Here is a 144,179-nt window from a genome sequence, read left to right as displayed (position 1 = left end):
AGCTGCCAAGGCCCTAAGCTCTGGAATTCCCTTCCTAAACCTCTCCACCTCTCTACCCCTCCCTCTATTCTTTAAGATGATTCTTACCTCGTTGGTACAGCTTTTGGCCGTATGTCCTAATATCTCCTTACGTGGCTCGATGTCAAATTTTATTTGATAACACTTCTGTGACTTGCTTTGTGACATTTTACTATGTAGGCACTATATAAATACAAGTTGTTGTCACAAGCCCTGAATATTCCTTGAAGTTATGTCAGCAAAACAGGACAGAAGTTTCAAGGAGTGCATGTGGTTTTAAAATGAATGAGGAGGTGTCGTGTTAGTTTGTTTGCGGTAAGGACCAACATAGGACATGGTGTTTGATAATAACAGCAGTGAATCCTCCCTTGCTGGGCTTCTTACACACTGAATTAGAAAGGAGTCCTATACACATCGTAAGAACTACATTCCTTTATCCCCTTTATCTACCTCTTCTGGCCAATTAATATCAGAGCAATTGAAATTTCCATGATTATTCTATATTTTTACTTAATTTCCTGATCTGTTAACACATTTCTTCCTTCACCTACCTCCCAGTATTAGGTGGTCTGTAAACTACCCCTATTAGTGTGATTGATCCTTTATTGTCTTTTATCTCACTTCACACAGATTCTATTTCTGTCTTGCTGATAACTGCGACAATTTTTTCTACTGCCATTATGTTATCTTTAATAAGTACAGTTACTCCACTCCCCTTTTACCCTCTTTATCTTTTATAAGTATGTAATACGCTGCAAAATTCCCATTCCTGATTTTTCGTTAGTCGTATCTCAGTAATCCCTACTATATCTGGTTCGTCATGATGTATTATTGTCTCTAATTCCCCTGTTTTATTACGGACACTGGTGCATTGCTGCACAGACAGTTTAACTCATTTTTAATAGCAGTTCGTCTCACTTTATTTTCAACCAGCTTTTTACACTCCTGCTCCATTACTATTTATTCCCTGGCCATTTATGTCCTCCTACAGTTTGTTGATTCCCATGCTCCTCTTTCCTCTTTCATTTTTGCTAACGCTGTTGGGGAGGGTTTAAACTAATGTGGCAGGGGGATGGGAACCAATTGAGGAGGTCAGTTGACAGTAAGGAGGTAGTAACAAAAGCCTGTAAGGAATTAGATAATGAAGTCAGTGTGACTAAGGGGAAGAGCAGGCAGGGAGCAGATGATGAATGTAAAGGGACTGGTGGTCTGAGGTGCATTTGATTTAATGCAAGAAGTGTAGTAGGTAAGGCAGATGAACTTAGGGCTTGGATTAGTACCTGGGAGTATGATGTTATTGCTATTACTGAGACTTGGTTGAGGGAAGGGCATGATTGGCAACTAAATATCCCAGGATATCGATGCTTCAGGCGGGATAGAAAGGGAGGTAAAAGGGGTGGAGGAGTTGCATTACTGGTCAAAGAGGATATCACAGCTGTGCTGAAGGAGGGCACTATGGAGGACTCGAGCAGTGAGGCAATATGGACAGAACTCAGAAATAGGAAGGGTGCGGTAACAATGTTGGGGCTGTACTACAGGCCTCCCAACAGCGACCGTGAGATAGAGGTACAAATATGTAAACAGATTATGGAAAGATGTAGGAGCAACAGGGTGGTGGTGATAGGAGATTTTAATTTTCCCAACATTGACTGGGATTCACTTAGTGTTAGAGGTCTAGATGGAGCAGAATTTGTAAGGAGCATCCAGGAGGGTTTTCTAGAGCAGTATGTAAATAGTCCAACTCGGGAAGGGGCCATACTGGACCTGGTGTTGGGGAATGAGCCCGGCCAGGTGTTTGAAGTTTCAGTAGGGGACTTCTTTGGGAATAGTGATCACAATTCCGTAAGCTTTAAAATACTCATGGACAAAGACGAGAGTGGTCCTAAAGGAAGAGTGCTAAATTGGGGGAAGGCCAACTATACCAAAATTCGGCAGGAGCCGGGGAATGTAGATTGGGAGCAGCTGTTTGAAGGTAAATCCACATGTGATATGTGGGAGGCTTTTAAAGAGAGGTTGATTAGCGTGCAGGAGAGACATGTTCCTGTGAAAATGAGGGGTAGAAATGGAAAGATTAGGGAACCATGGATGACAGGTGAAATTGTGAGACTAGCGAAGAGGAAAAAGGAAGCATACATAAGGTCTAGGCGGCTGATGAAAGACGAAGCTTTGAAAGAATATCGGGAATGTCGGACCAATCTGAAACGAGGAATTAAGAGGGCTAAAAGGGGTCATGAAATATCTTTAGCAAACAGGGTTAAAGAAAATCCCAAAGCCTTTTATTCATATATAAGGAGAAAGAGGGTAACTAGAGAAAGAATTGGCCCACTAAAGGACAAAGGAGGAATGTTATGCTTGGACTCAGAGAAAATGGGTGAGATTCTAAACGAGTACTTTGCATCGGTATTCACCGAGGAGAGGGACATGACGGATGTTGAGGTTAGGAACAGATGTTTGATTACTCGAGGTCAAGTCGGCATAAGGAGGGAGGAAGTGTTGGGTATTCTAAAGGGCATTAAGGTGGACAAGTCCCCAGGTCCGGATGGGATCTATCCCAGGTTACTGAGGGAAGCGAGAGAGGAAATAGCTGGGGCCTTAACAGATATCTTTGCAGCATCCTTAAACACGGGTGAGGTCCCGGAGGACTGGAGAATTGCTAATGTTGTCCCCTTGTTTAAGAAGGGTAGCAGGGATAATCCAGGTAATTATAGACCGGTGAGCCTGACGTCAGTGGTAGGGAAGCTGCTGGAGAAGATACTGAGGGATAGGATCTATTCCCATTTGGAAGAAAATGGACTTATCAGTGATAGGCAACATGGTTTTGTGCAGGGAAGGTCATGTCTTACCAACTTAATAGAATTCTTTGAGGAAGTGACAAAGTTGATTGATGATGGAAGGGCTGTAGATGTCATATACATGGACTTCAGTAAGGTGTTTGATAAGGTTCCCCATGGCAGGCTGATGGAGAAAGTGAAGGCGCATGGGGTCCAAGGTGTACTAGCTAGATGGATAAAGAACTGGCTGGGCAACAGGAGACAGAGAGTAGCAGTAGAGGGGAGTTTCTCAAAATGGAGACATGTGACCAGTGGTGTTCCACAGGGATCCGTGCTGGGACCACTGTTGTTTGTGATATCCATTAATGATTTGGAGGAAAGTATAGGTGGACTGATTAGCAAGTTTGCAGACGACACTAAGATTGGTGGAGTAGCAGATAGTGAAGGGGACTGTCAGAGAATACAGCAGAATATAGATAGATTGGAGAGTTGGGCAGAGAAATGGAAGATGGAGTTCAATCAGGGCAAATGCGAGGTGATGCATTTTGGAAGATCCAATTCAAGAGTGAACTATACAGTAAATGGAAAAGTCCTGGGGAAAATTGATGTCCAGAGAGATTTGGGTGTTCAGGTCCACTGTTCCCTGAAGGTGGCAACGCAGGTAAATAGAGTGGTCAAGAAGGCATACGGCATGCTTTCCTTCATCGGACGGGGTATTGAGTACAAGAGTTGGCAGGTCATGTTACAGTTGTATAGGACTTTGGTTCGGCCACATTTGGAATACTGCGTGCAGTTCTGGTCGCCACATTACCAAAAGGATGTGGATGCTTTGGAGAGGGTGCAGAGGAGGTTCACCAGGATGTTGCCTGGTATGGTGGGCGCTAGCTATGAAGAGAGGTTGAGCAGATTAGGATTATTTTCATTAGAAAGACGGAGGTTGAGGGGGGACCTGATTGAGGTGTACAAAATCATGAGAGGCATAGACAGGGTGGATAGCAAGAGGCTTTTTCCCAGAGTGGGGGATTCAATTACTAGAGGACACGATTTCAAAGTGAAAGGGGAAAAGTTTAGGGGGGATATGCGTGGAAAGCTCTTTACGCAGAGGGTGGTGGGTGCCTGGAACGCGTTGCCAGCGGAGGTGGTAGATGCGGGCACGATGGCGTCTTTTAAGATGTATCTAGACAGATACATGAATGGGCAGGAAGAAAAGAGATACAGACCCTTAGAAAATAGGCGACATGTTTAGATAGAGGATCTGGATCGGCGCAGGCTTGGAGGGCCGAAGGGCCTGTTCCTGTGCTGTAATTTTCTTTGTTCTCTTTGTTCTATTTCTATTTAGGCTGATTTCATATCCTGGACATCCCTCCCCCAACCTTCATAGCTTAAAGTCTTTGTCTCCTCCCTGTGTACCATTTCCACTAGGAGACTTTTGGTTCAGGTGGAGCCTGTCCCATTGGCACAACCCTTCTTGTCCCAGTACTTGATGCTAAGGAACCCCTCTTGCCCAAAATGCCCTTTAGCTATGTTTTAATTCTCCTGATCTGTCTGCCTCTATGCTAACTGACAGCATCTTGAATAAATGTGACGTTGTACCAACACGGACACTAATTTCTCAGCAATAGGTAGTACAGGGTCTGGGAAAACTGGGAAGGAGACAGGAGTCTGGCTGTACTGGGATGAGACCCTGGAATTCAGGAATATTTTGAAGGGTGTCTCGGGGTCTGGGAGGGGAATCCTGTGGTCAAGGAGCATTGCAGAGTCTTGGGATCACTGGGGCTGGGGTTGGATCTGAGGGCAATGGAGAAATGGTCCCAAGTTATTTTTAATTCATTCAAAGAATGTAGGTGTTGCTGGAAAGGCCAGCATTTATTGCCCATCCCTATGCAACTGAGTCAACTGCCTTGCTGTGGATCTGGAGTCACATATAGGCCAGAGTGGGAAAGAATGGCAGATATCCTTCCCTAAAGGACATTAGTGGGCCAGATGGGTTTTACGACAATCTGGTACTTTCTTGGATAGAACCATCGAATAGTTACAGCACAGAAGGAGACCATTCAACCCATTGTGTCCATGCCAGCTCTCTGTAAGAGCTACTCAGCTAGTCCCCTCCCCCACCCTTTCTCTGTAGCCCTTTTTTCTCTTCCGGTTCTTATCCAATTCCCTTTTGAAAGTTAGGATTTAACTCTCAGGCAATGCATTCCAGATTGTAACCACACACTACATTAAAAAGATTTTCCTCATGTCGCCATTGGTTCTGATGCTGATTACCTTAAATTGGTGCCCTCGATCCTTTGGCCAATGGGAATGATTTCTCTCTATCTCCCCTGCTTAGACGCATCATGATTTTGAGCATCTCGATCAAATCTCCTCTCCACCTTCCATTCTCTCAGGAGAAGATCACCATAACTGACAATTTTTCATCTTTTAAATTCCAGATTTATTTAATTAATTAAATTTAAATACCCTAGCTGCTGCAGTGGGATTTGAACTCATATTTTTGGATAATTATCCCAGTAACTTAATCACACTGCTACCGGATCCCTGACTGTACTCCCGGTTTTGGTGAAATGGGGCAGTAGCAATATAATAAAAGCAAAATACTGCGGATGCTGGAACTCTGAAATGAGAACAGAAATGCTGGAAATATTTTCATTTTTTAAATTATTATTCATTTTTTAACCATGTGCTAGTCTTGAACTTGTTTTTCATGCTTTTGTTTTCGGGCAGTGTTCATTATTCTTCCATCAGCACTCCCTCTGGACTCATGCTTTCTCTTTCACTACAACTATTTAGCACTCCATTTGCATTCTGTTCGATGACATCTCTGTTATTTAATATCTCCCCCACTCCGTCATATCACAGATCTTCCTTCTTGTTCTTCTTCCCCCTCCCCCTTTCACTTGCTCAAAGACTGTTACATTTTCTAACTTTTGCCAGTTCAGATGAAGGGTTACAGACCTGAAACGTTAACTCTGTTTCTCTCTGCACAGGTGCAGCCAGACCTGCTGAGTATTTTCGGCACTTTCTGTTCTCATTTCATGGGTAGTACCAGTGTCTGGGAACACTAAGAGTACAATCTAGGAATGTGTGAGCATGGCAAGAGGGGGTCCTGGGATCTTGGAATTGATCGCAAAGGTGGTAGTTCTGGAGGACAAGATGACTGGGAAAGTGAAGTCTGGCAATATTGGGGGCAGAGAGTGGGGTTCATTGGGATTGGGCATTATTAGAGGTAGGGCATAGAAGGCTTATGCTGGAGAAGACTGAGACCCATTGAGACTGAATTGTCCTTAGGTTTTTTAGACCACCAGGCACCACCTGTGCTTGTTCCCGCCTCTCAGCATCCATGTCCTGTACACAAAAAGCAGGATAAATTCACCCTGGCCAATTACCGCCCCATCAGTCTACTCTCAATCATCAGTAAATAATGGAAAATATAGTCAACAGTGCTTTCAAGCGCCACTTGCTTAGCAATAACCTGCTCACTGACGCTCAGTTTGGGTTCCGCCAGGGCCACTCAGCTCCTGGCCTCATTACAGCCTTGATCCAAACATGGACAAAAGAACTGAACTCAAGAGGTGAGGTGAAAGTGACTGCCCTTGACATCAAAGCAGCACTTGACCGAGTATAGCATCAAGGAGCCCTAGCAAAAATGAGATCAATGGGAATCAGGGGGGGAAACCCTCCACTGGTTGGAGTCATACCTAGCGCAAAGGAAGATGGTTGTGGTTGTTGGAGGTCAATCATTTCAGTCGCAGGACATCACTGCAGGAGTTCCTCAGGATAGTGTCCTAGGCCCAACCATCTTCAGCTGCTTCATCAATGACCTTCCTTCAATCATAAGGTCAGAAGTGAGGATGGTCGCTGATGATTGCACTATGTTCAGCACCATTCGTGACTCCTCAGATATTGAAGCAATCTGTGTAGAAATGCAGCAAAACCTAGCCAATATCCAGGCTTGTGCTGATAAGTGGCAAGTAACATTCACGCCACACAAGTGTCAGGCAATGACCATCTCTGACAAGAGAGGATCTAACCATCACCCCTTACCATTCAATGGCATTATGATTGCTGAATCCCCCACTATCAACATCCTGGGGGGTTACCATTGACCAGAAACCTAACTGCAGCAGTCATATACATACCGTGGCTATAAGAACAGGTCAGAGGCTAGGAATCCCCTGTGGCGAGTAACTCACCTCCTGACTCCCCAAAGCCTGTCCACCAGCTACAAGGCACAAGTCAGGCGTGTGATGGAATACTCTCCACTTGCCTGGATGGGTGCAGCTCCAACAACACTCAAGCAGCTCAACACCATCCAGGACAAAGCAGCCCACTTGATTGGTACCCCATCCACAAACATTCACTCCCTCCACCACCAAAGCACAGTGGCAGCAGTGTGTACCATCTACAAGTTGCACTGCAGCAATGCACCAAGGCTCCTTTGACAGCACCTTCCAAACCCACGACCTCTGCCAACTAGAAGGACCAGGACAGCAAATACATGGGAACACCACCACCTGCAAGTTCCCCTCCAAGCCGCATACCATCCTGACTTGGATCTATATCGCTGTTCCTTCACTGTCGCTGGGTCAAAATCCTGGAACTCCCTTCCTAACAGCACTGTGGGTGTACCTACCCCACATGGACTGCAGCGGCTCAAGAAAGCAGCTCACCACCACCTTCTCAAGGGCAATTAGGGATGGGCAATAAATGCTGTCCTAGCCAGCGATGCCCACATCCCATGAATGAATAAAAACAATCGCCCAACCAATCCTCTCCCCCTTGTCCATCCAGCAAATCGCCACCCCAACGCCAGTCGTTTGCCCCCCCCGGCCAACCCGTTCCTGACTTTAAATTCCTGCCATAAATCAGTTACTGCACTGTATGTGAGCTTGCCAACTGGCACTGTCTTTAATAAACAAGAATTTCCATAAACAAACATGATTACCTTATAAAACACTAGAGCATTTATTGTTTATGGAGTTTTCATATAAAAAGAAAATTACCCTTAAGTCCCCAAAAATGATTTCAACAAAGCAAAATATCTTTAATCGAATTGTGAACCAAAATGAAGAGGGAGCATCTAGCTATGATTTACAAGCACCGCGAACAATCAGGAGGAATGTAATGATTCAAATTCACCCTCCAGCTAGATTTAAAACACTCGGGAAAATAAAATGAAATCCTCTACACTTTTGTACTGAGAATAAGAAACTAATTCTTGGCCATGAATCAAGGTCTATTTTCCTCAACCTACACCCAAAGAATATAATGGAAGCAAGAGTAGGCTATACAGCCCCTCGAGCTTGCTTCGCAATTTAGGAAGATCATGACCAATCTTCAACCTCAACACCTTTTCTTTCTTTCTTTCTTTCTTTGGCCTCCTTGTCATGAGAGACAATGGATAAGCGCCTGGAGGTGCTCAGTGGTTTGTGGAGCAGCGCCTGGAGTGGCTATAAAGGCCAATTCTAGAGTGACAGACTCTTCCACAGGTACTGCAGATAAAATTGGTTGTCGGGGCTGTCACACAGTTGGCTCTCTCCTTGTGCTTCTGTCTTTTTTCCTGCCAACAGGACTTCGACTTGCCATTCTTTAGCCCTGCCTTTATGGCTGCCCGCCAGCTCTGGCGATCGCTGGCAACTGACTCCCACGACTTGTGATCAATGTCTTCATGTCACGTTTGCAGATGTTTTTAAAGCGGGGACATGGACGGCCGGTAGGTCTGATACCAGTGACGAGCTCACTGTACAATGTGTCCTTGGGGATCCTGCCATCTTCCATGCGGCTCACATGGCCAAGCCATCTCAAGTGCCGCTGGCTCAGTAGGGTGTATATGCTGGGGATGTTGGTCACCTCGAGGACTTCTGCGTTGGAGATATGGTCCTGCCACCTGATGCCAAGGATTCTCTGGAGGCAGAGAAGATAGAATGAATTGAGACGTCGCTCTTGGCTGACATACGTTGTCCAGGCCTCGCTGCCGTCGAGCAAGGTACTGAGGACACAGGCTTGATACACTCGGACTTTTGTGTTCCGTGTCAGTGCGCCATTTTCCCACACTCTCTTGGCCAGTCTGGACATAGCAGCGGATGCCTTTCCCATGCGCTTGTTGATTTCTGCATTGAGAGACAGGTTACTGGTGATAGTTGAGCCTAGGTAGGTGAACTCTTGAACCACTTCCAGAGCGTGGTCGCCGATATTGATGGATGGAGCATTTCTGATGTCCTGTCCCATGATGTTCGTTTTCTTGAGGCTGATGGCTAGGCCAAATTCGTTGCAGGCAGCCGCAATCCTGTCGATGAGTCTCTGCAGACACTGTTCTGTGTGAGATGTTAATGCAGCATCATCAGCAAAGAGGAGTTCCCTGATGAGCACCTTCCGTACTTTGGTCTTCGCTCTTAGACAGGCAAGGTTGAACAACCTGCCATCTGACCTTGTGTGGAGGAAAATTCCTTCTTCTGAAGACTTGAACGCATGTGAGAGCAGCAGTGAGAAGAAGATCCCAAAAAGTGTAGGTGCGAGAACACAGCCCTGTTTCACACCACTCAGGATAGGAAAGGGGTCTGATGAGGCACCGTTATACTGAATTGTGCCTTTCATATTGTCTTGGAATGAGGTGATGATACTTAGTAGCATTGGTGGACTTCCGATCTTTGCTAGTAGTCTGAAGAGACCACGTCTGCTGACGAACTCAAAGGCTTTGGTGATATCTATGAAAGCAACGTAGAGGGGCATCTGTTGTTCGCAGCATTCCTCCTGTAGCTGGCAGAGGGAGAACAGCATGTCAATGGTGGATCTCTCTGCTCGAAAGCCGCACTGTGCCACCTTCCCACAATATCCCCATATGCTCTGATTCCCTTAGAGTCCGAAAATCTATCGATCTCAGTATTGAATAAACTCAACGACTGAGCATCCATAGTGCTATAAGGTACAGAATCCCAAAGATTCGCAAACCACTGAGTGAAGTAATTTCCCCTCATCTCAGCCCTAAATTGCCGATGTTGTATCCTGAGACTATGTCCCCTCGTTCTAGACTGTCCAGCCTGGGGAAACAGCCTCTCAACATCTACCCTGTCAAGCCCTCTCTCGCCCCACCAAAAACAGATGGAGCATTGTCGGGGAAAAAATCCTACAATCACATCTTCCTCCCAATTAACACTGGGGGAAAAAATGGTGGATAAAATGATTTTCTGAAATAGTTTGTGGTTTTGATTGATTCTCTTTTTAATTTTATTTTTATATAATGATACCAAATGTTCAGATGACACAAAACTTGAAAGTATTTTGAGCTGTGAGGAGGATAGTGAAAGACTTCAAGAGGACATTGGAGGGGGGTGGAATGGCCAGATGAAATTTAATGCAGAGAAGTGTGGAATGATGTATTTTGGTAGGAAAAACGAGGAGAGGCAAAATAAAATCGAGGAGTAGGGGGAACTGGGGGCTTGTCTGCACAAGTCGTTGAAGGTGACAGGGCGGGTTGAGAAAGTACTTAATAAGGCATACAGGATCCTGGGCTTTATAAATAGAGGCATAGAGTACAAAAGCATGGAAGTTATAGTAAACCTTTATAAAACACTGGTTCTGCCTCAACTGAAGCATAGTGTCTAATTCTGGGAACCACACTTTCGAAAAGATTTTAGAGAGGGTACAGAAAAGACTTACAAGAATGGTTCCAAGGATGAGGGAGCTCAGTTACTTGAATTTTTTTATCTATATTCTTTTATGGGATGTGGGTGTCTATGGCAAAACCAGCATTTGTTGCCCATCCTTAATTGTCTTTGAACTGAATAGATTGCTAGGCCATTTCAAAGGGCAGTTCATAGGCAACCACATGCCTGTGGGTCTGGAATCACATGTAGGCCAGACCAGGTAAAGATGACAGATTTCCTTCCCTAAAGGACATTAGCGAACCAGGTGGGATTTTCGGACAATAAGTTTCATGACACCTTTACTAAGACTAGCTTTCAAATCCAGATTTTTATTAAATAGTTGAATTTTTATTAAAATTTTATTATTTTTGATCTTCTACCTCAACGCCACTTTCCACCTTATCTCCATATCCCTTGATTCCCCGAGTGTCCAAAAGTCTAACAATCTCATTCTTGAATATAGTCAATGACTGATCATCCACAGCTCTCTGGGGTAGAGAATGCCAATGATTCAAAACTCTCTGAGTGAAGAAATGTCTTCTCATCTCAGCCTTAAATGGCCAACTCCTTACCCTGAGACTATGAACCCTTGTTCTAGACTTTCCAGCCAATGGAAATAGCATCTCAGCATCAACCTTGTCAAGCGCTCTCAGAATTTTATACATTTCAATGAGATCACCTCTCTTTCTTCTAAACTCCAGAGAATATTGGCTTATTCTATGAGTCTGGTCTCATAGTACAGCCCTCCCATCACAGGAATCAATTTAGTTGGGGTAGTACAGAATTGAATGATATTCAAAAAGGGCTGGATGCTGTCACAGGATGATTGCAATATTGCAGAAGTGAGCTTCAATGGGCCAAATTATCTTATTGCATGTTATGTTCTAAACTAGTAACATGCCTCTTAACATTGGCTTAATGTATGTCTTCTGATTAATGTCATTTACCACAGACTCTTTAACTCTTACTCTGCAATGAGCTGAAAGTGTGGGACTCAGTATCATTTGGGCCTAGATCTGAACATCAGTTGTGTTTGACAGTGTGGGAGTCTTCTGCACCGTATCTGTTTAATGCCAGGACGTTCGGCAGTTGATGGGTAAGGTGATGTTCAGCTCTTTCGAGAATTTGCAATGAACTTCATCAAGTGACTTCCACTTGCCAGTTTAGCAGTGATAAATTGCCACCCTTGGGGTATTGAGTGGATGACGGCACTCTGTGACAGGGTGCATCGGACATGGTCAGTGAGCCAAATAACCCTGGCTTGTTCCACGCGTTTAAACTAAAGGGGCAATAGAATTCACACAGCAAAGGCAAAACATATTGTAAATTAGCACACTTACTAGGGAATTAGCTCAAGTATTTAACCTCACTTTAGGATTTACATGAAAATTCATTTTGTGCTCCAGCTTTCTTCCAACATTTTGTTATGCCAGTTCACCTCCTCCCATCATTAGATTCCAGTCTATAACTTACAGCCAGCTGACTCCTTCAATTAAATTCCTATCTGTAAGTCACTCCCAGGTATCCAGTACTCCATGTCTTAACCATCTGAATCCTCGATTAGATTCCAGCTTCAGCTCATTCCTAGGTATGCATTACTCCATACATAAAAAAAACCCTGAATATTTTTGTTTATATACTAGCCTGTAACTCACTCCCTGATGTCTGTTATTTTCTGGTTAATTAATTCCCAGTTACATTATTCCCAATAAAATACTTCTGCTTTCCGAAGGTTTCCATGTAAGTCATTTCCAGACATTCAGTATTCCCCATGTAACCCACTCCATCAGCAGTCAGCTGGCTGTAAGTTATAGACTGGAATCTAATGATGGGAGGAGGTGAATGGCATAACAAAATGTTGGAAGAAAGCTGGAGCACAAAATGAATTTTCATGTAAATCCTAAAGTGAGATTAAATCCTTGAGCTAATTCCCTAGTAAGTGTGCTAATTTACAATATGTTTTGCCTTTGCTGTGTGAATTCTATTGCCCCTTTAGTTTAAACGCGTGGAACAAGCCAGGGTTATTTGGCTCACTGACCATGTCCGATGCACCCTGTCACAGAGTGCCGTCATCCACTCAATACCCCAAGGGTGGCAATTTATCACTGCTAAACTGGCAAGTGGAAGTCACTTGATGAAGTTCATTGCAAATTCTCGAAAGAGCTGAACATCACCTTACCCATCAACTGCCGAACGTCCTGACATTAAACAGATACGGTGCAGAAGACTCCCACACTGTCAAACACAACTGATGTTCAGGTCTAGGCCCAAATGATACCCCAACTAGATCGATTCCTGTGATGAGAGGGCTGTACTATGAGGACAGACTAGTAGAATAAGCCAATATCGTCTGGGCTTTAGAAGAAAGGGAGGTGATCTCTTGAAATGTATAAGATTCTGAGATCGCTTGACAGGGTAGGTGCCGAGCGGCTATTTCCATTGACTGGCAAGTTCTAGAACTAGGGCTCATAGTCTCACTCCATTCAAATGATTTTTTTTTAGCAGTACTGCCCTCGTCTCTGCTCTCTTAAGTCCAAAGAACATAAGAACATAAGAAATAGGAGCAGGAGTAGGTCATTCAGCCCTTCGAGCCCACTCTGCCATTCAATGAGATCATAGCTGATCTTCTACTTCAACACTATTCATCAAGGACATAGACATAGAAAGATATATTGGACAATTGGTTTAGCCATTCACCACAAAATCTGACTGGACCACATGAAGCACTATTGGATCCTGCTGTCGCCTGACAAAACTACTCACTATTCCAGGATCATCCTGGAATGCAAAGATAACCCTTGGCTTCCTTTCTCTAGTGAAAACTGTCTTCTTAAACTCTTCTCCCATCTCTTCCACCTTCAGCTCCAACAATAAGTGCAAAGAGCTCATGGACTTCTTTGTCACCAAGCTTGAGACAATCTAATCAGCTGTCTCGATAATTTCCAACCCTTTCCTGAGCCCACTGGGCTCCCTCATCCCTAGCCCCAAACTCACACCGTTCTCTAGTTACTCTCCTATCTCCCCTCATGCCCTCTCCGAGCTCATTTTGTCCAATGAACCCACATCCTGCTTTCTCAACCTTATTCCCATTAAATTACTGACCATCAAACTTCCCCTCCTGGTCCCCATGTTAGCTGATATTATTGTTCATGGTCCGTTCTCTTTATGTGTTCTTCCTCTTTCCTTTAAATCTGCCGTCATCACTCCTCAAAATACCTACCCTTGGCCCCTATCTCCTTGTAAATTACTGCCCCCACCTTCAAACTCCCTTTAATCTCCAGAGTCCTTGAACGCATTATTATTTCCCAAACCTGTGACCCTCTTTCCTGGAATTTCATGTTTGAATCCGTCCAATCAGATTTCCACTCCTGCACAGTACTGAAACTGCACTTATCAAAATCACTAATGCATTAGTTTTCACATGTACGCTGACAACACCCAGCTTTACTTCACCACCACTGTCTTTCAATTTTCAGACTGCTTGCCTGGAATCTAGTACTGGATGAACAGAAATTTTCTCTCACTAAATATTCAGCCCCCACCACAAACTGTTCCCGAGTCACCAACTCCATTCCTCTCCCTGGCAACTGTCTGAGGCTGAGCCAGACTGTTTGCAACCTTGGTGTTCTATTTGAGCTTGAGATAAGCTTCTGACCATGTACCAATGCCAACACTAAGACTGTCTATTTCCATCCCTGTAACATTGCCCGACTTGGCCCCTGCCTCAGCTAATCTGCTGCTGACATCCCCATCCATGCCTTTGTTACCTTTAGACTTGACTATTCCAAGGCATTCCTGGTTGGCCTCCCATGTTTTACCCTCTGTAAACTTGAGGTTATCCAAATCTCTTCTATCCATGTCCTAACTCACACCAAGTCCCATTCACCTATCACCCACCATGTACTCGCTGACCTATATTAGCTCCTGGTTAAGCAATGCCTCGTTTTTAAAATTCTCATTCTTGTTTTCAAATCTTTCCATGGCGTTACCCCTCCCTATCTCTGTAATCTCCTCCAGCCCTACTACCCTCTGAGATATCTGCGATCTTCCAGTTGTGGCCTCTTGAGCATTCCTGATTTTAATCACTTCACCATTGCTGCCCATGCCTTCAGCTGCCAAGGCCCTAAGCTCTGGAATTCCCTCCTTCTCTCACCTCTCTTCCTCTCTTTCCTCAATAAAACCTGCCTCTTTGACCAACCTTTTGGTCATCTGCCCTAATATCTCCTTACTTGGCTCAGTGTAAAATGTTGTTTGATAATGCCCTGTGAAGCACCTTGGGATGTTTTATGACATTAAAAGCACAATATAAATACAAGTTGCTGTTTTTTTTGTTGGTGATATGAAGTGAAGCCCAAGCATAATGGGAAAGGCAAAGTGCAGCAAGAAAAAGAAAATACCTTGAAATTGGAAAATCTTAAAAAGCTAGACCTATAAAGGTCAGTCCATGCCTGAAGAGAAAGATTGGTTAACAATTTTTTATAAAATTACATAGAATTTACAGCACAGAAACAGGCCATTCAACCCTACTGGTCTATGCCACATGAGCTTCCTCCTACATTACTTCGTCTAACCCTATCAGCATATCATAGAGTCAGAGTCATTACAGCACAGAAGGAGACCATTCAGCCCTTCGAGTCCATGCCGGCTCTCGTTAGAGCAATCCAGTCTGTTCCAGTCTCCTGCTGTAATCCCGTAGCCCTGCAAGTTTTTTTCCCCTCAAATGCTCATCTGATTTCTTTTTGAAATCATTGATTGTCTCTGCTTCCACCACCCTTGAAGGCAGTAAGTTCCAGGTCATTACCACTCGCTGCATAAAAAAGTTCTTCCTCACATTCCCCTGCATCTCTTGCCCAAAACCTTCAGCCTCTGGCCCCTAGTCCTTGTAACTCATGCGAACAGCTTTTCTCGTCGACCTTGTCGAAACCTGGATTAATCTTGCACATGTCTATCAAATCTCCCCTCAATCTGCTTTGCTCCAAGGAGAACTACCCCAGCTTTCAAAGAACAAAGAACAAAGAAAATTACAGCACAGGAACAGGCCCTTCGGCCCTCCAAGCCTGCGCCGATCCAGATCCTCTATCTAAACCTGTCGCCTATTTTCTAAGGGTCTGTATCTCTTTGCTTCCTGCCCATTCATGTATCTGTCTAGATACATCTTAAAAGACGCTATCGTGCCCGCGTCTACCACCTCCGCTGGCAATGCGTTCCAGGCACCCACCACTTTCCACGCATATCCCCCCTAAACTTTTCCCCTCTCACTTTGAACTCGTGACCCCTAGTAATTGAATCCCCCACTCTGGGAAAAAGCTTTTTGCTATCCACCCTGTCTATACCTCTCATGATTTTGTTCACCTCAATCAGGTCCCCCCTCAACCTCCGTCTTTCTAATGAAAATAATCCTAATCTACTCAACCTCTCTTCATAGCTAGTGCCCTCCATACCAGGCAACATCCTGGTGAACCTCCTCTGCACCCTCTCCAAAGCATCCACATCCTTTTGATAATGTGGCGACCAGAACTGCACGCAGTATTCCAAATGTGGCCGAACCAAAGTCTTATACAACTGTAACATGACCTGCCAACTCTTGTACTCAATACCCCGTCCGATGAAGGAAAGCATGCCGTATGCCTTCTTGACCACTCTATTGACCTGCGTTGCCACCTTCAGGGAACAATGGACCTGAACACCCAAATCTCTCTGTACATCAATTTTCCCCAGGACTCTTCCATTTACTGTATAGTTCATTCTTGAATTGGATCTTCCAAAATGCATCACCTCGCATTTGCCCGGATTGAACTCCATCTGCCATTTCTCTGCCCAACTCTCCAATCTATCTATATTCTGCTGTATTCTCTGACAGTCCCTTTCACTATCTGCTACTCCACCAATCTTAGTGTCGTCTGCAAACTTGCTAATCAGACCACCTATACTTTCCTCCCAACATAACTTTGCTGAATTCCCTCATCCCTGGATTCATTCTGGTAAATCTCCTCTGCACCCTCTCAAGGACCCTCACATCCTTCTTAAAGTGTAGTGACCAGAACAGGACACAATACTCCAGAGCTTTATCAAGGTTCAGCATAACTTCCCTGATTTATTACTCAATATGAAGCCCAGATCCCAGATGCTTTGTTAATTACTCTCGCAATATGCCCTACAGCCTTCAAATATCAATGCACATAAAGCCACAGACACTTGGTCCACTTGGCCTACATTATTCCCCAGCACCACATCCTGCAATGCCTCCTTCCTAGTTGGACAGAGGACATACTGGTCACGGAAGTTCTCCCGAACCAATTTCAGAAATTCCTCCCCCTCCTTTACCTTTACTCTAATATTATCCCAATCGATATTTTGGTAATTAAAATCCCTCAATATCACCATTCTACAGTTCTTGCACATCTGTGATTCCTCTGCAGATTTGCTCCTCTAACATCTCTCATTATTTGGAGGCCTATAGAATACCCCCACAAATGTGATCAACCCCTTTTTGCTTCTCAACTGTAACCAATTTTTTTTGTCTACCCCCACCCAACCCACACCACCCCACCCCCCAACCTGCCTCAAGGACAGCTTCTATTTCCAACACCAACAGTATCTTCCCTGATCAGTACTGCCACCCCATCTCCCTTTTTTCCTTCCCTATCTTTTCTGACCACTTTGTATCTTTGAATATTATGTGCTGAGTTCTCACCCTTTTAAGCCACATTTCTGTTATTGCTACTACATCATATTCACACATGGCTATTTGTGCTTGTAGCTCACCAACCTTATTCACCACACTTTGTAAACCTGTCCTTGTATTCCTCATAGTCCTTCTTAGTCTACTTCTATCTAATAAGGTACAACTTCCTTTTGCAGTACTATCCAAAACTCCAGGTTAGGAATTCTGCAATGAGTAACTTACCTCCTGTCTCCCCAATGCCTGTCCACAATCTACAAGGCACAAATCAGGAATGTGATGGAATACTGTCCACTTTCCTGAATGGGTGCAGCTCCAACAACACTCAAGAAGCTTGAAGCCATCCAGGACAAAGCAGCCCGCTTGACTGACACCCCATCCACCACCTTCAACATTTACTCCCTTCACCACCAACGCACAGTGACAGCAGTGTGTACCATCTACAAGATGCACTGAAGCAACTCACCAAGGCTCCTTCGACAGCACCTTCCAAACCCGCGACCTCTACCACCTAGAAGGACAAGGGCAGCAGATGCATGGGAACTGCACCACCTGCAAGTTCCCCTCCAAGTCACACACCACCCTGACTTGGAACTATATCGCCGTTCCTTCACTGTCACTGAATCAAAATTCTGGAACTCCCTAAGAACTGCAGCGTTTCAAGAAGGCAACTCACCTCCACCTTCTCAAGGGCAATTAGGGATGGGCAATAAATGCTGGCCTGGCCATTGACACCCACATCCCATGAAAGAATAAAAAAAACTCTCACTTTATGCACCTTATTCCTCTTTATTCTGCTGTCCATCCCCCTGCCAATTTAGTTTAAAACATCTCCAACCACATTAGTGAACCTAACCGCAAGGGTCCCAGTCCTACTGAGGTGAAAACCATCCTTTTTGAATAGGTGCCTTCTGCCACAGAACTGGTCCCAATACCCCAAGAACCTGAAGCCCTCCCTCCTGCACTATACCTCAAGCTAAGCATTGATCCTGCCTACCTTCCTATTTCTATTTGCGTTAGCACGCGGCACTGGGAATAATCCAGAGATACTACTTTCAAGGTCTTCCCTTTTAACTTCGTCCCTAGCTCCTGAGAATCTGACCGTAGGACTTCAGTACCTGCCCTCTCTATGTTGGTGTACTGACGTTGACCACAACTTCTGGCTCATGCCCTTCCCCCTGCAGAATATTCTGCACTCTCTCCATCATGTCCTTTACCCTGGCACCAGGGAGGCAATGCACCATGCGGGACTCATGATGATGGTTCCAGAAATGCCTGTCTGAACCCCTAATTATGGAAACTGCTATAATGACTGTATTTCGATTCTTTGCTGTTCCCTCTTGTGCACCATTGGTGCCATGGTCTGGATCAGTCCTTCAAGGTGTCATCACCTCCAGCAGTCTCTAATGCTGAGTACTGGTTTGAGAGTGGCACACATCCCGACGACTCCTGCACTTCCTACTCTTCCGGATGGCTGCCCATCTACTATCCTCATCTCTCTCTGCCTGTGGGGTGACCACCTCCAGGAAAGTACAATCCAGGAATGTCTCATCCTCCCTGATGCTCCGCAGTAACTCCGGATGCCCATCATGCTTAGAAGTCCTGAGCTCGAGCTCTAGCAGCTGGAGACACTTCCTACACACATTGTCCCCAAGGTACATGAAGTGTCCTGAAGTGCCCACATGGCTCAGAAATTGCAAGCAACAGATCTCAGCTGCCCATCCATGTTCTGAAAAAATACCTATTCCCCCTTTTAGAATCAAGTTTGTATCTTGTTTAAACTATTAATCTTAATTAATGTCTCTGCTGTGCACACATATTATTATTATTTCACTTACTGTTATTCTTACTCCGCCTCATGCTGACAATATCTGTAGTTATTTTTTTAATCTTGCTCCCTAATGCTCATGCTCACTTTGCTCTGCCACTGTGTAGCCTTGTTTTCCTTTCTCCCACATATTTTCCCCTTAAATGCATCTCTGCTATTGTTATGACCAGGTGAAAATGGGTCTAGGGGATCCCTCTCAGTCTTTGCCTGGTTTAACCGTAACAGGGTTTAATTTTAGAAACATTGTGTTTTTAGCTCCCCCTCAGTGAATCTTTGTTCACTGCTCCAATTGTAAGGTAAAGAAATCAGACAAGTTTCCTTAGTTTTAAACAAGAAAGGTGGAAGTTTATTAATCTTAAACTCTAACCTGGTTAACAACTACAAATATGCGACGCGACCATGCTAGCATGCATACAAAATAAACACATGCAGATAGAGACAGAAAAAGTAGAAAGGAATAAAAGGGAAAATTTGAGGCAATATCGGGATTATAGTTACAGTCCTTTAAATTCAGTGTGGAGTCTTTGGTGGCCGGTAAGTCCTGTAATTTGTTGGGGCCCAGTACAAGCTTCAACTTGAGTCTGGTGGCTTTGGAGAAAGTGAGAGAGAGAGAGAGGCAGCCAGGAGAGCGGCTTCCTTGTTCCAGCTTCAGTTGCAAACTGCCTTCTGTTCCTTTCTGTGTGGCACAATTCAACTCCAAGTTGGCCAGCAGGTCAGTCATGTGACTAACTGGCTTAACCACTCCTGCGTTTGTGGATTGTATCATCTTAGCAGTCCCTGGAATGCGCTTCCTCACACCTTCAGTGTCTGGTGATCAAAATTCATTTGGGTTAATTGGGCCAGGGAGTAGTCCTTTGTCTGCACAAGCATCGTCTCTTAGTTTCCAAATGTCCTCCAGTCAAAGATCTGGTGATCTCTTTAACAAGTCTTTTCTCTACTGCGGCAACAGTTTAAAATTAATGTTCATATGTCAAAATTAATATTCCTCATTCTTGGCAGGTGGGGGGCTCTAATGACCCCTGCACAACCAGCGGAATGAAATGCGATTTTTTAAAAGAACATTTAATTAAAAGGGACTAAAGAGAAGATAAGGACAGGAGAACACATATTCATCCCTCTCATTCATTCAGAACCTAACAATTGTTACAGCCTGTCTTTTCTTGGTAGCAGTGCTGCTTTTTTTGGCATCCCAATAAACATGTGGTTTTTGGGGAAAATGTTTCAGTTTGCACATTTTCATGACTGCCTAGGGTATCTTTGTTCTTGTTGAGATCTGTGGAGGGGGGTTAGATTTAATTGGCCCAAGGTTGGGGACTGCTCAGGGGCAGCAGCAGTGGGCAGTTCCACCCTGAACTCTCTTTCAGTGCTTTGATGAGTCTTGCAAGGGCTTTTCACGTTAGGGCATGGTTGGTTCCCTTTTTTCCTGACTGTGGGGGTGGATCCTTTGCAAATCTTCCCTATGTCCTCTGGGATACTCCTGCTTGCAGGTATTTGCCCAGATTCTACTGCACTCTCCTGCGGCACTTCGACTAGATGAGGCATCACCCTCACGGTTTATCTACCCTCGAGGCCTTTCTTTCTCTCTGCAGGTTCCTGTAAATGTTGTTAGCAACTCTGGTGGGGTACTTCTAGTGACTGCATTTACATAGGAGGATGTGGGGTCTAACTTTTCAAATATTTCAGGGTTGGCTAACCGGACAGTAGGAGTTTTCATCTGAGATTCTTACCTGACTTCCTTTAACCTGCCCTCTTGGTCCCTTTTTCCCCTTTCCTTTCTAACTTGTTGCCAGCCTTGTGCCTGCCTGTCCCCTTTTGTTCTCGGCAGGGGTCCTTTACAGTTCACCAGCCCTCTGCTGGAGGGTCCTCCAAACACTGATACCGGACTCAGGGTGCAGATTTCACTGTAGGTTGGGGTTTCCCCACAACCTGGCACATGTGGCAACTCCTACAGTACTCCATCACATCTTTGTGGAGTTTCAGCCAGTCAAACTGCTGTCTTATGCGGGCTTTGGTTTTTTTTGGATACCGACATGTACAGCCACTGAAATCTCATGGGCTATTCTTACTAATTCTCTCCAGAACCTCTGCTGCACCACTAACTGGTGAACCACTGTCCACTCCTTGTTCTCAGGTCTGTGAGTAGAACGCCACTTCCTCATTAGTACCTCATTCTTAAAATAGTAGCAATCAGAGACTCCCTCTGCTTCAATTTCAGACTGGAAAGCCTGTGCTAATTCTCTCAATACTGGGTCAGCTCACTGAGCCTCAGCTAGGGAAGATTTATTTAGCTCATCCCCTGGGTCTTCTAACTTTCCAAAGAAAGTCTTGGGCAGACAGACCTCATGGTCATCTGCCTGCAGTGCCAATTCAGTCCCTCTGGGGGAGCTGGTTTGATCATGGCCTGATCCGCTACACATTCAGGGAAACTGCAGGGGACCGTCTCCTGCCACTGCCCTGTCTCTCTGACTTTCTGCGGTTTCTCTTTCACTGCTGAGGAATCTACCACCTTCATCCCCACCAGATCATTACCTAGGAGCAGGTCAACCTCGTCTACAGGCAAACTGTATACAATCCCTGCGGTCACCGGTCCCGAAACTAGATTACACTCCAAGTGCACCCAATGTAAAGGTACAGGCATACACTGCCCTCCAATACCATTCTGGTGTTCACTGCACTCTCTGGGGAAAAGGTCAGGCCTTTTCCCAGTAAAAGGGATCTCGTGGCCCCTGTGCCCCTGACAATTACTATGGGCTTGATTGCCCCACTCGAGGGGTATGGGGTTACTTTCCCTTCAGATACAAAACCCTGATAATCTTCAGGAATCCTATTAAATTTTCCTACACTTGCAGCCATAAGCTTCCTGGGTCTCACGCTCACTGAAGTTAAAGCCACAGCTTGTCTGCTGTGCTTTCCATCAGGGTCCCATCTTCACTGAGTGGGTTTGCCCTGATTAACCCTACAGGTTTTCCCTTTAGTTTCCAGCAGTCAGCTCTTAAATGCCCTGCTTTATTACAATGGAAGCACACAGGTCTCTGGGTCTCACTCCTACTTCCAGCACCTTCCCTTTTGGCTGAAGGAGGGCCCCTTGTGTCTCCTGCTTTTCTGTCACTCCTCAGACAGCTTGGGCTTCTATCACCTTCCCACCCTTTGTCGTTTTCAGATTTGTGGGGGTTGAAAAGAAAGGTTTTTCCCTGGGGAACCGACTTATAAATGAGAGCAAACCCATTAGCCAGGACTGCAGCCTGCTGGGCTCTATGAACCTTCTGTTCCTCCACATGTGTCTTTATGGAGAGTGGGAGAGAGCTTTTAAATTCCTCTAACAAAATTATTTCCCTGAGATTTTCATAGCTGAGCTGTGCTTTCAGAGCCCTCGGCCACTGGTCAAAAGCCAGCTGCTTACTTCTCTTAAACTCCAGGTAAGTTTGATCAGCTTGCTTCTTGAGGGTTCTAAACTTTTGGCGATAGGCTTTCGGTACTAAGTCATATGCCCCGAGGATAGCATTTTTTTGTCAGTTCATAATTTGATGAACTCTCATCTGGCAACATGGAATAAACCTCATCGGTTTTTCCTACTAATTTGCTCTGTATCAGCAGAGTCCAAGCCTCAGCTGGTCACTTTAACTGCCTTGTCAGCTTTTCAAAAGACATAAAAAATGCTTCCACATCTCCCTCATTGAATTTTGGGATCAGTTAGGAGAGTTTTAACAATTTTGTACCCAGCCCTGAATTACACTCCTCCAGATTGGTGACACTTTCACTCGGGTTATTCTGTCGCCCCCTAGTTAACTTGAGTCGCCTGAGCTCTCTTTCTTCGCATTCCTTCTGGAAAGCTCTTTCTTTCTCTCTCTCCTCTCTCTCTTCATGTTCCTTCTGGAAGGCTCTTTCTTTCTCTCTCTCCTGTCTCTTCTTTCTTTCTCATGTCTCTCTCTTTCTTTTTCTCTTTCCTCAAATTCAAGTTTCCCTTGTTCCAATTGTATCTTTGCGAGCAATACCCTGTTGGAGTCTACTTCTAACCCTGTTTCTGCTTCTTCAGTTTCAAGGGAAAAATGGTTGGCCACTAGCATTAGGAGTTCAGACTTCCTGGCCTTCACATGTACAGTGATCCCACACTGCTCAGCCATTTTCCTCAACTCCTCCATAGACAGTGCTTTTAACTTATCCAAAGTCACTTCACCCTGGCTTGGAGAGCTACTCACTTCAGTCGCAGACATGTTAGTATTCTAGTACACACAACCACAACAATACTTGCATTGAAATCTTTTCTCTTTTTGTTTGGGATCAATTCGGCTTCCCACTTCCAATTTTCTCATTTGTCTGTGGGTCAAATCCAGGACGCTAGCCCCCAAATTTCTGTTATGACCAGATGAGAAGGGGTCTAGGGGTTCCCTGTCAGCCTTTGCCTGGTTTAACCGTAACAGGATTTAATTTTAGAACACCATGATTTAGCTCCCACTCAGTGAATCCTTGTTCACTGCTCCAATTGTAAGGCAAAGAAATCAGACAGGTTTCCTTAGATTTAAAGAAGAATGGTGGAAGTTTATTAATCTTCAACTCTAATTCGGTTAACGACTACAAATATACGACATGACCATGTTACCATGCATACGCAATAAACACACATGCTGACAAAGACAGAAAAAGTAGAAAAGAATAAAGGGGAAAAATTTGAGGCAATATCGGGATTATAATTACAGTCCTTTAAGTTCAATGTGGAGTCTTTGGATGCCAGCAAGTCCTGCAATTCGTTGGAGCCCAGTGCACACTTCAACATGTTTTGATGTCAGAGTCTTTTCTCTCTTGAGGTTTACGTGTCTTCCGTGGGTCCGGTGGCTTGAGAGAAAGTGAGAGAGAGACAGCCAGGAGGGATGCTTCCTTGTTCCAGCTTCAATTGCAAACTGCCTTCTGTTCCTTTCAGTGTGGCACAAGTCAACTCCAAATTAGCCAGCAGGTCAGTCATGTGACTAATTGGCTTAACCACTCCTGCATTTGTGGATTGTATCATTTTAGCAGTCCCTGGAATGCACTTGCTTACCTTCAATGTCTGGTGATCAAAATCCATTTGGGTTAATTGGAACAGGGAGTAGTCCTTTCACTCCACAAGAATCGTCTCTTAGTATGCAAATATCCTCCAGTCAAAGGTCTGGTGATTTCTTTAACAAGTCATTTCTTCACTCCAGCAACAGTTTAAAATTAATGTTCATATGACAAAATTAATATGTCATAGAATTATACAGCAAAGAAACAGGCCCTTCAGCCCATCGTGTCTGTGCCGACCATCAAGCACCTATCTATTCTAATCCCATTTTCAAGCACTTGGCCCATAGCCTTGTATGCTATGGCGTTTCAAGTGCTCATCTAAATACTTCTTAAATGTTGTGAGGGTTCCTGCCTCTACCACCCCTTCAGGTAGTGTGTTGCAGATTCCAACCACCCTCTGGCTGAAAATTTCTTTCCCCAAATCCCCTCTAAACCTCCTGCCCCATACCTTAAATCTATGCCCCCTGGTTATTGACCCCTCCGCTAAGGGAAAAAATTTCTTCCTATCCATCCTATCAATGCCCTTCATAATTTTATATACCTCAATCAGGTCCCCCCTCAGCCTTCTCTACTCAAAGGAAAACAACCCTAACCTATCCAGTCTCTCTCCATAGGCCTCATTTTTGGCAGGTGGGGGTCTGCATGACACTATTTACATCAACCACTCCATGTGGTAGTGAGTTCCACATAATAACCATTCTCTCAGTGAAAAAGATTCACCTGAATTCCTTGCTGACAGTTATTGGTGACAATCTTATATTTACGACCCCTATTTTTGGTCTCCCCACAAAATTCTGCTGCGACTTTGCCACAAAACTAGAAAGGCAAAGTGACTTCACTTGAACCATTACACCTTCATTTATAGTCTGGCAAAATTCATTGACATTTGGATTATTATGAGCTTTGTTCATCGGACCCCTTTAAAATAATACATAGCATCTGTGAGACGCACTAGTCATCTGCACATCCGCATTGAAAGCTGCCCGTCAGTGTCTCTGTCCGAGTGTTCATTTATAATAGAGCAGTCGCCATCTCTAGTTGGAGCCAAAAAGTCTGGCTGGGCAACCTACACACACCAATAAACATGATGCCTCCGCCCCCACCCCCAAGTCATGCAGTCTCCGAGAAGAAAAAAAGTCTCTGTGAAATTCCATTCTGATCTGTGAGAAAACCGTGTTAACTGGTTGCATTGGACCCAGTTATCTCAGTGCCTTCTATAACTTGAGATGTCTTCTACTTGCAGGAGCTCATTGAGCTCCCATTTGAAGACCTCCATTTACCTCAGCCAACTGCATCACTGGGGCTCTTCCAATTTACCATGTGCACTGCCAAGCTATCCCAGCAGTCGAAAACTCTCTGCCAAACAAAATAACTCCTGCCACCTAACTAATGGGACGTCATCATAAAATTCGTGTTCAGTTGTTCAGGAATGAGATGAGGAAGCACAGTTTCATGAAAAAGGGGAGCAGAAATCTGGAAAATTACCCCAAAAGACTGTTGGGGAACAATTGAAGCTTTCAAGATTGAGATAGGTTTGGTTCCGGTCAGGGTATTAAGGGATATGGAACAACGTAGGGCGGCACAGTGGCGCAGTGGTTAGCACCGCAGCCTCACAGCTCCAGGGACCCGGGTTCAATTCTGGGTACTGCCTGTGCGGAGTTTGCAAGTTCTCCCTGTGACCGCGTGGGTTTTCGCCGGGTGCTCCGGTTTCCTCCCACCGCCAAAGACTTGCTGGTGATAGGTAAATTGGCCATTGTAAATTGCCCTGAGTGTAGGTAAATGGTAGGGAATATGGGATTACTGTAGGGTTAGTATAAATGGGTGGTTCTTGGTCGGCACAGACTCGGTGGGCCGAAGGGCCTGTTTCAGTGCTGTATTTCTTTAAAAAAAAAACGTCAGGAAAATGCAGTTGAGGTGGAGATCAGCGATGATTGAATTGAATGCAGAAATAGATAAAGGGTGGTACTGTCAAATCTAGAGTCCCCTGGTTATCTGGAAGCTTAAGGGGTAAGATAAAGCAGAAAAAGAAAGCTTATGACGGTCACAAAAATCTTAATACTTTAGAAAACCTAGAGGAGTATAGAAAGTTCAGGGGTGAAGTATAAAAGGAAATTAGCAAAGCAAAGAGAGGACATGAAAAATTATTGACAGGTAAAATCAAGGAAAACCCAAAGATTTTTTATCAGTACAGTAAGAGCAGGGTAGGGCATTTCAGAGATGAACAAGGGAACTTACAGAACCATAGAACCGTAGAAAAGTTACGGCACAGAAGGAGGCCATTCAGCCTGTCGTATCTGCGCCAGCTGAAAAATCTAGCCGCCCAATCTAAGCCCACCTTCCAGCAGCTGGTCCGTAGCCTTGCAGGTTACAGTACTTCAGGTGCAGGTCGTGGTAACTTTTAAATGAGTTGAGGGTTTCTGCCTCTACCACCATTCCTGGCAGTGAATTCCAGACACCCACCACCCTCTGGGTGAAAAGGTTTTTCCTCATGTCCCCTCTAATCCTTCTACCAATAACCATAAATCTGTGCCCCCTGGTAATTGACCTCTCCGCCAGAGGAAACAGGTCCTTCCTGTCTACTCTATCTAGGCCCCTCATAATTTTGTACACCTCAATTAAGTCATTCCTCCTCTGTTCCAAGGGAAAACAACCCTAGCCTATCCAATCTTTCCTCATAGCAACATTCTTGTAAATCTCCTCTGTATTCTCTCCAGAGCAATTATGTCATTCCTGTAATGTGGTGACCAGAACTGTACGCTATACTTCAACTGTCGCCTAATCAGCATTTTATACAGTTCCAGCATGACATCCCTGTTTTTGCATTCTATACCTCAGCCAATAAAGGAAAGCATTCCATATGCCTTCTTCATCACTCTGTCCTGCCACCTTCAGGCACCTGTGGACATGCACTCCAAGGTCTCTCACTTCTTCTACCCTTATTATTATTACTTATTACTTCTTCTATCTTATGCCTGGATGCAGAAGGTGTGGCAGGGTTTTTAATGAGTTTTTTGTCTCTGTCTTCACAAAGGAGAGGGATGATGCAGACTTTGTGTCAAAGGGGAGGAATGTGAAATATTAGATATGATAAGCATAATGAGAGAGGAAGTACTAGAGGATCTGACATCCTTAAAACTGGATAAATCACCAGGGCTGGATGGATTGTATCTCAGGTTGTTAAAGAAAGCCAGGGAAGAAGTAGTGGATGCTCTGAGGACCATCTTCATATCCTCACTAGATACAGGCAAGGTATCAGAGGATTGGAGGTCTGCGAACATTGTACCATTGTTTAAAAGGGTGCGAGGATAGGCCAATTAATTATAGGCTGGTCAGTGTAACCTTGGTGGTGGGCAAATTATTAGAATCGATTCTGAGAGAAAGGATAAACTGCCACTTAGAAAGGCACGGATTAACCAGGGATAGTCAGCATTGATTTATTAAAGGAAGGTTGTGTCTTACGAACTTAATTGAATTTTTTGAGGAAGTAACAAGGAGGATTGATGAGGGTAGTGCAGTGGATGTGGTCTATGTAGATTTTAGGAAGGCACTTGACAAGGTCCCTCATGGCAGGCTGGGCAGAAAAATAAAAGCCATGGAATACAGGGAATGTGACAAGTTGGATCCAACATTAGTTCAGCAACAAAGAGTAGCAGTGGACGGATGTTTTTGTGAATGGAAAGCGGTTGCCAGTGGTGTTCCACGGGTCTCAGTGTTGGGGCCCTTGCTGTTTGTGGTATATATTAATGATTTGGACTTAAATGTGAGAGGCATGATTGGGAAATTTGCAGATAACACAAAAATTGGCCGTGTAGATGATAGTGAAGAGTCATAGAGTTATTAGTTTTTAGTTTTAGAGATACAGCACTGAAACAGGCCCTTCGGCCCACCGAGTCTGTGCCGACCATCAACCACCCATTTATACTAATCCTACACTAATTCCATATTCCTACCACATCCCCACCTGTCCCTATATTTCCCTACCACCTACCTATACTAGGGGCAATTTATAATGGCCAATTTACCTACCAACCTGCAAGTCCTTTGGCATGTGGGAGGAAACCCACGCAGACACAGGGAGAACTTGCAAACTCCACACAGGCAGTACCCAGAATTGAACCCGGGTCGCTGGAGCTGTGAGGCTGCGGTGCTAACCACTGCGCCACTGTTATAGAGTTATACAGCACAGAAACAGGCCCTTTGGCCCATCCGGTCTGTGCCGGCCATCAAGCACCTATCCTAATCCCATTTTCCAGCACTTGAATGCAATGGCATTTCAAGTGCACATCTAAATACTTCTTAATTGTTGTGAGGGTTCCTGCCTCGACCACCCCTTCAGGCAGTGTGTTCCAGATTCCAACCACTCTCTGAGTGAAAATATTTTTCCTCAAATCCCCTCGAAATCACCTGCCCCTTATCTTAAATCTATGCCCCCTGTTTATTGATCCCTCCGCTAAGGGAAAAGGTTTCTTCCTATCCATCCTATCAATGCCCCTCATAATTTTATCTACCTCAATTATGTCCCCCCTTAGCCTTCCCTACTCTAAGGAAAACAACCCTAGCCTATTCAGTCTCTCTTCATAGCTGAAATGCTCCAGCCCAGCCCACATCCTGGTGAATCCCCTCTGCACCCTGTCCAGCACAATCACATCCTTCCTATAGTGTGGTGACCAGCACTGTACACAGTACTCCAGCTGTGGCCTAACTAGCGTTTTATACAGCTCCATCATAACTTCCCTGCTCTTATATTCTATTCCTTGGCTAATAAAGGCATATGGCAAGTATCCCATATGTCGTCCTAACTACCTTATCTGCCTGTGCTGCTGCCTTCAGTGATCTATGGACAAGTACACCAAGGTCCCTCTGACCCTCTGTACATCCTAGGGTCCTACCATCCATTGTATATTCCCTTGCCTTGTTAATCCTCCCAAAATGCATCACCTCACACTTTTCAGGATTAAATTCCATTTGCCACTGCTCCGCCCATTTTACCAGCCCATCTATATCATCCTGTAATCTAAGGCTTTCCTCCTCACTATTTACAACACAAACAGCTGTAGACTCCTGAGTGATATCAATGGTACAGTTGAGTGGGTGGAAAAGTGGCAAATGGAATTCAGTCCAGAGAAGTGTGAGGTCATGCATTTATGGAAGGAAAACAGAGCGAGGGAATACACAGTAAACGGCAGGATATTGAGAGGGGTAGAAGAAGTGAGAGACCTTGGAGTGCTTGTCCACAGGTCCCTGAAGGTGGCAGGACAGGTAGATAAAGTGCTGAAGAAGGCATATGGAATGCTTTCCTTTATTGGCTGAGATATAGAATACAAAAGCAGGGATGTAATGCTGGAACTGTATAAAATGCTGGTTAGGCCACAGCTGGAGTATTGCGTACATTTCTGGTCACCACATTATAGAAAGAGCATAATTGCTCTGTAGAGAGTACAGAGGAGATTTACAAGTATGTTGCCAGTGCTTGAAAGTTACAGCTATGAAGAAAGATTGAATAGGCTAGGGTTGTTTTCCTTAGAACAGAGGAGGCTGAGGGGCGACTTAATTGAGGTGTACAAAATTATGAGGGGCCTAGATAGAGTAGACAGCAAGGACCTGTTTCCCCTGGCGGGGTGGTCAGTGACCAGGGGGCACGGATTTAAGGTGATTGGTAGAAGGATTAGAGGAGACATAAGGGGAATCTTTTTCACCCAGAGGGTGGTGGGTGTCTGGAATTCACTGCCAGGAGCAATGGTGGAGGCAGAAACCCTCAACTCATTTATAAGGCACCTGGACATGCACTTGAATTGCTGTAACCTGCAAGGCTACGGACCAGGTGTTGGAAGGTGGGGCTAATTGGGCAGCTACTTTTTTCAGCCGGCGGCGACGCAACGGGCTGAATGTCCTCCTTCTGATCCAGAACCTTTCTATGGTTCTAATGCAAGCAGTCCCAAGGCACTGAATGGCCTACTCCTGTTCCTAATGTTCGAGTCCCACTCCACAATACAGTATCTAGGCAGGCACTTCATTGCAATACTGAGGGAGTGCTGCAGCATCAGAGGTGCTGACTTTTGGATGCGACATTAAACCGAAGACCCATTTGCCTTCTTAGGTGGACATAAAAGATCCCATGACACTATTTCAATGAAGAGCTATGGAATTCTCCACTATTTATCCCTCAACCAAAATCACTTAAAAGAACCAGTTATCTGGTCATTTTCACATTGCTGTTTGTGGGAGCTTGCTGTACACACCAATAACTGCCGCATTTCCGACATTACTCAGTGGCTACACTTCAAAAGTACTTCATGGTCTGTAAAACACTTTGGGATGTTCTGGTCCTGAACAGGACTATAAAATGCAAATTCTTTCTTTCTAAACAAGCCTTATTGTCGAAGGCCTTAGAAGCAGTACTGCAAACTTTTTCTGTTATTTTTAGCCCAGCAGAATTTGTTTGGCTCCTCCTTTAGTAGAGCTCCTAAAACTTTCTGTATTAAAATATTAAAAGATAAGGCTGAAGCATTTGCAACAATCTTCTGCCAGAAGTGCCGAGTTGATGATCCATCTCGGCCCCTTCCTGAAGTCCCCAGCATTACAGATGCCAGACTTCAGCCAATTCGATTCACTCCACGTGATATCAAGAAATGATTGAAGGCACTGGATACTGCAAAGGCTATGGGTCCTGACAATATTCCGGCAATAGTACTGAAGACCTGTGCTCCAGAACTTGCCGCACCCCTAGCCAAGCTGTTCCAGTACAGCTACAACACTGGCATCTACCCGGCAATGTGGAAAATTGCCCAGGTATGCCCTGTACACCAAAAACAGGACAAGTCCAACCCGGCCAATTACTGCCCCATCAGCCTACTCTCAATCATCAGTAAAGTGATGGAAGGTATCATCAACAGTGCCATCAGGCAGCACTTGCTTAGCAATAACCTGCTCAGTGACGCTCAGTTTGGGTTCCGCCAGGGCCACTCAGCTCCTGACCTCATTACAGCCTTGGACAAAAGAGCTGAACTCAAGAGGTGAGGTGAGAGTGACTGTCCTTGACACCAAGGCAGCATTTGACTGAGTATGGCATCAAGGAGTCCGAGCAAAACTGGAGTCAATGGGAATCAGGAGCAAAACCCTCCGCTGGTTGGAGTCATACCGAACACAAAGGAAGATGACTGTGGTTGTTGGAGGTCAATCATCTGAGCTCCAGGACATCACTGCAGGAGTTCCTCAGGGTAGTGTCCTAGGCCCAACCATCTTCAGCTGCTTCATCAATGACCTTCCTTCAATCATAAGGTCAGAAGTGGGGATGTTCGCTGATGATTGCACAATGTTCCGCACCATTCGCAACTCCTCAAATACTGAAGCAGTCTGTGTAGAAATGCAGCAAGACCTGGACAGTATGCAGGCTTGTAACATTGGCAAGTAACATTTGCACCACACAAGTGCCAGGCAATGACCATCTCCAACAAGAGAGAATCTAACCATCTCCCCTTGACATTCAATGGCATTACCATCGCTGAATCCCCCACTATTAACATCCTAGGGGCTACCATTGACCAGAAACTGAACTGGAGTAGTCATATAAATACCGTGGCTACAAGAGCAGGTCAGAGGCTAGGAATCCTGCGGCGAGTAACTCACCTCCTGACTCCCCAAAGCCTGTCCACCATCTACAAGGCACAAGTCAGGAGTGTGATGGAATACTCTCCACTTGCCTGGATGGGTGCAGCTCCAACAACACTCAAGAAGCTCAACACCATCCAGAACAAAGCTACCCGCTTGATTGGCACCCCATCGACAAACATTCACTCCCTCCACCACCGACGCACAGTGGCAGCAGTGTGTGCCATCTACAAGATGCACTGCAGCAATGCACCAAGGCTCCTTCAACAGCACCTTCCAAACCTGCGACCTCTACCTTCCCGAAGGACAAGAGCAGCAAATGCATGGGAAGACCACCACCTGCAAGTTCCCCTCCAAGTCACACACCATCCTGACTTGGAACTATATCGCTGTTCCTTCACTGTCGCTGGGTCAAAATCCTGGAACTCCCTTCCGAACAGCACTGTGGGTGTCCCTACCCCACATGGACTGCAGCGGTTCAAGAAGGCAGCTCACCACCACCTTCTCAAGGGCAATTAGGGATGGGCAATAAATTCTGACCTAGCCAGCGACGCCCACATCCCATGAATGAATTTTAAAAAATCTTTGTACCTTGCAAAGTAAACATTTGCAAGAAAATAAAGGAAGTGTCCAGTCATCGAACATTGAGCAGAATGAGATTCTGTGAAACCAGGTCACACTGGTGTAGTGAAGGAAAAATCACACCTGGAGGCTCTCGAGAATTGAATCACGTAGCCAGAGATAAGAACCTTTTGCTTTATTCTGTTTTTGCTTTTCTTTTCGAAATATTGCAGGATTTTTGTCAGGGAACATTCATAACAGAAAGCCTCTGGGCTTCCTTGGAAAATTATGAGCCCATTTACAGTCTGAACTCCAAAAAGTGGTTATTGCAATTCCAATATCTCAGAGACAGCTGGATGGTAGTCTGTGCAGAATTACCTAATGTTTTGGGCCAACCCTCAGGCAGACAAGGCAAACGGCGCTGGGAGTCTGAAACTAGGCATGTCTAGTTGGTAAGTAAAATGGAACCAGAAGAGGTCATTCACTGGTTGCTTTCCCATTGATGAGTTACTTTTGGCATTGTGTTCCCCTCATCTGGAGCTATATGTTGTGTAATAGACAAGGTGACATTTTCTGCCCAAACTGCTCTTCAACTGGCCCATAGTAGGTACATGCAAGAGTCACTGGTTGACTAATACTCATAACTTTCTAGGTAAATTGGCCATTATAAATTGCCCCTAGTATAGGTAGGTGGTAGGGAAATTTAGGGACAGGTGGGGATGTGGTAGGAATATGGGATTAGTGTAGGATTAGTATAAATGGGTGGTTGATGGTCGGCACAGACTCGGTGGGCCGAAGGGCCTGTTTCAGTGCTGTATCTCTAAACTAAACTAAACTAAACTAAACTTACTTCTGTAAGACCCCCTCTCTGGTCTAAAGGTTCTTGGCTTTACTCTTGATATCAATGGCACACAACACCTTGGATACTGTTTCACTAAATGTGATACACTTTTATTGAATCTCTAAGCAATTGCACATACTCACAATGACACCGGTTGCTTGGGAATCCTGTGAGCTAGGGTCTATCTCAGGTGGTCAGTCCTTGGACAGATCTCCAGGCCTGACTTTGGAATGGCTGACCAGGCCACTCTACCGACTGCAGTAACAATGTCCTTGAGGGCTGTGGCTTTATACACCTTCCTGACCCTGGCCCTTGGCATATAAGGCAATACCTTAAATCGAATCATCCAATTGGGTTATTAATCCCACCCTGGTCATCCAGGACCACCACCACATGGTCACGTCCTTCCCTCAGCAGTGGGGGGGAGGGGGAGTGTCTCCGGTTACATGTCAATAATGGGTGTGATTACTTTATCTTGGGACAGGAAGAAGGCCATTCACACATTCCCGAGTGGCCGTCGTCTAGTTTAGTTTCTGTAGATGAAGGCCGGAATTTTGAGTGGGATGGTGGTGGGGGTGGGAGGGGCGTAAAATGGAGCAGGAGGCTTGGGGGCCCTTCCCGACCCACTTTATGTAGGGTGGCGGCAGCGATAAAGGCCCGCCCCAGGCCAATCAAGACACTTAGGTGGCCAGTTAACAGCCACTTACAGGCCTCCACCCGCCGTCACGGGGATTTTACTGTTGGCTAGCTGGCGGCCCAGGCGCGAGAAAAGCCACCTGTTAAAAGTAGGTGGCTTTCTGACTGCCTGGTTGGGGGGGGGGGGCCCTCCTGATCAGGCATCCTGTTCCTGATGGAGGGCTGTCCCTGATGCCCCTACCATCCCCAACGCCTAACACGCCCCCCCAGCCCTGCCGCCCCAATCGGCCACCCTTGCCTCACCGGGGCCTGACCAATTGCACCAGGTGAGGCCTCAAAAGCTTACCCATTCTCCAGGGGTCCCTGATATCTTTCATCTTTAGCTGTGTTGCAGTCCCAGCAGTGGCCACTGCTCCCAGTGGTGCTGCTGGGACAGAGAGCTGCCGGCCCGCTGATTGGCTAACAGCTCCATTAGGTGGGACGTCTGCCTCAGTGAGGTGGAAGTCCCACCTCAGACCATTTAAAGTCTTGGGGACCGCAGAATGAGGTCTAGATCCCTCGGCCAGGCGAAGGCAGGATCGCCACCAACCTTTCAGTCGGCTCCCGTCCACCGAGAGTAGTATTCCAGCCGAAGTGAATGTGGCACTCCACAACCTCAGGGACACATGCCCTGACATGTCTGTGTGTGTGTCTGTTTTACCTAAAACTGTCACAGCAATAATATCTTCAGTCAGAATTCTCCCTACATAGCAGCATCTTCTTACCACCATGACACAACCTCTGCCCACAACACTCCACCACAGCCACTTTACATTCATTAATATGAAAGAAATAAAAGCATGGCTTACATGATTAAGAGTGATTAATACAATTAAGGTAAATGATGCAATGGCTTACACTTCAGGGAGAAGTATTCCACCCAATTTGGAGGTTTCAACTTGTGCAAAAAAGAACTTGCCATTATTAGCACCTTCCATGAAATCAGAACATCCCAAAATGCCTTACAGCCAAAAAGGTTCTTCTGAATTTAAGGTAAGAAACACAGCAACCGAGTTGCGCACAGCAAGGTCTCACAAACAACGATGAGATAATGACCAGTTAACTTCATTTTAGTGATGTTAACTGAGGGACTAATATTGACCAGGATACCAGGGAGAACTCCCCTGCTCTTCTTCAGATAGCACCATAAGGTCTTTTACATCCACTTGAGAGGGCAGACAAGACCTTGTTTCAATGTCTCTTTTGAAAGACAACACCTTCAAAAGTGCAACACTCCCTCTGTACTGTAAGCATCAGCCTAGGCGATTCACTCAAATTGCTAGAGTGGGATTTTACAACTTTCTGACTGAGAGTTGAGAGTGTTACCTACTGAGCCACATCTGATACAGCAAAAGCATTAAGAGGAAACTGAATTCTACCATACGGTCACACTATGCATCACTGTACTTTTCTCAATCAATTATATCATATGCTGCCACTCTCTATTACTAAACTATTAATCTCATAATATGCTCTGCTTAAATGTATGACACCTTGTGCTTCCAATTATGCCTTAATGCAAATTAACAAATTATGGAAGCCTTTCTATTTTGACTTTTTTATTGTCTGAAATTAGAATTTGATTTCACCTTTGACAAGTCATAATGGAGACTATCATTCACCAATATATTAAAGAGCGATGCAGTGGGGACTTGTATAATTTCAATATCTATTTAAATAAATTACAACTTAAAACTGTAGTTTGTTTAGTAAAATAAATAAGGACTGGATGCCATAGTAAGTTAAACAAATTCCATTCACGTCTAGGACTTGAGTTTGAATCCAGCCCACGCCCATAAGGTTGATCATCTCTTTTCTCTGTTAACTATGAGGGTCCATGTGTGATGTTTTTGGGTTGCCTGGACACTTATTGCTAGCACGGGAGCACATTACAAAATGACCCCTAGTTCTCCTGCAGATTTTTGTTGCAGGGACACAGACTTGAGCATATCTAGGAACATAGGAAATAGGAGCAGGAGTAGGCCATTCAGCCCCTCGAGCCTGCACCAGCATTCAAGGAGATCATGGCTGAATCTTCTACCTCAACACCATTTTCCTGCAATATCCCCGGATCCCTTGATATCTTTAATATATAGAAATCTATCTGTCTCCTTCTTGAACATGCTCAATGACTGAGCCTCCACTGCCCTCTGTGGTAGAGAATTCCTTTATTCAAAGGAATAAAGATTCCTCCTCATCTCAGTCCTAAATGGGCTACCTCTTATTCTGAGACTGTGTCCCCTAGTTCTAAACCCTCATGCCAGGGGAAACATCCTTCCTGCATTTACTCTGTCAAGCTCTATAAGAATTTTGCATGTTTCAATTAGATCACCTCTCGTTCTTCTAAACCATAGAGAATATAGGCCCAATCTCCTCAATCTCTCCTCATAGGACAATTCTGCCATCCCAGGAATCCTAGGGATCCATCTGGTGAACCTTCATTGCATTCCCTCTTTGGCAAGCATATCCTTCCTTGGGTAAGGAGACCAAAACTGTACACAGTACTCTGAGGCTCTATACAATTGCAGCAAGGCTTCTTTGCTCCTGTACTCAAATCCTCTTGCAATAAATGTGATTCAATTCTGTTTCCCCTGCAGGCGTAAGTTGGGACCTGGAAACAGTCACGTCTTCCATTTCCTGCCCCCGACGTGAAAATTTAGCCCATGGTTTCACACTTACATATCTGACTGTGGATTATAGCATCTCTAACAATGGCCTCGCTTCTTGTCCTTCCCAGTGACATCTGGAATCACCCATGGAGTTTATCCTTGGCCCTTCCTCTTCTTCATCAATATGCTGCCTCTTGCTGACAGTGATGGACAAATAAAGTCAGCTTGCACATGTGTGCTGGAAATATCTCTCCATTGTCTGTATTGACCCCTTCATTGCCTCTTTGTTGTCAGACTGCTTGTCCAGTATTCCATTTTATATGAGCCTCAATGCCCTCCAGTTAAACAGTGGGAGGACTAAAGCGATCGTCTCTGGCCTCTAGCACAGACTCCAAATTCTATGATCAAAAAATGTCAATTTTTTGGAGGGGCGGGGGGCGGGCAAGGGGAACTATGCAAAGAACTTGTGCTGGTCTCATCAGCCCAAAATTCAGCCATTCTTATTTGAATAGATCCATAAAATTGCTGAACTCATCACACCTAAGATATTCTATGCTATTATATAAAATTACATAGATTGCACAGCAAAGAAACATGCGATTTGGCCCAATTGGTCTCTGCTGGTTTCTGCATACAAGCCTCCTCCCACCCTGCTTCATCAAACCCTATCATATGTCCTTCTATTCCTTTCTCCCTCATGTACTTATCTCGCCTCCCTCCAAATGCATCTATGCTAATTGCCTCAACTACTCCATGCCATAATGAGTTCCACATTCTAACCACCCTCTGGGTATTAAATGAACACCTGGGCTTTCGGGTTCTTCCCTTGAAAGCATGAAAACTAAATGATGTGATTGACAGATTGGGCCACTGTGGTAAGTTTGAGTATCTTTAGTCCTTTTAGCCTGCAGTTTGTGCATTGTCAGAGCTACATGACTTCCTGCTGCTTTTTGCTGCTGCCTTTTGGCAATACACGATTCCTTTTCCCAAAGCACTGCAGCTGACAGCAGTTACCTCCTCAACAACAACACAGTGCTCAGCATGGGTGTTCCACTGGGTCTTCCAAGAGCTGGTATGAACCTGGCAGATAAAAGGGACTGTCAGACAGAGAAAAGAAGGGCAGATCTATTTGGATCTCTGATGTCTGGCACCCACTAGGACTGAGCCCAGTAGCCACGTCTTCAGATCCCAACACTCCTACTGAGGAGACCCGCCATCAACTTCCACTCGTGCTGTGGGCAAAGGAATCTACTGACCAGATCTAGCACCAGAGCAGCCTGCTCATTACAGTAAAGATCACAGCAATGTTGATCTTTCTTAAAATATGTGTGGCAAAACCCTTTTGAGTCACCACTGGTGACATTCAGCATACTAGTCTGTCTTTGGAACGAGTAACAGTAGCTTGTTTGCTGTGGTTAGTCTTTTTTGTCAATTTCCCCCAATGAAAGGAGGTAACAGCACAAGGAAGTGAAATAGATCCACCAGATAGGCATCATTTACAAGCTCCTAACCCTTAAAGCCTCTCAGAGCAACCCAGTGGCATATATTAATTGGAAAGGCTTTCCTATTTGCTCATGTAAAGAGGATTTCTGCTGCATTTCTGAAGGAATTACAGCGTTGGACTGGGAATGGCTCCAAGGAAATTCCCAAGGACTCAAGCTAAGAAAGAGAAGCACAACAACAGCAACTTATATTTATATTGCGCCTTTGATGTAATAAAACGTCGCAAGGTGCTTCACAGGAGCATTATAATACAAAATTAAACAGCAAACTGCATAAGGTGATATTAGGTCAGATGACAGAAAGCTTGGTCAAAGAGGTAGGTTTTAAGGAGTGTCTTAAAAGAAGAGAGAGGTAGAGAGGATGAGAGGTTGAGGGAGAGACTTTCAGAGCTTAAAGCCTAGGCAGCTGAAGGCATGGCCACCAATGGCACATACAATTTATATTTGATTACTTTATCTGTAAACCTTTGGAAAGGACTCCATAGGTAGGAGGATACGAGAACCTCTGAATCAGTATTTGAAGGAGTATTCAATGAGTGATAGTGCATTCCGGTCCTGTACTCCCCTTTCGTCTATGATATTCAAAAGGAAGACAGAAAATGAGACCATTTGGATTAGAGTCATGGGGGAATTCTATGCTCTCCCCCGTAGCGGGTTTGGAGGCAGGGAGAGCTTAAAATCGCCTGGGATGGAGGACGAAGGTGGGGGATTGCCGCCACCATCCCGCCTCCGTTGAAATTTAGTCAGCGTGGGAAGGCCTGTGAATGCCCCGCCGCCAATTAAGGCCCTTAACTGCGTAATTAACCCCCAGTTAAAGGCCTCTTCCCATTTCAGCTGCAATTACCTGTGCGGCGGGCAGCCCTGTCACCGCACGGGAAGCATGGTTGGAAAAACCGTATTGGGTGATTCCCGGCTCTGGGGATGGGAGATCCCTCGTTCAAAGCCAGTTAGTGCCTGAATGAGGAACCCAACATCAGGAAGTGGGGGGCTCGCTGAGGGCCACCCCACTGCCCTTGCTGCCAATACCCCTCCCCATCTCCCCTGCGACCCCCACCAGGCGAGACCCCTTCCACCCTGACCTACCTGGGGCCTGGCTCCAGAAATGCTCCTCAGCCTCCGGTGGGTGCAGCTACAAATGCAGCCATCACTTCCGTGATGGTGTTGCAGCTGCCGGCCTCTGATTGGCTGACAGCTCTCCAAGGGCGGGACCTTTGGCGACAGGGTCCTAAATCCTATGGAAGGCCCACTACTGTCCACTTAAGTGCCTGATTGGCACTCAATTCAGCAGGCCTTCCGGAAAAGAGGTGACACGGGGATCTCGTCACCAATTTTCCTCAATGTCCATACCCCTGCCGCCAGCATAAAATTCCTCTCTTTGAATCATAGAGTTATTTATGGCACAGAGGAGGACATTCAGCCCGTCGAGGCTATGCCAGCTATCCATGGAGCTATCCATTGAGTTAACAAGCAGGACTAAAGCAAAAGCTCCACCCCTGGTCAAAATAAAGATATTAATAGAGAAGAGTCACATAAAGTCATTTCTGGCATAGAGAGAGGCCATTTGGCCCATCAGGTCCTTGCTCTCCATGAAGCAATCCAGTCAGCCCGACTCCACTGCTCGATCCCTTTAGCCCTGCAAATTTATTTCCTTCAAGTGCTCATCCAATTTCCTTTTGAAATCATTGATTGGCTCCACTTTCACCACTCTCATAGCTAGCGGGTTCCAGGTCATTATCACTCGCTGTATAAAAATGTTCTTCCTCACATTCCTCTTGCCCAAAACCTTCAATCTGAGTTCCCTAGTCCTTGTACCATTAGTTAATGGGAACAGTTTTCCTTGTCTAACTTAGCTAAGCCTGTCATAATCTTGTACGCCTATACCAAATCTCCCCTCAATTTCCTTTGCTTCAGGGAGAACAACCCCAGCTTTTCCAACCTAACCTTGTAACTAAAATCCCCCATCCCTGGAACCATTCTGGTAAATCTCTTCTGCACCCTCTCAAGGATCCACATATCCATCCTAAAGTGTGGTGGTCAGAACTGGATGTAATACTCTGGTTGGGGTCTCACCAGACCTATATAAAGGTTCAGCAGAACTTCCCTGATTTTGTACTTTATGCTTCTATTTATAAAGCCCAAAATTCCATATGCTTTGCTAACCAGTGTCTTAATATGTCCTGCCATCTTCAAAGTTCTATGCACATGCACCCCAGGTCCATCTGTCTCAGTACACTCTTTAGAACTGCACCATTAAGTCTACATTACCTCTACCTATCCCTTTTGCCAAAATGCATCACCTCAGACTTGTCATAATAAATTTCATTTGCCACTTGTCTGCCCATTCTGCTAGTCTATCTATGTCCTGTTACATACTAATAGCATACTCAGGATATCATTAGCATACTGATAAGGATATTGATAATTTCCTATGTCACATTACAGCAGTGACGACACTTCAAGAGTAATAAATTGAATGTGAAGCACTTTGCAATGTTCTGAGATCATGAACAGCACTTTTATAAATCCAAGTCTGTCTTTCTTTCTTTCCTTCTTTCATCAACGTATAATTGGTTGCACGCCGGAACAACACGAGTGAATGCACAATACATGACAACATCCACGATACCTTTTTAAAAATTCATTCATAGGATGTGGGCATCGCTGGCCAGGCCAGCATTTATTGCCCATCCCTAATTGCCCTTGAGAAGGTGGTGGTGAGCTGCCTTCTTGAACCGCTGCAGTCCGTGTGGGGCAGGGACACAGTGCTGTTAGGAAGGGAGTTCCAGGATTTTGACCCAGCGACAGTGAAGGAACGGCGATATAGTTCCAAGTCAGGATGGTGTGTGACTTGGGGGGGGAACTTGCAGGTGGTGGTGTTCCCATGCATTTGCTGCCCTCGTCCTTCTAGTTGGTAGAGGTCATGGGTTTGCTATCAGCATTAGTGGCACAAAAGAACGTGGAATTTTAAGTGCAAATTATGTTCAGTGCAACTCGAGTTTTTGTGATCTTTTGATCTAGAAGCAGGCTCTGCCCATGAAACTGACCATGCCCCCAGGTAAACTAACCACCATTGGGAGTTTCCTCTAATTGCCCTCATTTACAGGCCTTCGAGGGGCCTAAAAATTAAGCTGGATCATTTGGACTCAAGGACACTGAAAGATACGTTTTAAAAGGTTTTGAATTTTTTTTTTACATTTACTAAGGAACTGATTACTGTACCCCAATCTATCTAGAAAATAGTTCTGTATCTTTTTAAAATATAAGTTTTCAGTCATTTAAAATGTTAATCACAGGTGGTGGGTTGACACTGTGATTTTAAATGCTTATTTTTTGTGATAAACCCATTCTCAGCTGTATTAATCACACTGCACTAAGTTATCACTCTTCAATATATCAAGGAACATTTTAAAGCAATTTTTAAAAAATGTTTTGAAACACTGCCTGATTGCGCTGATTCATAGCAGATTTTGAGCTCAGTGACATGCAAATAAGTCCGAGTGGAAACTCGGGCACAATGGGTGCAATTTTGGGGTGCAATTTGCACTGGAGTTGACAATTGTGCCCAAAGCAAAACTCTACCCAAATGCTTCTGGAAAACCAAGACTAACGCTCAAAGGACTGGTTTTTCTTTAACACATGTGAAGACACCCTGAAAAGAAACTGGATGATTCCAAGAATGGAAAACTACAGCAGTGAGGAGTGATACTGCGGTTATTACCTCTGGAGCAAATAAGGCTAAAATAAGATTTAAATCGAGGTTTTTAAAATGTTGAAGTTTGCTAATGAAAAGGGAAAGACTATTTTCTCTTCTTGGAGTGCAAGTGATAAGGGGTCCTCAATTTAAAATTGCCATTAAAAAGGTGAGGAGGGACTGTTGTAAGATATCTCTTTACAACGGGCTGTTGAAGCATGTAATGTTTTCCCACAGGGAATGGTTGAGGCTGAGACAATTGCATCTTTTAAGGAGAAATTAGTTAAGTATTTGAGGCAGAGAAAGACACAAGGTTATGGTGTACAAGTGGGGACCATGGACTTGGCTTTGCATTGCTCCAATAAAGAGCTGCACAAACCCAAGGGTCAAATAGACTCCCTCTGTGTTATAAATCTCTGTGGCTCGTGGGTGAATCAATTTCAGAGAATAATCTCATCAATTAAATATTTTTGAGCACAATATCAAACTGACCCGCTCTAATTTCAAGCATGGACTGTGTTGTCTGTGTTATCATTCAAGTCAACATTCTCAAGATGGACCCAATATGATGCAATATTCTTATCTATCATGAAGGAGGAAGAATAACAGGGCATGGCCTGATGTGGGCAACTATGGAGGTAATGTGGGGAACAAGAGAGGGATTGTGATCAAAGCATAAAGCTACACATAGCAGAATGGATGGAGAAGAGTATAACAACTAGTTAAAATGGAATGTGCAAAACATTCAGAAGCTAAAATGGATAACTTTGTAATGACATATGCACTATTAAAATACATTTCAAGCAATTCTATGAATATATTATAGTCATAGATTCATACAGCACAGAAGGGGGCAAATAAGCCAAACATACCACTGCCATCTCTTTGACGGAGGTATCCAATTAGTCTAACACCCATGCTCTTTATCCAAAGTTACCATTGAATGTGCTTCTGCCACCTTTTTAGACAACACATCCCAGATCATAACAGCTCGATGTGCAAACAAGATTCTCCTCATCTGACTTCCATTTCTTTCCCCAATTACTTCAAATCTGTGGCCTTTAGTTACCAATAAAAGCCAGAGGAAAGGTTTCTCCTTAATTACTCGATCAAAAACCTTCATTGTATTGGGCCTGTGTTGGCACAGCTACTGTAAGCATTTGAACTGCATTTAAACTGTGACAGGATCCATTTGCTATTGGAGAGCAATTCGAACTTTTAAGAACAATTGTGTTGTAGGAGGGAAGGTGGCAGAGATATTATGCTGCATTGTGATGCGAGTTCAACCAGGGCAGCAATAAATCTGCCAACCTCAAGGTGTATAGATAAAGAGGTTTGACGCAGTCTGAAAAGGTGCCTCCAGCAGCACAACAGTAAATAAGGAGAAGACATTAGAACTCAAGAAGATAAAAGTGTCAACAAAAAAAACATTTAGTTGAATTATTAAAGGAATATTTTCTCAATGTAGTCTCAGCATGGCTTGAATTTTCCTCCCATTGGCAAAGAGGTCATAATGTCATCTTGTGAAACTGCTGGTAATGCTATGCAATTTCCTCCCAGGCACCTTTTATAGTTAACAGCAAGTTAAAGAACAACCTTAATTTTCAGCAAGTTGACAGAAGGAACAGTAGGCTTGAAGAATCTATAGGATAGTCAGCAGCTAGAACGGTCTCCAGATTTGCCAATGTAGCCTTGGAGGTGCAGCTATCTGGCAGATAGCAAGGACAGGAAGCTCTACAACAAAGTAGTACAGGCTATCTGGAGGTGAGAGTGAAAGAAGCAGTCAATGTAACCTCCCAAGAATTGTCATATGTTGCAGAAAGAATTTCAATGACCTTACAAGGGTTGCCAAGGTAAGGCAATACACATCTTCCATTATATACAAAATTTCACTTACCTTTCCCCATGCTCTCTATTCTTTTCTCTCAGCATTTGGATTTCAGGGAAACTCACTTTTCGAAACTCTCAAGCTTCTTCTTTACTCAGAATCAATCTCACAACCCATTTTATCTGCTATAAGGGCTTCTACTAGTACTTGATATCACTTCTTTTGAAGAGACAAGATACTTAACCTCTAAATCTCAGATCTGATATGGGGCAAGTCCTCATGATGCCTGCAGGCCTATATCAATGAATAGAAATTTCCTCCAATTAAATATTGGGAAGACTGAAGCAATTGTTTTCATTTCCCGCTCCAAACTCCATTCCCTAGCGACCAACTCCATTCCTCTCCCTGGCAACATTCTGAGACTAAACCAGTTTGTTCGCAACCGTGGTGTCATATTTGACTCAGAGATGAGCTTCCGACCACATATTTGCGCAATTACTAAGACCGCCTATTTCCACCTCTGTAACATCACTTCTGTCTCAGTTTACCTGATGCTGAAACCCTCACTCATGCCTTCCTTACCTCTAGACTTGACTATTCCAATGCACTTCTGGCTGGTCTCCCACATTCTACCCTCCGTAAACTTAAGATTATCCATAACTCTGCTGCCCATGTCTTAACTTGTACCAAGTCGCATTCCCCTATCACCCCTGTGTTTGCTGACCTACATAGGCCCCAGACAAGCAACATCTTGATTTTAAAATTTTCATTCTTGTTTTCAAATCCATTCATGACCATGCCCCTCCCTATCTGTTTAATCTCCTTCAGCCTCTTGAGATATCTGCACACATCTAATTCTGGTCTCCTGAGCGTACCCGATTTTAATCACTCCACCATTGGTTGCCGTGTCTTCAGCTGCCTGGGCCCTAAGCTCAGGAATTCCCTCCCTAGACCTCTCTGCTTCTCTACCTCACTTTCCTCCTTGAAGACACTCCTTAAAAACTACAACTTTGACCAAGCTTTTGGTCACCAGACCTAATATCTATTTATGTGGCTCGATATCATATTTTGTTTTATAATGTTCCTGTGAAGTGCATTAAAGGCGCAATATAAACAGAAATTATTGTGGTGGTTGCTGTTCTGCCCTCCAGAGAAAAAAAGGAAGCACTTTCTCCTGCATTCTCTATTTGATTTATATGGCTCCTAGTTTTGGTTTTTCTGACAAGTGGAAATGTTTTCTTTACATCTACTCCTTCATAATCTAAAAGACCTTTATCAAGTCATCCAGAATCACAGACTCACAGAATTACTGCAGCACAGAAGGAAGCCAATGGCCCATCATGTCTGCACTGGCTCTTCGAAAGAGCAATTCACCCAGTGCCATTCCCCCGCCTTCTCCCTGTAACCTTGCACATTCTTCCTTTTCAGATAACACTCAAATTCCCTTTTGAATGCCTCGATTGAACCTGTCAGCACCACATTCTCAGGCAGTGCATTCCAGACTTTAACCACTCGCTGCGTGAAAACATTTTCCCTCATGTCGTTTTTGCATCTCTTGCCAATTACTTTAAATCTGTACCTTCTCATTCTCGATCCTTTCATGAGTGGGAACAGTTTCTTCCTACATACTCTCTCTAAACCCCTCATGATTTTGAATACCTCTATCAAATCACCTCTCAGCCCTCTCTTCTCCAAGGAAAACAGTCCCAACAGTCCAATATATCTTCATAACTGAAGTTCCTCATCCCTGGAATCATTCTTGTGAATCTTTTCTGTACTCTCTCCAATGCCTTCACATCTTTCCTAAAGTGTGGCGTCGAGACCTGACTGCAATACTCCAGCTGAGGCCATACTAGTGTCTTATACAAGTTCAACATAACCACCTTGCTCTTCAATTCTATACTCCTATTAATAAAGCCTAAGATACTGTATGCTTTATTAATTGCTCTCTCAACCTGTCCAGCCATCCAATGACTTATTCACATATATACCTAGGTCCCTCTGCTCCTGCACCCACTTTAGTGTTGTACGCTTTATCTTATATTGTCTCCCCATGTACTTCCTACCAAAATGAATCACTTCACATTCCTCTGCATTGAACTTCATCTGCCATTTATCTGCCCATTCCACCAATGTTGCTATGTCCTTTAGAAGTGCTTCACTATCCTCCTCACAGTTCACAATGCTTCCAAGTTTTGTATCATCCCACAAATTTTGAAATTGTGCCCTGTACACCAAGGTCTAGTTCATTAATACATATCAGGAAGAGCAAGGTCCCAACACTGACACCTGGGGAACTCCACTACAAACCTTCCTCCAGCCTGAAAAACATCCATTAATTATTACACCATGTTTCCTGTCACTCAGCCAATTCCATATCCATGTTGCTATTGTTCCTTTTATTCTATGAGCTATAACTTTGCTGGCAAGTCTGTTGTGTGGCACTGTATCAAATGCCTTCTGAAAATCCATGTATACCACATCAACAGCATGGCCCTCATCAACCCTCTCTGTTACCTCTTCAAAAAACTCCAGTAAGTTAGTTAACCACAATTTTCCCTTGACAAATCCATGCTGGCTTTCCTTAATTAACCCGCATTTGTCAATGTGACTATTAATTTTGTCCCAAATTATTTTTTCTAGAAGTTTTCCCACCACCAAAGTTAAACTGACTGGCCTGGTAGTTGCTGGGCTTTTTTGACCAAGGGTGTAACATTTGCACTTCTCCAGTCCTTTGGCACCACCCCTGAGTCTAAGGAAGACTGGAAAATTATGGTCAATGCCTCCACAATTTACATTCTCACTTCCCTCAGTATCCTTGGATGCCTCTCGTCTGGTCCTGGTGCCTTAACAACTTTAAGTATAGACAGCCTATCTAATACCTCTCCTTATCAATTTTAAATTCTTCTAGCATATTAATTACCTCCTTTTTCACTGTGGCTTGGGTAGCATCTTCTTCCTTAGTAAATACAGATGTAAAGTATTCATTTACCACCTCAGCTATTCCCCCTGCTTTGATGTGTATATCCACTTTTTGGTCCCTAATCAGCCCTACTCCTCCTTTTACCACCTACTTACTATTTATATGCCTGTAGAAGACTTTGAGATTCCCTTTTATGTTAACTGCCAGTCTCTTTTCATACTCTCTCTTTGCTTCTCTTATTTGCTTTTCCACTTCCCCTTTGAACCTTCTATATTCAGCCTGGTTCTCCATTGTATTATCCACCTGACATCTGTTATAAGCAAACTTTTCCTTCTTCATCTTAATCTCTACCTCTTATGTCATCAAGGGAGCTCTGGATTTGTTTGCCCTACCTTTTCCCTTAGAGCGAATATATCTTGACTGTGCCTGAACTATATCTTCTTTCTCTCTTTTCTTCCTCAGCCTTCTCTTTTCTAGAGAGAAAATCCCCAACTTGCTCTGTCCCTCCTGATAGTTATAATTTCCCTGCTCAGAACAGTCAGCAACTTCAACAACAAAATCCACAACTCGCCGAAAGTTTGAGCCTTTAACATGGTAAGAAAGCCAATGGACTTGAGCAATAGGCTGATGGAAAATTTATGCCAGTTAGGAAAAGAGAGTAGGAAGGATGCCAAAAGCTGGGTTGAAGAGATAGATCTAAAATTTCCTTCTTGGGTGTGAGCCAGAAGTTGTACTCAAAATTCTTCCCAAAGCTGCATTCAGTTTGGCCTTGACAATTAATATTCAGGTGCCACCCCAAACCCCTAATCCTACTAGAATCTAAACTTAAACTGGACGTAAACAATAAAAGAAAGAAAGACTTTCATTTATATAGTGTCTTTCATAATCACCAGATGTTTCAAAGCACTTTACAGTCAATGAAGTACTTTTCCAGCATACGCAATCTTGCAATGTAGGAAACGCAGCAGCCAATTTATGCACAGCAAGAAATAATGATCAGATAATCTGATTTGTGATGTTGACTGAGGGATAAATATTGACCGGGATACCGGGCATAACTTCCCTGCCTTTCTACAAAATAGTGCCATGGGATCTTTTACATCCACCATCCAGGGCCTCGGTTTCACATCTCAACAGCACTTCTAACAGTGCAGCACTCACTCAGTACTGTGCTGGAGTGTTCACCTTGATTATTACGCTCAAGTCTTGGAGTGGGTCCTAAATCCATAGTCTTCTGTCTCAGAGGTGTAAGTACTACCAACTTGAGCTGCAGCTGGCACAATGTAAACAAATGAGGCGTGAGAGAACAACAAACCCACATCCATACAGTTCTTCCTCGAGTCGTAAGCTTAAAAACATCAACTTGTTAAAACATCATTCAGGGACATCAGAAGTTAGGAACCCGCAGTCAGGAAAGCTTTTCAGTTTTTAATGTGACTTATACTTATGCCGTAAAAATGCATTGAAAGAAGCAGTTAATACAAAGAAGGTCTCAGTGAGGATAAAATTGCAAAAAAAAAGATCAGTTAAAGGACCATAAAAATAACTTTATTTGCCACAATGTCTGAATATCTGCTTGCAATACTCAGAGATCCTCAAAACAGTGCAATTAGAGGATACTCATGTTTCAGAGTCAGGGTGTGGCCTGTTGGTTTGTGGAGATTTTTTCTCATGGTGTGTTTGATGGATAGTCATAAAAGACCAAGCAGACTTTAGCAGGTGTAGTAGCTCACTCCATAAAATTCCGCCATCTTTTAAGCTATCCAATTAGCTTGCATCCTTAGTTTAGGGGCCTATCCGGGTGTAAAGGCAGAGGAAACTCCAAGCTTTCGGCTTCGAATATGAGTTTTAAAAGGGAAGGGAGATGAGAGTTGATGGGCCTTAGAGAGGGAATTCCAGAGGCTGGGAGACGGGCTGCTGAATGCTTTATCTCCCCGTGAAAAAGGGAGAGTGATTCAGAGGGGGGAAAAAGTTGCCAAACATTGAATTAGGAAAAAAATAAGCCTTCAAATCCTAAACCTACTGCATTGTACAGTCGCGAGCAATTGATAAAAACTTTCTATAGGCACCAATTAACAATGTGGAAATTAGCTCTGTAATTCATAGCAACTATGAGGCATTAATTATGGTGTGCAGTTACAATTAAATGAAGATTCATTCCAATAATTACAGTTTTCCTGTGTGAGCTTACAGCGGACATTGCTACAGTAAGTCATAAATATAATTACACAGTTACAGAGTCAGAGTTAAATTAAGCATTCAAAGACCAAAGCATTTCCCCACAATATCACTTTGATTAAAGCCATTAAATCTGACCAGAAAGGTCAGTTATTTCCAAAATTTATAGCACTTCTATTCTGTCATCTTGACAGAATAAAGCTGGAGAGTTCAGTAAGTATGATACAACTTTAATCCACAATTAGTGCATATTTACATGGAGAATATTAGGCTGCTTGAAATCATTGTGGGAAAAGTATCTACTTGTGTACAGCAGTTACAAGTTGGAATCTAATCGAAGGGCTCAGAAGCTTTAAATATTGAATAGTGGATATCTGGCAGTGACTTACAGGCTGAAATCTAATTGAGGGTTTCCGATAATTTATGTATAGGATAATGAATACCTGAGAGTGAGTTACAGGTTGGAGTCTAATCGAGGGGATCTGATGATCTATATATAGATTAATGGAAACCTGAGAATGAGTTAGAGGCTGGAATCTAAGCAAGGGGTTCCGATGATTTATGTATCTTCTTCTTCGGCCTCCTTGTCTCGAGAGACAATGGGTAAGTGCCTAGAGGTGGTCAGTGGTTTGTGGAGCAGTGCCTGGAGTGGCTATAAAGGCCAATTCCAGAGTGACAGACTCTTCCACAGGCGCTGCAGATAAAATTGGTTGTCGGGGCTGTTACACAGTTGGCTCTCTCCTTACACTTCTGTCTCTTTTCCTGCTAACTGCTAGGTCTCTTCGACTCACCACTCTTTAGCCCCACCTTTATGGCTGTCCGCCAGCTCTGGCGATCTCTGGCAGGGCTCACACAACTGTGGTCAATGTCACAGGACTTCATCTCGCATTTGCAGACGTCTTTAAAGCGGAGACATGGATGGCCAGTGGGTCTGATACCAGTGACGAGCTCGCTGTACAATGCGTCCTTGGGGATCCTGCCATCTTCCATGCGGCTCACATGGCCAAGCCACCTCAAGCACCGCTGGCTCAGTAGGGTGGAAATGCTGGGGATGTTGGTCGCCTCAAGGACTTCTGCGTTGGAGATACGATCCTGCCACCTGATGCCAAGGATTCGTCGGAGGCAGCGAAGATGGAATGAGTTAAGACGTCGCTCTTGGCTGACATACGTTGTCCAGGCCTCACTACCGTAGAGCAAGGTACTGAGGACACAGGCTTGAAACACTCGGACTTTTGTGTTCCGTGTCAGTGCGCCATTTTTCCACACCCTCTTGGCCAGTCTGGACATAGCAGCGGATGCCTTTCCCATGCGCTTGTTGATTTCTGCATCGAGAGACAGGTTACTGGTGATAGTTGAGCCGATATTGATGGATGGAGCATTTCTGATGTCCTGTCCCATGATGTTCGTTTTCTTGAGGCTGATGGCAAGGCCAAATTCGTTGCAGGCAGCCGCAATCCTGTAGATGAGTCTCTGCAGACACTCTTCTGTGTGAGATGTTAATGCAGCATCGTTAGCAAAGAGGAGTTCCCTGATGAGGATTTTCCGTACTTAGGTCTTCGCTCTAAGACGGGCAAGGTTGAACAACCTGCCATCTGATCTTGTGTGGAGGAATATTCCTTCTTCTGAAGACTTGAACGCATGCGAGAGCGGTAGAGAGAAGAAGATCCCAAACAATGTTGGTGCAAGAACACAGCCCCGTTTCACGCCACTCAGGATAGGAAAGGGGTCTGATGAGGCACTGTTATGCTGAATTGGGCCTTTCATATTGTCATGGAATGAGGTGATGATACTTAGTATCTTTTGGGGATATCCGATCTCATCTGCTGACGAGGTCAAAGGCTTTGGTGAGATCTATGAAAGCAATGTAGAGGGGCATCTGTTGTTCAGGGCATTTCTCCTGTAGCTGGCGAAGGGAGAACAGCAAGTCAGTGGTGGATCTCTCTGCTCAAAAGCCGCACTGTGCCTCAGGGTAGACACGCTCAGTCAGCTTCTGGAGTCTGTTTTAAATGACTCGAGTGAAGACTTTCCCCACTATGCTGAGCAGGGAGATTCCACGGTAGTTGTTGCAGTCATTGCAGTTGCCCTTGTTCTTATAGAGGGTGATGATATTGGCATCGCGCATGTCCTGTGGTACTGCTCCCTCATTCCAGCACAGGCAAAGCAGTTCATGGAGTGCTGAGAGTATAGCAGGCTTGGCACTCTTGATTATTTCAGGAGTAATGCCATCCTTTCCAGGAGCTTTTCCATTGGCTAGAGAATCAATGGCATCACTGAGTTCCGATTTTGTTGGCTTTTCGTCCAGCTCATCCATGACTGGCAGAGACTGGGCTGCATTGAGGGCGGTATCCGTGACAACATATTCCCTGGAGTACAGTTCTAGGTAGTGCTCCACCCAGCGGTCCATTTGCTTGTGTTGGTCAGTGATCATTTCCCCTGATTTAGACCTAAGGGGGGGCGATCTTCTTGATGGTTGTCCCAAAAGCTCTCTTAATGCCATCATACATTCCTCTGATGTCTCCGGTGTTGGAGGCCAGCTGAATACGACTGCATAGGTGTTGCCAGTAGTCATTTGCACAGCGCCTGGCTGTTCTTTGTGCAGCGCTTCTGGCTGCTTTAAGTGCTACGGATGTTAACTCGCTGGGGGCTTTCTTGTATTTCAACAGTGCAGTGCGCTTAGCGGCTATGACAGGTTCCAGCTCTTCAAAGTGAGATTGAAACCAGTCTGCATTCTGCTTCACACGTTTTCCAAAGGTGGTCATTGCTGAATCATAGATGGCGTCTTTGATGTGGGCCCAGTAGCGAATACCTAAGAACGAGCTACAGACTGGAATCTAATTAATGAATTTGGATGATTTATATATAGAGTAATGGATACTTGGGAGTGATTTACATGCTGGAATCTAATCGAGGGGTGTAGATGGTTTATATATAAAATAATGGATACCCAGGAGTGAGTTACAGCTGGAATCTATCTGAGGAGTTCCAAAGGTTTATATATTGAATAAAGGATACCTGGGAGTGAGTTAGCCAAAATGGAGCTGAATGAATCACATAAGTCACATTTTACAATTACTAATTTCACAAAACCAGCAAATTCTGTGCCAGGAATTGTTGGCAGCCAAGCTCAAACTAACCCACGCACAATGAATTGATTGCTTCCAATTTGGCAAGGTGAGCTGATTTGAATAATTAGCTTCAATTCTCAGTACACCTTTTGCCTTGGGCTACCAGCAATCCTAATGAGGGATGCATGGTATCTGGTTCGAAGCTGTAATTTCAAGGAATATGAACACTGAAAGGTAAGTAGTTACATATGGGGGCACAGTTCATTTCAGCACCTGTAAAGTTTCCAAATGTCAGCCTATACCCAAGCTAGAAGGAGAAAAAGCAAACCCAGCGTGGAGTTTATAGGATAGTGATGGACTCTACAGCACCTAAGCCCCTGTTTGATGTTTAGCACAGTGAGAGCACATGAGGTGGATGTGAGAATTTGGAGCTGTATATTCTCAGTTTGATAAAGTGCTACATAATAGGCTTGCCAGCAAAGTTGAAGCATGGATATAAAGTTGGCTGAGTGACAGAAAACAGAGATTGGGGTGAATGGTTGTTTTTCGGACTGGGGAAAGGTATATAGTGGTGTTTCCCAGGGTCGGTACCTAGACTTGGGTGTACAGGGCACGATTTCAAAATTTGCAGATGACACAAAATTTGGAAGTATTGTAAACTGTGAGGAGGATAGTGATAAACAGGCTGGTGGAATGGGCAGACACATGGCTGATGAAATTTAATGCAGAGAAGTGTGAAGTGATTCATTTTAGTAGGAAGAATGAGGGCCGGCGATATAAAGTAAAAGGTACAGTTCTAAACAGTGTCAGGAACAGAGAGACCTGGGGGGCACACGTACACAAATTGTTGAAGGTTGCAGGGCAGGGTTGAGAAAATGGTTAAAAAGGCATATGAAATACTGGGATTTATAGATAAAGGTGTAGAGTACAAAAGCAAGAAATTGATGATGAACCTTTATTAAAACACTGGTTCATCAACTGGAGTTTTGTGTCCAATTCTAGGCAGTTCACTTGGGAAAGATGCAAAGGTTTTCGAGAGGCTGCAGTAAAGATTTACAAGAGTGGCTCCCCGGATGAGGGACTTCAGTTATGTGGACAGATTGAAAACCTGGGGTTGTTCTCCTTAGAGAAGAGAAGATTGAGAGGAGATCGATGGGCGTGTTCAAATCCATGAGAGGTCTAGACAGAGCAGATAGAGAGAAACTTCCCATTGGTGAAGGATCGAGAACCAGAGGTCACTGATGTAAGGTAATTGGCAAAAGAACCAACAGCAACATGAGGAAAATCTTTTTTATGCAGCGAGTGGTTAGGATCATGAATGCACGGCCAGAGAGTGTGGTGGTGGCAGATTCAATCGAGGCCTTCAAAGGGATAAACACCTGAAGAGTAAAAAAAATGCAGGGCTATGGGGAAATGGCGGGAGATTGGGACTAGCTAACCTGCTTTTGCAGAGAGGTCAGGATAAATGGCCTCTCTCTGTGCTGTAACCATTCTAAGATTCTATGATAACTTGGGCTGAGTTTCACACCTCACAAATGTCTCATTGCCAAGACCAATTAATGTCACCTCCAAGACATCAACCTCAAGTGCTTATAGCATGCCCAACTCCAAGTGCTCTGTAGGTGATGAGAAACTTCCTGCAGTGTTGCAAGTGTGGATAGTAGGCTCCTCTCACTTAAAAAGCTTTGACATATAATCTACAGCACAGAGATAAGCCATTGGACCAACCAGTCTATGCCAGTGTTTATGCTCCACACGAGCCTCTTCTCCACCCTTCCTCATCCTGTGGCACAGTGGTGCAGTGGTTAGCACCGCAGCCTCACAGCTCCAGCGACCGGGGTTCAATTCTGGGTATTGCCTGTGTGGAGTTTGCAAGTTCTCCCTGTGTCTGCGTGGGTTTCCTCTGGGTGCTCCAGTTTCCTCCCACATGCCAAAGACTTGCAGGTTGATAGGTAAATTGGCCATTGTAAATTGCCCCTAGTATCGGTAGGTGGTAGGGAAATATAGGGACAGGTGGGGATGTGGTAGGAATATGGAATTAGTGTAGGATTAGTATAAATGGGTGGTTGATGGTCAGCACAGACTCGGTGGGCCGAAGGGCCTGCTTCAGTGCTGTATCTCTAAATAAATGAAATAATAAATAAATAAATACCCTATAATTGGAAACCATTCCCACTGCCTTCACAAGAGATCTATGCTCCTGATCCTAAAATTTTCATCCTTGTGTTCAAATTGGCTAAAATTGACTAAAAGGTTAATCAGGGGAAAGAAATTAGACTATGAGAGGAAGCTAGCTAGAGATATAAAAACAGATAGCAAGAGTTTCTACAGGTATTTAAAAAGGAAAAGAGTAAGTAAAGAGAGTGTATGTCCTCTAGAGAGTGAGAATGGGGAGTTAATAGTAGATAATAAGGAAATGGCAGATGAAATGAACAAATATTTTGCTTGTGTCTTAGCTGTAAATCAGGAGGTGGAAGAAAGAGAGGAACTTGGTGAAATTACAATCACCAGGCAAGCGATATTGAGCAAACTGATGGAGCTGCGGGCTGACAAGTTCTTGGGTCCAGATGGACTTCATCCTAGGGTTCTAAAAGAGGTGGCTAATGGGTTAGTAGATGCATTGGTGTTAATTTTTCACAATTCACTCTATTATGGAAAGGTTCCATCAGACTGGAAAGTAGCAAATGTAACCCCTTTATTCAAGAAGTGGGGGAGGCAGAAAACAGATAACTATAAGCCAGTTAGCTTGACGTCTGTCGTGGGGAAGGTGCTAGAATTGATCATTAAGTAAGTTATAGCTTGGCACTTAGAAAAACTCAAGGTAATCAGGAATAGCCAGCATGTTCATATAAATACTTCCATGGTTTCGCCTCTTCTTGTTTCTGCAACCTCCTCCAGTCCTACAATTGTCCAAGATGTCTGCACTAATCCAATTCTGGCCTCTTGCAAATCCCCTATTTTAATTGCTTCACCATTGGCATCTGTGCCTTTAGTTGCCTAGGCCATAAGCTCCAGAATTCTCTCCCTAAACGTCTCCACCTTTCTGCCTCTCTCTCCTTCTTTAGCTTGCCCTGTAAAACATACCTGCTCGACCAAATGTTTTTTGGTTACCTTCCCTAGTATTTCTTCATAAGGCTCAATGTCATATTTTGGCTGAGAATTTTTTTTTTAGAGATACAGCACTGAAACAGGCCCTTCGGCCCACCGAGTCTGTGCCGACCATGAACCACCCATTTATACTAATCCTACACTAATCCCATATTCCTATCACATCCCCACCTGTCCCTATATATTTCCCTACCACATACCTATACTAGGGGCAATTTATAATGGCCAATTAACCTATCAACCTGCAAGTCTTTGGCATGTGGGAGGAAACCGGAGCACCCGGAGAAAACCCACGCAAACACAGGGAGAACTTGCAAACTCCACACAGGCAGTACCCAGAATCGAACCCGGGTCCCTGGAGCTGTGAGGCTGCGGTGCTAACCACTGCGCCACTGTTACCTTGAAGCACCTTAGGATGTTTTTACTTTGATAAAAGTGTTGTATAAATGCAAATTGTTGTTGCTGAATTATTGTTCTTTTGAATTTTGGGTCTCCAGGATTTGAGTCTCAAGGATCCTCAGCCAAGGGCTATTGTTTCTCCCTCCTCCTTATCCTCCCTTGGAGGAATGGAGTTCACTCTTTTCCAGTCGTCAGCATTATTCTCAGTGACTTGCCTGGTGGGGCAAGTTTGAGGTAGTTCATTAATTCTTCATGAGTGGGTGCCTCTGAGCTGGTATTTGCATAGCTACGGTGCCAGGATAGAGTTGATAAGGATATGGCAGCAGCTGAGAATCTGGAAGTGGCTTGGCGGTCATCGGAGTGGCTAGCATCTTCCTTCAAGGCACCCCCGATGATGTGAGAGATGGAAGAGCTTGTCTGGCTGTTGCACTCAGTTGCAATTGCCCTGAAACAAATGATGGGTGAGTGTAAGGGTGTTATGATAAGCCTTCGCCAACCAACTCTCTCCCAGCTCATCTCCAACCTGGCCCTCTCCTGGAAGGTCTCCTGTACATCTGTCCATTAAGTCTGATCCCACCTCTTCCTGTAGACTCAGGGCTCTCACTGATTGTGGTCCTCGGCTAGTTACCCCCTATATTACAACAGTGACTGCACTTCAAAATACTTAATTGGCAATAAATCTCTTTGGGACATCCTGAGTTTGTGAAAGGCGACACAGAAATTCAGGCTCTTTCTTTCTTTCAATGGGACTGGTTATGTGCCATTTATTCTTTCTGTGAAGGTACAATCATGACTGATCCTGTTCGACCCAACGTCCACCTGTAAAAACTTCCAACAGTGTTTGCTGGATCAATGTCAGACGGGTGGTCTCACAGCACAGTCGTAGGCTCAAGAGGTCCCGACATTGGGATCCGAGGCAGGGACGGCATGAAGATTTTGCAGGATAAGGCCTGCCACGGACCTCGACACTGGGAAGGCCCAGCCTAATATTACCATGGAGGTAATGGCCGGCACTCCCATGCCTTCGGATCCCTGTCCGGGCAACCGAGGCAGAACACCGGTGGGGAAGGGGTAGGAGGTAGGTTTCTCAGTGTGGGAGGTGGAGAATGGAGTCAAAGTAATAGGGGATGATCAGAAGGGTTATAGTTTAAAGTTTATGCATTTTGGGGGGGGGGGGGGGGGAAGGTCAGGTGGACAAGGTAGGTGTTTTGGGTGGGAGAGGGCAAGTAATTAATTTAATTGTTATTGGTGGGGGGGGGGGGTGGTGGGGGGTGGTGGGCAAGGGCCAAAATAAATGTACTTAATTTTTTTTGTCAACTGTTTCTTTAAATATTTAAATTGAATGGTAGTACTCAAATCCCTTTAAATATGGCGTCAGCGCCTGCGTACAGGAGACTGATGCCATTTCCGGGGACGGACAGACTGCCCTCTCTACGTCATCAGGGGTGGGGGGGGGGGCGGGGGGTCCATCCCGGCTATTTAAATGAGCCGCTGCACTTAATATCGCAGCAGCTCCACCACGTGCGGCCCGTGCGGGTGGCCCGCCATTGTTTTCGCCTGCCACCGATTTCAGCACTGGGAGTATAAATGTCAGCCCAAGGAACACAGAGATCTGGAAAGCAATTTTGGTCTGATGTTGCGAAGGGGCAGCATATTGATACAGAATAAGAAAGGGGCTAGAGGAGCCCTTATAGGGAAAAAGCCATCAGAGGAGGTGATTTGTCAGGATTGGTATAACCAGGGAATAGAGGCATTCTACACAGAAGCACTGGAGGAGAACATAAGAACATGAGAAATAGGAGCAGGAGTAGGCCATATAGACCCTTGAGCCTGCTCCACTATTCAATCGGATGAGGGCTGGAATAATCATAAAGCCTGAAAGGTATCAACAGGCTTATATTTTCCCTTGAATGTCGAAGAGCAAGATGGGATTTTAATTGAGGTGTTTAAGATAATTAAAGGAGTTGATAGTGTCATGGTCCTGTAGCTTTTTTTTGGACTATGCGGTTTGCCTTTAAGGCTTGCAAAGGATAAGTATTGCTTTAAGAATCAGCAAGCCTTAGGAGTTATCGGAAGGTGCATTTTCATTTCCTTAGAAACAGCCATTTGGAGACTGCGATTCAAAGGGTCCATTCTCGTTATCATAGATATAGCCACTGGGAGTGAGCCTGATGCGATACATTTGTTACAATTCAGTTTTGAACTGGCAGTGAGTAAGACAGTTTGTTCTCACACACACAAACACAGACAGCTGTAATGAGCACACCTGAAAAAGAGCTCTCAACCATTTAAACTGAAGGAAGAGGATTGTAGTCTGTTTAATTATTATCTCCAAAAAATTTGAAAAAAGTCAAGCCAAAACAGAAATCTCTGGTAATTTAAATTGAAGAAAGGGAAGTTAGACTGTGACAATCTTTTATCCCTCAAAAACTCTAAAGTCAGATCGATTTTGTTGTAAGTGTTTGCAAGTCGTTAATTGTTGAAATTCGCCAGAGAAGGAAAGCAACATCCTGTGAGGACTTCGAGCAACATTCTGTGAGAACTTTGAGCAATATCCTGTGAGGACTTCAAGCAAAATTGGACTGTAAATTTGTAAGGACTCTAATTTTTTCTATTTTAAATGCTGTTTACATCTTCATAGTGTTTAAGAATTTAGTTTGTCTAATTAAAGAGTTAATTTGTTGATTTAAAGACACTTGGTTTGGTTAACCTCAGTCAGGGGTTAATAGATGGTACAATTTGGTTGGGTCTTCAATTTGGAAAGTTTTTAAATAATATGTTAGGCGATAACAGTGCGTTTCTCCCACCACAATCAGAATCGTATATTTTGATTGGGCGCTTTGATAGGGGTGTTCGGTCGTAACATATTTATTGGTGGCTCGTCCCGGGATTTGAATAACATATTAATTGGAGGTTCACTCGAGATTTGAATCACATATTAATTGGGTTTCTCATCTGTGGATTTGAATCATATCTTAATTGTGGGCTCGTTCGCAGTTGTAACATGTTTAATTTGGTGGCTCACGTCTGGGATAAGAATCAGACAAATTTGGAGGGCTCGCATTTGGAATCATAGTAATTACTCATCTCTGGGATAACATATTTAAATTGGGGTCCTGTGATTGGCATCAGATTAATTGATCTCGAGTCTGGGATCTTAACAATTAGAAAATTGATTGTTGAGATCTAAATCTGGCCCCAATTACAAAGAAATGAAAATAACCAGGTCTCTTGTATGATAAGGTACTGTCTATACCATTGTTATGGCATTAGTGGTTGTAGCAGAGTTTTTGGAAAAGCAGAATGTTTCCCTGAGTGACTTGATAACTTTAACTAAGAACAAATTACAAGAATTGGCAGCGAAATTGGGATTGGAATTGAAATCAGGTGCCAAAAAAGCAGAGATAATTGAAATAATAGCCGAACATCTGGAATTAGTAGAAAATGATGATGATACAGATGAAGAGCAATACGAGGAACAAGAAAGGGAATATGAGAAACATGAAGGTAATACGTCTGAGACTGATGCAGTGGAATTGACTAGGATTTAGTTAGAAATGAAAAAACTGGAGTTTCAGCAGGAAAAAGAAACAAAAAACTTGAGGCAGAAAAAGAAATAGGAAAACTTGAAAGAGATGAGAGGGAATTTAGGCTAAAAGAGATGGAACTAAGACAAAGGGGTAGTCTTAAATCCAGGCAAAATACGGGTCAGGATGAATCTGAATTTAGATCATGAACCAGTGAGAAGTTGTTTAAATTTATACAGGCTCTTCCTAGGTTCAAGGAAAGGGACGTAGAGACATTTTTCATATCTTTTGCAAAAATAGCCAAACAGATGACATGGCCAAAAGAAAGCTGGACATTGCTCATGCAGGGCAGGCTGGTAGGCAGAGTTCATGAAGCTTATGCCATGCTTTCTGAAAAGGCTTCTGCAGATTATGAGATAGCAAAATAGGCGATTCTCAATGTGTATGAGCTCGTCCCAGAAGCTTACCGTCAGAGGTTTAGGAACTTACAGAGATTGGCTGGGCAAACATATTTAGAATTTGAGAGGGTGAAGCAAATGAATTTTGACCTTTGGATACGGGCAATAAAGATAGAAACCACATATGAGAACCTTCGAGAATTAATTCTCTTAGAAGAGTTTAAAAACTCCATTCCTTCAGTAGTGAGAACTCATATAGATAACCTGAAAGTTTTGAAAGCGAGGCAAGCAGCAAAGATTGCTGATGATTCTGAGCTTGTGAATAAGCCAACCTATTTTGTCCATCACCCCCATAAACCCAAGAAGAATAGAAAGTGGGAGAGTGAAAGGAAGGCAAGTAGCCGGGGACAAGAAGGAACAGCTGGGAATGCCCCAGGATCACCTCCTCAGGTCAGAAAGGAAGGTGCTGAGGGTAGAAGTGAGGTTCATAAGGCAAAGTGTTATCATTGCAACAAAACGGGGCATCTTCGTTCAGAGTGCTAGAAATTGCAAGGTAAACCCATAGGACTTGTTGGGGTATGCAAAGTTAGTGCAGAGGAAAAGACTCTGACTGAGAGTATAGCAAACCAGGCTATAGCTTTAACGACAGCTGTGAATGTGAAACCAGATACTAAAGCTGGAAGGAGTGTAGAGTTTAAGAATAAAATACCTGAGTGTTATAATGAATTTTTGTCAAAGGGGAGAGTAACTCTGTATCCTGTAAGTGAGGCAGCAAAACCTATCATTATACTCAGGGATACAGGAGCAACCCAAACACACTTGCTGGGGAAAGATATGAGGTTTCCACCAGAGAGCACCTTGAACGCTAAAATTTTAGTTAATGGAATTGGCAGGAAGTATATACCTGTACCTTTGTATAAAGTATGCCTAGAGAGTGACTTTATTACTGGGGTAGTAACTGTAGGTGTTATCCACAGTTTACCATTAAAGGGAATTGATCTACTCCTAGGAAATGATTTGGCAGGATCAAAAATATCAGTTTCTCCTATGGTCACAGAGGAACCATGTGAAATTAAGGAAACAGAGCAATTACTGGAGCAAGTTCCGGGAATATTTCCTGCGTGTGTAGTTACCCGAGCAATGGCTAAACAGGATTCATTGTTGGAGGTAAAAGGGGCACCACAAATAGATAGTCAGGCATCTGAAACCTTATTTGGGGATTTAGATAATCCAAATGAGATGTTTAACAGATTGTCTATCATTGCAGCACAGCAAGCTGATCCAGAGATATACCAAATAGCTGTTAGAAGCTGAGGTGAAAGGAGTTCCGGAAGGCTCTTCTATGGCAAACAGGGTTTTGAGGAGGAAATGGAGACCGTCTCATAGACCTGCTGACAAAGACTGGACAGTTGTTGAACAGATAGTGGTACCACCTAAATATCGACAAGGATTATTAAGGTCAGCACACGACATTCTTTTTTCAGGACATAGGGGAACTCGGAACACCAAATCACACAGAAGCAAACATTATTAATGGCCAGGTCTTACAAAGGATGCGAGACAATTTTGTAGGGCATGCCACACCTGTCAAACAGTGGGAAAACCACAACATACCATAAAACCGGGGGATGAGGTGTTAGTGTTGTTACCGTCACCGGGAGAACCAGTGAAAACATGGTTCAGTGGCCCATATAGAGTGATCAAAAGAGTGGCTAAGGTAGATTACATGATTGACACCCCGATTGCTGGAAGAAGAACCGGTTGTGTCACATTAATTTGCTCAAACCATATTACCGCAGGGAGGAGGATAAAGTAGTACAGGTATGTCAGGTAATCGGGACTGTGGAGAAGGAAAAAGATCGTGAGGATGAGGCAGAATTAGGCCTAGGAAATTCTCAGATTGAACCTCCAACTATCCCATTAGCGAATGCAGAATGGCTAGCAAAATTAAACAATAGGCTTTTACACTCAGAGGCAAAACAGCGTGAAGTCTTAACCAGGGTTTTCACAATGTTTCAAAAGATTTGTAGGGATAAGCCAGGATGTACAACCTTAGCCACACATGATATTGGTATAAAGGGGGTCATTCCTTTAAAATGATATCCTTGTTCCTTAGGTCCAGACAGACAGGCCCAAGTGGAAGCAGAGGTACAATGCATGCTGAAGGGTAGCTTAGATGAACATAGTCAGGACAGCTGGAATTCGCAGATGGTCTTGATGACTAAATCTGGTGGGACGGCTCAAACTTGCATAGACTCTAGAAAAGTCACTGTGGTAAAGAAGGCAGACTCCTACCCAAATTCTCATTTAAAGGACTGTATGGACAAAGTGGGAAACACAATGTGTCTTAAAGAGACATTTTGTTGGAAGGATACTATCAAATTCCTTTGAAACCCAGGGTAAGAAAAAGTCAGCTTCTGTTACACCGGACAGGGTTTTCCAGTGTCAAGTGATGCCACTTGATACTCGAGGGGTTAAGGGGTACTCGAGAAACTTCTCAGAGAATAGTGAACCCAGCAGTGGTAAGTGCTCCTAGCTGTGCAGCTCATCTGGCTGAGGTGATGGACAATAGGGACACTTGGAAGAAAAACACAAAACAATTGGAAGACTGTGCTTGGAAATTCAAAATGGGTTAATTGGAACCACATTTAAAAAATTTAAAGCTGAGATGTTCTGGTGGAACTTGTTGCTGTAGTCTAAATATTTTTTTTTTACAAATGAGTGTGTCTGTAAAATATAAATGTGTTAGCATTTTTTCAATTTGCATTTTTCTTACCCATTATAATGCAACTTATTTCAGGAATGGCATTTCATTCTGCTAGGGGCGGATGTGTCATGTTCCTGTAGTTTTTTTTGGAATGCGCAGTTTGCCTTTAAGGCTTGCAAAGGATCAGTATTGCTTTAAGAACCAGCAAGCCTCAGGAGTTATAGGAAGGTGCATTTTCATTTCCTTAGAAACAGCCATTTGGAGACTGCGATTCAAAGGGTGCATTCTCATTACCATAGGTATAGCCACTGGGAGTGAGCCTGATGCGATACATTTGTTATATTTCAGTTTTGAACTGGCAGTTAGTAAGACAGTATGTTCTCACAGACACGGACACAGACAGCTGCGATAAGCACACCTGAAAAAGAGCTCTCAACCATTTAAACTGAAGGAAGAGGATTGTAGTCTGTTCATTTATTATCTCCAAAAATTCAAAAAAAGTCAAGCTAAAACAGAAATCTTAGGTAATTTAAATTGAAGGGAGGTTAGACTGTGACAATCTTTTATCCCTGAAAAACTCTAAAGTCAGATCAATTTTGTTGAAAGTGTTTGCAAGTCGGTAATTGTTGAAATTCGCTGGAGAAGGAAAGTAACATCCTGTGAGGACTTCGAGCAACATCCTGTGAGGACTTCAAGCAACATTGGACTGTAAATTTGCAAGGACTCTAATTTTTTCTATTTTAAATGTTGTCTATATCTTCATAGTGTTAAAAAATTTAGTTCTTCTCATTAAAGAGTTAATTTGTTGATTTAAGGACATCTGGTTTGGTTAGCCTCATTCGGGGTTAATAGATGGCACTGTTTGGTTGGGTCTTTCTTTAATTTGAAGGTTTTTAAATGATATGTTAGGCGATCTGTGGAGGGACAGGATTGAATTATCAGTGCGTCTCTCCCACCACAATCAGAATCGTATATTTTGATTGGGCGCTTTGACAGGAGCGGTCTGTCGTAACAATAGGGTAGATGGAGAGAAATTATTTTCTCCATTGGATGATTACAAAGCCTTAAAATTAGAGCTAGGCCTTCAGAGGTGAAGCACTTCCACAAACAAAAGGTAGTGGAAATCTGGAACTCTCTCCCCAAAAATGCTGTTGAGGCTATTGAAAATTTCAATATTGAGATTGATAGATTTTTGTTAGCTAAGGGTATTGAGGGATATGAAGCAAAGGCAGTTTAAGATAATCAGTTATGATTTCATTGAATCGCGAAACAAGCTCAAGGAGCTGAATGGCCTCCTCCTTTTCCTAATCGTCACATATTCCTAGGGGTGAATAGTTCCCTTTTTGCTCGGTATGCACTGTATCTGCATAGGAGTTGACACCATCTATAATGTAGCAGATAGCAGCAGAGGATTCATTTCTGCCTGATGAGCAGGAGCTGACATTTAGATAAATATGCACTGTACAATAATAGTGGAGAATGAACAATTTTCCTTTACCCGTTGTTGTTAAGGAAAGTAATAACCTTACCTGAAAGGCAAATTATTAAAATAGAAAATATGAACTCAATATGCTAGAAATACCCAGCCGGTCAGGCAGTATCTACACAGAGAGGAATAGTGAGAAATGGGCTGGATATTAGCTAGGATACTGGGAGGAAGAGGGGATGAGGCTGCTTTGAGGTCAGAAACCCAGATGCATGTGCTTTGTGAATGTGTCTTTAAGTGTTTTTCTGTGTGTCTCCCGCCCAAAGCTAGCCTGATTGGCTGGCTGGTTGCCTTTTGGGAAATACTGTAGCACAAGTCTGCAACCAAGCTGCACTGAGAGCAGGTAGGTCAAATGGGGGGTGCAAGAGATAGAGATATCCTGAAGATAGTCCCGGATGAGGCCCGCCACGGACCGCGACGCTGGCAGGGCCTGGCTCGATATTGCAGGCAGTGATGAGGCCTTGTGGCAGCCCCCCTGCCGCTCGGCGATGGGACTGCAATTTATATATTTAAATAAATTAAAATACCTGAATTAATTACTCTCCCGTCGCCTCCTGATGTCCCGTATGATCTTCACCCCGGTAGCCGGCACTCCCTTGCCCTCGGACCCCTGTCCAGGGAAACAAGGCGCAACACTGGTGGGGAGGGGGGAGGTGGTAAGTTCATCAGTGCGGTGGTGGGGGGCAGTTGGATGGGGTTAAATTAATGTTATGGGTGTAGGGGATGGTGGCAAGGGTTATAGTTTAAAGTTTGTGCAGTTGGTAGAAGAAGGTCAGATGGTAAAGTTAAGTGTTTTGGGAGGAAAGGGCAAACTAATTAATTAAATTCACATTGGGGGTGTGGGAGAGGGGCAAAAGAGATGCATTTATTTGATTTAATTTAATCTTTCTTTAAATATTTAAATTTGCTGGTAGGATTAACAGCTGACGCCATTGCCGGGGACGGACAGCCGTCCCCCTCCATGCGATCGGAGTGAGGGGAGGGGGGGAGGGTGGTGGAGGGGAGGTGGTCTACCCCAGCTATTTAAATGAGCTTGGAATCGCAGCGGCTCTTTGGCTGCGCGGGCTGCGATTTAAAGGCTTATAAAATTCAACCCAAAGAATAGTGGAAATCTAAACTCTCTCCCCCAAAAGCTGTTGAGGCTGGGGGTCAATTGAAAAATTCAAAAGTGAGATTGATAGTTCTTGGTAAGTTAAGGTATCAAGGGATTTGGAGCAAAGGCAAGTTGAGATACTCAACCATGCTTTAATTGAACAGCAGAGAAGGTGCGAGGAGCTGAATGGCCTCCCCCATTCCTAATGTTCACTCGTTCCTAGGGGTGAATAGTTCCCTTTTTGCTCGGTATGCACTGTATCTGTATAGGAGTAGACAACATCTATAATGTAGCAGATAGCAGCAGAGGATTCATTTCCGCCTGATGAGCAGGAGCTGACATTTAGATAAAGATGCACTGTACAATAATAGTGGAGAATGAACAATTTCCTTTTATCTGTTGTGTATTGTACACACACAGGAGCTGATGTTGTTAAGGAATTTCATAAACTTACCTCAAAGGCAAAATATTGCAGATGCTGGAAATATAAAATATAAACTGAAAATGCTGGAAATACGTGACAGGTCAGGCAGCATCTCTAGAGAGAGAAGCAGAGTTAATGGACTGGATATTTGCTTGGAGGCAGGGAGGAAGAGGGGGTGGGGAGGTCAGAAAACCTGGATGCACGGGTTTCGCGAAGGGGTCTTTAAATGTTTCTCCTGTATTTCTGTCCATTTCCCACTCACAGCTGGCCTGTCCCAACTCTGTCAGGTCTGGTGGGAAAGGCTTAATGACTTGCTCAGGCTGGCCTCAGCTAAAATTGCAGTCAGGGACTGATCTGCATATTTACAGAGGGACCTTGCGAGCTTTTGGCTGGAAGCTTAGTCTCCCGTGCAGAGCTGTGATAAAATCACAGTCGGCAACTCAAGGACAAGTACAGGTAGTTTTAATTCCTCACCCAACTGCTTCCTGATGGACAGGCAGAGTTAAAATAGGTTCTGGTCTGTACACTCCATACAGTACCAGACAGGAGTGAATTGTTCTTTTTTTTTATTTATTCATTTGTGGGATGTGGGCATCGCTGGCTAGGTCAGCATTTATACCAATCACTAATTGCCCTTGCGAGGCCATTTCTGAGGGCGTTTTAAGAATCAACCACATTGCTGTGGGTCTGAAGTCACATGTAGGCCAGACCAGGTAAGGACGGCACATTTCCTTCCCTGAAGGTTATGGTTAACCAGACGGGTTTTTACAACAATCGACAATGTTTTCATGGTCATCATTAGACGATCTTTTGAATTCCAGATTTATTAATTGAATTCAAATTCCACCATCTGCCATGGTGGGATTCGAACCCATGTCCCCAGAGCATTCGCCTGGGCTCCGGATTACTAGTCTAGTGACATGACCACAATGCCACCGCCTCCCCTTGTAGGAGCTTTTATACTCTATTCCTATACGAATAAAATACCTGATGCCTTATTTTAACAACATGGACAGGAACCAGAACTGAAATACACATGAAATACACAGGTTAGAGGCTGGGAATTCTGCAGCGAGTGACTCACCTCCTGTCTCTTCAAAGCCTGTCCACCATCTACAAGGCACAAGTCAGGAGTGTGAAGGATTACTCTCTACTTGCCTGGATGGATGCAGCTCCAACAACACTCAAGAAGCTCGACACCATCCAGGACCGCGCAGCCCAGTTGATCGGCACCCTATCTACCACCTTCAACCTTCAGTCCCTTCACCACCGATGCACAGTGGCAGCAGTGTGTACCATCGACAAGATGCAACTGCAGCAACTCACCAAGGCATCTTCAACAGCACCTTCTAAACCCGCAACCTCTACCACCTAGAAGGGAGAGGGCAGCAGACACATGTAAACATCACCACCTGCAAGTTCCCCTTAAAATCACACACGATCTTCATTTGGGACTATATCGCAGTTCCTTCAGTGCCACTGTGCCAAAATCCTGGAACTCCCTTCCTAATAGCACTTCCAATACCACACAGACAGCAGTGGTTCAGGAAGATGGCTCACTGGCACCTCCTCAAGGGCAATTAAGGATGAGCAACAAATACTACCCACATGCCATGAATGAATCAAAAAAAAAAGCCAAAGGATCCTATATGCTTTTTTAACAGCATGTACAGGAGCTGACACTGAAACACACATGAGACACACAGTATCAGACAGTCGTGAATTGTTCCTTTTTACCTGGTGTCTAGTGTATATGAGCCACACAGCAGTGAATTGTTCCCTTTTAAACACTGTCTACTGTACATGTACAGGAGTTGACAGCGAGATGTACATAGTGCCAGACAATTGATACAGCACTCATAATACAAGCACATGAGCTGGCATCGAGCCATTCATGACATGTGAGCCCACTATCTCCTCAGGGAAAATTAGTTTAGGTTTTCAGATTTATTGATTAAGCAGAAGAAATAGAAATTAACTCTCACGGGGCTGAACAATAGCTCAATCAATACAGTTTTTGATGTTGAACATACGGTTTGATATTCGAAAGCTGATAGCCTTGTAATTCTGCCTTTATTTCTGCAGAGAAGCATTTTCCTGTCGAATCTATACCAGTTGACGTTTGTTTAATCTGTTTCCTATATTTAGCCTCGGACCCTCAGGTGTAAACATGCCGATACAAAAAGATCATTTTAAGGCTTTGAAGTTCATTTCTTCCCGCAATTCTCTCCTGAAGAATGCCATGATTTAAGCGTTAGCTGTAGCTCAGTGAGTAGTAGCCTGGCCTCCACCTTAGAATGTTGTGGAGTCGAGACCCACTCCAGAGACTTGAGCACATAATCCAGGATAACACTCCCTGTGCAGTACTAAGGGAGTGCCATACTGTCAGAGGTGCTGTTTTTCAGATGAAACATTAAACCGAGGCCCTGTCTTCCCTCTCAGGTAGATGCAAAAGATCAGGGACTCCTGGTCAATATTGGTCCCTCAACCAACATCACGAAAACCGATAATGTGGCCTTTTATATCAATGCTGTTTGTGAGAGTTTGCAGTGTGAAAATTGGCTGCCATGAATCCTACACTTCAAACATACTAAATTGACTGTAAAGTGCTTTGGGACGTCCAGAGGATACAAAAGGTGCTATATGAACGTAATTTCTTTCTTGAAGTCCGAAGCTTTCTGGGAACTCGCCTACTTGGCCATGTGCACTTGTAGGCTGTTGGGTCACTGGAAGGTCATAGGTTAGGGGTAAGGCTTTAACAGAGAAGCCACGATTCTCCGAACCGTGTTCCCTGGGAAACGTCCCATCCACTCCCCCAACTCCCAGCTGGAGCTGAATTAGATCCAATGGATCCTGCCCAGGCATCAATTATGTGGAAGAAATTGATAAACTAAGCACCACTCAGAATCATGGCAGACAGAGCACAAGTCTAACATTTACTGACTATTTTTGTGTACTCAGTATAACTTAGATGGAAATTTATATATGAGATAATTTTGGACAGCCTACTTTTTTTGGAAGGATGTCCAGGTCATAGGAAGGTTATGGAAGAAATTGACTGGAGATCAGAGGCTTAATCATGAGGAAAGCTTAGAGAAACATGGGCTGTTTTCAGCAGAGCAGAGAAAGTTAGGAGATCGGACAGAGGTTTTCAAAACCAGGAAGGATTTTAATAAGATAGATAGGGAAAATCTATTTCCACTGGTCAGTGAGTCAATAAATGTAAGATCATCACTGACAAAATGAATAGAAAGATGAGGAGAAATACTCTTATGCAGCAGAAATGCTACATGATATCAGAAACAATGTTGGAAACAGACTCCAAAAAAGCTTTGAAAAGGGAAGTGGATGAATATTTGAAAAAGAAAAATGTAGAAGAGTGTAGGAGCAGGAAAAGGGAGTGGGATTAATACTGTGCAATGGTTCGAATAGCCTCTTTCTGTGCCCTAAAGTTCAATAATTCCAAATGATTCAGACATAGGTGGCACAAATATCATAAAAGAGTGATTTGCTACTTGTCTGAAGAGTTAGTGTGTGGAGTGCTTTATATGGCTGCTAAATTCTCCCTCCCTGACATCGCTCATCTTCTAAGGTAGCTGCACCGGTTTACAGGAAGCAAGTTTAACAACTGACGATGGTATAAATAAGTTATTAAGCCTTAAGCTTTTAAATTCCATCCCCAAACATCTCTGCCTCTCCACTCCTCTCTCTCTTTCTCTCTGCTGGGATTTTATGAGCATGGCCGAGGAGCGGATGCTGAGGCCGAAAGCGAGTGGTGCTAACGCTCCCGACCCGATTCCTGATTGCACCGCTATCTCGTGCAAGGCGGACAATTAGGGTGGACAATCATTCTGGAATTGGAGGTGGCCATTTAGATGGCAGCCACTGGATCAGCTGATGCTGACGGGTGTGCTGGCACTAACGGATGCTGTAAAAGTCTGCCTGTACCGGAACGTCGCCAAAGCTCTCCTTGAGTGAAGCCAGCATTCCCCGGAAGTCCTCCTTGAGTGAAGCCAGAATTCCTTGGAAGCCCTCCTTGAGTGAAGCCGGCATTCCCTGGAAGTCCTCCTTGAGTGAAGCCAGCAGTCCCTGGAAGCCATCCTTGAGTGAAGCCAGCATTCCCTGGAAGTCCTCCTTGAGTGAAGCCGGCATTCCCTGGAAGGCATCCTTGAGTGAAGCCAGCATTCCCTGGAAGTCCTCCTTGAGTGAAGTCAGCCTTCACTGAATATCCTGTCAACAGTGCAGCCCTGCCAGTGGGAGAAGGCTAACAGGCCAGTGTAGCAGGCATTGTGAAGGCCAGTGGGAAGAGGCAGTTGTTGGCATAGCAGAAGGAAGATCCCAGATGGCCCCAGGGTTCAGTGACAACTCCCTGCATGTTCTCCTCCAGGCTACTCGGTGAAGGTGGGAGGCCCTTTTCCCCAAGTACGGAAGGAAGATACCTCCCGCCTAACCAAGCAAGCCAGAACGGAGATCGCAGAAGAGGTCAGCAGCCGAGGGGTCATCCAGAGAACCTGGTTGCAGTGCTGCAAGTGCTTGATTGATCTTTGCTGTTCTGCTAAGGTGAGGACCCCACACCTCAGTTCCCTTATAGATTAGCTAATGGATAAGTGTGAAGGGTGCGGCTGTCGGGGAAGGAAGACCACCCTTTCGGTTGCAATGGGGTAAGGCTGCAGCGCCTCCTATGAATAAGATGGATGCAGCTTGGTCAAGGGACACAAGTCTCAGTGGCGACCCTTGCAAGGTTGCTGCACAGTGGCCCAACGCTAGATGTATTCGAGTAGCTTCAAAGTGAACAGCAAGGCTGCCACCCTCTTAGGTGTTGTGCCTGGTATTGTGGGGCAATTAACATTCATCTTTCTGTAATTGTGGGGTAACTGAGATTCCTCCTTCTTGTTCCCGCAGGAGAAGAGGATCCACAATGTGAAAGAAAGGAGCCAGACTGGTGGTGGGGTCCCATTGCTCACTATCCTAATGCCGATGGGAAGAGGTGATACTTGAACCGGCAGGGCAGTATGGCGACTGCTCCATCACCAACAGTGAGGCAGGAGCATGGGTTCAAGAGGGTGAGTAACCGGGCACAAGGGAACCTTAGGCGAGCACATGGTATGGTGCCCCTAAGTGCTCCACTGTACATGCATCGATCTCAACATCAGACGATTCTGGAGGCTTGTGTTTGGAAGAGCAAAACCCTTTAATCTTCCTGTTCTCTCACGCAGAACAATCACAAGAAAAGAGAGCTGCCATCTCTGGGGGACAGCTGTCCATCTCTGAGGAGGAGGAGGGGATTTCAGAGTGTGCCGTGTCACATCATTCCCATGCATTCCCCACGAGCACAGATACTCGATACTCTCACGCCGATGGGTATGCGATCGCACTTAGATTCAGGGTCACAATCTGGTGGGAGCAACACACACGTGCCAGACCAACTGTCAGAGGCTGTGACAGTCAAGGCCACTGAAACTCAGAGGAGTGTATGAGACCAGGCCAATGCTGAGCCCCAGGCTGATGGTGTGCTTCTGGAGTCGTAAGCAAGTGTAGCATGAGGTGCATGAAGATCTGGTGGAGATTCAAGAGGGTATGCGCACCCTGACTCAGACATGCAGGCCATGAGTGCTGCCATTTCCCTCTCGTCTGCATGCCTGGCCTCCTCATTGAGAGATTGGCAAATCTCTTGGAGAGCCACATCCAGCAGGCCAGTCAGTGGATGTCAGAGATGAATGCAGACCTGAACACCATCGCCTTGTCCATGAGCTCAATGGAGTAGTGTTGAGGCGAGGGTGGACAAGGCACCGAGAGTCTTCCACAGTTCCTCCACCATCTCAGATTAGCAGGGTGGTACAAGTATGCTTTATGAGGGAGGAGAAGAGGTTGCCTTCTGCATCGGGGGGGGGCTCCTCTCAGGGCACTCCAAGTATGCTCAGCGATTCCTCAGCCCCTCCGCCAGTGACACCAGTACCTCAAGTAGCGGCGATGACAGAGAAGGTGCAGGAGCCCCTCAGCATGCCAGGGCCCACCAGGCCTCAGGCAGCAAGAGGACAGCCGCCAAGGTCATCTGAAACCACAGGGCAGAAAGGACAGCAGCCTACCTCCACCACAGCTGGCAGCTAAATGGGTGTGCCACGTAGCAGCACTCATAAAAGAATGAAGAAAACACACTAGATACACTTGGGCTTCACGGGTGAATAAATAGATAAGGTGTTACTGCTTGTCTATGCCATTGTTTATAATAAAGGAGTTTTGTTAACATTTCCATCTATTTTTGGAGGCCCTCTGGAAGTACAGAAGCACCATGGCTCACCTCAAGGGCTGTCTGAGTGGGACCACAGCATTTGTGCACATCTTTTTGACTGTGCAGAAGTGCAAGGTGAAGCTGGGCGCAGGAGCCTGGGCTGCAACTGAGGTAAACGGCAACAGTGAAGGGTGAAGGTGGACCTTTATTTAGCAGGAAGGATGATGTAGGTCATCTGAATCGTGTATGCATGAACACCTCCCAAGCCTTCCTTGCGCCTATATCATTGTGCCTTCCATTTGGCCCCTAATGTCTTTCAGGATTCTGTGGCTGGTCATCAGCTTCCTCGTTACCCTCCTCATCTGAGGATGCCTCACACTCCATGATATCCTCATTGGCCAGGGCCTCCTCCCTCTGCAGTGCCAGGTTGTGTAAAGGACAGCAGACCACCACGATTTGGGAGACCCTTGATGGAGCACATTAAGGACCCCACCAGAACAATCCAGGGACCTGAGTCTCATCTTCAGGAGGCCTATGATCTGCTTGATGGTGGTTTAGGCTGCCTGTGGCTGATGTATTTCTCCTCTGCTTCCATCCTAGGGTTCCTCACTGGTGTCAGTAGCCATCTCTTTAATGGGTAGCCCATGTCACCAAGAATCCAACCTTGAAGGTGTGTCTGGGAGGAGTGGCGGGGGGGAAAGCCCAGCATCTGGGAGTGCCTGGGTATGTAGGAGCCATAGCTACTTCTGGGTTACCGTACACGCACCTGCAGGATATGCTGACGGTAGTTGCAGACCAGTTAGACGTTGATGGAATGGAAGTCCCTCCCCTTAATGAAGTCTGCTGGCTGGCATGTGGGAGCCTTGATGGCCACATGTGTACAGTCTATCACACCTTGCACCTGAGGGAATCCAGCGATGACCCCAAAGCCAATGGGCCTCTCAGATTAACTGTCTGGATCAGTGCGATACTGTATGAATTGGCTGGCCCTCCTGAAGAGGGCATAGGTCAGCAGCTTGATGCAATGATGTGCTGCTGATTGGGAGATGCGACACTTGTCTCCAGTGAGCCCCAGGAATGAACAAGAGGTGTGGAAATTAAGGGCCACGGTGGCCTTCACCAGCACTGGCATCGGGTGATCGCCAACACCTATGGGGCTCAGCTCCTCCATCATCATGGCACAAAGATCTGGGACAGCCTCGTGGGAGAACTGCAGTCTTCAGCGACATCTGGAGGTATCTCACCATCTGTCTATACACCCTTGCTATGGGGTACCTGCTTCTTTGTGCTAGATTTGTGATTCCCTCTGTGGCCTTCTACTGCTTCCTACCCCAAAGTTGCCCCTGCATGTGGCCATGAGGTTGCTGCTGTCCGAATCCCTTTGGCTGCAGTTCTCTCTCTCTTCGGTGCTCCTCCTCACTAGAGGACCCACCTCCTGCGTGGACGATGCCCATGGCAGGTGGGGACTGCCGGTCTCGAGGGTCACTCTCCCAGATGCTTCCTCTGACCACTCCACACCACCCCCTCTCAGCCCCGTCTCAATGTACCCAACCTAGCCAGATGGCACGATGGAAGTCTGATCCCAAAGCCGGGGCATCAGAACTCCCCCTCCTCACTGCACAATGCTATGGCTGTGATGCCCCAGCCTTCCTGTAAAGTCACACGGCCTCACCTAATAGCTGTCGAATGCATTAATGACCTGAGCTCCTGCCTCGCTGTCGCCCTGATATACCTGCAGAGCTCTCAACCCCCCTGCCCCCCACGTAACCCCCGTGCACTTTTTGGAAGATTGGAACCCGCCTGTAAAACCCAGTCAATTTCCACTTTAATTACCTCAATTACCTTTTTTCCCAACTGTGCGATTTCCCACTAGACTTGCCGTCTGCCCCGCATAAGATCTGGACCTGGTGTGATGACATCAGAACTCCATTCCGTCGCCACCCAACATGATTTTAGGCACCCCCTCCCCCCCGCTCCCCACCCCACTCTACCTCCCACCTCCAAGGCTGTCAGCAAAGGGGCCGCAAAATCTCTGCCTCCTTTTCCACGTGTTTGTTCACCTGTGCACATGTCTCCTTCTTTGGCTCAGTGTCATTTTGTCTGATAACGCTTCTGTAAAGCGCCTCAGGACGCTTTGCTATGTTAAAAGCACTATATTAATGCAAGTTGTTGTTTTTGTGCGATACAAGTGTGACAGAAGATTTTACTATTGAATTCTGTTGAAAGATTACGGCTTGGACTGGTTGGGCTGAATGGCCCGTTTCTGGTCTATATATTCTATAAAGAAATATTAATTCAAATGCTGACTGTCCTGGCCTGCATTTCTAACATTTTCAGTTTTTATCTCACTTTTCTGGTATTTTCATCTCCATCAGACAGGAGTGAATAATTCCCCTCTGCCCAGTATATACTGTCCATCTACAGGAGCTGACAGTGAGACACACATGAGCTGTACACTACCAGATGGGAGCAGAATAGCTCCCTTTTGCCCAGTGTACATTATGCATATTCAGGAACAGGCACTGAGGTACATGAGATGGGAGTGAATTGTGTCCATTTGTCCAGTGTATATTGTACATGTACAGGAGCTGATACTGAAACACACACAGGCCATTCAGTACCCAACAATGACTCATTGCTTTTTACCTATTGTAAACTGTGCCTGTACAGGAGCCAACACACAGTGGGAGTGAAACATTCCCTCTTACCCAGAGCTCGCTTTGTTTCAGTTCATTCAGGTTTAGTTCTGCTGCTCATTACTGCCACCATGGGGAATATCTCCTCTGCAACATTGAGCAACAGCACATTCAACTTTTCAACAACACATTTGTTTCTTTATCTTTTCCCGGATACCCTCATTCCTATCCACCAAATTCTTAAGCCAGTTTCCTGACAGACCGTGCAGTGTGATAACCAAGTGACCATTCCTCGCACTCGAGCCTGGACAGCTCACGCTAGCAGGTAAACTGAAATCAGTATCGATCACGGTTCAAACCTCGGATCTTCAGGACAGTCCAGCTGAATAGCAACTCTGCATCATCAGATTGTGGGGTTGAGACACACTCCAAGGCAACAGCACATAATCTTGTCCGACACTGAGTACCTGTTGTATTGGTGGAGGTGGCACTCTTCAGATGAAACATTGGTTCAGGAGGCTGTCAAAAATTTCATGGTGTTATTTGAAGAAAGAGAAAGCAAGGGAGAGAAAGAGAGAAATAACGAGAGAAACAGTAAGAAAAATCATGCATTTATATAGCACTCAGGCCTCAGGTGCCGCAAAAAGTGTAGTCACTGTTCTAATCTAGGAAATGCGACAGCCAATCTGCACACAGCAAGCTCCCACAAACAGTTATAAGGCAATCTGTTTCAGGGATAAATATTGAGCAGCAGATTGGGAAGAACTCCCCTGCTCTTCTCCAAAATAGTCCCACAGGATCTTTTACATCTGCTGGAGAGGGCAGATGGGACCTTGGTTTAATGTCTCATCCAAAAGGCAGCACCTCCAACAGTGTAGCACTCCCTCAGGACTGCACTGAAGTGTTGCCTAGGTTTTGTGCTCAAATTTCTGGAGTGGGGTTTAAACCCACAATCTTTTTTCTCAGTGGTGAGAGTGCTACCCATGGCCACGGCTGACAAGTAGCTGAAGGAAAGCAGGGAGTCAACCTGATGTCCTCGCTGACATTCCTCCCTCATCCAACCGAAAACAGATTTTATTTTTATTATTTATCCACTGTCAGCGGAACCGTCTTTTGGATGAGATATTAATTTGTGGGCTCATCCGTTCTCTCAGGTGGATCCATAGTAATGTTTCGAAGAAGAGCAAAGGAGTTCTCCCCGGTGTCCTGGCCAATATTTATCTCAACCAACTTCACTAAAAACAGATTATCTGATTGTTATCCCATTGTTGTTTGTGGGACATTGCTGTGTATAAATTTGGTGCCTGCACTTCAGTGTCTGTGAAGGGCTTTGGCACACCCTGAGGTTGTGGAAGGCACTATATACAAAAATATCTCTCTTCTTTCTAACACTTTTACCGTCCTTATTCCAGATACTAAAAGTGAGGAACTCATCCACTTACTTGTATCGAACTCAAAGTGATTCACCCAGTTTCCTCCTCTGACCCCTCTCCCACTCTGGCCATCTTCAACTCCCAGCCCATTAACCTCGTCTCAAACCAAATCCTCTCACCTCTGTTCTACATCATAGATCTTTCAGTGGGTCAGGACCATTGTAGAAATGTTCAGTCATGTTAGCAAGTATGGGTTTTAAAAAGCCTGTAGAGTGTAGGCGGAAGAGAATGTGAGCTCTCAATATACTAAATGACTGACAGAGGGTTACAATGATTTAATTTGAGCGATTCTGATGATGCTCATGACTGGAAGAGCCAAGCAAACAGCAAACATCAGCAGAAACTGAGATTAAATTACTGCTTTAAACAGACTGCTAGGCAGCTGTTTTCCTCCATAATGTATAGTCTGTAGTTCCATTAGTTTTACAAAATTAACGTTATCGTTTAACTTTTTATGCTCTATTTTGCAGTAGACAAGCAATGCCTAACCTCATCCCTGCTGGCACTTAAGAAGACAGATTTGATAGACAGGTCAGGACGGCTGATTCCCTCACCCCATTTTTCTTAGTCTATCTCTACAATCCCAATCTACCTGATAACTGATTAAAGAGGAAAGAAATTGCAGAAATTAAGATCCCATGGCACTACTTCAAAGAAGAGCAGGGGAGTTCTCCCCAGTGTCATAATTGTGTGTGTAGGCTTGAATGTTAGAGACTATATGGTACTTGGAAGAGAAGCTGAAAGTAGCTTTGTGTTTTGGGGAAAACACCTGACTTGGTGGTTGTTGTAAGGCCAAATGCTGCAGCACTGAGCAGAACTCTTTATTAAAGCTCGTTAAATCTTTGTTAAAGTTAAATCTGTGACTTCAAGTGTGATTCTTTCAGTCTGAGATGTGACACCCGGTGCCTTGGTCCAATATTTATCCTTTAAACAACATCACTAAACAGGATTATCTGGCGATTTATCACATTGCTGTTTATGGGAGCTTGCTGTACACAAAGTGACTGCCACGTTTCCTACATTACAACAGTGACTATATTTCAAAAGTGCTTCATTGGCTGAAAAGAGCTTTGGTATGCTCTGAGTTTGTGAAAGGCACTATATAAATGCAAGTCTCTCTTTATAGAGTGTCTTTTATGTGCTCAGGATGCCCCAAAGCATTTAATGACTAATTAATTGCTTTTGAAGTATAGCAACTGTTGTTTTGCAGACAAACACAGCAGCCATGTGTGCAGACAGCAAGGTTCCATAAATAGCACTAAGATTAATGACCAGAAAATCTGTATGGTAATGTTGGTTGAGGGATAAATATTGACCAGAACAGCAATAGAACTCCCAAACTCTTGTTTGAAAAAACGGCATGGGACTTTTTACGTCCAAATGAATAGGCAGTCCTGGTTTAATATCTCACTTGAAAAGATGTCACCTCTGACAACGTGGCACTCCCTCACTGCTCCGTTGTGGTGTCAGCCTAGGTGATGTGCTCAAGTCCTGCATTTGGGTGCGAACTCACAATTTTCTGACTCAGTGATTCATGTTGACATGATCAGCATTAATGCTGACAGGAAAATCACTCTGCACATTTGTACTAATGCTCTGAATTTCCACACACATAAACGGGGTTTACAACACACTTCTGATAAAGTTATAGCCTTGCAGCAGAAGAAAGTCCAAGAAAATTCAGAGCCAATGCCTCAATGCAGGTAGCTTCCCAATGACCCAGTGGAAAATTTACCCAATGGAATGGATACAGTGATACAAGGACCAAGAAGGATCTAGGCTTAATCTATGGTTCAGTGTTAAGTTACCTGATCTCAGTGATGGAGTATAAGCTATACTACAATAGATCTCAGTGTTTATCTGGTGATTCTTCCTGGAAATTATACCTGTGTGAATGTCAGGAAAGGACAAGGCTAGTGTTAAATCTGATGACCTCACAGTTCACAGAGTCATAGAATGGTTACAGTTCAGAAGGAGACCATTCAGCCCAGCTCATCTTATCCATGCAGGATCTCTGCAAAAGAAACTCTGCTAGTCCCACTCCCCTGCCCTTAACCCTACAACCATTTTTCTCTTCAGGTGCTTGTCCAATTCCTTTTTGAAAGCCATGATTGAATCTGCCTCCACCATACTCTCAGGCAGTGCATTCCAAATCGTAACCACTTGCGGCATAAAATAGTTTTTCCTCATGTCGCTGTTGGTTCTTTTGCCAATCGCCTTAGGTCGATGTCCTGTTTCTCAGTCCATCCACCAATGGGAACAGTTTCTCTATTTACTCTGTCCAGACTCCTCATGATTTTGAACACCTCTATCAAATCTCCTTTCAACCTTCTCTTCCCTAAGGAGAACAACTCCAGTTTCTCCAATCTATCTTGGTAATTGAAGTCCCTCATCCCTGAAACCATTCTTATAAATCTTTTCTGAACCCTCTCTAAAGCCTTGACATACTTTCTAAAGTGTGGTACCTACTCTTGGAAACAATATGGCACTTTAGGCCAAACCAATGTTTTATAAAGGTTCATCGTAACTTCCTTGCTTTTGTACTCTATCCCTCTGTTTATAAAGCCCAGGATCCCGTTTGCCTTATTAAGCACTTTTTCAACCTGCCCTGCCACCTTCAACGATTTGTGCACATATATCCACAGGTCTCTCTGCTCCTGTCACTTGAATAACTTGCAAGCTCTCAATGTCCAGGCCATCACGTGAAAAGTGGTCACTTGGATGAGGTGCCACAGAGGGGCAGTGCCCTTATAAATAAACACAGAGCGGCATTTAGCATCTCTATTGTTAGCTAGTGAGTTTAACAATGGACCCACGGGAGGGAGCCTTCTGAAAGACATATTGTAGTGTAAATTATATAGACATTTGTAGCAAAGAAACAGGCCATTTGGCCCACAGATCCATGCTGGTATTTATGCCTTCTCCCATCTATTTTGTCTCACCCGATAAACATATTCTTCCATGCCTTTCCACCTTATGTGTTTATCTAGCTTTCCTTTAACTGCGTCTATGCCATTTGCCTCCACATTCTTAACACACTCTGGATAAAGACGTTTCTCCTGAATTACCTATTGGATTTCATAGTGACTATTTTCTATGTGTTATGACCTCAGTGGGACCATTAACATTAAAACATGAGATATGAACTCCCCGAACCAATTTAACAAAGTACACAACAAGATTTCACGTTTTAAAACTTTTACTATAACAACTAAACTAAAAATCCACATTAAGTAAACAGTACTTTGTAAATAACTAATACTCTAAATTCCAGAGAAAGGGATTTCCGTTTAACTTATTAAAATACTTGAAAACCTCACACCACATTTTTACATTAAGCAGTGCCCTCATTGAAGTGCTTTCTTCGCAGTTAAAATTCCCAAACTCCTCCCTGTTGCATTGAGTTGAATCTCCCACTCCTTCTCAAAGTCAATATTCTCTTTGCTCACTTCTTCCAAGCACTTTTGATCTGGGACTTCTGTGAATAAGGTGATCTTTTGTGACTCTGTTGGTCTTTTTCCCTTTGCAAACCTCAGCTTTCCAATAGAGTTCAAGTCTTAGCAGTCTTTCATTGTATCAGTGTTCTGAGAGCAGATCTTTTCTCTCTCTTTTAAGGCTGCCATTTTGTTTCTTCCAGTCTTCCTTTTTGCCTCCAGACTTCTTCAGCATTTATTGCCCATCTCTAATTGCCCTTAAACTGAGTTACTTGCTAGGCCATTTCAGATGACATTTAAGAGTCTGTGGGTCTGGAGTCACAGGTAGGCCAGACCAGGTAAGGACAGCAGATTTCCTCCCTTAAAAGACATTAGTGAACCAGATGGGTTTTTAACAACAATCAACAATGGTTGCATGGTCACCATTAGACTAACTTTTTAATTCCAGATTTATTAAATGAATTCAAATTTCACCATCTGCCATGGTGGGATTTGCACCCATATCCCCAGAGCACTAGCTGGGGCTCTGGATTACTAGTCCAGTGACAGTACCATTACACTACTGCCTCCCCTTGAAGATGGTCATAGCAGAACCACCTGGTCTTCCTTTGTTTCTGGTCTTTTTTTCTTCCCATCCTCCTTACAGCCTCCACACTTCTTAAAGTCTGTTGAACTTATCCAGAATCAAAAGTCAATGGTCATTTGCCTTTTTTAATATGCAGAGTACACAAGTCTGGCCTCAGCAGAACCACCCGGGCCTTCCTTTATTTCCAGGTGTTAAAAATTTCAACTCATGTTTGTACCTCAGAGCCCTGGTTCCCTGTTTATTATCTGAGAGTCTGTGAGAGTGAAACACATTGTTCTTCAGGTGTCACAACCTTGCACCCTACTTTCAAAATGGTCTTTGATCTGGGTTCCTTGTCGCATGGTAACCAGGATCCCTGTCTTGTCGCCAGGTAGGGTTGGTGTGAGGTCACATATCTCCTCCGAATCCTTCTCACACTATATTAAAAATCACAGCTTTTATAAACCTAATTATTCTACAAAGTCCAGTGTTCATAACACTATGCATGGTCTCCAGTTTTAGACTCAAGTGAAAACGTCTTCACTCTGCCTATCATATCGAACCTCTTCATAATTTGAAAGATTTCTATAAGGTGACCCAGTCATCTGTTTTCCAGTGAAAAGAACCACAGCCTGTTCAGTCTTTTCTGATAGTGTTGATATTACTCATGCTGATGCAGAAAGTGAAAAGCAACAGTTGTATCAATACAATGTCACAGGATATCTGCTATCTTGTAAATATTATAAGACAGTTGCCGAGTTCTTGTGGCATTGCTCATGCTTAATCAAAGAATATACCATTTTGTTACGATCATAGAATTAATTATTTTGATTTCAATACATTTAATGTATTCAATTAATTACTTCTAATGCTGCATGCAGCAGTTTGTAATCTTCTGTGTATCTTTAATGTGACAATGTCTCATTGATATGTGGCTCTGGGATCAGTATGAGGCTAACAGTGCTCAGAAAGATCCCAGGATTAACTCAAAGTCAAACCAACGGTAAATGATTCGTTTTCATAGAATTATAGAACAGTACAGCACAGAAGGAGGCCATTTGGGCCATCGAGTCTGTTTCGAAGAGCAATCAAGTTAGTCCCACTCCCCCGGTCTTTCCCCATATCCCTGCAATTTTTTCTCCTTCAAGTATTTATCCAATTCTTTTTGAAGGCTGCCACCCCATCAGGCAGTGCATTCCAAATCCTAACCACTTGTTGGATAAAAACATTTTTTTTCATGTCACCTGTGGTTCCTTAACCAATCACCTTAAATATGTGCCCTCACATTGTCGATCCTTCAGCAACTGGAAATAGTTTCTCTTTATTACTCTGTCTAAACCCTTCATGATTTTAAACACCTCCATCAAATCTCTTCCTAAGCCTCTGCTTAAGGAGAGCAACCCCAGTTTCTCCAGTCTATTCATGTAATTGTAATCCCTCATCCCTGGAACCATTCTCATAAATCTCTTCTGTACCCACTCTATAGCCTTCATGTCCTTCCTAAAGTGTGGTGCCCCTGGATTTTTAAAAAGCTTTTAACAAGGTACCACACAATAGGCTACTAAATAACTTAGAGACCCATGGGTTTGGCAGACAGATCTTGGACTGGATAAGAAATTGGTTGCATTCCCTTAGTCCGATGGTTTTTATCAATGATAATTTTTCTATGTGGGGATTGATTAATCATGGTGCCTGCAGGGATCGGTGTCAGGACCATTGCTGTTTAAAAGCTGCATTAACGGCTTGCACTAAGGCACTGCGGGAACTGTTTGCAATTTGTTGCTGATACAAGGAAACATGTTAGGACCTTCGATGAGAAGCAACATTTAGATGGAATGGGAATTGGTCCAGGTCTGACAGATGTCATTTAGAATCGATAAATGTAGTGTTACAGTCATTGGGTAGGGTTAAAGACGAGCATTACCACACCACGCAGTGTTCAGAGCTTAAGACCAATGAGCGGAATAAAGACCTAGATGCTTTAATACATGAATCACTTAAGGTTCCTGGTAAGTGTCACAAGATTTTACAAAAGCAATTAGAGTGTTAGGATGTCTTGCTAGAACAATCCAATACAAAATAAATAGCACTATACTGTTCTTGTGTAAGAACTTGGTTAGGCCTCATCTTGAACGTTGGAAGTAACTTTAAACTTCACTGTGATGGAAGGGAAATGCGGGCGGGGCACATAATGGGCTGCTGATCTGATAGTTAGTTTTCTGCCCCTCTCCCACAGACGTTGAACGTTACCCCAGTCTCCAGTTTTGATCCCCTCTCTCCCCCACCAACCCCTCCCCCCACATATGGTGAGTCACATAAAGGCTCTGGAAAGAGTCCACAGAAAGACTGCTAGACTGTCACCTAGTTTACAGGCAATCAGCTACCATGATAAGCTTAGAGAGCTGGCTTTCTTTAATTTAGCAAAATGTAGACTGCAAGGAGATTTGATTAAGATGAAGAGATATATGTGAGTACACTACTCGTGAGTTCGATCGGTTAAGGAGAAGCAGGGGACAAGCATATAAGTCGCATAACCATAGGACTAGGTTTGATGTCAGGAAACTTTTCTCTTCACAGAGAGTTATTGACCTCCAGGATGAGGTCAGCTCACTCAGCGTGGACTGTGAAACCCGTCCAGTCTGTGAGACAGCTCCACTTCGCGCATTGCATTCATCAACTATACTTCTTGGGACTACTTAACAGAGTGAGAGCCCTCAATGAGAGAACTGTGAGAAAAATCTTTCTAAACTTATCAAATACAACGAGAGTAGTGGAAAATAGCTAAATTTGCTTTAGTTTTCAATAAAGGTCAAAAGAAGGGCCCAGGGCAATTATAGTCATGTTAGTTTGATGTCTATTCAAGAAAAATATTCGAGCCTATTATAAAGAAATCAATATGGAGGGTGTAGAGATGTATTTTCTGCAAAGTAAAAATCATGCATGTGATGAGATGCAGGTTGGTATTTAATTTAATTTGACAGCTGCAGGACTCGAGTGCAAACCTTGAAAGGTCTTGGGACTAGATGGGCTCTTTCCTTCCATAAAATAATGGCTGCATGGAATACATTTCCAGATAAATCTGTGTTGATTTACACCTTAAAAGAATAACTTGCATTTCTAGCATACAGGACGTTGTCTGAAAACTACTTTCATTGCCTACTTTCATCTCCGTAACATTGCTCGTCTCTGCTCCTGCCTCAGCTCATCTGCTGCTGACACCTTCATCCATGCCTTTTGCTACCTCCAGACTCAACTATTCCAAAGCTTCCCTGGCTGGCTTCCCATCTTCCACCCTTCATAGACTTGAGCATCCAAAACTCTGCTGCCTAGACCCTAACATACACCAAGTCCTGTTCACCCATCATCCCTGTACTCGCTGATCGACACTGGCTCCCGGCCCAGAAATGCCTTGATTTTAAAATTCTCACTCATGCTTTCAAATCCTTCTATAACCTCATCTCTCCCTCCTTCTGTAACTTCCTTCAGCCCTACAAACCTCCGAGGTATCTGTATTCCTCCAATTCTGGCCATTTGGCCCAACAGCTTTATTCCAGTGTTTATGCTGTGCACGAGCCTTCTTTCGCCTATTTCATCTCGCCCTGTAAACATATTCTTCTAATCCTTTCTCCCTTATGTTCTTATCCAGCTTTCCCCTAACTGCATTTATGCATTGCAACTACTCCATGTATTCGCAAGTTCCACATTGTTAGCACACTCTGGATAAAGAAGTTTCTCTTGAATTCCCTATTGGATTTAATAGTGACTGTTTTATTTGTATGGTCTCTCGTTTAAGTGGAAACATCTTCGCTATGTCTACCTTATCAAACCCCTTCCTAATTTTAAAGACCTCTTTCAGGTCTCCTTTCAGCCTTCAGTTTTCTGAAGATGTTGAGCACTGCTTTGAGTGTTTAATCATTCCACCACTGCGGCCATGCCTTCAGGCTTTAGACTGTGCTTAAGGCACTCTTCATCCACGTTTTTGGCCCCCTGCCATAGTATCTCTTTATTTGGCACAGTATCAAATTTTGTTTGAAGATGCTCCAGTGAAGTGCCTTAAAATAATGGCTGCATGGAATACATTTCCAGATAAATCTGTGTTGATTTGCACCTTAACAGAATAACTTGCATTTCTAGCATACAGGACATTGTCTGAAAACTACTTTCATTGCCTACTTTCATCTCCGTAACATTGCTCGTCTCTGCTCCTGCCTCAGCTCATCTGCTGCTGACACCTTCATCCATGCCTTTTGCTACCTCCAGGCTCAACTATTCCAAAGCTTCCCTGGCTGGCTTCCCATCTTCCACCCTTCATAGACTTGAGCATCCAAAACTCTGCTGCCCATACCCTAAATGCACCAAGTCCTGTTCACCCATCATCCCTGTACTCACTGATCGACACTGGCTCCCGGCCCAGAAATGCCTTGATTTGAAAATTCTCACTCATGCTTTCAAATCCTTCTATTTATTTATTTATTTAGAGATGCAGCACTGAAGCAGGCCCTTCGGCCCTCCGAGTCTGTGCCGACCATCAACCACCCATTTACACTAATCCTACACGAATTCCATATTCCTACCACATCCCCACCTGTCCCTATATATTCCTACCACTAGGGGCAATTTATAATGGCCAATTTACCTACCAACCTGCAAGTCTTTTGGCTTGTGGGAGGAAACCGGAGCACCCGGAGAAAACCCACGCAGACACAGGGAGAACTTGCAAACTCCACACAGACAGTACCCAGAATTGAACCCGGGTCGCTGGAGCTGTGAGGCTATAGCAATGCAAACTGTTGTTAATTGTTTGCGCTCTAGGACATGGCCTTTCCATTCAATCATTTCTATCTGCCTTTACTCCTTTCAACTCTGGTGATGTCATGCACCTTGAGTGCTGACCTTGGTTCCTCAATTGCATTTATATAGCGCCTTTACACATAGACAAAATTCCCAAAGTACGAAAAATACTTAAAATCTCAATCTTGCTGCGAACTAAATATTCATTCAAAAAATTGTAAGTTATCATCACCTTCAAATCCGACCATGACCTCATCCCAGACAACTGTAAAATTGAGGCATTGACAGATTCGGAGCCAATGCAGGTCAGTGAGCACAAGAGAAATGGACAAATGGGACTTGGTGCGGGTTAGGATGCGGGCAGCAGAAACATTGATGAGCACAAGTTTACAGAGGGTGCAGGGTGGGAGACCAGCCAGGAGAGCATTGGAATACTCTATCCTGGAGCTTTGCTTGATTTACAGTTTGGGGAGCGGGTAGGTGGGTTGCTTTGAGAGGGAGGAAGCAATGTAATAGAATTTGAACTGAATTAAATTTAAAGAAATAACTTATTAGAATCATTGTACAGTGGGGCACAGCAAACGTAGACTCGCTTAGATGGAGCAAGGAGTTTGTTGTGCCTAATTTATCTCAGAATGAGATCCAATTATGTCAAACTCCCAGGCACCTGACCTCGAGATACAAACACATAACAAAGAGAAGTTTAATACAACAGTTTTATTCAGACACCAAAAAGTACAAGTCTCACTTCTTGTACAAAATACTACCTGTCAACGCAGAGGTGATCGGTCTCTCGTCACGGTTGGTCACTGAGCCTCCGGACTCAGGGTCCTGCCTTCGAGAGTTATTCCCGGGTTCTCGCCAAGAATACCCTCCAGTGTTAAGCCTTATATGTTCTTTGAAGGCTCCTTGCTCAATACATGACTCACATGATCTTGTTTTGTACAAATCTTCAAGCATTATCTCATCTTTGGCAAGCATTAACCGTTTAGCCTCCTGGACAGAAGTCCAGATTTGTTTACGATAACCACCATTCGTTCCCCTATATCTGTTCCTGTTTTATCTATTGTTGTTCAACAGTCTAGTCTAACGGCCACCGCCCCTTAACCACAAGTCTCAACATGTCTGGTAGCTGTCTCATCAATTTCTCCTCCTGCCTTTACTGCGTTAAAAGCATGCTGGGTATAAAGCGTTACTTGACCAACTTTTCAGGGCCTACAGTACCCCTTTTGATCCTTATAAATTTTCTAATTTATGATGGATCACATTACTCATTCTTCTAAATCGCACCCTTGTACTGTCATAATTTCATTTCTAAAGCAAAAGCATACATACCGCAATGTTAAAGAAAGCACAATTTCAGCATCACTATCACATAAACAATCACTTGTGCCAACATAATACAGTCGCTATTTTAGTTTAGAGTGCATTGATCATTCATTAATTCATTTTAAGTATCCAGTCATAGGTCATACAATTATGCTTGTGTTACATAATCAATTGTCTATCTTTTTATAGAACAAGCTCGAATACTGACTGCCTTTACGGGAGCTGTCCAACCTGCGTTCATACATCCTCTCACATTCCTTAATCAATTTCTTAAGTTTCCAAATTAAGTTTGTCATATATAACATCATGATATCTAAAACCACTATCAGGACATGGGAGGTAATTCTAAACCAGGGGTGTACCTGCACATTTGAATCCCAGTTCCATAAGTTTACCCACCAAGTAGAATCATTTATCTCGTCAATCTCAACTTGTAGCTTCCTCGACTGTTGTTCCAGATTGTAGTACACTACATCAATGGCTTTTAGCTGTTGCCTCCCTTTACCCAAGCACGTGGGCAATGGCTGGATAGTATATTCATATTCCCGGAGGTAATGGCTGGAATTTTACGCGGCCCCAGTGGGTCGGATGGTGGTGTGCGGGCGGCGTAAAATTGAGCGGCAGGCTCCGGAAGGCCTAACCGCCCCGCTTCCGCCTCCGACCAAGTTTATGGAGGTCCGGCGGGGGGAGGGGGGGTGAGAAGCGGCCCACCCGAGGCCAATCAAGACCCTTCAGTGGCCACTTAACACCCGTGGCAAGGGGGTGTGCCGGGGACGTGAAAGGCCGCCCAGCTACAGCTGCTAGGCCTTTCCCACCCCAGTGGGGGGGGGGAGGGGGTGCCTGGCAATCAGGCACAGGGTGCCCGATTGAAGGCCGCCCCCGCCTCCCAACCCAACCCGGGATCCAAGATGCCCCCCTCCCCCCAAATGACCACCCTAGCCTCACCAGGGCACGACCGATTCCCCTGGTGAGGCTGCCCAAACTTACCTTCTGTCCCGGTTCAATTGCGTCCTCCTCGGTCGGCTGGGTTGCAGTCTGAGCAGTGGCCACCGCTCCCAGTGGCGCTGCTGAGACTAAGAGCTGTCGGCCTGCTGATTGGCTGGCAGCTCACTGAGGCGGGACCTCCTCCCTCAAGCGGGTGGAAGTCCCGCCTCGGGCCAATTAAAGCCTGGGGATCTGTAAAATACGGGACAGATCCCCAGGCTGGGCAGGAGCGGGATCAGCACCGACATTTACGTCGGAGTCCGGCTCCCACCCGCCCAGTGTAAAATTCCGGCCAGTGTATCAAGTGTTCCTTAACTTTCTGTCGCAATTATTGTGTCTGTCTTTCATTTATGTATGTCTACCAACTCCATCTTTCCTACTCTAGTTGGTATTTGTGGGTTGAAACAAAACGTACAGTTGCTCACTGGGCAAGTTCGATTATGCCCATACTGGTATTTCTTTGCCGTGGTAGTTAAGCAATATCTCCCTTCCATGGTGCAATTTACAGTGGCATTAAATCCACATTTTGATTCTGCTGTTTTATATATTGGATGAGGACATATGACCATCCGGTTTTCCAGACTACACTTAGACAATGTTGTCCCAATTATCTCTCTTCCAATTTTCACAGCATAGGGTAATATATCATAGTATTTTATGTAATTTTTTTCCCTTATTACCCTTATATTTTCTACTTCGTGCAATTGCATCCCTAACTTATCTCTTGGAATTACAGGTATTCCCAATACTACTCCAATACTTATAGATCCTGTATTTACACATTCCTGTCCTTTCCATACCTTAACAAGTTTTCTGACATGGCACCAGGTAATTTTATCCTTTGTGTGACTAGCTAAGTACTCTAACTGGGTGTCATTTATCCAAACTGGCACCTGTCCTGCTCCAATTTGCCTCAAATTTTCCCAAGTTTGTTCTAACATCCATGAACTAAATGTACTACAAACGCTTTCATTATTTGCAATGTCGTGGACCTCCTTCACTTTTTCTATTATATCATTAATAGTATGAGCATGACCTTCCAGTACTCTCACCAGTCCTGTCAATGCATTTGTCAGATCCTTTTCTACTTTAGCTACACCACTCTGTCCCTTTTGTTCCTTCTTCAAAATATCCTTTACTAGCTGACTGAGAGTTCTAACCTTCTGGTCCACGCTTTCCAGATCTAAAGTATTAACAATTGAAGTTCCCGTGTCAAAGATCATGGCTGCATCATTCACTAGACTATGTTCACAGCTTTTTCCCTTTATTACTCTCTCATACCCAGATTCTTGTCCCAGCAATTGTTGCAATAACACCTTGTACAACTCTTGGGTCTTCTCTGGGCACTAGTCAGGTAGCTGGATATCTGAGATAATCCATATTATCAGTACCAAGTCATGTTGTATGTTATCATATACAATTTTATTAGTTTTTATTATTGCAAGTCCATTTCCTGGTCCTGCAGTTAAGGTAGGGCAAGGGACATCAGTCATTAGTGGCTGCTGGGTTGGTAATTCGGATGTGGGGCTAACCGTGGTGGTTGATGCTTCTTGCCCCTGTACACCCACGGTACACAACCAAGGGGCATTGACATCATCTTTTGCAATACAATAGAGCCAAGAGCCCCCAGTTTTGAGTGGTTTCACACACGTTGATCAGTTTCTACAGTCTTTATCATCGTACTGCCATATGGGGAACTCGGGGCTCCCATCTTTGCCAACTCATCGGCCCTCCTATTTCCTTCGGGGGTCTAGGTTAAACTGTTTCACACGTACATACTGTCAGAATATATATATCAACCGGTGGGAGAAACATGCCTCAGGAGTGATAGGAAGGTGCATTTTTGTTGCCTTAGAAACAGCCATTTGGAGACTGCGATTCAAAGGATGCATTCTCGTTACCATAGATACAGCCAGTGTGAGTGAGTATTAAGCGATACATTTATTACAATTCAATTTTGAACTGGCTTTTTAGTTGAAGACAGTTTGTTCTAACAGAACACAGAGGACACAGACAGCTGTGATGACAGCACCTGGAAAAAGAGCTCTCAACCAGTTAAACTGAAGGAAGCGAAATTTAGTCTGTTTAATTATTATCTCTCAAAATTCTAAAAAAAAGTCAAGCCAAAACAGAGATCTCTGGTAATTTAAACGGAAGGAAGGGAAGTTAGACTGTGACAACCTTTTATCCCTCAAAAAAACTCTAAAGTCAGATTGAATCTATCAAATGTGCTTGCAAGTTGTTAATTGTTGAAATTCGCTGGAGAAGGAAAGCATCACGTACTGCTGGAATTAGACGATGGACTGTTCTACTGTGGAAGAACCTTTTTTCCCCATCGGACGGCTGTGAGGACTTCAAGCAGCATTCTGTGAGGACTTCAAGCAACATTGCACTGTAAATTTGCAAGGACTCTAATTTTTTGCTATTTTAAATGTTGTTTATATCTTCATAGTGTTTAAGAATTTAGTTCTTCTAATAAAAGAGTTAATTTGTTCATTTAAAGACACCGGGTTTGGTGAGCCTCATTCAGGGGGCTAATAGATGGCATAATTTGGCTGGGTCTTTCTTCAATTTGGAAAGTTTTAAATTATATGTTAGACAATCTGTGGAGTGAAGGGATTGAATTAACAGTGCGTTTCTCCCACCACAATCAGAATCGTATAGTTTGATTGGGAGTTTTGACTGGAGTGGTCGGTTGTGACATTATGTTCAAAAGAATAGTTACACGGTACGCCCTCATTGAGGGATGAAATTAGTCTTTGCTGTTAGCATAAAATGCTCGCATAGCAAAAAGGCGGCCCCTGTTACACTGAAATAAAAGCAAAATACTGCAGATGCTGGAAATCTGAAATAAAAACAAGAAATGCTGGAAATACTCAGCAGGTCTGGCAGCAGCTGTGGAGAGAGAAGCAGAGTTAACATTTCAGGTCAGTGACCCTTCATCAAAACTGGCAAAGGTTAGAATTGTAATAGATTTTAAGCAAATAAAGTGGGAATGGGGCAAGAGATTACAAAAGGCAAGGTGTTGATCGGACAGAGGGTCACAGAGAATAACTGACCAAAAGGTCATGGAACAAAGGCAAACAGTATGTAAATGGCGTGTTGAAAGACAAAGCGTTAGTGCAGTGTTACACTGAGTTTGATTTTCAATTCCATTGCCTTAATAAGGCAAGTGAATCTGATGTGGCATATAACGGATGGATTGATTCATGAATATGTGAGTCAATATGCAGATTGCACTCACTGCACCATACAATATCCTTTAAATCTGCCACATGTTGGTGGTGCCAGCAATTGTCCCTGTCCATTCTTTTCCTTTCTCTTCCTGAAATCACTGATTCTACCTGTTTACATCTCCAGGAATGCAAACAGTGCATCTTTACCTCAATCGAACACATCTTCAGTATGTTCCAAAATGCTTCACAAACAACTAACTTTAAAATGCAGTTTTTTTTTTCATTCACTCTTGGTATACAGACATCACTGACAAGGCTGGCATTTATTGCACATCCCTAATTGCTCCTTGAGAAGGTGGCGGTGGCCCTTTTTCTTAAACAGCTGCATTCCTCAATTTCTCTGCTCCCCTCACTCACTCTAACCTGTCCCCCACTGAACTTGAGGCATTCAGTTCTCTCAGGTCTAACCCCGACATGCTCATCAAATCTGCAGACAAGGGTGGTGCTGTTGTTATATGGCGTACTGACCACTGCCTTGTAGAGGCTCAGCACCAACATTCAGACACTTCTTCCTACTTCCCCCGGACCATGACCCCACCACCAAACATCAAGCAACTGTCCACAGGACTATCACTGACCTCATCTCCTCTGGAGATCTTCCCTCTAAAGCTTCCAACCTCATAGTCCCGTAACCCCGGACAGCCCGCTTCTACCTCCTTCCCAAAATCCACAAACAGGACTGTCCCGGTAGACCCATTGTGTCAACCTGCTCCTGCCCCACTGAACTTATTTCTTCCTATCTTGACTCTATCTTTTCTCCGCAGGTCCCTTCTCTTCCCACCTACATCCGTGACTCTTCTGATGCCCTATGTCATTTTGACAATTTCTAGTTCCCTGGCCCCAACCGCCTCCTCTTCACCATGGACGTCCAATCTCTCTACACCTCCATCCCCCACCAGGATGGTTTGAGGGCTTTCCGTTTCTTCCTTGAACAGAGGCCCAACCAGTCCCCATCCACCCTCCTCTGCCTGGCTGAACTTGTTCTCACATTGAACAACTTCTCCTTCAACTCCACTCACTTTCTTCAAGTAAAAGTTGTTGCTGTGGGTACCCGCATGGGTCCTAGTTATGCCTGTCTTTTTGAGGGATATGTTGAACATTCCTTGTTCCAGTCCTACTCAGGCCCCCTCCCCCAATTCTTTTTTCAGTACATTGATGACTGCCTTTTCCTGCTCCCGCCCCCGACTTTACTTCTAATTTCCACCCTTCTCTCATCTTTACATGGTCCTTCTCCGACACTTCCCTTCCCCGACTTCTCTGTCTCCATCTCTGAGGATTGGTTGTCTACTAATATCCATGATAAGCCCACTGACTCCCACAGCTACCTCGACTACAGTTCTTCACACCCTGCCTCCTGCAAGGACTCCATTCCATTCCCCCAGTTTTTCCGTCTCCCATGCATCTGCTCTGATGATGCTATCTTCCATGACAGTGCTTCTGATATGTCTCCCATTTTCCTCAACTGAGGATTCCCACCCACTGTGGTTGACAGGGCCCTCAACCGTGTCTGGCCCATTTCCCGCACCTCTATCCTCACCCCTTCCCCTCCCTCCCAGAACCGCGACAGGGTTCCCCTTTTCCTCACTTTCCACCCCATCAGCCTCCATATCCAAAGGATCATCTTCCGCCATTTCCACCACCTACAGCGTGATGCCACTGCTGAACACATCTTCCCATCCCTTCCCCTGTCAGCATTCCGAAGGGATCATTCTCTCCGCAACACCCTGGTGCACTCCTCCATTTCCCTCCCCACCTCGTCCCCTTCCCACAGCACCTTCCCCTGCAATCGCAGGAGGTGTAATACCTGCCCATTTACCTCCTCTCTCCTCACTATCCCAGGCCCCAAACACTCCTTTTTGGTGAAGCAGTGATTTATTTGTACTTCTTTCAATGTAGTATACTTTATTTGCTGCTCACAATGTGGTGTCCTCTACATTGGGGAGACCAAATGCAGACTGGTTGACCGCATTGTGGAACACCTCCGCTCAGTCCGCAAGCATGACCCCGAGCTTCTGGTTGCTTGCCATTTCAACACTTCACCCTGCTCTCATGCCCACATCTCTGTCCTGGGATTGCTGCAGTGTTCCATTGAACATTAGTGCAAGCTCATGGCATCAGATCAAACATGGACAAGGAAACCTCCTGCTGATTACCACCTACTGCCCTCCTTCAGCTGATGAATCAGTACTCCTACATGTTGTACAGAACTTGGATGAAGCACTGAGGGCGGCGAGTGTACAAAATGTACTCTGGGTGGGGGATTTCAATATCCATTTTCAAGAGTGGCTCGATAGCACCACTACTGACCGAGCTGGCCGAGTCCTAAAGGACATATCTGCTAGACTGGGTATGTGGCAGGTGGTGAGGGAACCAACAAGAGGGGAAAACATACTTGACCTCGTCCTCACCAATCTGCCTGCTGCAGATGCATCTGTCCATGACAGTATTGGTAGGAGTGACCACTGCACAGCCTCGTGGAGACGAAGTCCCTCCTTCGCATTGAGGATACCCTCCATCGTTTTGTGTGGTACTACCACCGTGCTAAATGGGATAGATTTCAAACAGATCTAGCAATGCAAAACTGGGCATCCATGAGGCGCTGTGAGCCATCAGCAGCAGCAGAATTGTACTCAACCACAAACTGTAACCTCATGGCCCAGCAAATCCCCCACTCTACCATAACCATCAAGCCAGGAGACCAACCCTGGTTCAATGAAGAGTGCAGGACAGCATGCCACGAGCAGCACCGGGTATACCTCAAAATGAGGTGTCAACCTGGTGAAGCTACAACACAGGACTATCTGCGTGCCAAACTGCGTAAGCAGCATGCGATAGACAGAGCTAAGCCATCCCAAAACCAATGGATCAGATCTAAGCTCTGCAGTCCTGCCACATCCAGCCATGAATGGTGGTGGACAATTAAACAACTAACTGGAGGAGGTGGCTCCACAAATATCTGCATCCTCAATGATGGGGGAGCCCAGCACATCAGTGTGAAAGATAAGGCTGAAGCATTTGCAACAACCTTCAGTCAGAAGTGCCGAGTTGATGATCCATCTCGGCCTCCTCCTGAAGTCCCCAGCATTACAGATGCCAGACTTTAGCCAATTCGATTCACTCCATGTGATATCAAGAAACAACTGAAGACACTGGATACTGCAAAAGTTATGGGCCCTGACAATATTCCGGCTATAGTACTGAAGACCTGTGCTCCAGAACTTGCCACGCCCCTAGCCAAGCTGTTCCAGTACAGCTACAACACTGGCATCTACCCTGCAATGTGGAAAATTGCCCAGGTATGTCCTGTGCACAAAAAGCAGGACAAGTCCAACCCGGCCAGTTACCACCCCATCAGTCTACTTTCAATCATCAATGATGGAAGGTATCATCAACAGTGCCATCAAGCGGCACTTGCTTAGCAATAACCTGCTCAGTGACGCTCAGTTTGGGTTCCGCCAGGGCCACTCAGCTCCTGACCTCATTACAGCCTTGGTTCAAGCATGGACAAAAGAGCTGAACTCAAGAGGTGAGGTGAGAGTGATTGCTGTTGACATCAAGGCAGCATTTGACCGAGTATGGCATCAAGGAGCCCAAGCAAAACTCAGGTCAATGGGAATCGGGGGAAAACCCTCCGCTGGCTGGAGTCATACCCAGTGCAAAGGAAGATGGTTGTGCTTGTTGGAGGTCAATCATCTGAGCTCCAGGACATCACTGCAGGAGTTCCTCAGGGTAGTGTCCTAGGCCCAACCGTCTTCAGCTGCTTCATCAATGACCTTCCTTCAATCATTAAGTCAGAAGTGGGGATGTTCGCTGATTTTACAATGTTCAGCACCATTCGTGACTCCTCAGATACTGAAGCAGTCCGTGTAGAAATGCAGCAAGACCTGGACAATATCTAGGCTTGGACTGATAAGTGGCAAATAACACCCGCACCACACAAGTGCCAGGCAATGACGATCTCCAACAAGAGAGAATCTAACCATCTCCCCTTGACATTCAACGGCATTACCATTGCTGAATCCCCCACTATCAACATCCTAGGGGCTACCATTGACCAGAAACTGAACTCGAGTAGCTATATAAATACCGTGGCTACAAGAGCAGGTCAGTAGCTACAAATCCTATGGCAAGTAACTCACCTCCTGACTCCCCAAAGTTTGTCCACCATCTACAAGACACAAGTCAGGAGTGTGATGGAATACTCTCCACTTGCCTGGATGGGTGCAGCTCCAACAACACTCAAGAAGCTCAACACCATCCAGGACAAAGCAGCCCGCTTGATTGGCACCCCAGCCACAAACATTCACTCCCTCCACCACCGACACACAGTGGCAGCAGTGTGTACCATTTACAAGATGCACTGCAGCAATGCACCAAGGCTCCTTAGACAGCACCTTCCAAACCCGCGACCTCTACCAACTAGGACAAGAGCAGCAATGCATGGGAACACCACCACCTGCAAGTTCCCCTTCAAGTCACACACCATCCTGACTTGGAACTATATCGCCGTTCCTTCACTGTCGCCGGGTCAAAATCCTGGAACTCCCTTCCTAACAACACTGTGGGTATACCTACCCCAAATGGACTGCAGCGGTTCAAGAAGGCAGCTCACCACCACCTTCTCTAGGGCAATTAGGGATGGGCAATAAATGCTGGCCTGGCCAGTGACACCCACATCCCATGAATGTATAAAAAAAAGCATCTCATTTACCGATTAGGCACAATACAGCCTGCCAGACTGAACATTGAGTTCAATAATTTCAGAGCATGACGGGCCCCCCATTTTACTTTTATTTTTAGTTATTTTTTCTATTTTCTTTTTTTTTGTGTTTATTTTATTTTATCTTAGTTTGTTCAGTTTGCCTACCCACTGTTTGTTTCATGTTCGTACTTGTGGTTGTTCAATTTTCAGTCCATTAACACCCCATCTGCACTAATGCTTTGTCTTTCAACACTCCATTAACATTTTGTTTGCCTTTGCTCCAAGACCTTCTGGTCGGTTATTCTCTGTGACCGTATCCTATTTGCATCTTCTCCTTTGTTATCTCTTGCCCCACCCCTGCTTTACTTGCTTAAAAACATCCACATTTCCAATATCTGCTGGTTCTGAAGAAGGGTAACTGGCTTGAAACATCAACTCTGCTTCTCTCTCCACAGATGCTGCCAGACCTGCTGAATATTTCCAGCATTTCTTATTTTTATTGCATTCCTTGTAGTGGAGGTGCTGTTAGCTAGAGTGTTCCACGATTTGGACCCAATGATGATGAAGGAGCGGCCATATATGTCCAAGTCGAGATGGTGTGTGCAAACCTGGAGGTGATGGTGTTCTCATGCATCTGCTGTCCTTGTCCTTTTAGGTGGTGGAGGTCACAGGTTTGGGAGGTGTTGTTGAATGTTGTTTGTATAAAATAGGCAGGCGCACTATTTTTAGTTTTTCATTGCAAAATAGATGGAATCGTGGAATGTGATCCCCAAAAGACTGTTAAATTTAGAATTCCATGTCAAAAAAACACATTTATTCAGTCATCATAAATGAGTGGCTCTGCTGATGACTCAATTGGATGGAAAGTGTACTGTCTTGGAAAAGATTGTGAGTCAGACAGCCTGAGGGAACTGGATTAACAATAGTGGAGATAGAAGAGCATTAACTCTGTGTATTTCAGTGATCTTGTAATTTGAATTGCAGGTATGAAGTCAGCTGGGTGAGTTCAGTCACACTGACAGCTGCAGTGACTCTTACCAATCCATAATGTTGTCATTTGCAGTTCTCCACCAGACATGTGCACTCTTTATGATGATTGTACTGGTTTTGATCACCTGAGGGGATCAGAGGAGAATTTTCAGGGTATCTTTCCCTTTATTAGCCCTGGTTTTTGCCTCTTTCAGGGCATTATATGGCTGTGGGATGGGAGTGGGGGTATAGTTCGGAAATGTCCTGTCAAAACACTCCAGTCATCATGAGGTGTGGGGTAGGCTTGCTGGACCAGCTGATCTTATCGTGGCCTTCAAGTTCTGATGCGGGGCAGGCTTGATGGGCTGAATGGCCGACTCCTGCTTCTATGTTCCCATGCTCCTATGAAAAGTCACAGACCTGAAACATTAACTCTGCTTCTTTCCCCACAAATGCTGCTGGACCTGCTGAGTATTTCCAGCACATTCTGTTTCTATTTACCCTTTAACTTTTCCTTCGTGCCTGTCTTTCGTGTGCCTTTTCCTGTCTAGTGTTCCTCTACATTGCGAACCCAATGGCTGCAGCATGACTAGTGAAAGACTGCTGAATTTCAGTGGGGGAGAATGCAGACTGCCTTGGAGGATGACCTGGAGCAGCTCTGGGCATTGAGGGCTGGGCTGTGGACTGCATCATCTCGGCATCAGTCTGGGAGGGCTCTCTGACTGGCAACAGCAGAGGCACAATGGAGTGGAGTAGCAGTGGTGGGAGCACAAAAGCTGTCGTCCTGAGAGAGAACAGTAGGTTTGTGCTCCACAGAGCCACTGCCACTCACCCGGGGCAATGCCTCAGCAATCCTGGTAATCAGTTGGAGGACAGGTTGCTGGACTGCTGTGAGACCCTGAAAACCCCTTTGAGCACTGGTATCTGCAGCTATGATGGCAGCAGTCTGAGCTTGCATTGCAGCCCTTGGCCATTGGGTGATTACTGCTCGTGCTGCAACAGAAACTGAGACATGGTCCATCAAAAGCTGCATCATGGTGGGGTCCTCAAGTGTGCTAATTGAGTTGGCCATCACTCCTTTGATGGAAAGGATGGACTCCAAGCCCTGTGCCAAATCTCCAACATGCACCTTGACACCTTGACATTGACTGCAGACTTTCTGGCAAACCTGCCAATGCAGCAAGCATTTTAGTGTGTCTACTCATCTTTTTCTACAGCCTGACACATCAAAGTCCTCATCTGAGTCCTCTGCAGCAGAACTCATGCGTGACCTCAGCATCTGGGGAGCTGGCACATGTGCTACCTTTGTCCACTGCTCTGACTGCAGCCTACTTATGCCCTGGTATACTCACGACATACCTGTAATTTACTCTCTAAAGTACATGCAGTGTCAGTATCTGAGATGGTGGCTGCAAGTGTGAGATCAAGTGTCCATGTTTTTCATCATCACTGTCTTCATGTTCTTCCAGCTGTTGTTCTTCCACCGTTGCCTGGCCTGGTGGAAATTCTCGGGTATCCGAAAGGAGAAAGGCACAAGTGTAAGGTTCTGGTGAGGGCAGGAGGGAAGTAAGAGGTGAATGCTTAGACCATCAGTAGCTTCTGAATCAGAAGTGGCTGTGGGATGAGAGGGCTGTAGGATATGTGAAGGAGGATAAGATATGAGAATACCATCATCTTCGATGGCTTCAATCCCACTGCTGGCCACGACCTCAGCAATGGCTGCTCCAATGATGCTGAGCACTATCTCCTCCATGGTGGTAAAGACGTGAGCTATGCCTCTCTCCCATCGGTTCACATCTGCTGCCTCCGGTTGTGTGCGAGAGGGAAGAACGTCAATGAATGTGAGTGATTTGGGTGAGCTGGTACTGTGTGTAAACTGTGAGATATGGGTCTGAGACTTGCAGCAGTGCTAAGTGTGTGAGGATGATGTGATTGTTAGGTGATTGAGAGAGATTATCGGTAGGTGACTAATGGGTGTGTGATTCATTGTGCAAATGCTGAGGTTAATGGTGCAGTTGGTGGGATATGGCATTCACTGACCTTGACAACTTGTGTGAGGTCATTGAACTTTTTGCGGCACTGCATCCAGGTCCTCCAGCTTGACTCCAGGCATTGACTGCCATAGCTATCTGATCCCACTGCCTTTTGACAGTTTGTCTGAAGAGCCTCCTGTCCCCCTATGAATAGAGCACAACTCTCCTCCTCTACACCGCCTCAACCAAAGCCTCTACGGCATCATCAAAAAAACCTAGGAGCTCGTGCTCTCCCATGTTGAGCCATTATTGCATCTTTTTGAATGTCAGAATAAGTTCCACAACTACTTCCCACACCTGATCTGGAAACTATGCTACTTCCACTTAAGCGGTCCAGGCTGACTTTAAGTAGTGCAGGCTAGATTTGAGTGATACTAACCTCTCACAATTATGGACCAGCCTGCTGAGGCTTACAGCCATTCAACAGCATGTTAGCACTGGCTGAAACACTGTAATCCTGTTAATTAGCAGGCAGCACAATGTTGGTGTGCTGCCTCCATCAGAAGCAACGGGTGCGATTCCTGGAATTTATCTCCATCATCACTTCATAGAAAACCTCAGTACTGCATGAAAATGAATGAACTTTAATCCACTCCTGTCATATAACAGTTGACAATATCTAGGATTTAAAGGTGCATCTGTTCTTGTTCTTGGAGTCCCCTCCTCGAATCCTGCCAGTGTATAGATTCAGGCTGTCAATTACTCACAGTTAACTTCTGCGGTCAACATGTTATAATTATCCAGGAGATTTTTTCTTAACGGGCATTAATCGTGGAAGTTACATGGCAAGGACCTTTTCAGGTTACAAATATATTCCTCAAGAGCCTTTTGGTTGGTTCCAAATTTCAGATGGTACCAAACAATAAAGCTTTTATACTGTAAAAGGCCGCTGATTAAGAGTGGAAGTCGACAGCTTGAGAGTCGATGTAGAGAGGATTGAACCAGACAAGTGTAGCAAAGGTTTAATCAGCCTATCCTGATGCCTGCTAATGTTATGGTGCTATCAATTTCTCTTCAGGATATGTATGAATGGTATCTTTTGCCTTTTCAGTAAGGAAGTCAATTTAGATAGAAACAAGAAATGCTGGAAATACTCAGCAGGTCTGGCAGCATCTGTGGAGAGAGAAGCAGAGTTAACATTTCAGGTCAGTGACCCTTCTTCTGAAGGAATATTTCCAGCATTTCTTGTTTCTATTTCAGATTTCCAGCATCCGTAGTATTTTGCTTTTATTTTAGTCAATTTAGATGCAGTGGTCATGGAACTGTAGAATTAAGACTGACCTGAAAGCAATGGCCAGTTAAATCCATAATTAAAGGACCATCCAGAGCATACTGATGCAATTCTTTTTATTCATTCATGGGATGTAGGCATCACTGGCAAGGCCAACATTTATTATCCATCCTTAATTGCCCTTGAGAAGGTGGTGGTGAGCCGCGTTCTTGAACAGCTGCAGTCCATCTGGTGTAGGTACACCCACAGTGCTGTTAGGGAGGGAGTTCCAAGAGTTTCACCGAGGGACAATGAAGGCTAAGGGTCCTGACAACATCCCAGCTGTAGTTCTGATGACTTGTACTGCAGAACTAGCCATGTCCCTAGTCAAGCTGTTCCAGTACAGCTACAACACTGGCATCTACCTGACAATGTGGAAAATTGCCCAGATATGTCCTATCCACAAAAAGCAGGACAAATCCAATCTGGCCTATTACCGCCCCATTAGTCTACTCTTGATCATCAGCAATGTGATGGAAGGTGTCGTCGACAGTGCTAACAAGCACCACTTGAACAGCAATAACCTGCTCACTGACGCTCAGTTTGGTTTCCGCCGGGGCCACTCGACTCCTGACCTGATTAGAGCCTTGGTTCAAACATGGACAAAAGAGCAGAACCCAAGAGGTGAGGTTAAGAGTGATTTTTTAAAAATTTGTTCGTGGGATGTGGGCAGCATTTATTGCCCATCCTGAATTGCCCTTGGCTTCCTAAGCCATTTTAGAGAGCATTTAAAAGTCAACCATATTGCTGCGAGTCTGAAGTCACATGTAGTCCAGACCAAGTAAGGACAGCAGATTTCCTTCCCTAAAGGACATTAGTGAACCAGATGGGTTTTTAACGATTGACAATGGCTTCAATAGTCACCATCAGACAAGCTTTTAATTGCAGATTTTTTTATGAATTAAATTCAAATTTCACCATCTGCAGTGGTGGGATTCAAATCCATGTCCCCACAGCATTAGCATGGACTCTGGATTACTATTCTAATGACATTACAACTACACCACCACCTTCCCTTAAAATAAAGGCAGCATTTGACCAAGTGTGGCATCAAGGATCCCTAGACAGACTGAAGTCATTGGGAATCAGGGGGAAAACTATTGGTTGGAGTCATACCTAGCACAAAGAAAGATGGCTGTGGTTGTTAGAGGCCAATGATCTCAGCCCCAGGACATCGCTGCAGGAGTTCCCCAGGTAGTGTCCGAGGCCCAACTATCTTCAGTTGCTTCATCACCTTCCCTCCATCATAAGGTCAGAAGTGGGAATGTTCGCTGATGATTGTATGATGTTCAGCACCATTCGCAACTCCTCCGATACTGAAGCCGTCCGTGTCCACGTGCAGCGAGACTTGGACAACATCCAGGCTTGGGATGATAAGTGACAAGTAACGTTTATGCCACACATGGAGGTGGTGGCATAGGGGTATTGTCACTGGGCTAATAACCCAGAGAACTAGATTATTGCTTTGGGGACATGGGTTCAAATTCCACCACAGCAAAAGGTAAAATTTGAACTCAATCAATAAATAGGAAATGAAAAGCTAGTCTAATGATGGCCAAGAAACCATTGTTGATTGTCGTAAAAACCCATTTGGTTCACTAATGCCCTTTAGGGAAGGAAATCTGCTGTCCTTACCTGGTCTGGCCTGGTCTACATGTGACTCCAGACCCACAGCAATGTGGTTGACTCTTAACTGCCCTCTGAAATGGCCCAGCAAGCCACTCAATTATATCAAATCGCAGTTAATAAGGAATGAAACCGGATGGACCACCCGACATCGACCTGGACACCAGAAACGACAAAGGGAAACCTAGCCCTGTCAACCCTGCAAAATCCTCCTTACTAACATCTGGGGGCTTGTGCCAAAGTTATGAGAGCTGTCCCACAAATCAGTCAAGCAACAGCCTGACATAGTCATACTCACGGAATCATAGCTTCTGGACAATGTCCCAGACACTGTCACCATCATCCCTGAGTGTGTCCTGTCCCACCGGCAGGATAGACCCAGCAAAGGTGGTGGCGGAACAGTGGTCTACAATAGGGAGGGAGTTGGCCTGGGAGTCCTCAACATTGACTCTGGACACCATGAAGTCTCAAGGCATCAGGTCAAATATGGGCAAGGAAACCTCCAGCTGATTGCCATCAACTGCACACCACCACCACCACCCCCCCACTTCAGCTGATGAATCAGTGCCTCTCCATATTGAACACAATTTGGAGGAAGCACTGAGGGTGGCAAGGGCACAAAATGTACTCTGGGTGGGGGACTTCAATGTCCATCACCAAGAGTGGCTCAGTAGCACCACTACTGACCGAGCTGGCCAAGTCCTAAAGGACATAGCTGCTAGACTGGGTCTGCGGCAGGTGCTGAGGGAACCAACAAGAGGGAAAAACATACTTGACCTCGTCCTCACCAATTAGCCTGTCACAGATGCATCTGTCCATGACAGTATTGGTAGGAGTGACCATCGCACAGTCCTTGTGGAGACGAAGTCCTGTCTTCACATTGAGGATACCCACCATCGTGTTGTGTGGCACTATCGCTGTGCTAAATGGGATAGATTTCGAACAGATCTAGCCATCAAAACTGGACTTCCATGAGGCGCTGTGGGTCATCAGCAGCAGCAGAATTGTACTCAACCACAATCTGTAACCTCACAGCACAGCATATCCCCCACTCCACCATTACCATCAAGCTGGGGGATTAATCAGTGAAGAGTGCAGGAGGGCATACCAGGAGCAGCACCAGGCATACCTCAAAATGAGGTGTCAACCTGGTGAGGCTACAATCTAGGACTACTTGTGTGCCAAGCTGTGTAAGCAGCATGCGATAGACAGAGCTAAGCGATCCCATTACCAACGGATCAGATCTAAGCTCTGCAGTCCTGCCACATCCAGTCGTGAATGATGGTGGACAATTAAACGACTAACTGGAGGAGGTGGCTCCACAAATATCCCCATCCTTAATGATGGGGGATCACAGCACATCAGTGTGAAACATAAGGCTGAATCATTTGCCAGAATCTTCAGTCAGAAGTGCCGAGTGGATGATTCATCTCAGCCTCCTCCTCAAGTCCCCAGCATCACAGATGCCAGTCTTCAGCCAATTCGATTCACTCCACGTGATATCAAGATACGACTGAAGGCACTGGATACTGCAAAGGCTATGGGTCCAGACAAAATTCCGGCAATAGTACTGAAGACCTGTGTTCCAGAACTTGCCGTGCCCCGAGCCAAGCTGTTCCAGTACAGCTACAACACTGGCATCTACCACAGAATCACAGAATAATAGTGCAGAAGAAGCCGTGGTGATCGCTGGCAACTGACTCCCACAACTTGTGATCAATGTCACAGGACTTCATGTTGCGTATGCAGACGTCTTTAAAGCGGAGACATGGGCAGCCGGTGGGTCTGGTACCAGTGACGAGCTCGCTGTACAATGTGTCCTTGGGGATCCTGCCATCTTCCATGCAGCTCACATGGCCAAGCCATCTCAGGCGCCGCTGGCTTAGTAGGGTATATATGCTGGGGATGTTGGCGGCATCGAGGACTTCTATGTTGGAGATACGGTCCTGCCACCTGATGCCAAGGATTCTCCGGAGGCAGCGAAGATGGAATGAATTGAGACGTCGCTCTTGGCTGACATATGTTGTCCAGGCCTCGCTGCCGTACAGCAAGGTACTGAGGACACAGGCTTAATACACTTGGACTTTTGTGTTCTGTGTCAGTGCGCCATTTTCCCACATTCTCTTGGCCAGTCTGGACATAGCAGAGGAAGCCTTTCCCATGCGCTTGTTGAATTCTGCATCGAGAGACAGGCTACTGGTGACAGTTGAGCCTAGGTAGGTGAACTCTTGAACCACTTCCAGAGCGTGGTCGCCGATATTTATGGATGGGGCATTTGTGACGTCCTGTCCCATGATGTTCGTTTTTTTGAGGCTGATGGTTAGGCCAAATTCGGTGCAGGCAGCCGCAATCCTGTCGATGAGTCTCTGCAGACACGTTACAGTGTGAGATGTTAATGCAGCATCGTCAGCAAAGAGGAGTTCCCTGATGAGGACTTTCTGTACTTTGGTCTTCGCTCTTAGACGGGCAAGGTTGACCAACCTGCCACCTGATCTTGTGTGGAGGAAAATTCCTTCTTCTGAAGACTTGAACGCATGTGAGAGCAGCAGGGAGAAGAAGATCCCAAACAGTGTAGGTGCGAGAACACAACCCTGTTTCACGCCACTCAGGATAGGAAAAGGGTCTGATGAGGTGCCGCTATGCTGAATTGTGCCTTTCATATTTCCTTTCATAAGTCTCCCATGTGGGACCTTGTCAAAGGCTTTGCTGAAATCCATGTAAACTACATCAACTGCACTACCCTCATCTACACACCTGGTCACATGCTCACAAAATTCAATCAAATTTGTTAGGCATGACCTCCCTCTGACAAAGCTATGCTGACTATTCCTAATCAAATGTTGCCTCTCCAAGTGGTGACAGATTCTCTCCTTCAGAATTTTCTCCAATAGTTTCCCTACCACTGACGTGAGACTCACTGGTCTATAGTTCCCTGGCTTATCTCTACAACCTTTCTTAAATATTGGGACCACATTAGCTGTTCTCCAGTCCTCTGTCACCTCGCCCGTGGCCGGAGAGGAATTAAAAATTAGGGTCAGAGCCCTTGCAATCTCCACCCTCGCCTCCCACAGCATCCTGGGACACAAATCGTCCAGACCTGGAAATCTATCCACTTTTAAGCCTTCCAAAACCTCCAATACCTTGTCACTCCCTATGACAATTTGCTCAAGAACCTCACAATCTCTGAGTTCCATATCTACTTCCTCATTCTCTTGGGTGAAGGCAGATGTGAAGTATTCATTCAACACCCTACCAATGTCCTCTGGCTCCACCCACAAAATTCCCCCTTGGTCCGTCATGGGTCCTACTCTTTCTCTGGTTATCCTCTTCCCGTTGATATACTTATAGAATATCTTGGGATTTTCCCTACTTTTTCCAGCCACAGCTTTCTCATATCCCCTCTTTGCTCTCCTAATTGCTTTCTTAAGTTCCATCCTACACTTTCTGTACTCCATTAATGCTTCCATTGATTTGCTCTCCTTGTATTTGCTAAAAGCCTCTCTTTTCCTTCTCATCGTACCCTGAATGTTTCTGGTCATCCATGGTTCTCTGGGCTTGTTGCTCCTACCTATTACCCCAGATGGAACATGTTGGGCCTGTACCCTCCCCATTTCCTTTTTGAATGCCCCCCCACTGCTCTTCTGTAGATTTCCCGACAAGTAACTCTTTCCAGTCTACCTTGGGCAGATCCTGCCTTATTTTACTAAAATTCGCTCTCCCCCAATCCAAAATTTCTTTTTGCAACTTGTTTATTTCTTTCTCCATAACAAGATTAAATTGTACCGTGTTGTGGTCGCTATCACCAAAATGCACCCCCACCAACACATCAACCACCTGTCCGGCTTCATTCCCCAGAATTAGGTCCAGCACTGCACCCTCCCTTGTTGGATCCTCTACATATTGAGCTAAAACGGTCTCCTGTACACATTTTAAGAACTCCACTCCATCTAAGCCCTAAACACGATTACTATCCCAATTAATGTTGGGAAAGTTTAAATCACCTAATATAATTACCCTATTATTTTTACACACCTCTGCAAATTACGTACATATTTGCTCCACAATTTCCCGCTGACTATCTGGGGGTCTATAATAAACACCTCGCAATGTGGCTGTCCCTTTTTTATTCCTAAACTCCACTCATAAAGCTTCATTTGATGCCCCCTCCAAGATATCATCTCTTCTTACTGCAGTAACTGACTCCTTAACTAATATCGCAATGCCCCCTCCTCTTTTACCCCCTCCTCTGTCTCACCTGAAGATTCTATATCCCGGGATATTGAGCTGCCAATCCTGCCCCTCCCTCAACCATGTCTCCGTGATGGCTACTATATCACAATTCCACGTGTCAATCCTTGCCCTTAACTCATCCATTTTACCTGTAATACTCCTGGCATTGAAGTAGAGGCCATCCATCCTGGTCTTACTCCCTTGAAACGTACTTCTGCTGTATTCCCTCTGACTTGTTCGCTTTCCTGTGTTTAGCTGTGTCCCTATTCTGCTAGGAGTCTGCATCCCCTCCCCCTGCCAAATTAGTTTAAACTCCTCCCAACAGCACTAGCAAACCTGCCAGCAAGGATGTTAGTCCCCCTCTGGTTCAGATGTAGACCGTCCCGCTTGTGCAGGTCCCACCTTCCCCAGAAACGGTCCCAGTGGTCCAGGAATCTAAAACCTTCCCTCCTGCACCAACTCTTAAGCCACGCATTCATCTGTGCGATTCTCCTATTTCTATACTCGCTAGCACATGGCACTGGGAGTAATCCAGAGATTACAACTCGAGAGGTCGTGCTTTTTCGTCTACTGCCTAACTCCCTGAATTCTTGATGCAAGACCTCATCCCTCTTTCTACCTATGTCATTGGTACCAACATGTACCATGACCTCTGCCTTATCACCCTCCCCTTTCAGGATGCCCTGCAGCCGTTAAATGACACCCCGGACCCTGGCACCAGGGAGGCAACACACCATCCTGGAGTCACGTTGACGGCCACAGTAGCGCCGACCTGTTCCCCTGACAATAGAATCCCCTATTACTATTGCTCTTCCTCTCTTTCCCCCTTCCTGTGCAGACAGGCTGCTTGCGGTGCCAGAAGCTTGGCTCTGTCTGCATTCCCTGGAGGAACCAGCCTCATCAGCCTCCAAAATGGAATACCGATTTGCAAGCGGGACCCCAGTGGACTCCTGAACTACCTCCCTGATTCTCTTGGACTGCCTGGTGGTCACCCATTCCCTTCCTTCCTCAAGTCCCTTCAGCTGCGGTGTGACCACCTCTCTTTCCGTGCTATCCACAATGCTCTCAGACTCGCAGATGCTCCACAGTGTTTCCAGCTGCCATTCCAGCTCTGTAACCTGAGCTTCCAGGAGCTGCAGCTGGACACACTTCCTGCACACATGCTGGTCCCGGGGACTGGAAATGTTCCTGGATTCCCACATGCAGCAAGAGGAGAAAACCATGGCTTCAAGCTCTCCTGCCATGACTAAAGCCTTTAAATTTAAAACTTTAGAAGATTATAATTTAAAAAAAAACAACTAGTTCTTGCTAAAACAATGATTTACATTTCAATCCACTTTGAAAAATACCCACCAGGACTTACTCACCAGTCAGCTGTGCTCTTTGGAGACTCTCAGCTCCCCTCACTCGGAGGACAGGTAGGAAATGAAAGGAGCTCCTCGCTCCCTCCTCGCCGAACTTCCTCAGTCACCAAACTTCCACTTTCACACTCTAATGCAACCCAAGTCAGTACTCCAGTTCAAACAAGGTCAGCACTGTAAGATGGCCCACTTTTATACTGACTGACTCTAGCCCCTGAAAAGTGGTTTAAGCCAATTCTCTAATTAACAAGGTGCAGCTGCAAGCAGAGCCTGAGTGAACTCTGTTTAAAGCTGGTCTAAAACTCACCTTCTCCAACCCAAACAGCAACTGTTAAGTTAATCTGCTAAATAAAAGACAGACTAGACTTAAGATAAAATTAACCCTTAATTATCCTCAGTCACCAAACTTCCACTTCAATACTCTAAAGCAACCCAAGTCAGCACTCCAGTACCCCGCAATGTGAATTTTTTTCCCCAAAAATATACTTCATTCATAAAAATTTGTAAAAAATACATTACAAACAGTTCAAAACGGTACCAAGTTGACATTCCAGAAAGTGCAAAGAAAATCAGTTTTCTTCAATACAGACGTGAGTTGCCTGCCCAGGTATGTCCTGTGCACAAAAAGCAAGACACATCCAACCCAGCCAATTACCGGCCCATCAGTCTACGCTTGATCATCAGTAAGCTGATGGAAGGTGTTGTCAACAGTGCTATCAAGTGGCACTTGCTTCGCAATAACCTGCTCAGTGATGCTCGGTTTGGGTTCCTCCAGGGCCACTCAGCTCCTGACCTCATTACAGCCTTGGTTCAAACATGGACAAAACAATTGAACTCCAGACATGAGGTGAGAGTGACTACCCTTGACATCAAGGCAGCATTTGACCAAGTATGGCATCAAGGATCCCCAGCAAAACTGGAGTTAATGGGAATCAGAGGGAAACTCTCTGCTGGTTGGAGTCATACCTAGTGCAAAGGATGATGGTTGTGGTTGTTGGAGGTCAATCATCTCAGCTCCAGGACATCATTGCAGGAGTTCCCAGGGTAGTGTCCTAGGCCCAACCATCTTCAGCTGTTTCACCAATGGCCTTTCCTCCATCATTAGGTCAGAAGTGGGGATGTTTGCTGATGATTGCACAATGTTCAGCACCATTGGCGACTCCTCAGATACTGAAGCAGTCCGTGTAGAAATGCAGAAAGACCTGGACAATATTTAGGCTTGGGCGGATAAGTGGCAAGTAACATTTGCCCCACACCAGGGTCAGGCAATGACTATCTCAAACAAGAGAGAATCTAACCATCTCCTCATGACATTCAATGGCATTATGTTTGCTGAATCTGCCACTATCAATATCCTGGGGATTACAATTGACCAGAAACTGAACTTTATTAGCCATATGAATACCTTGGCTATAAGAGAGGTCAGAGGTTAGGAATCCGACAGTGAGTAACTCACCTCCTAACTCCCCAAAGCCTGTCCACCATCTACAAGGCACAAGTAAGGGGTGTGATGGAATACTCTGTACTTGCCTGGATGGGTACAGCTCCAACAACAATCAAGGAGTTCGACAGCATCCAGTACAAAGCAGCCCGCATGATTGGTATCCCATCAGCAAACATTCAGCCCCTCCATCACCGACGCACAATGACAGCAGTGTGTACCATATTCAAGATGTACTACAGCAATACACCAAGGCTCCTTAGACAGCACCGTCCAAACCTGTGACCTCTACCACCTAGAAGGACAAGGCAGCAGATGCATGGGAACACCACCACCTGCATGCTCCCCTCCAAGTCACACATCATCCTGACTTGGAACTATATCGTCGTTCCTTCACTGTCGCTGGGTCAAGATCATGAAACTCCCTTCCTAACAGCAGTGTTGGTGTACTTACACCCCGAGGACTGCAGCGGTTCAAGAAGGCAGCTCACCATCACCTTCTCAAGGACGATTAGGGGTGGGTAATAAATACTGGCCCTAGCCAGTGATGCCCACATCCCATGAATGAATTAAAAAAAAACAAGTGCCAGGCAATGACGATCTCCAACAAGAGAGAATTTAACCATCTCCCCTTGACATTCAACAGCATTACCACTGCTGAATCTCCGACTATCAACATCCTGGGAGTTACTATTGACCAAAAATAGAAATGAAGCAGCCACATAAATACTGTGGCTACAAGAGCAGGTCAGAGGCTGGGAATTCTGCTGTGAGTAACCCACCTCCTGATTCCCCAAAGACTGTCCACCATCAACAAAGCACAAGTCCAGAATGTGATGGAATACTGTCCACTTGCTTGGATGAGTGCGGCTCAAACAACACTCAGGAATCTTGATGCCATCTATGACAAAGCAGCACCCTTGATTTGCATCCCATCAACAAGCTTAAACATTCACTCACTCCACCATCGATGCACAGTGGCAGCAGTGTGTACCATATACAAGATGCATTGCAGCAGCTCACCATGCCTCCTTCGACAGCACCTTCCAAACCTCTGACTTCTTCCATCTGGAAGGGCAAGGGCAGCAGACACATAGGAACACCACCATCTGCAAGTTCCCTTCGAAGCCATACGCCATCTTGACTTGGAACTATATTGCCATTCCTTCATTGTCACTGGGTCAAAATCCTGGAACTCCCTCCCTAACAGCACTGTTGCTTTACCCACACCAGATGGACTGCAGTGGTTCAAGAAGTCAGCTTACTATTAGCTTGTCAAGGTCAATTAGGGATGGGCAATAAATGCTGGCCTTGCCAGTGACACGCACATCCCATGAAACAAATAATTTTTAAAAAGGAACAGCGATATAGTTCCAAGTCAGGATGGTGTGCGACTTGGAGGGGAATTTGTAAGCAATGGTGTCCCATACGCTTGCTCCCCTTGTCCTTCTCGGTGGTAGAGGTCGCAGGTTTGGAATGTACTATTAAAGGAGGCTTGGCGAGTTGCTGCAGTGCATCTTGTACTTACCACAGAAATCCTAGCCTCTGACCTACTCTTGTAGCCATAGTATTTGTATGGCTTGTCCAGTTAAGTTTCTGGTCAATATATATATATATATTGCAGTGCAAAATGAGTTCAGTGCAAAATGAGTTCTGTGACAGGAAACATCTGCCAATAACCCATCTTTTTTTTAAGGTTGGAGAGTAGAATGGAATGCGACAAACTAATCACGTTTTTCTTTTTAGAATGGAAACAACAGTGGAACTATCAATGAGATGACAAAGTTGGGGAGTTATATCAGTCTACAAAAAGAATTTGTTAAAACTAAAGGTACTGATAAGGGACAAGCTTCTTTTTATATGCAGTTATATTATGGATTGTCACGTAGAGTGTGAATAAGGTATAAAAAATGAGGGTGGAACAGAAAGTTTGTAAGGGCCTAAGATACTGAGCTCAGAACTCAGACTAACACATTTCAGTCAGTTGTGATTTAATTGACTGGCGGAACAGACTTGAGGGGCTGAATAGCCTCCTTCTTTCCTATATTCCTATTAGTCCTCTGATGAAACCTGCAAGGTTGATTGTATTTTGTGTTTATGTTTAGTTACTCAATGCTTCATAAATCTGTGACATCTGATATTCGATGTTTTTCAAAATCTTTTGATGTGAAGAGTAACACACCTATCTGCTGTAACAGCGACACCCTCTGCCCCCGAACAGTCTTGAGCAGATACCTGGAGCGGCATAACAAGTGAAGAGATTTATGAGTGAAGAGAGTGAAGAGAGCCTGACCGAAGCCCAAAGGGCAGGATTAGGGTAAACTCAGCTGCAAGATCATGGCCGCAGGTAGAGGGCGAGGGAATGTCAGGGCTGGGGGTGCTGGAGATTGGAGCAGTGTGACCAAGCCACGTGGGAAGAGATGGACCTAAGGGCAAGTGAAAGCATAGAACAAGGGAACCAGAACCCATCCCAGTGCAATCGCATATCCAATCTGACCGAGGGCTTCAGCATTTGCTAATGGGAGGTCACCAGAGATCATTGTTGATCTGCATCTCAACCCATTGACCCTCCTTTGATCCATATCCCATTACCCGGAACCAAAAGAAATCCTGACAACCTCACTTTTGAAAGCTCCAATTGACCCCCACAATCTTTTGATGAGGTAACCTCCAGGTTTCCACCACTGTTTTTGTGCAAAAAAGTTCATCCTGATTACACTCCTGAATGACCGAGCTCTGATCTGAAGACTGTGTCCTCTTGTTCTGGATTCTCCCAACAGCGGAAATAGTTCCTATTTTATCCCAGTGAATTTCTTTATAATTTTAAACTCGATTAAATCATTCCTCAAGAACAACAACTTGAACTTAGATTGCCTTTAACACAATAAAACATTCCAAAGCATTTCAGAGATGCATTACCAAACAAAATTTGACAACAAGCCACATAAGGAGATATTTGGACAGATGACCAAAAGTTTGGTCAAGGAGGCAGGTTTTAAGAAGTGTCTTAAAGGAGGGCAGAGAGATAGAGAGGTGGAGGGTTTTAGGGAGGGAATTCCAGAGTTTAGGGCTTAGGCAGCTGAAAGCATGGCCACCATTGGTGGAGCGATTAAAATTGGGGATGTGCAAGGTGTCAGAATTGGAAGAGTTCAGATATCTCGGAAGACTGTTGGGTTGGAGAAGTGTTTGGAAATAGGGAGGGATAAGGCCGTGGAGGGATTTGAAAATGAGGATGGGAAGCCAATGTAGGTCAGCGAGCACAAGAGGAATATTAGTAATATACATCACTGCACAAAGATATTTTTCTTGTCCCTATTCGCGTGATATTTAGGGCCACTTCAGATCAAATTAGAGTTTACAGCTAATTGGTGGAAAATTGTGTGCACTTTTGATCTGTGGTCCATATTCTGTGGAATCTTACCACAAACAAACAGCCTCAACTTTAAAGCCCTTGCTTTAAAAGAAGATATGGTCTACCCATTCAGATATTTCACTCAGGAATTTAAATAGAAATGAATCACTTCTAATAATAAATATAATAATAATAATTTAAAATTGCAACAACACGTACTGAACAGGTTATCCACAAATTTATGATCAGGTAAGATTTTCTTTCTGCTCAAAGTTATACTGAATATACATAAAAAGTAAAACATAAAACGCAACAAGTTATCAGAAAAGAGAAACTGATAATATAAATTCAGATTGTGAACTGTGAGAAGGGTAGAGTAGAACGTCAAAAATCCACAAGTTGGTGGAATGGGCGGACAAGTGGCAGATGAAATTTAATGCATACAAGTGTGAAGTGTTTCATTTTGGTAGGAAGAACGCGGAGAGACAATATAAAATAAAGGGGACAATTCTAAAGGGGGTGTTGGAGCAGAGGGATGAATATGAGCATAAGTTATTGAAGGTGGCAGAACAGCTTGAGAGAGTGGTTAATAGAGCATACAGCATCCTAGGTTTCATTAATAGGGGCATAGAGTACAAAAGCAAGGAAGATATGTATACAATAAAATAAAAGCAAAATACTGCGGATGCTGGAAATCTGAAACAAAAACAAGAAATGCTGGAATCACTCAGCAGGTCTGGCAGCATCTGTGGAAAGAGAAGCAGAGTTAACGTTTCGGGTCAGTGACCCTTCTTCGGAACTGACAAATATTAGAAAAGTCACAGATTATAAACAAGTGAGGTGGGGGTGGGGCAAGAGGTAACAAAGGAGAAGGTGCAGATTGGACCAGGCCACATAGCTGACCAAAAGGTCACGGAGCAAAGGCAAACAATATGTTAATGGTGTGTTGAAAGACAAAGCATTAGTACAGATTAGGTGTGAATACACTGATATGTATACAACACTGGTTCAGCCTCAATTAGAGTATTGTGCCCAGTTTTGGGCACCACATTTTAGGAAAAATGTGAAGGCATTAGAGAGATTGCAGAAAAGATTCACAAGAATGGTTCGAGGGACGAGGAACTTCAGTTACGTGGATAGATTGGAGAAGTTGGGGCTGTTTTTCTTGAAGAGAAGGTTGAGAGGAGATTTGTTAGAGGTGTTCAAAATCATGAGGGGTCTGAACAGAATGGAGAGGGAGAAACTGTTCCCACTGGTGGAGGGATCAAGAACAAGAGGACATAGATTTAAGGTGATTGGCAAAAGAAGCAATGGTAACATGAGGAAAATCTTTTTCACACAGCGAGTGGTTAGTATCTGGAATGCACTGCCTGAGAATCTGGTGGAGGCAGGTTCAATCAAGGCATTCAAGGGGGAATTGGATTGTTATCTGAAAAGGAAGAATGCAGGGCTATGGCAAGAAGGCCGGGTAATGGCACTAGATAAATTGATCTTTTGGACAGCCAGCGCAGACATGATAGGCCAAATAGTCTCCTTCTGTGCTGTAACGATTCTGTGATTCTGAGACATAGGAAAACAACACTTTTATGTCGGACTTTTCTTTGGATAGGAATAATATTACCGTAATAAAATAAATGAACTGCGATAAAACAAACTTGAATGAGATGAATGCAATTATTTTATCAATTGAATGGGCAATTAAAACCATGATTACCTGAGATTAAAATACTTAATATTGCAAGATTAATCATAATTAATTTTTTAATCTCTTGACAGCCCTAGTACAGATAAGAGTTGGGCTGCTACGATTGGTTGCAGCTACAGTCATTTGGCCCATTGAGCCTGCTGTGCTATTTTGTTAGCCATCTCAATGCCAAACCCTCTTTCTGTATCCCTGAGTACCCTTAATTCCTGGCTAAGTATTGCCTTTTCAAACACTCAATTGATTTTGTATCTGTGGCCTCTTAGCTTCATCAGGAAAGATTGCATCAGATATACCCAAGGGATTCAATTTCTTGTTTGTTATCATTTTTGAAAAACACCTTCACAACACATGCAAATGCTGGCACTCTGCAGAAAATAGCCTTGATAGATAGCACAATCTCTTCAATGGGTTTTGCAATTACTGCAGTTCTTAATCTAACATTTTAAGTTTAAGTTTATTGTGTACAATGTCTTTAAATGAATAATCTCATTTAATTATGTGGAGAATATGTCTCTCTCCAGACTTCCTGGAGCCCAGATAATTAGAAATTCACAAAGTAATGTAATTTGTTGATGTCAAATGCAAGCATACAAACAGAGGTTCAGAGGAAGAAAGGATGGTTATCAGACGTCAGATGCACTCTCAAGTTAATTGAGCTGTTTTAAAAAAAATACATATTCTGTAGAAGCAAGTGCAAAGCATACTTTCAAAAGCCTGTGTATCACAGGGTTGAATTTTCCTGCAGGCATCAGGAACCCAATGTTGGGGCCATTTCTGGGTTCTCAACCCGTGCTTTTTGGCAGCACACCCACCGAGGCAAGTTTATGCAAGGCAGCCAAAAAATTATCACCTCCTCGTTTGTGATTCAATTAAGGATGGTGGAAGGAACAGGGATGCAGCAGGACCAATGGGAGTGCGTGAAGGAATGGCTGGCCAGCAGCCCCACTGGGAGAGGTGAGCCTTGTTGAGCTAGAGGGGACCTCAAAATGGAGGCAGTCATAATAGGATCCAGAGGCAGTAATAAAAAAACAAGCAGAGAACTGAGGGGGAACCTCTCCACAGGAATGTGTTTGACCATGATTGCACCCCTTTGATCATTGTATCTCCCTGATACCTGCATTCGCAGCAGCCTCTGACAGCCCTTCAACCTCCCTCTGAGGGGCTGCCTCCGAAGAGTTGCTGGCCTCCTGACACTGCAGGGGGTCAATGTGATGCCAATAAACTTGCATCACTCTCAGAAAGTAGCACTTAATTGAGACCTTAATTACTTTGATTGCCTGCCCACCTCCATCGAGCTGGTTGCCAATTCTAGTGACAACCTGCAACTGGGAAACTTGCTGGTAGGTGGAACTGTCATGACGGAGTTTTTCACTATTTTCCTACCTCCAAACCCACCTCCATAGGCCTGGAAAAGATCCGCCCAAATCGGTATCTGGTACTAATTGATTTGAGTTCCTTCACAATATTCTGCTCTTTGCAAAAGTAAGCTCCTATTGGTGCTTCCTGTCGAGATGAACTTTGGCCTTATGCTTTGATGTATCAGATACAGTGTACAGAAGGATCAACAACCAACCTAATGCAGGATGTCACCTTACCCAGCCACGGCACTCCTGCCCCTTGGAGTTCTCCATCTTGACATCTTCTCCTATGGCTTGCAAAATCTCCTCAGATTCCTCTCTTTGACTGCCTTTGGTTTCCCATCCGAAACTTTCCATTCCTCGCTGCTTTTTTCCAAGCTATACAGGTCAGCACGGAGAAATTAAAAACCTTGTCCTTTTAAAAGCCGAAACACTACATTAGATTCCTTCTCAGACTATCTGCCCATCAAAACTTAATTGCTTTCACTTATAGATGCTCAATGAGGTACATGTAAAAGTTATTAATTGTCATCTGGTTTACAATTTCTTTGCCTTTCTTGGGCTGAAGGGTATTTGAGAGGGGGTATTGGTGGTAATTGTTTCCTATCCTTGGCCCAGAGGTGACATTCCTTCTGAGTCAGAGGGTTGTGAGTTCAAACCCTATTCCAGACACTTGTGTGCAAAAACCCATAATATTGGCTAACATTTCAGTGTAGTGTTGAACAGTTGAGAGTGCAATAAAATTGGGATTCTATGTGCCCTCTCAGGAGGATGACCTCACCAAGAGCAGGGCAGTTCTCCTGGTGTCCCTCTCTGCCACCTAGATTACCTACTTCCACCTCCGTGATATTGCCCAACTCTGTCCCTGTCTCAGCTTATCTGCTCCTCAAACGCTCATCCATGCCTTTGTTACATCTAGATTTGACTATTTCAATGCAACTATTCCAATCACCCTGTGCTCGTTGACTTACATCAGCTCCCGGTTCGGCTACACCTCAATTTCAAAAGTCTCATCCTTGTGTTTCGTTGGCATCCTTCCATCTATGAAAGATGATGGACATGCAGTAAACAATCCACTTAGCTGGGGAATCTTCTCGGTGCACCTTTGCTGAAGGCTGTGAAAGCCAATCCTTGAGAGACAGGTTCTGCCACAAGTGGAGCATGTGAAGCTGCCAAGTGATGCTGCGGGTTGTCGTTTTTGACATCACTTGTGTGTAAATCCCTCCCAATCCTCTCCCCTTCCTATCTCTGTAACCTCCTCCAGCCCTACAACCTTTTGAGATCTTTGTGCTCCTCCAGTTCTGGCCTCTTGCTCGTTCCTGATTTTAATCGCTCCACCAGTGGCAGCTATTTCTTCAGCACTAAGCTTTCATATTCTCTCATTAAACATCTCTGCCTTTCTACCTGTCTCTCTTTCTTCCTTTACGACGTTCTGTAAAACGAACTCCTTTGACTAAATTTTTGGTCAGTTCTCCTAATACGTCCTTATGTGGCCTGGAGTCAAATTTTGTTTGATAGCACTCCTGTGAAGCACCTTGGGATGTTTTACTAGTTTAAAAGCATTGTACAAATGCAGTTTATTGTTGTTGTATTTATCCCTCAACTAATATGACTAAAACAGTTAATTGGGTCATTTATTTCAATGCTGTTATTGGAAGCTTGCTGTGTGAAAATTGGCTGCTGCATTACACAATGGGCTGGACTTTATGGAAATGGCAGGGGTCCCGCCGCTGGGGTTCAAAAGCATGGGTTAAAAAATAAGACAGGGTACAAATCATCATGATAGTTTGAAATGAAGATGAATAATGTATGCTTACTGCCCAGCACATTGATCTGCATTTAGAATGTAACAACCTTACTTGTCCTGTTTCATCACATCTTAAGTAATCTTTTTGTTCATTGAAGAAAAGTCACTGTACTCCTCACAAAAACATTGATTCGGCAAATTAGATTCCCATTTACCTCAGTTCTTATCTCCACATGAATCTTCTACCAAAAACTAAAAGCAACATCTCACTTCTCAGACCCTGATATAACCTGAAACAGGATGGTCTGCTTTAACAAAATGCTAGTAACTTGCTTCAAATATCAATCTTTGAGGATAATGGGTTTGCATTCATTTTGTTTTGGTTGGGGCTGTCTGCCTGTCGCTGTAATCTCCTGACAGAGGTGTTTCTCAATTCATGAGCATCAGGAATGGTAGTCAATTTTTGGACTCGGTTTATCTCTGCTTACTGGACTTGGGTCACAAATTGAGGTCACATACATACTGGCAAGAGTGAAGTTATATAGGGGAATTAGTGTGTTTGTGTGTGAGGGAGGAATTCAAACCTATTGTCAGCAAATGACATTCTTCCAAATTGCTTGCAGAGAACTAGCCCCTGCTTATTGAAAGTCTACAAATAAATGTTCTTTCTTCCCCAGTGTTGTCTAAAAAGTCAAAAGTTTGTTTTGGCCTCTTTTAATTACACACTACCTTTCCTATTATGGCTGCTTGGAGTGTGTGAGTAGCATTGCTACACCTTCACTTCTGTTATCTGAATTTTAACAGAAAGGAAGAACTTGCATTCATTTAGCACCATTCAAGACCTCAGGAAGGCCCAAAGTGTTTTACAGCTCAAATTGATGGAATGAGTATTTTTGTTAATTCGTTCATGGGATTTGAGCATCGCTGGTAAGGCCAGCATTTATTGCACATCTTGAATTTCTCTTGAGAAGATGGTGGTGAGCTGCCTTCTCAACTGCTGCAGTCCATGTGGGGTAGGTACAACCACGGTGCTGTTAGTAAGGGAGTTCCAGGATTTTGACCCAGCGACAGTGAAGGAATGGTGATATAGTTCCAAGTCAGGATGGTGTATGGCTTGGGGCGGAGCTTGCAGGTTGTGGTGTTCCCATGTATCTGCTGCCCTTGTCCTTCTAGTTGGTAGAGGTCGTGGGTTTCGAAGGTGCTGTTGAAGGAGCCGTGGTGAGTTGCTGCAATGCATCATGTAGATGGTACACATTGCTGTTATTGTGAGCTAGTGGTGGAGGGAGTGAATATTCAATGTAGACTCCCTGCCAAAACCAACACACTCCCAGGGATTCTCTGAAAATACTGACACGCTCTTAGGGACTGTCTGCATATACTAACGCCAGGTCCTGGGGATTCCCTGTAAATGCTGACACACTCCAAAGGAACTTTTCGAACTTGCAAGAGACCATGGCTGCAGCATTCTCAATAGGAAAATGTTAAATACTTTAAAATAAAAGAGGGAAATCATTCAAGGATAAGGAGGGTAAAATTAGAGTTTAAGAGAAAGCTATCTAGAAATAAAAAGACATATAATAAAAGTTTCTATAGATATTTTAAAAAGAAAAGAGTTAACAAAGTGAGCATTGGTCCTATAGAAAGTGATTCTGGAGAATTAATAATGGATAATAAGGAGATGGCAGATGAATTGAACAGATATTTTGCTTCGGTCTTCACTATTGAGGATACAAGTAACATCCCAGAATTAGCTGTAAGTCAGGAAATGGAAGGGAGGGAGGAACTCAAGAAAATTGCAATCACCAGGGAAGTAGTACAGAGCAAATTGTTGGAGCTGTGGGCTGACAAGTCCCCAGGTCCTGATGGACTTCATCCTTGGGTCTTAAAAGAAGTGACTAGTGAGATAGTTGATGCATTAGTTTTAATTTTCCAAAATCTCCTAGATTTGTAGAAGGTTGCATTAGATTGGAAAATAGTGAATGTAACTCCTTTATTCAAAAAGGGAGGGAGACAGAAAGCAGGAAACTTCTGTCTTAGGGAAAATGTTGGAAGCTATTATTAAAGATGTTATAGTAGGGCATTTAGAAAAATTTAAGGTAATCAGGCAGAGTCAAGATGGGTTTGTGAAAGGGAAATCATACGTAACCAATTTATGGAGTTCTTTGAGGAGTTACATGTGCTGTGGGTAAAGGGGAACCAGTGGATGTATTGTACTTAGATTTCCAGAAGGCATTTGATAAGGTGCCACATCAAAGGTTATTGCAGAAAATAAAAGCTCATGGTGTAGGGGATAACATATTGGCATGGATAGAAGATTGGCTAACTAACAGGAAAGAGAAAGTCGGCATAAATGGGTCATTTTCTGGTTGGCAAGATGTAACGAGTGGTGTGCCACAGGGACCTATGCTGGGGCCCCAAACCTTTTACAATTTATATAAATGACTTAGATGAAGGGACTGAAGGTATGGTTGCTAAATTTGCTGATGACACAAAGATAGGTAGGAAAGTAACTTGTGAGGAGGACATAACGGGGGTACAAAGGGATAAAGGTTAAGTGAGTGGGCAAAGACCTGGCAAATGGAGTATAATGTGGGAAAGTGGGAAATTGTCCACTTTGGCAGGAAGAATAAAAAAGAAGCATATTATCTAAATGGTGAGAGATTGCAGAGCTGTGAGATGCAGAGGCATCTGGGTGTCCTAGTGCATGAATCACAAAAGGTTAGTATACAGGTACAGCACGTAAGTAGGAAAGCTAATAGAATGTAATCATTTATCGTGAGGGGAATTGAATACAAAAGTAGTGAGGTTATACTTCAGCTATACAGTGCATTGGTGAGACTATATCTGGAGTACTGTGTACAGTACTGGTCTTCTTATTTAAGGAAGGATGTAAATTCATTGGAGGCAGTACAGAGAAGGTTTACTAGACTAATACCTGGAATGGGTGGGCTGTCTTATGAGGAAAGATTGGACAGGCTAGGCTCGTATCCGCTGGAATTTAGAAGAGTAATCGGCGACTTGATTGAAACATATAAGATCCTGAGGGGTCTTGACAGGGTGGATGTGGAAAGGATGTTTCCCCTTGTGGTAGAATCTAGAACTCAGGGTCACTGTTTAAAAATAAGGGGTTGCCCATTTAAGACAAAGATGAGGAGAAATTTTTTCTCTGAGGGTTGTGAGTCTTTGGAATTGTCTTCCTCAAAAGGCGATGGAAACAGAGTCTTTGAATATTTTTAAGGCAGAGGTAGAAAGATTCTTGATAAGCAAGGGGGTAGAAGGTTATCGGGGGTAGGTGGAAATGTGGAGTTATCAGTTCAGCCATGAACTTATTGAATGGCGGAGCAGGCTCGAAGGGCCGAGTGGCCTACTCCTGCTCCTAATTCTTATGTTCATACATATGTTCGTACATATGTTCGTAAATATTACTAAAAGTATTTTCGATGTGTGTCCTTCTGTAGAAATGACATGGAAATAATCATCAAATTCTGATCTCATGACCCCATGGGATCCCATTAGGAACCTGATCCCACTAGGCCTACTGACCTTTGACCCTGGTTTGGAAGCATAAGCCCAAACAGGAGCTGTTTTACAAGTAAGTGCCAAATCCACTAAAGGACGATATTTTTTGCCTCTGGGTTTCAGGAATACTGCCTTAGGTTTAATTCATTTTGTTAACACGACAGTAGCCTTTCCAACATTGTCCATGTGTCTCCTCACGCCAAATGTCACAAATCATTGCTGCTGTCCTTGGTGTGTTCTCCTTTCACAACCATTTTTCATATCCTTTCTATGAACAATTATAAGGCAAAAAGGGAATGTAGCAGCACTGAGAGACACTGCTTGCTCCTTAAGGTCATTCATTTTATCACCTTTCGTGAAGGTACTGATTTTGTATGCTGCAGCTCACCCAAGTGACCATTTATTTACCACATGTGAGGGTGAACTGTTTGTTCTGCATTGTGAAGGCATCGGGATCACAACTAAGTCAAATCTTATTCTCGCCTACCAGCCACATACATACGCTCCCAGCCTGGGTCACTCAACAGCTGATTTGCTTTTCTTCAAAATAGCACCATGAGCTCTTTCACAGCCACCTGAAAAGACAGGTAATCCTGGTTGATGTTTCTCTTCCTATCCCATGAGCATTGAGGCTGATTGTCCCAGGCTATCATCCTGTCTTAGATCAGTCAACCCAGCATAGACCAGGTTGTCAGCCTCGAACATCCGAAGGGATGTTTATCTTAGTTCCACAGAAGCCATTGGTGAGTTAATGGGTGCTATTTTTAAAACCTATGTTGGTGTAAAATATTTTTGATGAATTGATATTAATATTGAGATTTTGATTTGGCTACAGTTGCCCTTTTGATGTAATTCAGTGCATGTTGGTTTTATTCAAGAGAAAGCCTTGCATTTACGTAGCACATTTAAGGATCTCAGTACTAGATCATTTTTACAGCCCAATAATTACATATGAAGTGCAGTCAAGGTTGTAATGTAAGAAACGTGACAGCCAATTACATACAGCAAACTCCCACAAACAGCAATGTGATAATGTCCAGATAACCTGTTTTTAGTGATGTTAGTTGAGGGGTAAATATTTGCAAGTACACCAGGAAGAACTCCCTTGCTCGTCTTCAAAATAGTTCCATGAGATTTTTTTATATCCACCTGAGAGGACAGATGGGGCCTTAGTTTAATGTCTCATCTGAAAGATGGCAATTTCAACAGTGTAGCACTCCCTCAGTATTGGGAGTGTCAACTTAGATTATGTGCTCAAGTCTCCACAGCAGTCCTTAGAATCCTGACTCAAGTGAAAGTGCTTCCACTGAGTCATGGCTGACATGAACATTAATTTAAAGTGATCCTGACAGATTGGTTCTGATAAATTAGTGAATGGCTGATAATAGCTAGCATGGATTCGAAAGAAAGAAAGACTTGCATTCATATAGCTCCTTTCATGAGCTCAAGATGTCCCAAGATGCTTTACAGCCAATGAGATACTTTTGAAATGTAGGCAAAATGGCAGCCAGTTTGTGCACAGCAAGATCACACAAACAGCAATGTAATAATGACCTAATGACCAGATAATCTGTTTTAGTGGTGTTGGATTGGGATATAAATGTTGTCCAGGATACCAGGAATTACTCCCCTGCTTTTCTTCAAAATAGCACCATGAGCTCTTTCACAGCCGCCTGAAAAGACAGACAAGGCTTTGGTTTAGCCTGCACCTCCAACAAAGCCACACTGCCCCAGTACTGCACTGAAGTGTCAGCCTTGATTTTATGCTGTAGTCTCTGCAGGAGAATTTGAACCTTCAAACCTTCTGGCTCAGATGCAAGATGCTATCAACTGAGCCGTGACTGGCACTGACGGGAAAGGAATCAGGTAGCATCTTGTCACCTAGAGAGTTATAGAGCCATGAAATAAATCACAATGCAAGTCAGTATTCAATAGATTTAAGAGACAAGTAGGTGCAGGTCTGCAGTGAGAAGGTGAGAGAGATAGGATAAGCAAATAGAGTTAATGTTTTAAAAATGGCTGGGTTTACAGGTCTAAGGACATTTTCATATTCTGAAAAGGTATTGGGCTAGATTCCATTGCTGACTTCAAATCAAACTACCAACCTTCGTACTGCAGTCCCCATGGCGAGAATTTAAGAATGATCGAGGGAGGATTCCCTCCCAATGTTGGCTTTCATGAGGCTCAGCAGTATTGTGTAGCATGGGCAAAAATGGCAGGCAGCTGTTGGCATGGCTTCCAGTCACTCCACTACAAAAACTGTAGAAACTAGGCTGCTTTACTGAAAAGGCATTGGAACAATTGGAATTGGAACAGATTTCCGATGAAAGGTCACAGACCTGAAACATTAACTTTGTTTTTCTCTCCACAGAGTTTGCCCGACAGGCTGAGTATTTCAGGCATTTTCTGTTTTTGCTTCAGCTTTCCAGCATCTACAGTATTTTGTTGTTGTATTGTGTGATGAAATCAGATTTATTTGCCATAAATCATTTTACAAAAGTAAAAATTCAAGCATATTTTTAAAAAGTGCAATAGTTTTGATCAGAATCATTTTTATATATATTTTGAGGAAGTCAAATATATCATTTTAAAAAGTGAAACATTTAAAAATTCTGAAAAATCATGCTACAAAGTCATAGATTTTGGTTTTTAACATGGCTTATCAGACTTTAATGTAAGTGACTTTTTAACCACATTTATTAACCCTTTTAAAAGTTTCCATGTTGACCTGTTAACAAGATTTATCTGATTTGTTTAAAAGGTTATTTACATTGAAACAATGAAAAAGTCTGATAAAGCTTCTTAAAACATTTAAAAAGTCAGGTTAATGTTCTGAAAAAGTAATTTACTTGAATCCATTTTAGCATTTAAAAGACTCCTTCTGGTGTGGGCCTCCTTATTAAACATTCGCGAAATGAGAGGAGGCCCCTTAATACCTGGAAATACCAGGTCTAAGATTTGTTTTCAATGTGAATACTTCGCTATGAGGGGGCAAATAGCCCAAATTCATTCTTGTTCCCTACCTCTAGTTCAAATCTACAGCTCGATGATCAAAGTTGTGCAGCCTTGGTTCCTTGACTCCTCCAACGTTCGATATTGGCAAATTCTGAAACTATCACCATTATTGGCACCATAAAATCCACCCTCTTGTTTTCTTAATAGGGAACTTTAGCTGGGTTTAGATCATTGTGATACAGGTTAGTATTACTGTACTAATGATTTGTTGTAGCAGTAATCCTGCTCAGTACATGAGGAACCTTAGTAGCAGGTTTACAAGATTATGACAAGTTTGGACAAGGTCGAAAATGAAAAGCTGTTCTCATTAGCTGATGGTACAAGATCTGGCGAACACAGATTTAAAGTTTTGGGTAAGAGATGCAGAGAGATGTGAGGAAGATCTTATTTACACAGCAAGTGGTAATGACCTGGAACTCATTGCCTATGAAGGTGGAGGAAACAGGGACAAATAATGATTTCAAAAGGAAATTCGATGGGCAGTGAGCGAAGTAACCTGGCAGGGCTACGGAGGTGGAGCAAGGGAATGGAACTAATTGGATTTGACTCTGCAAAGAGCCAGCATGGATTAGATGGGCCAATTGGCCTTCTGTATCGTTATGACTCTATGTAGGAACATAGGAACATAGAAAATAGGAGCAGGAGTGGGCCATTTGGCCCCTCAAGCCTGGACCGTGATTCAACTAGATCATGGGTGATCTTCAACCTCAACATCATTTTCCCGCATTATCCCCATATCCCTTGATGCCTTTAATGTCTAGAAATCTATCGATCTCTATCTTGAACACTCAATGAATGAGCTTCCACAGTCCTCTGGGGTAGAGAATTCCAAACATACACCACCCTGTGAGCAAAATTATTCCTCCTCATCTCAGTCCTAAATGGCCTACCTCTTATTCTGAGACTGTGTCCCCTGGTTCTAGACTCCCCATCCAGGGAAACATCCTTCCTGCATCTACCCTGTCGAGCCCTGTAAGAATTTTGTATGCTTCAACGAGATCACCTCTCATTCTTCTAAACTCTACAGGATACACGTGGATCGCACATTTATAGATGTGGTCACTCTATGTGGTTTTCACTGACGTACCAAAAACACACCTCTTACTATAAGTTCTGGTTGATCGGAATTATATGGAAGATCAGACTCGGACCCACGTTTTTCAGGCTCAACCATATTGTGTTTAATAAGATTAACAATAACACTCGTAAACAGGACAAAACAGTACAACCCTGGCTTGTCCAACAAGCCCTACTGTGCTAAATTACCACAGCCTAATAAAAGAAACCTCCCGTGAAATAAACTAACACAGGATCCCCAGCACTAAACCCCTCTAAGGTTTGGTTGGGACTTGCAATCACCCCGTCACACAGCTAAGTGGTCTTGTGGATGTGTCGGCGCAGGCAGTATGCTCACCCCGATTGCCCATTGTCTTGCTTGCACCTTCCTCCTGTACGTCTCACTCCTGGTTCTGTTCCGCCGACGCCGTATCCAAGTTCCAGTTTGAGTCGAGGTCTGTTGATGAGGGATGAAGAGCAGCGCTCAGCTTCTGGCAATGTTCCCTTGAATCGAGTCGAGCCCCACTCGGGAGACTCGCTTTAGATTGATGTCGAGGAGAAGAGAGAAGAGCCAAGTGCACCTTTTCCAAACGGCTCCATATATATCCAAAACCCACCACCTTTTCTCCCGCTATTACTGATCGATGTATTGACTCAGGTGATCTGTCTGGACTCCCCCAACTCCGCCCCCCTCCATGGCCTGGAGTGGCTCATAAACTTTGAAATCTTTGTGAAAAATTATATTTCATTTTCACACTCCCAGGCCTGGCACCTGGAGAGACAATGAGTGCTGATTACTGAATGTCTGTCGTTTCCTGAGTTGACGCCCCCCCCATTAGCAGGTAATGGGTTTCAATCTCAAACTGATCTTGCTTAACGGCTTATCTCCTGGAAGACAATGGCCCAGCCATCTCCTGCCTTCCACCAGTTTCGGTTGGGACTGAGTCGTGACTGTGTTTTATTGAGTTACCTCTCGAGCCATTGTTCCCAGTAATCATGTTAGATGATGATGATGTCAGTTGGCCTGGGTTCCATTCCACCCAGCCTGTCAGTGTGAAATGTCTGTTTGCATATGAATGCACCTTAGTCATATTAGCCTGGCTTGAAACTCCTGCCAGTCAATCATATTCCCTAAGCCACTCCCACAAGCTTGTCAAACAGTACAGTTCTTTATTGGGGTTTTGGATTTAAAATATGATTCATAAAAATGGCCAGAAAGCTAGTGCTACATCACCCCACAGCTTAAGAGTATGTAGGGAGAGAGGAAATGAGTGACCACCAGACAGTTAAAAAGAATCAGGCAGGTAGTGCAGGAGACCCCTGAGTGCATCTCACTTTGCAACAGGTATTCAGTTCTGAATACTGAGGAAAGTGAGGCTTCACGTGGGGGAGTGCAGCCAGAGCCAAGTCCATGGCATCACGGGTGGCCCAGCTGCACAGGGGTTACAGGGAAGACTGGAAGAGCCATAGTGATAGGCAATTCTATAGTCAGGGGAACAGACAGACGTTTCTGTGGCCGCAAACCTGAATCTAGGATGGTGTGTTGCCTCCCTGGTGCCAGGGTCAAGGATGTCACTGAGCGGTTGTAGAGCATCCTGAAGGGGGAGGGTGAACAGCCAGCAGTTATGGTCCACATCGGAACCAACGACATAGGTAGAAAGAGGGATGTGGTCTTGCAGTCAGAATTTAGGGAGCTAGGTGAGAAGTTAGCAAGCAGGACCTCAAAAGTAGTAATCTCTGGATTACTCCCAGTGCCACATGCAAGTGAGTTTAGAAATAGAAGGATAAAACAACATTTAAGAAGTATTTAGATGAGCACTTGAAACAGCATAGCATACAATGCCACGGGCCAAGTGCTGGAAAATGGGATTAGAATAGATAGGTGCTTGATAGCTGGCACGGACACGATGGGCTGAAGGGCCTGTTTCTGTGCTGTATAACTCTAAGACAGATGAATGCATGACTTGAAAGATGGTGCAGGAGTGAGGGCTTCAGATTGCTGAGACATTGGGACTGGCTCTGGGGGAGATGGGAACTGTACAGACTGGACGGGTTGCACCTGACAGAGCCAGGAATGAGTTCCTTGCGGGACGTTTTGCTAGTGCTGTTGGGCAGGGTTTAAACGAATTTGGCAGGGGGATGGGGACCTGCGGGTAGACTCAGCTCTGACAAAACCAGAAATTAAAATGGAAGGCGGAAAATTAATGGACGAGTTTCGAAGACAGAGGAAACGAGGGTTAGAAAACAAAACAAAAAGAGTTTGGCAGTGCTCAAGTGTATCTATTTCAATGCAAGGAGTATAGCAAATAAAGCAGATGAGCTGAGGGCACAGATAGACACGTGGCAGTATGAGATCATAACTATTACAGAAACATGGCTAAAGGAGGGACAGGGATGGTAGCTCAATGTTCCTGGTTACAGGGTTTTCAGATGTGAAAGGGAGGGGGATAAGAAAGGAGGGGGAGTGGCAATTTTGGTCAAGGAAACTATTACAGCTGCGAGGAGGGATGGTATGTTGGAAGGTTCATCAAATAAGGCCATATGGATTCAGCTAAGGAACAAAAAAGGGGCAATCACACATTGCTGGGAGTGTACAGTAGACCCCCAAACAGTCAGAGGAAGATAGAAGAGCAGAAATGTAGGCAAATCTCTGAGAAGTGCAAGAACAATAGGGCAGTAATAGTAGGGGATTTTAATAACCTCAATATTAACTGGAATAGTTTTAGTGTGATAGGAATTGAGGGAGCAGAATTCTTGAAAGACATTCAGGAGAACCTTTTGGCCAGTTTGTAGCAAGTCCAACAAGAAAGGGTGCAGTTTTAGACTTAGTTTTAGGAAATGAAGCTGTGCAGGTGGAGGGAGTGGCAGTGGGAGAGCATTTTGGTGGTAGTGATCATAATTCAATCAGTTTTAACATAATTATGGAAAAGGACAGGGATGGAACAGGAGTTAGAGTTCTCAATTGGGGCAAGGCCAATTTTATTAAACTGAGGAGTGATTTCGCGAAAGTGGACTGGAAACAGCTACTTGAAGGTAAACCAGTGTCAGAACAGTGGGAGGCATTCAAAGGGGAGATTCAAGGGGTTTAGGGTAAACATGTTCCCACAAAGAAAAAGGGCGAGGCGGCAAAATCTAGAACCCCATGGATGTCAGGGAGCCTACAGGGTAAGATAAGGCAGAAAAGGAAAGCTTATGACCGACACCAAGAACTCAATACTACAGAAAGCTGAGAGGAGTAGAGAAAGTGGAGGGGTGAAATCAAAAAGGAAATTAGAAAAGCAAAGAGAGGGCATGAAAGAAAATCAAGGTGAACCCAAAGATGTTTTATCAATACATCACATGTAAGAGGATAACTAAGGAGAGAGTAGGGCCCATAAAAGACCAAAAAGGTAACCTATGTGTAGGAGCGGAAGGTATTGGTATGGTTCTTAATGAATACTTTGCATCTGTCTTCACAAAAGAGGGGGACAATGCAGATATTATAGTTAAGGAGGAAGAGTGTGAAGTATTGGATGTGATAAACATAGGGAGAGAGGAAATATTAATGGGATAAGCATCCTTGAAAGTTGATAAATCACCAGGGCCAGATGAAATGTATCCTAGGCTGTTGAAAGAAGCAAGAGAGGAAATAGCAGAGGGTCTGACCATCATTTTCCTGTCCTCACTGGATACAGGTGTGGTGCCGGAGGATTGGAGAATTGCTAACGTTGTACCTCTGTTTAAAAAGGGAGTGAAAGATAGACAGAATAATTACAGGCCAGTAGTGGGCAAATTATTGGAATCTATTCTGAGAGACAGGATAAACTGTCAATTAGAAAGGCATAGGTTAATCAAGGATAGTCAGCATGGATTGGTTAAGGGAAGATCTTGTTTGACCAACTTGATCAAATTTTTTGAAGAAGTAACAAGGAAGATAGATGAAGGTAGTGCAGTTGATGTAGCCTACATTGTTTTTAGCAAGGCTTTTAACAAGGTCCCACATGACAGACTGGTTAAAAAAATAAAATCCCATGGGATCCAGGGAATTGCAGCAAGGTGGATACAAAATTGGCTCAGTGGCAGGAAACAAAGGGTAATTGTTGACAACTGTTTTAGCAACTGGAGGGCTGTTTCCAGTGGTGTTCCGCAAGGCTCAGTACTGGGTCCCCTGCTTTTTGTGGTATATATTAACGATTTGAATGTAAATGTAGGGGGCATGATCAAAAAGTTTTTGGATGACACAAAGATTGGTTGTGTAGTAGATAGAAAAAAGGATAGCTGTCAGCTACAGGAAGATATTGATGGTCTGGTCATACGGGTAGAAAAGTGACAAATGGAATTCAACTTGGAGAAGTGTGAGGTGATGCATTTGGGAGGTCAAACAAATCAAAAGAATACACGATAAATGGGAAAATACTGAGAAGGGTAGAGGAAGTGAGGGACCTTGGAGTGATAAGGTCGATAAGGTGGTTAAGAAGGCATATGGAATCCTTTCCTTTATTAGCTGAAGTATAGAATACAAGAGCAGGGAGGTTATGCTGGAACTGTATAACCCATTGGCTAGGTCACAACTTGAGTAGTGTGCACAGTTCTGGTCACCTCATTACAGAAAGGATGTAATTGCACTCGAGAGGGTACAGAGGAGATTTATGAGGATGTGCCAGGACTGGAAAAATGCAGCTATGAAAAAAGATTGGACAGGCTGCTGCTGTGGCTGCCATCCAATTAAGGAGGGTAGCCTGCCTGCAACAGCTCTCAGTCCAATCAGAGGGTCAGCAGCTCAGCAGCCACAGGAGTGCCACCAGGGTCTGTGGCCACTGCTAGGGATGCACCTGGAGGATGAGGGTGTTTAGATGGATGTGCACCCTCAAAGTAAGTTAAATGAGGTCTGGGGTGCGCCAGGGTCAGTCAGACAGGATTCAGTGCGGGGTGGTAGTCTACTGAGGGCAGGCAGCACATGCTATGGTAGCAGCCACTGCCACTGGGGGCCCCTTCATGCGTCAAAGAGTGCCCAAAAAGGAGGGCCCCCTGAAACCTGCTGGGAGACCACCAGGGTGTACCTGGCATTGTGCTCACACAGCGGAGCACCCCCCCCCCCCAACCCCCACCACTCCCACTGCTGATAAATGCCAATTGAGCCAATTGGGCTCCAGAAAGGCAAGCCATCTGCCACCTTTCCCACCGCTGGCAAAATTGCATGGCAGTGGGAAGGCTTCAGGCTCACCATCTGATGCCTTCCCATGCCATTTTTCCAGCCTTCCTGCTTCTGAGCCCATCCCCAAAAGGCCCCATACAATTCTGGCCATCAGTGCAAGGTGACCAAAGCTGGGAAATAAATATTCCAAGGGACACAACATTTCAAAAAGACAGACAGGTTAGAAAAGGAGGAGGAGTAATGCTCATAGTTAAAGATGACATAAGAGTAGTAGTTAGAACATATCTTTGCTCAGAAGATCAGGAAGTAGAATCAGTATGGGTGGAGGAGTAACAAGGGTCAGAAATCACTGTTGGGAGTAGTTGATAAGCACCATCACAGAAGTTTTTAGCGTTGGGCAGAACATTAAGCAAGAAATAATTGGAGCTTATAACAAAAGTAATGTAATCATTGTGGGGGACTTAATCATTATATAGGTTGGACAAATCAAATTGGCACAGGTAGTCTGGAAGATGAGTTTGTAGAATGCTTTTGTGACAGTTTCCTGGAACAATTCATTGTGGAACCAACTAGGGATAAAGCTATGTTAGACCAAATGTTGTGTATGAGGCAGGTTTGATTAGTAATCTCATAGTAAAAGATCCTCTGGGAAAAAGTGATCATAATACAATTGAATTCCATCATAGGTTTCAGAGCAACATACTCTAGTTCTAAGCAATAATCGTAAACTTAAACAAGCCTATTACCTAGGTATGAGGGGAGACCTGCATAAGATTGATTATGTTTTTTTAAACTAGGAGGTGTGTTCCTTTAAGACTGAAAAAAAACTCGGCGCAACATCGAGGGCCGAAGGGCCTGTACTGCGCTGTAATGTTCTAATAACTGCAGAGGTTTAGTGTTTAAAGAGTCCAGGCTGCAGGGAAATTTGTATCCAAGCAATCTGATGGTCTTATGATGGTCTTATCACTCCTATTGAGAAAGGCATCCAGTTCCATTTTTGGCAGTGAAAGAAGAAACCGGGGGGCTGTGAGCAGCTGAAAAAGTTACTGCTGGAAACTGGTCAGGAATACAGTCCAGAAAACTCTCTCTTGAAAACTAATTCCTGTATCAAAGAGGAAGAGACCCAGAGAAAGGAGGGATTGCTACACTCTGTGGAGAAACACTGTATTGGAGAAAGAAAGCCTGTGTTTCAGGTGGGGCAAGTTTTTTTTATTTGTTCATGGGATATGGGCGTCACTGGCTAGGCTAGCATTTATTGCCCATCCCTAATTGCCCTTGAACTGAGTGGCATGCCAGGCCATTTCAGAGGGCAGTTAAGAGTCAGCCACTTGGCTGTGGGTCTGGAGTCACATGTAGACCAGACCAGGTAAGGACGGCAGATTTCCTTCCCTCAAGAACATTAGAGTTGCTGTTGCCTCCATTCAACAATTTAGTGAATTTACTGAACAGTGAGTTCTGTAATTGCTGTGCTTTGTGGAGAAGGCTCCTTTGCTGAGAGTAAATCCTGTTGACTTTTGTATTTTTGGAAGCTCCAGAACTCTCAAGGACGTTTCTACTGTTAGAGTGCCACTTTAGAATTTAAATAGCCCTGTTGCTACAACCTGTTGCTGAAAGAGATGTATGACGCCTGCTGCAGATGAACTACTGTGAATGCCTACCCACCATAGACTGTTCATTAATTTCATCTGAAGAGACATCGAGTGGCATTTGACTATTCGAATCTGGGACACCTCACTGATCCAGGAAAATACTACCAAAAAGTTGCAACCCAGTTATTTATTATTCCTAAAAAACTGCTGTAAAGACCATATTTTTGTTTTCCCCGGTTAACTGTCGGTAATTGAATGTATATGTGTGCATGAGGGTTCGGAAGATTAAGGAGTTATAAAGTCTTTTCATGCATAGATTCATCTCATTATCGTTTAAAACCTGGTTTATTAATAAATAGTTCATTTTATTGTTTAAAGAAACCCCGTTTGGCGTACTTTATTCTGGGGATAAATAAAGTGACTAATTTGGCTATTTTTCCAGTCGGTGGGGAACTTTACTAATGTGCTGTGACCTCTGGAGTATTGGGACTGAATTAACAGTGCATTACTCCTGCCGTCATAACATTGGGTAAATAGCCTAAAAGGTATGGCTATAAGCAAACAGTGGGAAATATTTAAAGAAACAATTCAAAACGTTCAACAAAAATGCATTCTATTAAAAAAAAACTAGTGAAAATGATTAATCTGTAGCTTACGAGGGAAGTTAAGGATAGTATTAGATCGTGGAGAATGTGGAGTTGAGGATGCAATCAGATCAGCCATGATTTTGTTGACTGGCGGAGCAGGCTCGAGGGGCCGAGTGGCTACTCCCGATCCTCGTTCGTATACTCGTATGTAGATTAAAAGAAGAGGCTTCTAATGTCGAGAAGAATGAGCAGTAAAGCCTGATGATTGGGATTATTTCAGAAACCAGCAACTGTTGATAAAAATGGGAAAATAAGAGAATATGACAGTCATCTAGCAAGGAATATAAAAGCAGATTGTAAGAGATTTTACAAGTTTCTAAAAAAGGAGACTAGCTAACGGAAATGTTGGTCCCTTAGAGGCAGAGACAGGAGAAATTATCATGGGGAATAAAGAAATGTCAGAGACGTTGAACAAATATTTGTGTCTGTCTTCAGTGTAGAAAGCACAAATTAAAAACTGGAAAAAAAGGGTAATCAAGCAGCTAAGAAGAGTGAGGAACTTAAGATAATTAATATCACAGAGAAAATATATTGCAGAAACTTAAGGGACAAAAGGCTGACAAATCCCAGGATCTGATGACCTACATGCTAGGGTTCGAGAAGAGGTAGCTGCAGAGTTAGTGGATGCACTGGCTATGATTTTCCAAAATCCCCTAGATTCTAGAATGGTCCCAGCAGATAGGAAGTTAGCAAATGTAACAATGCTATTCAAAAAGGGAGGTAGAGAGAAAACAGGAAACTACAGACCAGTTAGCCTGATGTCAGTCATCAGGGAAATGCTGGAACCTGTTATTAAGGAAGTCTTAACAATGCCCTTGGAAAAATCAGATTCTGGCCAGACAAAATTAACATGGTTTTTATAAAAAGAAAATTGTGTTTCACAAATTTATTAGAATTTTTCAGGATGTAACTAGTAGGGTAGATGAATGGGAACAAGTGGATGTAGTATATATATAGTGAATGTTGGGGGTGTTTAAACTAGTTTGGCAGGGGGATGGGATACAGAGTAGAGTTACAGTAGGGGGTGATGTACAGTCAAATATAGAAGAGAAACTGAGTCAGTCTGGAAGGCAGAGCAAATATAGACCTGTTAAGGCACAAGCGAACAATGCAAGGCTGGATTGCATCTATTTTAACGCAAGAAGTCTTACTGGTAAGACAGATGAATTGAGGGCATTGATTAACACATGGGCATATGATATTATTGCCATCACAGAGACATGGTTGAGGGAAGGGCAGGACTAGCAACTCAATATTCCAGGGTATAGAATCTTCAGGCGTGACAGGTGGGGTGTAAAAGAGGGGGTAGCATTGCACTACTGATCAATTACTGCAGTGAGGAGGGATGATATCTTAGAGGTTCCTCAAATGAGGCCATATGGGTCGAACTTAAAAACAAAAAGGGGGCAATCACTTGGCTGGGTGTGTACCATAGGTGGTGTTGTAAATAGTGAGGAGGAAAGCCTTAGATTACAGGACGATATAGATGGGCTGGTAAGATGGGCAGAGCAGTGGCAAATGGAATTTAATCCTGAGAAGTGTGAGGTGATGCATTTTGGGAGGACTAACAAGGCAAGGGAATATACAATGGATGGAAGGACCCTAGGAAATACAGAGGGTCAGAGGGACCTTGGTATACTTATCCATAGATCACTGAAGGCAGCAGCACAGGTAGATAAGGTGGTTAGGAAGGCATTTGGGATACTTGCCTTTATTAGCCGAGGTACAGAATATGAGAGCAGGGAGGTTATGATGGAGCTGTATAAAACACTAGTTAGGCCACAGCTGGAGTACTGTGTACAGTTCTGGTCACCGCACTATAGGAAGAATGTGATTGCACTGGAGAGGGTGCAGAGGAGATTCACCAAGATATTGCCTGGGCTGGAGCATTTCAGCTATGAAGAGAGACTGGATAGGCTAGGGTTGTTTTCCTTAGAGCAGAGAAGGCTGAGGGGGTACCTGATTGAGGTATACAAAATTATGAGGGGCATTGATAGGATAGATAGGAAGAAACTTTTTTCCTTAGCAGAGGTGTCAATAACCAGGAAGCATAGATTTAAGGTAAGGGGCAGGAGGTTTAGAGGGGATTTTAGGGAAAATGTTTTCACCCAGAGGGTGGTTGGAATGTGGAACATACTGCCTGAAGGGGTGGTAGAGGCAGGAACCCTCACAACATTTCGGAAGTATTTAGATGAGCACATGAAACGCCGTAGCATACAAGGCTACGGGCCAAGTGCTAGAAAATGGGATTAAAATAGATAGGTGCTTGATGGCCGGCGCAGACACAATGGACCAAAGGGCCTGTTTCTGTGCTGTATAACTCTATGACCCTAGTATACTTGGATTTCCAAAAAGGCATGCAATAACAAGCCTCACAAAAGGTTAATACACAAGATAAGGGCTCATGGAGTTGGGGTAATATATTAGCAGAGATAGAGGATTAGTTAGTGGACTGGAAGCAAAGAGTAGGGATAAATGGAGCTTTTTCAAGTTGGCAGGCTGTAATTTGTGGGGTGCTGTAAGGGTCATTGCTGGGGCCTCAGCTATTTACAATCTATATTCATGGCTCAGACGAAAAGACTGACAGTAAGAGATCCAAGTTTGCTGATGATACAAAGCTAGATGGGAATGTAAGCTGTGAGGAGGACACAAAGAGGCTGCAAAGGAAAATAGACAGGTTAAGTGAATGGGTAGCAAGGTTGCAGATCGAGTATAATGTGGGGAAGTGTGAGTTTATTCACTTTGGTAGTAAGAATAGAAAAGTAGAATATTCTTAAAAGGCATGGAACCTCCAAATGTTAATGTTCAGAAAGATTTGGGTATATTTGTACAAGGAACACAGAAAGTTAGCATGCAGGTACAGCAAGCAAAGGCAAATGGCATGCTGACCTTTATTGCAAGGGGATTGGAGTACAACAATAAAGAAGTCTTGCTACAATTGTAGAGGAAATTGGTTAGACGACACCTGGAGTACTATGCGCAGTTTTGTTCTCCATATTTAAGGAAGGATATATTTGCCTTGGAGGCAGTATAGCGAAGGTTTACTAGATTGGTTCCTGGGTTGAGAGGGTAGTCCTATGATGAAAGGCTGAGTAAATTGTACCTATACCTTCTAAGGTTAGAGGAATGAGAGGTGATCTCATTGAAACATACAGGATTCCCAAGGGACTGGGTAATGTAGACACTGAGAGATTGTTTCCCTTGGTTAGGGAATCTAGAACACAAGACCAAAGTATCAGGATAAGAGGCCGGTCACTTAGGATTTGGATGAGGAGCAATCTCTTCACTCAGAGGGTAGTAAATCCTTGGAATTCTCTCTCCCGGAGGGTTGTGGATGCTCCATTGTTCAATATATTTAAGGCTGGGATAGACAGATGTTTGGTCTCTCAGGGAATCAAGGGATATGGGGAGTTGGCAGGAAAGTGCAGTTGAGGCAGAAGATCAGCCATGATCTTATTGAATGGCAGAGCAGGCTCGAGGGGCCATATGGTTTACTCCTTTTCTTATGTTCTTATGTTTGTGTGAAGACCCATCACCTGCCCATGCATGCTGCCGACTCGGGTATCCCCCAACGTCAGGTCATCCACTTGATGATAGTAAAATTAAGCTCTTCCTGCTGAAGTCCCGCTGCCAGAGCTGAAAGTGGTAGGCAGCCCTGCTTAGGCCGCTGGCGAGCCCCAGCAAGGAATCTTCCCAGCAGTGATCAATTAACTGTCCATCACCAGGTCTGACATCCTTATTAAGGACAGCGGTCTGACTGCAAGAGCTGCTGACCCAACCAGAGGGCTGGCAACTCAGCAGCGCCACCACTAGTGCTGGCCATTGCTGGGGCTACACTTGCAGGATATGGGTGCAGCGATAGCCATGTGTTGCCAAGGACAGGTAAGTGGGGTCTTGGAATGCCGGGGCCAGGCAGGCAGACCCAGGCGATTGGGGAGGGCGAACTCACTGAAGGCAGGTGGGGTCGTTGCTGCAGGACGCCCATTGCCGCCTTGGTCCATGGAGTACCCAAAAACGAGGACCCCCACAGAGCCCGCTGGGAGGCCACAGAGGCAGGAAGAGGTCCTTAGTGGCTACTTACAAATGCCAACTCTCCTGCCGCTGGCAAAATGGCATGGTGGCAGGAAGACGTTGGGCACACCCCAATGCCTTCCCATGCAATTTTGCCAGCCTTCCCGCCTCCCAGACCATCTCCAAGGGGTCGGTCAAATTCTGGCCCAAGATCCTGGAATTGATTGAAAAACAATTTGCTAAGATTTAGAGTTGAGATTTTGGAAGGATGAAATCAAATGAAACAAAGAGTCTTCCTCATATGAATCTGTCTTGCAGGGTTTCACTGAATTCAAAGATTGAATGAAAGTAATTAGAGTCTGCGATAATTCAAGATGTAAATGATCTCCTTGAGCATGCAGGCATTGATAGGTCAAATTATATGTTTTTTTATTGCATTAACACTTTCCATTGAGCGAAATTGAGCTTGCTTTAAGTTGTGAATTTCATAATGCTGTGCTTTCATCATTCTCCCTTCTGTTTTTATTCCAAAATATCCTTACCATTTTTTGCATTTTTTTTTTGTATTTTTCATTTTCTCCTTTATTATCTTTTTTTCAAAATTTGCATTGGCTTTTATATTATCTGTTTATTTTATAATTTAAAATGAATTGCCTCGGATTTATTTTTCCAAGGGGGCACAATTAAAGATGGCTGCTGATTTTTCTAGATTCCCACCCAGATGATTGCCATGATGAAGAGGAGCTCATCTCATCTCTGTTCCTTATTCATTCTCACAGATCTACATTAACAAAGGAAAGAGAGGGCCCGACAGTAGCCATTCAGCACGCTATTATCTTTGTATTCAGACTTGAAGTGTTTGTCCCCAGCTACCAGCCTGGAACTTACATGTCTTTTGTGAAAGCTGCAACTATGCTCAGAGATATTGTGTACGCATCCTGCATTTTTCTGAGGTGCGGGAGTCAGCAAGCAGTGAAAATGGATGAAGGGATAAAGCTCTTTAAATATTTCATTCTTGTCCATGATGGCACTTTAGTTATAAGTTGCACAAAAAAACTGAAAGAAAGCAGGCCTGTGAATGAGAAAATACTTCCATTATCATTTAGACAGGTTATACATACTCCCCTTCTGTACGCCTTTCTTATTGCAGTCTTTCAAATACACCTCAGCTAATGATCAAGCCAAGTTAATTTGGCTTTTTTTTTTTGCTTTTTAAGTGCAATTAACAGGAAGTATGAAAATTTACTCAGGATTCATTTCCTTCACAGATCATATAAATGTGACACAATTAAATCTGTAAAGATACTAGAGACAGCAGATAGCTCACAGGAAATATTCAAGGGTGAGTCTTTCTGTGAATACAGCAACATGGATACTGGAAACATTGGAAAAGAAACATCAGGAGACTATGGAACGCATAAGACATAGACCCTCAGAAAGACCAAGCTCGTGGCATCTACTTGGAACTCAAGGCCAGTAAGAGAAAAAAAATACTCTGGAAAATTTCTCTTCGGCCTCGTCAAACCATCAAAACCAGTCCAGGCGATCACATGGGCCAAGTGTGATCTATAAAGACATATACCTTCTGCATGATGCAATTGCTGCACCAGTCAAGAACCGTTCAGCTCCCTCTTGAAGGCAGACAAGAGAGTCTGCACCCACCGCACCATCTGCCAACACACTCCAGAGGTTCACCACTCTCTGGGAAAAGAAGGACTTCCAAGCATCCCATCTATTCCTACTCATCAAGAGTTGCCAATTTAGCACACATTGTAAGAGTAGGAGCACAAAGCTAGTTATGAAATTAAGCTGACAGGAGAATGCAAAGAGACTGCAAAGAGACATAGACCGGTTAAGTGACTAGGAAAGAAGGTGGCAGATGGAGTACCATATGGGGAAGTGTGAAATTATCCATTTTGGTAGGGAGCGTGGAAAATCGGAATATCTTTTAAAAGTTGAGAGACTTTAGGGCCAGAATTTTTTGGCAATGTGGATCCTGGCAACAGGCCGGAGTTGGGTGAGATCCTGCCTCGCCCCTCTGTCAGAACCCCGTTGCAATTTCTCAGCGGGCAGCTAATTAACTACACGCCGTCGTGGATGCCGCCCAAGTATGGGATGAGCTCCCACCTCTAAAGCTGCTGGACAATCGGAAGGCTAGCAGCTCTGCAGTATCAGCAGCGTCACTGGGAGAGACCCTGAGAGAGATGAGTGGGGTCAGGGTCGCCGGGGCAATTCGGCAGGCCCTGGCAGCAGGGTGGGGCGGGGGAGGTGGTGACGGTGGGGTATCGCCGCTGAGGGACCCTCCAGTAACCCTGTATTGCCCCCAAAGGCGAGACTCCCAACCCTGCTAGGAGGCCACCATGTTTTATCGGGCCGTGTTTCGCCGCAGCGGTAGCCACCTCTGCCTTCAATTGAGATGGAGGTCGGTGGAGGCCCGTATGTGTCCATTAATTGGGCCATCCTTAGCCATCCCCACCTTGGATAAAATGGCAGGGAGCCCATGCAACGTTATGAATGGCGCCCCCTGCCATTTTATTTGCACCCCCACCTCTGTGCCTGTCTCCAAGGGCAGAACAAAATTCTGTGCCTGGTAAATGTTGATTCTCAGAGGGATTTGAGGGTCCTTGTACACACGAATCAAAGAAAATTAGCATGCAGGTATAACAAGCAATTAAGAAGACACATGGTATGTTAGCATTGATTGCGAAGAGTTTGGAGTATAAGAATAAGGAAGTTTTGCTGAAATTATATAAGGCTTTGGTGATACCACAGCTGGAATACTGTGTCCAGTTTTGGTCTCCTCACCTAAGGAAGGAAGCCTTAGAGGGAATGCAACAAAGATTCACTAGATTGATTCCTGGGGTGAGAGGGGTGTCCTATGAAGAGAGGCTGGAGTTTAGAGAAACTAGAGGTGATCTCATTGAAATATATAAAATTCTTAGAGGTCTTGACAGGGTAAGTTCTGTGCAGCTGTTTCCTCTGGCTAGGAAATCTAGAACTAGGAGTAATAGTCTCAGGATAAAGGGTCAGCCATTTAGGACTTAGATGAAGAGAAAATTCTTCACTCGAAAGGTTGCGAATCTTCGGAATTCTCTACCCCAGAGAGCTGTGGAATATTCAGTCAATGATTAATTCAAAACTGAGATTGATAGATTTTTGGACACTAAGAGGATTAAGGGATAAGAGGAGCGGGCAGGAAAAAATGAGGCTAAAGATCAGCCATGATCTTATTAAATGGTAGAGTAGGCTCGAGGGGCCGAATGGCCTGCTCCTGCCCCTATTTCTTATCTTCCTTTGAATGCAAAATCTGACCTGTGTAAACTTGCGGATCCACACATATAGAAAGCACTATCAGTGGAAGTTAAAGTGGCCACTGCTCTAATCTCCCTGCCACTGGGCCCTTCCAAGTACAGCAGCCAATTGGCAATATTCAGCTAATATGAAGTTAATTCACTAAAAGATGTGCACAGGCACAAAAGGATAATTAAAAAGTCTAATGGAATGTTGGCCTTTATCTCAAGGGAGCTCAAATACAAATGAGGTAGAAGCTATATTACAGTTATATAAAGCTCTGGCTACACCCCATTTAGAGCACTGCATTCAGTTCTGGGCCCTGCACCTCAGGAAGGATATATTGGCCTTGGAGGGGATGCAGTGCAGATTCACTAGAATAATCCTGGGGCTAACAGAGTTAAATTATGAGAACAGGTTTTATAGACCAGGAGAAAAAATGAAATACTTGCATTTATATGGTTACCTTTCATGACCACAGGATGTCCCAAAGTGCTATACAGCCGATGAAGTAATTTTGAAACGTAGTTGCTGTTGTAATGTAGGCTCGTATTTCATTGAATATAGAAGATTAAAGTGCGATCTAATCGAGGTTTAAAGGATTTGATAGGGCAGATAAAGAGAAATTATTCCATCTGTTGGGGATTCCAAAACAAGCGGCCATAATCTTAACATTAGAGCTAGGCTGTTCAGGGGTGATATCAGGAAGCATTTCTTCACACAAAGGGTAGTGGAAATCAGGAACTCTCTGCCTCAATAGGTTGTTGAGGTCGGAGGGTCAAAAATATCAAAACTGAGATTGATAGATTTTTGTTAGGCAAAGGTATTAAGGGTTACAGAGCCAAGGATGGAGTTAGATGGAGTTAAGATACAGATCAACTATCACCTGACTGACTGGCAGAACAAGCTAGAGGGGCTGAATAGCCTCCTCCTATTCCTATGTTTCATTCCTGTATTACAGAGTATCATTGGTGACGAATGATTCAGCAGAATTAGTGAAGCTCTGTTCTAATTGGCTGCTCAAATTTGCATTGCTTTTAATTTCACTCAGAATGCAATAGAGTGTCTGACTGCCCGAGAAATCGGAGAAAAATTAAGAGGTGGTGGGGGGGGGGATTTTCCTGACATTTTGGTAAAGTAGCAAGGCAGGACCTTTGCCCACCCACGTAATCCCATGAGCAGCTGAATGCATTTTCCTTTGGAGAGCATGGTGGTGGGCAGGAAGGGCCATATTAATTATGGCGGATGAGGTCCCAGCAAGAATTCCATTGCTGACTAGATCTCGACTGCTGTGAGTGACGGCAGTGGGGCAGGCTGCACCAATTAAAAGACTGAATTGGTGAAAAACACAACAGGCCACCCCAAAAGGAGTAAGAGAGATACAGACAGAGCTGAGCTACACTTGAGAATTGCAATGAATGGTGGCAGAAAGTGAAACACCATTTGGGAGGAGGTGACCAGGGCCTCCAACAATTTCTGAAGTTGCAGTGGAGATATTGCTGGCAGAGATAAAGGACAAAAGACAAAGGAGTTATATCCCAGAAAAAACAGATACCTCGTCACTGTGGAGGGTGGTAGCAGGGGTGATCACTGGCACCCCACAACCAGTTGTTCAGTGACGGATACATTTTAATGATCTCACCAGGCTGACCAAGGTAAATGAAAGCCTGAGGGCCTGTGCAGATGCTAAGTTACTTCTGGGAAGCCTGTTTCATCTCACACCATCCAAGGTAACATAGGGTGTGAAATTTGACTTCAGTAGGATTGCGTAACAAGTGGTATGACATCTGGCACATTATGCACCCACCTACTATTGAGTTTCATTGAAGTCAATGGATTGGAATATTGGACAGGTTATGTAGCAGATTCCAGGTGTTATACCACCTGTTTTACATAAACTGCCTAAGTTGAATTTCACCCCCTGTAGTGAAGGCACAAGAGACTTAGGAGGCACAACAGATGGCATCATCTCAATGATGGGTACACCTCCTCTCTAACCATTCTGCTGTCCTGCAATATTTGAATGAGAAAGGAAGAAACTACTGCCTTGCCTGGAAAATATAATTTGAATGAATCTGTATGGTGTCCAAACTTTTGGCAGAGTTGAAGCATGCACACAACTAGGGGCAAAGAAACCTCCTTGTGTGAAGGTATGGCTCACATTCTGTTCCCCTTTGGTAGGCATGAGGAGGAAGCTCTGCAACAGCTTGGCAGATATATCAGGGACCCTGCGGGAGACGGAGGGACTGGAGGAAGTGTCAACTTCAGGTTGGTGATGTGATAGAGCACTTACACATTGAGTTTTGGCTTTGAAACAGTAGTATTTTGCATTTGTGTGAGTTTTGGCAGTGCACAGTGATACCCATGGTTCCTGCTATTGTTCAGTCACACCTTCTAATTCACAAGCACCTTCCGAAAATTAATGTCCTTTGTGTCTCTCTCAGATGCTGAATGCTTCCATTGTACAGCTGTTATGGAGTTGTTGATGAATGCCCAGTTAATTTATAATAAAAACAGAAAATGCTGGAAATGCTCAGTAGGTCTGGCAGCATCTGTGGAGATAGAAACAGAGTTAACGTTTCAGGTTGATGGCCTTTCATCAAAAGTGGAAAAAGTTAGATATTTAAGTTTATACGTAAGTGCAATGCGGGGTAAAAGAGTTGGGACAGAGGAAAGAGCAAAAGAGAAAGTCTGTTAGAGAGCAGCAGGCAGGTGATTAAATCATAGAATCATAGAATGATACAGCACAGAACAGTGCCATTTGGCCCATCGTATCTGTGCCAGCTCTTTGAAAGATTTATCCAATTGGTCCCACTCCACTGCTCTTTCCCTATAGCCTTGTAAATCTTTCCCCTTTAAGTATTTCTCTCATTTATTTTTCAACATTACTATTCAATTTGCTTCCACCACTCTTTCAGGCAGTGTATTCGAGATCATAACAACTCACTGAGCAATTTCTGTTTCCCCTCAGGTCACCTCTGGTCCTTTTGTAAATTAGGCTAAATTTGCGTCTGGTTCTGGATCCTGCTCCATTTCTCTTTATTTACTCCATCAAAACCTTTCACCTCTATCAAATCTCCCTATAACATTCTCTGTTCTAAGGAAAACAACCTCAGTCACTGCATGTTCTGCATCCCTGGTACCATTGTCGTAAATCTCCTCCATACCTTCTCTAAGGCCTTGACATATCTCCTAAACTCTGGTGCCCAAAATTGGCCGTAATATTCCAGCTGAGGTTTTATAAATGTTTAGTATAACTTCCTTACTTTTGTACTATATGCAGAGAGTCATAGAGTTATTTACAGCACAGAAAGAGGCCATTCGGCTCATCAAGTCCATGCCAGCTCTCCACAGAACTATTCAATCAGACCCACACCCTCGTGCAATCCTTATGGCATCTATTTGTAAAGACAAGGATCCCTTATTCCTTCTCAACTTGACCTGCTACCTTCAAAGATTTGTGTGCATGCACCCCAGGTCTCTCTGCTCCTGCAAAATCCTTTAAAATTGAACCATTTTGTTTATATCATCTCTCTTCATTCTTCCTACCAAAATCCATTACTTTACACGTCCCTGCAATAAATTTTATCTGTTATATGTCTGCGCACTTTACCAGTCTGCCTATGTCCTCCTGATTAATCTGCTTCCACCAACATTTCATGCAATGCATTCCAAATCACAATAACTCGTTACATAAAAAAGTTCTCCTCATCCCTCTGGATGTTTTGCCAATTATCATAAAGTTGTGTCCTCTGGTTACCCACCTTTATGGCAGTGGAAACAGTAGTTCCTTACTTACTCTTCTCAAAATCCCTTGTAATTTTGAACACCTCTACTAAATCTCCCCTTAACCATTTCTGCTCCACAGACAACAGTCCAAGTTTCTCTAGACTCTCCACATAACTGAAGTCCCCTCATCCCTGGTATCATTCTATTAAAACTCCTCTGTAGCATCCCTAAGAAATCCTTTCGTTCAGTCAGCAAGCTTGACCCTGAACCACCTGCTGTTTGCCACTTTAATTCTCCATCCCACTCGCACCTTAACCTCTCTCTTTCTCTCTCACTGGGCATATGATGTCAATGGTGGTGGATCTTCCCAGTGTGTAACTGCATCCATCTGGCGTGCAACTGTTGCCGTGTGAAAAGCTTGCCCACCCTCAGTGCCCTCTTTGTTACTCACGTCACTGTCTATCTTGTGAACAGGCCTGCATTTAGATAGGCCTCTTACAAATGTATCCCTGTTTCTTCCACAAGGTGGTGTCTGCTTCTTGTCAGGGTTGTGGCCTGCTGTGACTTCTGGCCAGTTTTCCATTTCCAGAGCTCCTGCCCAGTGCCTGTTTTTACCACATACCTTGCAGTTATCCATGTAAGCTGGACAATTTCTTGGCTGTTGCATCAGACTTCATTTGCCAGATATCTTGTCTTGCTGAGGTGTCCTGGTTACCTCACCCATGGTCGTTGTTCCAAATGCTCATATGCACTGCCTGTTTGCTGCTATGGCCTCAAACTTCCTGTCTTCTCTCAGGAGACTTTCAATGTCATACTCTTTTTCCTTGCCTAGTAGCTCTTTCTGAAAGGCTTCTATCAGGGTAGACACAATCAACTATTCCATTATCCCTTCAGATAATTCCACCTCCAAGAAATCACTTGAGTTTTCCTTTCTCACGGCATCTACAAATAAATTGATCGAGGTCTCCTTTGACTGTTGTTGGTATGTCATCAGCTCCAGGTGATGAATTCTGAAATTAAATAAAAACAGGAAGTCCTGGAAATACTCAGCAGGTGAGGCAGCATCTGTGGAGAGAGAACCAGAGTTAACGTTTCAGGTCACCCTGCTCTGATGAAAGATCACAGACCTGAGACGTTAACTCTGCTTCTTCCTCCACAGATGCTGCCAGACCTGCTGAGTAGTTCCAGCACTTTCTGTTTTTGTTTCGGATTTCCGGCATCTGCAGTATTTTGCTTTTAATTGCGAAATTAATCCTAACCTTTAGCTGATCCGCTAATGTAGTCCAGAGTCTCGCTGGATCCTTCTGTTCCGCTTCAGAAAGTCCTGAGGTGTTGATAAGATGTAGCCCATCGTTGCCAATTGTGATTTTTATTTTAACCGTTTGCTTATCAATCTCTGCGACAGCAAGATCCAATAAGCACAACTACATGTGTTGCTTGAAGAGTTGGAACTTGTGGACGAGGTCTTGGGCTTTCCAATTCATTGAGGGATATTTGGAACTCATGGTGCCAAATTCCCTGTTTGCAAAAATTCCAGCTGGAGCTTTCTCCTTTTAAAAGCTGCCTCTTTTCTTTTCTGGGCCTTTCACTAAAGGAAAAAAAAAATTGCAGGTCTACTATGTCTGCAGTGTCAGGCTTCAGCCACACCCAGAACTCTGTGCCTGCTTTCAGCCTGCGATCGGGGAGACTACGACCACAAAGGAACTGTGATGGGAAAACACCCAGCAAGTTCCGCAGCCCCAACGAGAATCAACTCTGCTAGCTTTTCCCGAGCCCGGTTCCTGCCTTTTCTTGATGGCCAGAGTCGAACTGAACAACCCCTTTGTGTAGTCACACTTTCCTGAGCACCGATTTTAATGGATGGTTGTCAAACCCAACAGTGTCGAACTGCCACCGTTACCTCCGACAATAAGTTGCGTTGTCTTTTCCACAATGGACTTCGACAGGAGAGATCGCTGGTCTTGAAATTTTGCTCGAGATTGCTAGGGTCCATGAGTACCACTGCTGAGCCTTTCTGCAGTGATGCTGCTTCAACGCTATGGTCTTCAACTGCACGTCACTGCCATCTTGTTGAGGATGGTGCGCTTGGAAGTTTAACATCTTCAGAAACCACATGCTGCCACCATATTGTGTTATTAAAATACACATTGCTGCCCCCATATTATATTACTGATTTCTTCAGCAATAAAGTACCAAACATCTTGAATTGAATGGTTGTTAAATAGTGGGTTCTTTATTGTGAAGTAACAAAGTAACAAGAGGGCTCTATCATACATGTGTGATGAAGTGGCTAACATGACTCCAATTGCTGTATCACATGTTGTTTGACATGACTTCCTCTGATGACGTATGGAACAGTTAAACCATTAAAGTGTTATCACAACTGTGTAAAACCCCTCAGTTTGTATGCACCAGAGAATGTTTCACATGTAGTGTAAATGTACATTGTAGGTATAGCCTGTAATGACAAGCGTACTGAGGCACCTCATGTATTGTATTGAAAGAAACTGATTTGTATTGCACTTTATGCAATGTCAAAGTTAAACTATTATATCTCAGAAGGAGGCCGCTTGGTCTATGGAGTTCATGCCAGCTCTCGTGGAGCAATCCAGTCAGTCCCACTCCCCCGCTTGATCCCTGTCACCCTGTAAGTTTATTTCCTTCAAATGCTATCCAATTTCCTTTTGAAATCATTGATCGTCTTCGCTTCCACCACCCTCGTGGGCAGCGAGTTCCAGGTCATTACCGCTCGCTGCATAAAAAAGTTCTTCCTTTCATTCCCCCTGCATCTCTTGCCCAATACTTTCAATCTGTGTCCCCTAGTCCTTCTGCCATCAGTTAATGGGAACCGTTTTCCCTTGTCTAACGTATGTCAGCCAAGAGCGACGTCTCAATTCATTCCATCTTCACTGCCTCCGGAGAATACTTGGCATCAGGTGGCAGGACCGTATCTCCAACACAGAAGTCCTCGAGGCGGCCAACATCCCCAGCTTATACACACTACTGAGTCAGTGGCGCTTGAGATGGCTTGGCCATGTGAGCCGCATGGAAGATGGCAGGATCCCCAAAGACACATTGTACAGCGAGCTCGCCAGTGGTATCAGACCCACCGACCGTCCATGTCTCCGCTTTAAAGACGTCTGCAAATGCGA

The sequence above is a fragment of the Heterodontus francisci genome, chromosome 10 (genome assembly GCF_036365525.1).
Source record: "Heterodontus francisci isolate sHetFra1 chromosome 10, sHetFra1.hap1, whole genome shotgun sequence".
NCBI lineage: Eukaryota > Metazoa > Chordata > Chondrichthyes > Heterodontiformes > Heterodontidae > Heterodontus > Heterodontus francisci.
The sequence above is the reverse complement of the archived record's forward strand: the minus strand, read 5'-3'. Positions refer to the sequence as shown.